General features: G+C 45.1%; 5 protein-coding genes across 10 annotated transcripts; 3 read left to right on the top strand and 2 right to left on the bottom strand.

Moving 5' to 3' along the window:
- The first annotated feature begins 26,750 nt into the window (after positions 1-26,750).
- Positions 26,751-49,461, top strand: TSPAN2 (tetraspanin 2). The gene is made up of 8 exons (XM_033080112.1): positions 26,751-26,880; positions 29,450-29,552; positions 42,602-42,699; positions 43,105-43,179; positions 43,676-43,777; positions 44,938-45,012; positions 45,750-45,833; positions 47,356-49,461. The coding sequence occupies exons 1-8, from the start codon at positions 26,812-26,814 to the stop codon at positions 47,419-47,421; spliced, it is 672 nt and encodes a 223-aa protein (XP_032936003.1). The 5' UTR covers positions 26,751-26,811; the 3' UTR covers positions 47,422-49,461.
- Positions 49,462-54,905: 5,444 nt separating this feature from the next.
- Positions 54,906-65,039, bottom strand: TSHB (thyroid stimulating hormone subunit beta). Of its 6 annotated transcripts, none has more exons than XM_033080450.2 (5): positions 63,123-64,433; positions 60,147-60,330; positions 58,777-58,848; positions 55,889-56,051; positions 54,906-55,210 (listed from the first exon to the last, which is right to left on the bottom strand). In XM_033080450.2, exons 1-5 carry the CDS (start codon positions 63,193-63,195, stop codon positions 54,968-54,970), a joined length of 735 nt encoding a protein of 244 aa, XP_032936341.1. In that variant the 5' UTR covers positions 63,196-64,433; the 3' UTR covers positions 54,906-54,967. The 6 variants fall into 6 exon arrangements, with proteins under 6 accessions (XP_032936341.1, XP_032936342.1, XP_032936347.1 ...); XM_033080451.2 differs by having other exon boundaries at positions 60,147-60,321; XM_033080456.2 differs by lacking the exons at positions 58,777-58,848; positions 60,147-60,330 and adding an exon at positions 64,455-65,039 and having other exon boundaries at positions 63,123-63,175.
- Positions 65,040-68,026: 2,987 nt separating this feature from the next.
- On the bottom strand, positions 68,027-75,817 carry LOC117007363 (bile acid receptor-like). The gene is made up of 10 exons (XM_033080449.1): positions 75,727-75,817; positions 74,205-74,579; positions 73,294-73,434; positions 71,607-71,746; positions 71,413-71,520; positions 71,223-71,322; positions 70,004-70,132; positions 69,625-69,744; positions 68,408-68,521; positions 68,027-68,256 (listed from the first exon to the last, which is right to left on the bottom strand). The coding sequence occupies exons 1-10, from the start codon at positions 75,815-75,817 to the stop codon at positions 68,027-68,029; spliced, it is 1,548 nt and encodes a 515-aa protein (XP_032936340.1).
- A 13,262-nt stretch (positions 75,818-89,079) lies between these two features.
- Positions 89,080-93,647, top strand: SIKE1 (suppressor of IKBKE 1). The gene is made up of 5 exons (XM_033080392.2): positions 89,080-89,386; positions 89,505-89,610; positions 89,865-90,007; positions 91,844-91,957; positions 92,344-93,647. The coding sequence occupies exons 1-5, from the start codon at positions 89,228-89,230 to the stop codon at positions 92,431-92,433; spliced, it is 612 nt and encodes a 203-aa protein (XP_032936283.1). The 5' UTR covers positions 89,080-89,227; the 3' UTR covers positions 92,434-93,647.
- A 1,220-nt stretch (positions 93,648-94,867) lies between these two features.
- CSDE1 (cold shock domain containing E1) lies at positions 94,868-116,003 on the top strand. The gene is made up of 20 exons (XM_033080008.1): positions 94,868-94,975; positions 98,344-98,779; positions 101,985-102,183; positions 102,729-102,838; positions 103,172-103,264; positions 103,764-103,861; positions 104,010-104,091; positions 104,423-104,551; positions 104,721-104,846; positions 105,550-105,762; positions 107,406-107,546; positions 107,634-107,792; positions 108,355-108,459; positions 109,218-109,393; positions 109,792-109,904; positions 111,220-111,339; positions 111,528-111,706; positions 112,641-112,804; positions 113,861-113,993; positions 114,584-116,003. The coding sequence occupies exons 3-20, from the start codon at positions 101,985-101,987 to the stop codon at positions 114,629-114,631; spliced, it is 2,388 nt and encodes a 795-aa protein (XP_032935899.1). The 5' UTR covers positions 94,868-94,975; positions 98,344-98,779; the 3' UTR covers positions 114,632-116,003.
- The last annotated feature ends 663 nt before the right edge of the window (positions 116,004-116,666 follow it).

Genomic DNA, 116,666 nt, shown 5'->3' with positions numbered 1-116,666 from the left:
CCCTGTCACCATCACAGGAGGGGCGGAGGGACAGCAGTGACACACGGTCTCTGAGGCAGAGGAAGGCATGGAACTGGAGCAGGCTTCCACCTGTGCTCCTCAGTGGCCTTAAAGCCATGGCAGCAAATTGCTGTAAAACCTCTTTTCCAGACCTGACACAATGGGACTGAGAGGAATGGAGCTGCTGCTCATTCAGGACTCCTAGGTTTATGGAGACTGAGATTATTTTATCACTCATATAAGAGAATTGCAATTGCAAGTGTCTTCTGAATGCCTTTGGTAATTCCAAACATGTGTAAGAACTGGCATTTCTTCAAAAGCCCTGAAAGTGATGCTTTTCTTCCTCAGGAAAGCTGGAGAGGGACTTTTCACAAGGACACTTGGTGATAGTGGGGGAATGGCTTTAATCTGCAGGAGGATAGATTTAGATGGGATATTGGGAAGAAATCCCTTCCTGTGAGGATGGGGAGGCCCTGGCACACAGTGCCCAGAGCAGCTGTGGCTGCCCCTGGATCCTTGGAAGTGCCCAAGGCCAGGCTGGATGGGGCTTGGAGGAGCCTGGAATAGTGGAAGTCTCCCTGCCCATGGCAGGGGTTGGAAGAAAATGATCCTACACATTAAGAAGGCTACCAGTTTTAATTATATATATAAGCATGATAACCAGCTGCTTCCCTAAAGATGGAGTGTCTTCATTTCTTCTTAAAGACCCACTTGTAAATGCAGGGATTGAAAATATTTATGGCTAAGAAAAAAATAAAGCTACTTCATCTAAAATAAGTTCAACTAGAGGGACTGCTATGAGGCAGTTTTATTGGAAGAATTGCATAGTTGCTAATTCAAGAATCTGACATTTTCTTCAGAATCTGAGGACAGAAAAGCAAGATCTTTGTATTTAAAAAGCAAATCAGATCAGTTTGGTTTCACCTTTAGCCAAATGCCTGACACTCACAATTTCACTCCTGCTCAGCGGGTCTGACTAAGGAGTGAAGGTTAAATTTTGCCTGGAGGAAAACAGATCAATCTTTAGAGAGATGGATCATAATCAGTTTCCATCACCCAGCATGAGACTCATCCTCTCATCACTGCTGTTATTAGTTTGGTGGGGCTTTTTGGAGGGGGGTGTGGGAGGAGGTAACAACACATCTGAAAGCCCACAGGTTACTCAGTCATTCTGCTGCTGGGGGGATGCCAAGAGCCTGGAATGCCAGAAAGCTGGAATGCCTTCAGAAAGCCCATTCCAACAGCTACACCTGCAACCAGGCTGCACTTCATCGGGCATGGGTGATTATTTTCACTTCAGCTGCAATAGAGACAGGAAATGTTGACACTGACAGAGAAGGGATGGTTTACATAACAGCCGTGCTTTCTCCCGGTTTCCTTTCACCCCTTACATGACACTGCTGCTCTGCTCTCTAATCCCTTGTTCAAACATGCGATTAAGAGCAGCCACACCCTTGCCTGCTCTTCCTTAGCAAGCAACACCTCAGGAGAGCAATTACAACCACTCAGGGAATTTATTTGCAGGGTTTGGAATCACTGTGTGTGTGTTTTCACTTTTCTCAGCGTGGTTTCCTGAGGAATTCTCTGCTCTGCAGAAGTTGGTGTCCCTGTGCCTACAATGTTCTGATGTGGCATCACCAGCCTGATATGAATCGTATCAATCCTGAATCCCTGGTCAATAAAACCATCAAGGATTGTGCATTGACACCTCAGTATCACCCTTCAGCTAAGCTGCTTTGGGAAGTGAAAAGGAATCACCAAAATCTAAGGAACGCTGCATGTGGCCCAAAGCAGAACAAAATATGGAATTACCACTGAACAGCAGTTTAATACATAGAGAAAAACTCCAGCAGAGCACCTGGCACAGGGCTGAAACTAAGAAAATGCCAGACAGAATGAACCAGGTTCTAATCTGGCCAGGAGAGAGCATCCATTGGGTTTAGACAGCAGAGGGGAATCCTGACAGGACCAATGTCTTGGATGTTCTTCAAAATGGATGTTCTTTGGTTTGGTTGGTGTTAAAGAGGACCAGATGATCAACTCTTTCCTGTATGCACAATTTTACAGCAGAACCCAGGCATTGGCCTCAAATTACCAGATAAAACATGTAGTCCTTATCCTCACAGTGATATCTGTCCTGCAATAATTGTCTTTATTTCAACAATCTAGTCAACACTTCTTCAGCTCTTTAAGTTTTCCTTCTTGTCCTTCCAGGTTTCAAACACCAAGTACTTCCTGAGGGAATCAGAAATTCATGGCTTGTGGAGGGTTTCCCTAAACTCTCTGAGACATGAAGAGGAACAAAGGAGCTGCCAAGTTTTGCTGTGCACCTTTGCTGTCTGAATGAGGGGGACACCACAAACTGACAATTAAAGTGGCTGGGATGGAGTAGGAGGTTGTTCTGTTCTGTTTCTGACAAACTGTTCTGGAGGAAATTTTTTTCTTGCTTTACACCAAAAGAAAAATAAAAACAATCTGAAACTGCTCGTGTCTAAGGCAGTGAAATGTCTAAGTCAGTGAAATGTAATTCTGCTTTAAATGCAAATGGCTTTTTCTTTTGAAGCATGGCTTAGGCACACATGGCTTTGAAATAGAACGTTGCCAGCAGTTCCTGCACAAACCCCAGCCCCACTCTGCAGAGGGGTGCTCAGCTCCAGTGCCTGTGTGCAGCTCCTTCTGCCTGGAAAAGGCAAGCCTGTACTGAGCACACTGACTCACGGATTGCCTCTTTTTTTATCGCCTCTATTTCCATAATCCAGCACACACTGTGGGCCCTGTCAGGCATTTAGCAAGATCTTGCCCTCGGGGTTGTGATCCAGGGGTGATGGGTGCAGGGTGATTCACGGGGCTGGAGCTCTGCAGTAACCCCAGCCCAGGTGATGCCCCCAGCCTGGATGAGCACAGATGCTCGTGGCACCTCTGTGCAAAACACATCTGCTGTTGTGACTGATCAGATGTGTCCTCTGGGGATTTTGTTCCGTTTCCCTTTTTCCTCTTGAATCATTGGATTTGGTTACATTCCAGTTCTACTGCACGGAGTCCAAGTCTGAGAACAAGTTAAGCTGTGGCAGGAAGGAAGGAGTGTGCACAATCCAATTCCCTGGTGACAGGTCTATTAAGCAATAAATAATGAGCCTTTTATTACAGGTTTTAATTAGAACAGGACTTGTCTGATTGAGGAGATAAACTGAGCACTCATTCCAAAATTCAGTTTGATCTCTTGCAGTGACATTCAAGCTCTCTTTGTTTTTTTTTTTGGATTGATGATGCACAGGAAGAAAAGGGAAAGTATTCACCAGCTGCAAAGGATTGCTTTGGTTCTAGGCTCTTTACAGAGACTGGAACCCAAATTTCTAAAAACATGTGCATTCCAAGCCTTTAGACACCGTGACTGACATTTTAAGTGGGGTGGAACATGCTGGACATCGAAGGAGCTGCTCAACAATAACAAGAAATAACAGGAGAGTGTGCTCAATTTGCTGGACAATGTCCACTATATCAAACCTATAAATGTAAAACCCAAGTTTTAATTTTGTTTCCTCACACAAGGTCCAGAATACTTTTCAGAAAGACATGGAAAACATTTTCCTATTAAGATAATAAAAAACCCAGCAGACAGATTTTGCACAAATTTTTTAAAGTTTTTACGTCGCTGACAACAATTATAAGAAATTTTTAGCCACAAATATTGTTTAGCAAACAGTAAAACTGGAGGCTTTGTTAAAAATATTTTGAATCAGAACAGCTGTAATGAACTAAACTGAAGAAGTGAAGGTAGCCAGAATGCAAAATTGTGTGAAAAGTCCCTTGTCTTCCATTAACTCCTCGAGACTATAAATCAGAATAGACAAGGAGAGCAAAAAAGAGGTTTTGGAATCACATCCATAAATTTAGATGATTAGTAGCACAGGAAAAGCAGTATCTAATGGGAAAGGGCTGTTCTAAACTGGGACTGTTTACTGGGGAATGATGGAAGCCCAGTCCTCTTGTTCTAGGAAGTCAAGAGTTCTTGAAGTTCCCTTTCAAAGTGCGCTCCCAAAGCAGATCCCTGAAGCCAAAGACAACAAACTTGGCCAGGGTTATTGTCAGGCTGGAGCAAACAACTCCTCAGCTGTGTGACTGCAGCGAGTTGTGAGCCCAGAGAGATCAGGCAGCACCAGCAGCATCCCCAAAGCATCCCCAGCAGGCAGCTCCTGCTTTTTGCCAGCTGCAGGCTCAGAACTGCCACACACAGCTCTGCCACTGAACTGCAGAGCCCCTTTTTGCCACAAGGCCGGGAGCTGATGCAGAAAAGCCAGGTCTAACTCACAGCATCTTCTTGCTCCACCCTGGCCATGTCAGCACAGTGACCTACACAGAATGCACTGAAGGGACTGATACAATTAGTGACTAATTGCTGACGTGGGAAAGAGAAAAAAAACCTAAAAATCTGGGTGACTTGCTCTTGACAACCTTCTGTTGGAGTTTTCATGCTTCCTCTCTGCTGCTGCAGTAAAAGAGCTCAGAGCCAGGAGAACAGTGGCAATAAAATTTCTGGGGGGAGTTAAAGGCTTTCTGCTGTGCCCTGAGTGGAATCAGTTACTCTGATTGCAGTTTCTACAGCCAGCACAGGGAGGAGAGTGGAACTGTGCAAATTAAGGCCACACATTCCAGGAGTGGCAGATCTGTATAAGCTCAGCACTGTTGACAAAGCCCCATTTTCATACAATCATGGAATCCTGGAATGGTTTGGGTTGGAAGGGACCTTAAGGGCCATCCCATCCCATCCCATCCCATCCCATCCCATCCCATCCCATCCCATCCCATCCCATCCCATCCCATCCCATCCCATCCCATCCCATCCCATCCCACGCCTTCCACTATCCCAGGTTGTTCCAAGCTCCATCCAGCCTGGCCTTGGACACTCCCAGGGATCCAGGGGCAGCCACAGCTGCTCTGGGAAATCCATTCCAGCCCCTCACCACCCTCACAGGGAAGAACAGCATCCTGACCTCTGATCTAAGCCTACTCTCTTTAGAGAGCCACTTTAGGACCATCCAATTAAGTTACATCAAGAGATTTTTCTTTCTAAAATTGCAAAATGGAGTCCCTAGCACCTCAAGTATAACCAACTCAAAAACTTTCTTGAAATTTGCACTTGAAATACTGAATTGCTTCTATTTCACCAATGTATTAAACACATTACGGGTCCTAATTTTGTGATTTGCTTAAAAATAGTCAGACATTTATTTGGAGAATTTAAGATACAGATTATCTTCTCTACAATGGATTTGGGACAAATTGAAAAAAATATTATTTATCTCATCTTTCTTAAACTCAGATCACCTTTAGCTTTATCAAACTGCTTAGACATTGTCTAAGGTGAGTGAAGAGATGATTCATTTGGTGATTAATAACTCCCAATACAGCTGTCATCAGCAGCAAGGCTTAAACACCAACCTCGGAACATCAAAGCCATGCAAGGGTAAACAGGGAGAATTAAATTAATAAATGAGATTTTTTGCAAACTGGATCCGTTCTGGCTCCTTCAGCACTGGGCTGAATAATGATGTTGATTGAAATAGTTTATTCTGAATGTTCATAACAACCCATCATTCTTCAGACAGGGTATACAGCACTTATCTTCCCATCCATCAACCAGCCCTGGGTTTGTGTCAACCAGTTGTAACAGGAGCTTGTGTTTGAGTATCAAAGGTGATTCAACAAACATTTCACACTGTCACTTTCTCAGCATCGCCCAGTTTCTGTTTTGGTTTAGCCAATTTTCTCCATCCCATTCTTATCATTCTTATTTCTTTTATTTTAATAGGGTTTTTTTATTGGGTTTTTTTTTGTTTGGTTGGTGTTTTTTGGGGGTTTTTTTGTGCTCAGGATCTTGCTTATTAATATTATTTTTAAATGCTCGTCAACAGCAGCAGCTTTCATTCTATTTTTTGCAACATATTTCACTTACCTCCTTTGCACCTCATGTCATAAAACCTCAAATTGTCACCCAGGAGATGCTGTGACTGTCCCCAAGCAGGTGACCACGCACAGGTGGGTGCTCATCAATCTGAGCCTTCAAACCTGGTTTTATTCCTTCCCAAAGGATCTTTTCTGTCAAAACCCCAAAGTGAAATGGCAGCTGGAGGCAGGAGCACCCCAGCCAGTTTTAGTGCTTCTGATGAAGTGGTGGCTGGGGGAGCAAAGACATTTTACCCTGCAGAGCTCCTGCAGAACAGGCTGCAACAGCACCAGCTGCTCCTGACACAGCCTCTGTCACTCAGCTGCCTCAGATCTTCCCTTCTCTGCTCTGGTTTTCAGCTCAAGCATCAGTTAGAGCTGGAGGTAAACCCACCCCTCCAGAGGATTCAGAGCAGCCCATGGAAATAATCCATTTCTTGGCTATTTGCCCTGGATGTGTGAGAGCTCTGCAGTCCCCTCCACTGGAAAACTGCTAAACAGAGCTCCCTGCAAAGCTGTGCCTTTGCAGACACCTGGGAAATGTGAAGAAGTTCCTGTGGAGGAACTGAACAATGTTTTATTTATTCAATTATTTATTTGAGGCTGGACTGAAAATGAGCAAAACCACATGCACTTATGGCATTTATTTTATGTCTCACATTTCCCTGGCAGGCTCTGTGTAGGCACCACATCTCAAGCATCATTGTAAAGCCCTAAAACTGTTTCAAAGAAAAAGCACATTTTTGAAAAGGCTTTTTTTTGTTGGTTTATTGAGGGCTTCTGTTTGTTTGTTTGTTTATTGATTAAATAAAGCAGCCACAGGGATAAAAAATGTTTCTGGGCTGACTCCAGTTGCTTTCCTGGCTTTTCTCCAGTGATGTTCAAATCAGGGGTTGTTCAAACTAGGAAACAGTAGTTTTGCCATTTACTCATACAAAAACTCGGGAGCTCTGGTATTTTTTTAGTACACATTGCTAACAGGGTTCAAGAGTACCCTCTCCTCTGTCATGGGGCTCTGGCTGTGCATAAACATTGCTTTGACCAATAGGGGCAAAATTAGATACTTCCCAGAATGATTTGTTGCATTCTCACGACAGTTGCGATCCCAGACTGGATTAGATCCAGTGGGAAAATGTTTAGACAAAGTCCTGCAGCAAAGAACACTCCTGAGAGTGCCTGTGGTCTGCCTAGGACAGAAGGCCTGGAGAAATGTGCTCCAGGGAGGTGTCTTGGAGTGCTCTGCCTGTTCAGAGGGAGCAAAAAAATTGGGAGCATCCAGCAGATGTGGAGCCACGTTGATGTTCTTCCCTGGGAGGATGGGCAGGTCCTGGCACAGCTGCCCAGAGCAGCTGGGGCTGCTCCATCCCTGGAAGTGTCCAGGGCCAGGTTGGAGCAATCTGGTCTAGTGGAAGAAGTTGAGGTTGGAACTGGTTGAGCTTCCCCAAACCACTTGGGAATTCTAAGATCTCCAATACCAACCATTCAGTTCAGCTTGTATCATTCAAACATCATGAAATGGAAATCAGAAAGAAGAAGGAACATGGGGAGATCAGAAAAGGAAGGTGCCACTCAACCCTCTCTTCAGACACTCTCTCCTGACCCACTGGAGTTTAAGTTTCAAGAGCTTTAGGAAATATTTAGCTGAAGATTACTCCTAATTCAGTGATCCAGCAGAGATAAGCACGTCAGGACTGAGAGCTGGAAAGTGCAAATGCAGCATGAAACAGGGAACAGGAACAAGGTCTTAGCACCTCCACTGTGCTGCACCAGCCAAGCTTAACCAGCCTCTGAGGCCTTAAAATGTAAGCCCCTGCTCACTTCTCCTCATTAACTACTTTGGAGCCACATTTCCTCACAGCTGCTTGGGTTTTCTTTTCCTCCTTCCTACTGGTTTCCCCTTTCTTCTTCTGTGGGAGTTGTTTGGACTCATTCAGTGTGCAGATTCCACTCAAGGCTGTGCTTCTCATTCAAAACATTTCTACTCTCAAAGGCATTTTTGCTTTTGCCTTCACTTTCAATGAATTGTGCAACCTGCACAGCCTTGCCTTTTAGCCCCTTCAAATGAGTTTTATTAATTTTTATTCCTCACTGCTCCGGCAGATTACTCTGAGTAGTTTCTGCACAACACCAAAAATAATGAATTATGCTTGGAAATCTGACACACATTTTGTTAGAAGTTCATTAAACCTGCATTCCTGCAGTCATATTGTGACAGCATGCTTAGGAATACATTTCCTGACTCAGGTGACACCGTTACTCAGCTTTTCCTACCCTCTTTGATTGCTGGAATATTACCTAAAGCTGTTTAGAAGATGGAAGATGTGAGAAATTGAAATCATCTGGAGACAGCTTCTTGTCTGCCACTGCTGACAGGTAACATTACATGAACTAATTCATTGTTGTTGTTAAATTCCTGTTACTTTCATTCACATCTTTGCTGTGAAGGCACAGAAGATCCTTTGTCAAGCAGAGTTTAATCAACAGCAAAAGGTAAACAGAATACAAGGAATGGCTTGGTAGTGCTTCAACAGTACAGCCTCCATTTTATGTTTACTCTTAGTGTTTAAATTGCCTTCCTCTCTAAGCCAGAGGTCAAAGTGAAATTACTTTTATTTATTTTCCCAGTGTGATGCCAGCAGCAGAACGTGGTGGTGCTCCTCTGTGACAACTCTGACACTGCAGACAGAGGCTCAGGCTCCAGCTGAGAGGAGTTTTGGAGCAGTAACAGAGGAAAGCTGAGCCCACTGCTCTCAACCTGGGAATTGTGGTGCCTTTGGGACACTCTGGTCCCTGAAAGAGGGGGAAAACTTCAAGGGTGTTGGTTCATTTTATCAGGGTAGGAAAAGGAAATAGGAAAAAAAACAGAGATAAGAAATACAGGACCCCTGAACCAACAGCAGCAAACCCAAAAACCTTCTTAACCTTGTCAAAACCAGCTGCTTTTACACCTAAACAGGATTTTGGCATTACTGTAAAAGTATCTGTGCCTCTGTTTAGCCTCTTCCATTATAAATGTAAGACCCTGAGGGATCTGGGAATGAGCAAGGAGTCAAATAAACATTTCAGCCTCCTGTGTTGGAGCTCACCACCCAAATGTCAGCCCTGCAAGGAGCTTGAGGACACACCAGTGTTACCAGGCACAGACAAATGCACTTCAGTGGTGGAAGGTTCAGCAGTTCACTCCCATCCTAATTTTGCAGAAGGACACAGCAATGCACATTCAAAGAAAGCTGCTGTAGCAGGAGGCAAAGGAAATCAGAAAGGAATCAACTCAGAGCCATGGACAGAGCTCCCCTCTCCATCCTCCCTGCCATGGCTGGAATAAATAGAATTTACTGTTGGAATAAACAGAATTTACTGTTGTAATCATCCCTCATCATGGGCTGCACATATGCTGTACCATTACCAGCATATTCCATAGGCCTTGCATCCCTCTTTCCCTTCCCTAAATTTTAACCGTCTTTGAATTTATAAATAACATATAAGTTCATATTTTAAGTATGCAGGCTTTTGGCCTCTATAAAATCTCCAAGAAATCACCTTTACTTCTCACAATGTAGATCCAGAGCATCCAAAGTCTGTTTGCTTGTTATATTAATAGAATTCAGAAAATTGCTCTACAACATTCCTAAAAAAGAGAATCAGCCAAAGTTAGACTTGGCATCTGCACAAGTCTCAGTTATTTTTTGGAATACTTTGACAACACTCTTATGTTATTGTCTCCGGGTTCATTTTTTCTGTTCATGTATTCCCCAAAGAAGGAAAGAATGGTATTCCTGTTCTCTGAATAAGGACACATCTTGTTGTCAGAGAGATTTAATTATTTAATTTCCCTTCTCCTTCTTGAATTGTTGGATCTTCAGATCAGGAGGTTTCAGGTCCTTCTAAATCTCGCTGTTCAGAGAAAGTCATCCTAACTACTCAAATAAACAAGAACAGTGTTTTACCTGCAGAGCAGACACGTTCAATTCTTGTCCTTTCAGCTGGTTACTGCAGGGAGAGCCTTTGGAGAGCACAGAAAACCCTTTAGGTTACTAAATTTGATTTAGTAACACAGAGAACTCGAGCTGCTCAGTGCTGGCACGAGCACTGTGGCAAAGTCTCAGCTCTGCAGGCTCCACTTGGCTTCACCTGGGTGCACCTAGGGACAAAAGAAAGGTGTAGGATGAGCAGGGTGACTCCTCCAAAGCTGCTTCTGAAGGAACCCTGCAGTCAATTGAGAACATTTTCATTTTCTTTCTTCCATTTGATCTCCTCAGCAACATATTTTTCATATTATTCCTCACATTTTACTTCCATCTGGTTTCAGCTTTTGATTAGAAACTTGGAAGCTCAGCCTTAACAGCTCAGTGCAGAGACCTGAGCTGCTTCCAGCCATATTCCTCCTTGGAGGATCTGAACTCAGCCTTATGGTTCTTTTTACTGAGGCTGTATCCTCAGTAAATAGTTTGCAACTCTAGGAAAGAGAAAAACTCTTGCAAACAGAGGAGGGGTTTGTTATCCTGGGAGAAACCAAACCTGCAAGACAGATGATGCTGATTGAAAAATATTTGCTATGCAAAGTGGCATTTATAGGCAAGCTGCAAATTGCCAGGTTTATTGTACAGGACTCAATGCACATTTAAATGTTGGTTGAGATTTCATCAGGAATACAGGACCAAGGGAACCCTGATATCTGAGCTCAGCCCAGAATCACTGCAGCCACAAAAAACTGACAGGGAAGGTCCTGCTCAGGAAAAAAATTAAAAAAAAAAAAAAAAAAAATCAATAATGAGTATTGTTTTGATGGGGTCATAAAATTGTAGAACTACAATGGTTTAGGTTGGAAGAGAACTTAAATCCCGTCCAGTGCCACCCCTGCCATGGACAGGGTTATCTTCCACCATCCCAGGCTGCTCCCACCCCTGTCCAGCCTGGCCTTGGACACTTCCAGGGATCCAGGGGCAGCCACAGCTGCTCTGGGCACCCTCCCAGGGCAGAAATTCTTCCTAATATCTGATCTAAACCCACCCTATCCTCCCCTGTGCAGGATCAGGAGAAGCTGGCATTCATCAGGGCAGGAAAGGTTTGTGGATGCTCAAATTTTTACACTAAAAATAATTTTTACCTGAAAAGCTTTAAAACATCCTGAACCAGAGCAAATCTGTATCTCCCCAAGTATTTGCAACAGGGCATGACTGGCACACAACCAGCAGGGACAGAAACCCCAAGAGATGTGGGTGGAAAGAAAAAAGATTTGGGAATGGTGACCCTCCCACACCACCTCAATTCCAGCAGAAATGCTTAATTCTCAAGGACCTGTGAAAGTCACAGAAGAAAGACAGATACAGGCCAACATCAGAGGCACCAGTGATTTCAGCAGCTTTTGAACAGCACCAGGAATTTTCCAAGGCATCCTGAGTCACCTCAAGCATCCATGAGAAGTCACCTACCTGCCTGCAGTGCAGGGGAGAGCTGGAGAAAAGACATTCAGCTGACTGTAAGAATCAAGGAAATGTGTTTGGATTTCCCCCATTTCTCAGCAATCAAACAGGACAGCCAAAGAAAGCCAGAAAGCAGGATTCTAATCACAAAGCTATGAAGGAACAAGTTTCCAGATTCATCCAGCTTTTGTCACTTGGATTTTTTTCCCCTACATTCGAAGCTTTTTCCTACATTCTGATACCAGCTCATCTGGGCTGTGCTTTTATATTGTTCTTTGCAGTATTTGCAGAGTTCACAGCAAAGACTTGAGACATATGTAGGACATATGCAGGAGATATCCTGGAATGATCTCATGTTTACAGCTCCAAGAGGGATCAGAGAGCTGAAACTTGGTCTGGGTTGTCCCCTAGTGGTCCCCACCTTTCCTGGGGAGCAGAGCCCCACAGGGGCTGTGAGTGCTGATTGTCATGGTCACCCCCAAACTGGGACCTGTCCACATCAACCAGGGGCTGCCTCCTTCCCTGCAGCATCTCCCAAATTCCTCACTGCAGACCTTACCTGGCCGTTTGCCCCTGTGATGATGATTATTCCTATGCAAATCCATGATCTTCTATGCTAAGTCATATTTAATCATAATGATTATGTCTAGTTTTTTAGAGGTTTTCCCCAATCTGTCATTTGTAATTCAAGTTCTGTCCTCCCCTATCCTGGCAGCATTTCACAGCTTTATTGTCATTCATAAATTCCTGACAGAGCTCCCATTACATTCTCCAGATTATGTAAAAGACAATATTGGCCAACACAACATCATCCAACTCCACTTGATAGGCACAGGGAACTGGTGCAGGTTATATTACCAAAAACATCCAAAGAGAAGGATTGACTTCCAGAAAATTCTCACAGATCTTGACTCATTTATCTTGTTTTCTTCAGCCACACAGCTCGGAGAAACAACTCCATGTATAAAATCTGAAATTTTTCAGCAACATGTCAAAATTCTGAGTCCAGATGTGTTGCCAGCTCTGCCCATGCACCATTTTTAAAATTTACGTCTTGTCCAAATCAAGTCATATGGGATCACACAGGTTTTCTTCCTGCATTTTCTCCATGTTCAGAGCAACTATTTTGTAATTTAATTGGAAAATTGACAGTTCCAAACATCCTAAATCTCTACACAATCATCTCTTCCATGTTTGACCTCAGCAACTGGAGGGGCTGCTGTGCTTTTACCAAGAGCTTTGAACCCAGGGGAGAAGTTTTTGCTCTTGTTCCTTCCTCCAGCTCCCTGTGCATCCCAGCAGTTTGGGTCAGGCTCACACTCACTGTCCATTGTTCTGTTCTTCTTCCTCACTTCTCTTTTCCTTTCCATATTTTGAGTCCTATTTGATGAAATTTCAGCTGTTTTGCTAAGACAGCTCCTGTCAGGTCACACATGCAGCAGCACAGGAAGCCCAGAAGAAAATGTGGCATTAAGTGGCTAAAGTCCAATTAACTGAAGGACTGTCATGGAAACAATCTAATTTAAGCTAAAGAACAAAGTCATTAGCCTCAGAATTTCTCTAAACTTTCATTTCTGTTCTCTATTCCACCCAAAAACACTCAGGAAGGAGGGATTTCACAAAAATCTTCAAGTCATGGTATTTACCTTGGAAAAAAAATCAACATGAAATTAATTTAAAAACCCAACAACAACAAAATAGATTTGCCAAACCTCCACTCAGCAGAAGGAAGGTCATTTCTTCTTATTCCAGGCATAGAAAGCTCCTCCTAGGAGCCTCCTAGGGAGGCAAAATTTATTCAATTTTAAAGGATATGCTCCTTTTAGACTGACAAGTTCCCCTCTACACAGCACTGTTACCATTCAGGAAGTTACTACAGAATAATTCATTTTATTACCCATGTGCTCTAAATTCTGATTATAACTAAACTGCAAAAAAATCCCCTTCAGATACTTCAAAGAGGAGCTTTACAAAAGTGATAAAAATTGGAGGATTTGGGTGCTCAGTGTTTCTAGTGGCGTGTTCTTATGCCATAAATATCCAGGATATACATGGAAAGATTAGATCAATATGTCAGTAGTAAAAACCAGATCTGTGTCTCCATGCACTCCATCCCACTCAGCTTTTGCATTTCTCTCATTAACAGGTCCCAAGCCAATAATGCTCCAAAAAAGCAAAGCCAGCATCTGCTGCAAGCCATCCTCTCTGGAGGTGCTCCTGCCTCTCTCCGTGCCTCCTTGCTCCTGGAGCCAGATCAGAAGAGCATACCTGGCATTTGAATGGAATGCAGAGAGGTCTGAGGTGGCTCCTGGATCCTGTGAGGGCTTGTCCAGCTCTCCCAAGGTTTTTTCCTCTGCACACAGCTTGTCCTCGCTGCAAGGACGTGCTGCACGTGTCAGCCTGTCAACAAACGTGTCCTACCTCACTGCTGGAGCAGGAAAACTCCCACTGTGCCTGGATATTCATGGGGAAACTCGTACTGAAAGGCAGAAGTGGCAGGACAAGAATTTAACTGCAGTTTTTTAAAGAGTTGCTGTAGGTGGGATCTCACAAGGGAAAATACGAGAGGCTGAGGAACAGCAAACACAGACAGAAAGGTCACAAAACTGACCAGCAGTTCCCTGTGACTGGGGGAGGGTGATCCACAAAAAATGGGTGTTCCACAGTACTCACAGAGTCCATGTCCTTCACAAGAAACCTGACTTACCAGAAAGTCTGCAAACCTCCCAGGAATTTAATTGCAGCTTGTAGCTTTGTTTCAGTGTTGATGGAGTGAAGCTGCCCTGAGCTGGAGTTTGGTTGTGCCTGTCAGGGCACAAAGAATTGTTGAAACTCAGCCACTCCAGTGCCTCCTGCTTCACAGGCAGCCAGATCTCGAGCAGAGTTTGCTTTACAAACACATCATGGTCATCTGCAGGAAATGCATTGGCAGTGGGGCTGTGCAGCAGCACCTGAGCAGAGAAGGTGCCCAGGAGCTGCACTGGGCTGGGCTCCAGGACCTTGAAACGTGGGGCTCAGCACCAAAGGTAGGGAGGCCTTGGTCCCTGAGAGATCAGAGGATCCTGGAATCATTCAGCTGGAAAAGCCTTTCAGGATTATCAGTTCCAGCCATTCCCCCAGCACTGATGTGTTCACCATTAACCCCTGTCCCAATCCACATGACTGGAACACTTCCAGGGATGGTGATTCCACCACTGCCCTGGGTAGCTGTGCCAGTGTCTGAACACTCTTTCAGTGAAAAACTGATCCCCAATATCCAATCTAAACCTCCCCTGGCACAGTTTGAGGTGATTTCCTCTGTCCTGTCCCTGTTCCCTGGGAGCAGAGCCTGATCCCCCCAGCTGCCCCCTCCTGTCAGGGAGCTGTGCAGAGCCAGGAGGTTCCCCCTGAGCCTCCTTTGCTCCAACTATAACCACACTCAGACTTCTGTGGGTGTTTTCCACTTTGGGAACCAGATCAACATATTAATTTTTGTAACCAAACCTCTGAAAGTGGGTTATAAGCAGTGGGGTCTTAAGTGCCTTCCTAGCCCTCAGTATTTATTATGGATACTTTACAGAAAGGCTGTCAAGTGCTGTTGGTTCCATTCCCACAAAATCAATCATTTTAGGGCATCACACTCCAAATGGAGACAGGACAGGAGCAAGACCATGGAGCAAAGAGCAGCTCAGCTCTCCAGACATTTGCTCTGAGACTAGATTTTCTTTGAAACTCCCAAATTATCCCACATTTCTGTGGTTGATCCGTGTACAATCAACCAGCAATTTTTACATTATTTCCTCCTAATTGCTCAGAGTAGCCAGAAGCAAAATTTAGACCTGGAAATTCACACCTATTCCCCTCCCATTAGGCTGTTGGGGGAAATCACTGATTGTTCTACCAACCTAACACTGATAAATCCTGATAATTCTCATGTTCAATCCAGTCCACTGCTGCTCCTGCATAAGCATCCTCCTGCTCTGATCTGCATCCACTCGAGATGAAGCAGCTCAAGTGCCCTCTAGTGTGGTTTCAGAACATCCAGTCCATGCTTTTCCCAAGTTTTAGGTAAAAAATGAGAGGGGTTTGTCTTTGGTTTGAAGCATTTCTGTAGATCCATAGAATTTCATTACTTAAGCCACTGTGAAAAACAGGTTGACCGCAAAATTGGTGATGATTGTGATTTTTTTTTATAAAATTACTGAATGATAGTTATGGCTACTTTCACTTGATCCCCCAAATTGCAAATTTATTCAACATGTCTGATATTTTCATGACCATTATATCTGCCTGTGGAGTGTTGCTGTTATTGGATTGTTTTTCTTGATATAAAAGGGTTTAGAACATCACCATTCTACAAAAAAAAATATGGTACTTCTACTTTTCCAGTTTCTTATACGCCCAAACTTTGACTACATATTTATCAAAGTCGAATTTATTTTTCTACCTCCTGCATTTTTAGTGGCTCCAACAAACATTTCCTGAACAACTCCAGTGATTCTTACTGCTCCATTTGAATTACTTTCCTAGCTGATTCAACCCAAAGAAATTTGGCCCTTTTAAAGCTATTCACAGTCTGAATAATGAACGTGCTGAGATCATCTCAGAGCACATGTTTCTGGAAGCTTTCCTGGCTGGGCTGCACAGGCTTTGAAATAAGCTTCCTGTTTTAGCTAATTCTGATTTAGCTCCAGTCGTGTGCGCACCATGTGAGCGAACAGACTCAGGCACCAAATGGGTTTGTTTTTTCCAGACTGAAGGTGGAAATGGGAAGAGCACAGGCTGATATTGTTTCAGATATAGTAGTGAAATTCTCAGAGCTGGCTTGAAAGAAATGCCAGAGAAATGTTCTGGTGGCACCAATGGCCTGTCCACTTTATGGGCAGCTGCCAATAAACACCAAAGGAAACAGCTTGGGAATGTAGGGTAGGAATAGGAGGAGCACATTCCCAGTTTGGCCTGCTGGAATTCAGTGATGTTTGTTTTAAGAAGATCAGAAGAAGAAAATTTAGAGTGAGAATAATGGAAATAAGGGCAGGCTGAGCTGTGGGATGATTTCAAAGGAAGAATCCTGTCCCTTGGCTCGAGGTTACCCAGACTGGAGCACTGAAAATGGGTTTCTCCAATTCTCCTCTGCACTTCACAGTCAGGCATGAAAACTCCAATACCTTTCCCCTAATTTTTCCTAAACACTTAATCCTACTCCACTCTTAACAGCCTTTTCTATTACTTCTTAGACCTGGGAAAATGTAGAAGTCTATTTAAAACACTGGCGAGTTCCCAAGCAGCAGCAGCAGCAACAGCTGTGCTCAGATCGGCTCTCCCTGATGGAAATTTTCTCTTCTTGTACCCAAACATCATCACACCACAATCACATCAATATATGTCCTTCAAGTGTTCCAGCCAGAAGCAGAAAGGCAGCACTCATGTGAATGGGACAGAAAATGAGATTTTATCATTATTGAAATAGGGATCCCTATGAAATAGGTACTGCCATGATTTTTCTTTTCACGCTTGCAAATATTTTAACAGTCCTGAAGAGGGTTTCTTACAGGGGTTAATAGGAACTGAGGAAGGGGAGGAGGTTTATAAAACTCAGTGAAGTTTTCTCTAGTTAACATGCAATAAATAGTGATTTTAGACATGGGTTGATTTGACTTGCCATGAAAATAGACATTTTGGTCTTAGTGGCAGGTTCTTGAGACAAACATCAGTCACTACTAGCATCTGATTTCAATCTTAAAGTAAAAAGTGCTTGACTTTTCTACCCAGATCCACGAACAGTTAAACACCTTTATGAGTTGCCAAATATGTCTGAATTAGTCTGAGTACATTTGCTCTGGAAGGACATTTTGTACCTCTCTAACATGCAGTTACTGATGCAAAGGCTTTGTATAAATAGCACAAGAATAGCTTTGGATACATCATTTTTAAAAGTTCCTCCTTTCCTCAGCTCCTCTGCTTTCTAGCAAATTTCCATGGAAGATGGAAAACTCAGCAGCATTTCTGTTTATTTGAGAAGAAACCATTCACACAACAAAGCTCATTTTGGACCTTTCCTTTCTGTTTTGTCCTTACAAAGGAGTAACTTGGGGTAGAATTCAGAAAAGCTCTTTGGACTCCTCAGCCATTGACTGATTCTGTCCCAGCTGATCCTGCAGGGATAATTTTACATTCAATCAGTGATGGTGCATGTGAAAGAGCTGAGTTAAAACCATTGAACTCAAGGTGCAGCCCAGCAAAGAAATTTACTCCTGGAGTGAGGAGGAGGAGCAGGAGAAAGGCACTGAAGGCACTCTGCAGCCAGTTTAACTCGAGTGGAGCCTTTCTCATCCTGTAGCAGGACAGATTAAATAGCAGAGAAATCTTCCCAGAAAATTAACAAAATCATTTGTTGTAAACATCTTGGACTGATGATTTCTTTGAACAGAAACCAAAACTTCCCTCAGATAACTGAATGCTGTGTCCAAATATTCTTCTGATACAACCCAGGCGGAGTTTTTCTGTGCCAAGAAAAAATCACATTTCATAGTAAGGGTAGAGCAGGCAGCATGGTGGTGCCCCTGATATAACAATAACCAAATGTTAATAATTATGAAGCTTTTAAACTCCATGGTGTTATTTGTCTTGTTTGTTTGTTTGTTTGTTTTAAAAGCTGTCTTTCCTGATGGAAAGCCATCAATATTCAGAGGAATAGGACAATAAATGGGCTTTCTAGGCTTCTTCAGGTCCCTTGTTTTCTTCTGTTTAACCAACAAACAAATTTACATCCTTAAAGGCCATAAATGTGTTCAGATTTCCCTTTGCCTTGGGTTTCAGGGAATATTTCCCTGTGATACTGAGCACCTGCTGCAGTTCATACATCACCTGCTGCTGCTGTCCTTACACTGAAACTTGAAAAAATGCCTAAACCTCCATCAATTCCCAGCTTAAAGCGGTTTTGTGGAAGCAGACACTTCTCTTCAAGGATTTCTGCTCTCTGCTGGATACCCTCTCCACCACCCCAGCGAGATGCAAACCCTGCAAGTGCCACTCAGCCCCTGCTGTCAGTGAAATCCTGCTCTGCTGCCAGCTGGAGGCAGCTCTGAACTGCAGCCAGGCTCTGCTGGAGGGAGCACACCCAGCAAAGCATCCCTGCCTCCCCGGGAGCTGACCCGGCTCCCAGACCTCACTGGTGGAACTGGTATTTCTCGTGGTGTTGCAAACCAGCCCAGTCCCCGGTGGCAGTCAAGTGAAAGCGGAGAGGACGTGGCACGTTTCACCACTCACTTCTCTGATTTCACATTCCAGCCGTGATGCATTTTTGAAGGACCACAGAAATGTGCAGTTTAAAACCTGTCTAGTAAACTTCCTTGATCCTGAGGCATAAGCTTTGAATTTAAGTAACTTTCTTTTTTTCCATTGCCCTTTGGAGCAGTTTCCTTTTCCTACTTGGCTCAAACAATTTTCAAGTCAAGACAGCAGCGAGAGCAGCAACAGCTTGTTCCCTCCTGTGATGCAGATTGTGAGTCAGGGCCTTTGGGACCTCTGTGCTGACTGCATGAAATTCCACGTGCCCCCAGGGGATTGCCCCAGGGGTATTCCTGGAATGGCAATGTTTGGAGCTCTGTGCAGCACCCTGGCTTTCTGCTGTTGTGACTTTGCAGGCTAAGGGCAGAGCTGCATACCCTCCTCTGGCTCCCAGAATCATTAAGGTTGGAAAAGATGATGGAATACAGCTCAGAGATTAGCAGAGCTTTTTAATAGGCTTTCTGTAATAAACAGTCCCAGAGCACTATGAAATAAGTCACTCTTAGAACCTTTTATATGCATTAGGTTTTAATTCCCTAAAGAGAACAACAGATTATATGGGAGTAAACCACAGGGCTGAGCTAGGACAAGATTCAAGAACTTACAGTTCTGGGGTGACTCCAGTGGCCCAATCTGTAGAAAATCTCCACTCCACACTGGTTGTGTTACACGTCCCCTCACCTGTGGAAGCCTCCTGAGCCCAGAGGCAATGAACACAAAGTTCTGGAAAAGCAGCCTTTTCCTCTGTCCCTGGGCATTGAGAGCAGGCAGTGGCTCCAGGTGTTCAGCCTGTAAGAATGAGGATTAGAAGGTCAATCCTTCTCACTGGGAAGCCTGTAAATACAGGAGAAATGTCCACATGCAAGCAGGGACCCCCTTCTCCTGGGAACTGCTCCCACTGTAATCCACAGCAGAGACTCTTTGGCCTGAGCAAAATGAATTAATCCCTGTCCAGCTGTCCCAGACCCCCTGTGACTCATCATGGAATTGGTTCCATTCCTCATTTTCCATGCTGACCCAAACAGCCAGATTAGCTCAAAAAGACCTCAGCCATCACAATAACAGAAGAATTCCTTCTAATTAAACTTGAGCAACAGTTCTGATAACCTGTTTTTCCTTAGTGTTTTTCACAGTTTGACAGATCATGTTATTATCTTCTAGGCCAGGTTTCCTGGGAAACAAAGCATCTTCTTATTTTTCTAATCCTTCCAGGGAAATGATGCCAAATTAAAACATTTTATGAGCATTCATTACATTTTGTCAGAGATGGTTCATGGATAAATCAACGTCAACTGCCCAGAATGTGCTACTGATTAATGGGGAGCAGAAACAGCTAAACTTGCTTTTTCAAAGTCTACTCCCTGTCCGGAGGCAACATTAACCAGGGATAAAAGTTCCTCTCTGGCAGTTCTGTATTTTGGTTAAGGAAACTCCACTGCTGAGAATGGGATGTTGCTACAGCAAAAATGTGGGTTCTTCCCATGGACACCAACTCCAGCTCTTACCACATCACAGTGATGCCTTGGGTTTTAGCTCTCATGTTTTTTAGAATCTCTGCTGCTTAGTGTTTAACTCTGAAACTTCATATTAGGTGTTAGTAAATTCTCTTCACAGTGGAGTTAGACAAAACAATCCCTTTCTAGTTAGAGAATCAAGGACAGCTGGTACCCAGAAAGCAAAAACAACAGTGAAAGAAAGGTGGGAAGCCAGGGGTCTGAGACTTCATAGCCTGGGGTTGTGGTTTGATAATTGACCCCAATATATAGATAAACCTAAACTTTTAAAAGTAAAGACTCATGAACAGGATCCATCTTAGATTTGGTTTGGGTGCAGCCCTGGCCAGGCTCTTGTCCTGCCCAAAGTATGTCCTTTCAATTAATTCCTGTTTTATTCCTTCTCTATTCCAGGTCAGCCTCTCCAAGCAATAACAGAATCCCAGAATGGTTTGGGACCTTAATGCCCCTCTTGTTCAACCCCCTGGCATTGGCAGGGACACCTCCCACTATCCCAAATTGCTCCCAGCCTGGCCTTGGACACTTCCAGGGGTGAAACACTCACAGTTTTTCTGGGCACCCTGTGCCAGGGCCTCCCCACCCTCGCAGGGAACAATTCCTTCCCCATATCCCATCTATCCCTGCCCTCAGGCAGTGGGAAGCCATTCCCCCTTGGGAATGTCCCTCCAGGACCTTGTCTCTCCCCATCCTCCTTGTCCAGCCCTTCAACACCTGGAAGGCCACAATATGGTCACCCCAAAGCTTCTCCTCTCCAATCTGGACAATCCAAATTTCCCAGCCTTTCCTCCCAGCAGTGCTGCTCCATCCCTCTGATCATCCTGGTGCATTCTCTGGACTGGATCCAGCAGCTCCAGGTCCTTCCTGTGCTGATCCCAGGGCTGGAGGCAGCTCTGCAGGTGGGGTCTCACCTGAGCAGGGCAGAGGTGTTGAACTGTGATATGGAAGCTTCTTTCCCTTGGCAAGGGAAGATTTAGTGGGATTGTTCCTTTGGAACACCTACATCTTAGGGGCTGTGCAGGCTGTGCCTGTTACAAGAGCCTGCAAACCAGGTCATGCTCTGCTCCTGCCCACCCAGATCACACACATGATCATCATTTGGGTGTCAGGCACCAATCACATGCACCTTGCAGAGGGACTCAGCAGGAAGAGTTGCTGAATCCAAGTGGGATTGTGCAGCTCACATCTACCTGAGTAGAGAAACTAGGCCCAAGAGCAGAAGGAATCTGCAGAGAGAGAATACAACTGTAACTGGATGAACCTGTCTCATTTGTTTAATGGAGAGCTGGGAGGGGACTCAAAATGCCACATTAGGACTGGGCAAAGCTTGTTGGAACACAACAGTAAAGAAAACTTGGTGCTCTTCTATCTCCTTCCCACGTAGGCCTTTAAGGGGTGATTCTAGAAATAATATCCAGACCATGCTTGTTGTAGAAATGACAGGATTCTGGGATTTTACACCCTTGCAATGCATTTTCTGAGAAGCAGCTTTCAGGCCGGAATTTGAAGCACAGCATATTCTGAATGCTCCTGAAAAAAAAGAAAACAGGGCCAGTGCATTTGCCAGGGCATCCAAGCAGTTTTCAACAGCCCTGTATGAGCTTTGCAGACTGACCCAGCATGCAAGTGCCTGATGGAAAGCAAATAAATATACCTCAAAAAAATTTAAAAGCGTGGAAGGAAACAAAGGAGCAGACAATTTGCCCAGACACTTGGAGAAGCACAGTCCCTTCTGATCTCCTTTGTATTCCAGGCAGCAATTCCTGAGCTGCATTCAGAGACAGAGACAGAGTTGCCAGGCCCAGAATTCCGGCAATTACTCAGTGGAAATGGAAACAGCAACACAGATGCCAAAGGTATGATGCAAGTTTCATTGTCCCTGGAAGAATGGGAGTCCAGTATGGGTTTGGGGCTGTTTGCTTGGAATTTAAAATCAGTTGTAGTTCCACGTAAATGAAATATTTAAGTCAGGGAATAGGATTATTTTTATTAAGGAAGCTCCTCCTCACTCCCTGGCTGATGTTTCTCTGAAGGGCTATTTTGGACTCTGAACAGGGAATTTGAGCTTATCTTGCTTAGAAGCAGCTGAGAAACAGAAAGCAGATAGGACTTGGGGGAATGGGTTTAAACTGCCAGAGGGCAGGGTTAGATGGGATACTGGGGAGAAATTCTTCCCTGTGAGGGTGGGCAGGCCCTGGCACAGGGTGCTCAGAGCAGCTGTGGCTGCCCCTGGATCACTGGAAGTGTTCCAAGGCCAGGCTGGATGGGGCTTGGAGCAGCCTGGGACAGTGGAAGGTGTCCCTGCCCATGGCAGGGGTGGCACTGAATGAGCTTTAAGGTCTCTTCCAACCCAAACCATTCTACAATTTTTTTTCTTTATTTCTATGAAATCTGAACAATCCTCTGCAGAGATAAGGAACTCTCATAGGAGTTTTGTTGTTCATAAAGCATAAAACTGGAATTGTAAGCCACTTAGGAAACAGTCAAACACCGGAAAGAAAAAAATAATATTGTGTTCTCCTGATATATGAAAGGTTAATGGGTTACCAGAGAACCAGAAAAACAGAGGAAGGGTAGGTCAGATCTGGAAGGAAAATGGTAAAATTCAACCCCTCCCTCACCCAAACACATTTTAAAATATTTTATACTCAAGTCAGTATTATATTTATGGGAATAATAACTCAGGCTTTCTTCTAGTAATAGAAATTAAACAGCACTTGCTGTAGCAAGGACAGTTTCTTATCCACCTGTCACTACAAGTCCGAGTAATTCCATGTGTTTAGCAGTATCTGAGCACCTAGTGCTAGAGCTGGATAACACTTCACTGAAAAGATTCCTAGTGGTCTGCAACCAGAAAATAACCAAAACCAAATAGTCTTTGCCTCAGGATAATAATTCAAATCATTTAAATCTAACTGCAAAGAAATTGCTGGACTTGAAGCCTGTTACAAATATCCACATGCTTGCTTCACCTACGAACTTCATGGGGAAAGCAGACTTTGATAACAGAAGGGTTTTAATATAAAAAGCAATCAATTCCATGGATTTTGAAGCTGTACATGTCCAAGATGGAAATGTCACTCTTCCCAGCAAACAGGACTAACTACAGCAGCTCACGAAATAATTCTGTGAATTGTCTACCGAGCAAATGCCTCCTTACAATCTGATAATCCTACTGAGAAAAATTTATCACCTCTCTTCTTATCGACACTGATCTGTTCCAAATAGGCTACGAAATGGAAACACTGAACACCTTTGTGCATCTCCCCAAAATTCCCTCAGTCAGTCAGAAGCCTTGCAACCAGAACTGTTGCTCTAATGAGTTGTTCTAAAGTTCTAACGACTTTTTGTAATATTCCGATGTCCTAATTAATTGTTCTAGTGTTCTAATGAGTTGTAATGTTCTAATGTTCCAGTGAGTTGTTCTAATGTTCTGATGAGTTGTTCTGATGTTCTAATGAGTTTCTAATGTTCTAATAAGAGAGTTGTTCTGATGTTCTGATGTTCTAATGAGTTGTTCTGATGTTCTAATGAGTTTCTAATGTTCTAATGAGTGAGTTGTTCTGATGTTCTAATGAGTTGTAATGTTCTGATGTTCTAATGAGTTGTTCTGATGTTCTGATGAGTTGTAATGCTGTGATGTTCTGGTGAGTTGTTCTGATGTTCTCACGGGTTGTTCTGATGTTCTGATGAGCTGTTCTGATGTTTTAATGGGTTGTTCTGATGTTCCAATGTTCTGATGGGTTGTTCCGATATTCTGATGAGCTGTTCCGATGTTCTCATGGGTTGTTCTGTAGTTCCGATGTTCCGAGGAGCTATTCCGATGTTCTGATGGGTTGTTCTGTAGTTCTGATGAGCTGTTCCGATGTTCTGATGGGTTGTTCTGTAGTTCTGATGTTCTGATGGGCTGTTCCGATGTTCTGATGGTTGTTCTGTAGTTCCGATGTTCTGATGAGCTGTTCCGATGTTCTGATGGGTTGTTCCGATATTCTGATGAGCTGTTCCGATGTCCGATGCTCCGGCAGCCGCTGGTTGCGGCAATGAGCCGGAGCTGTGCGCACAGCCGCCCGGCAGGGGGCGCTGCCGCCCGCGGGACCGCCGGCCGTGAGGGCCCGAGCGGGAGCGGCGGAGCCTTCATGGAGCCGGGGATATCCCGGGACACGGAGATATCCCGGACACGGGGAATATCCCGGGACACGGGGAATAGCCCGGGACACGGGGATATCCCGGGACACGGCAGGAGCACCGACCCCTGCCCTGCACAGACACCCCAAATCCCACCCTGTGCACCCCTGAGCAGTGTCCAAACTCTCCTGGAGCTCTGGCAGCCTCGGGGCCGTGCCCATTCCCTGCGGAGTCTGGGAGAACAAACTTCCCCGATATCCAACCTGAACTGCCCTGGCCCAGCTCCAGCCCTCCCCTGGGTGCTGTCGCTGTCACAGAGGTCGGCTCTGTCCCTCCGCCGCCCCTCGGAGGAGCTGCAGCCCCCGCTGAGCTCTGCCCTCAGGCTCGCTCATGTCGAACAAACCGAGCGCCCTCAGCCGCCCCTCGTGCGGCCTCTCGAGACCCTTCACCATCCTCGTGTCCCTCCTTTGGACACTCCCCAACAACTTTATATCCTTCCCATTTGGTGACACCCAAACTGCCCGCAGCAGTGGCAGCGAGGCAGAGCGGGGCAATCCCTCCCTCACTCGGCCTGAGGTGGCTCCGGGGCAGGGATGTCCCTCCAGGGCAGGGATGTCCCTCCTGGCTCCGGGGCAGGGATGTCCCTCCTGGCTCCAGGGCAGGGATGTCCCTCCTGGCCCCGGGGCAGGGATGTCCCTCCAGGGCAGGGATGTCCCTCCTGGCCCCGGGGCAGGGATGTCCCTCCTGGCCCCAGGGCACACTGGCTCAGATCCCGCTTGCCCTGGCCAGGAGCCCCAGGTGCCTGTCACGGCACTGCTTTTCTCATTCTCCAGTCTGTCCCTACATCCAGCTCCTGCCACGCTTCAAGCGCAGAATTTGCACTTGTCCTTGTTAAACTCCACACGGTTGGTGATTGCCCAGCCCTCACATTTATCAAGATCTCTCTGCCTCGGAGGGAGTCGACAGCTCTTTCTAGTTCCATGTTGTCAGCAGAATTTCTCAGTATCTCTTCCTGATCCGAGTCATTTATGAAGGCACTGCAGTGCACCGGCCCTAAAACCGAGCCCAGCAAAGCCCTACCAGTGGCTTTTTGCCAAGCCTGTGCCCCCGGGTACCCTAACCTGTGTGAGCCCTGGGCAGTGCCAGGGGAATCTGAGGTGCCTCCCAGAGATGCCAAGAACCACGCGCTGAAAAGCAGCACCTTGGGGTTAATTCATTGCAAGAATTATGTGGCAAGGAGACCCACTACTTGTGAAGGCCGAATGCTCCACTCGTACACTTGTAGAGAAAATCAGCATGAAAATTGCTAGAGAAATAGAGAAGCCTAATAAAAGACTTTTAAAAAAACTATTTATGTTGCCATCACAATCCAAGGCAAATGTATCAGAGGATAAAGAAGACTTTCGCTACTGCTTGATGCATCACATTGTCACGGAGTTATTTTTATTATTCAAATGCATTCATGCTTTTGTTATTTTAGAAGGAATACATTGGACCTGGGAGGTCAACACCATCTAGCAGAGCATCACAGAAGCAAAAAAAAAAAAAAGGAAATTGTGTGGTTTTGTTTTGAGTTATAAGGTAGAGTCAATGTTTCTTAAAAAAAAAAATAAACCAAGCAACTAAACCAATAAAGTGTATTTGACTGCAAGTGGAGTAAGATATTCTTAATTGAACTTTGTTATTGCAATTCAAATAAGCTGTTTGGGATTGTTTTTCAAAAATGTGGCCAGGCTTTAACACAACTGAAAATGAAGAGCAAAGCAAGTGAAAAAGGAAACCACCTCCAACATCCTTTGGTATTACTGCGTCATTAGATGAAACAACACCAACATCTTTTCCCACACGTTTTTGCATGGTTTCCATACACCCACCCCTCAGGGAAAATTTGTTCAAAACCTGAAAATAATCTGAATAGGTAGAACTCTACAGTTATGACTACAGCACAAACTAAAATAAATAGGAAACAAGTGCTTTATTCGTTCAATAAGGAGAGGAAATGTTTAATGTAGAAACCCTGCTTTTCCAGAGACACAACCTTACCTCGTGCTCCCCTGTCAAAGCCCCGCAGGCAACTTTGGACTCATCCTGGAGACCTCGAAGAAGCAGCTGAAAAAAAATCCTAAGATGAGAAAGCTGTAAGATTTTGACAGCGGAGTCAGCATTTTGGGTCAAATTAGAGAACAAATTAATGATTGGAAAATTAACTTGATGGGGCTCTTAGCTACGGCTATAAACCGGGAGAAGTTTAACGACATCACATTCTTGATCCTGCCTGTAATTTTGTGGGCAGCATCTGCAAGATCTGAGCGTCTTTTCGAGACACACGGGACGCCGAGAGGGATTTCTCCGAGGTGCCCGTGCGGCCGCAGGAACCCCCGAGCACGGCGCCGGGCACAAAGTCCGCCCCGGGGCGGGCCCAGGTCGGCGGATCCGCCCGGGCAGCGCCGGCCCCGCCCGGCCCCGCACCTGCCCCGGGGCCGCCCCGCCGGAGTCGGGCCCAGCCGCCTCGGGAGCTGCTGCCGGAGCCGGCGCCCGCCATGGGCGTGGGCTATGGGGGGATGCGCTGCATCAAGATCCTGCTCTTCATCTTCAACCTGACCTTCTGGGTGAGCGCCGCGCCGGGCGGAGCGGGGCCGGGCGGGGCAGGGGCACCTGCTGCGGGAGCGGGCTGCGGGGGTACCGGGGGTTCCGGGGGTTCCAGGGGTTCCAGGGGTTCCGGGTATACTGGGGTGCTGTGGAGTGCCGGGGGTACCGAGGATTCCCGGGGTAGTGGGGCTGCTGTGGAGTGCTGGGGGTTCCGGGGATACCGGGGCTGTCGTGGAGTGCCGGGGATGCAGGGGATACCGGGGGTACTGGCGGTGCCGGCGGTTCTGGGGGTACTGGGGTTGCTGTGGAGTGCTGGGGGTTCCGGGGATACCGGGGCTGCCGTGGAGTGCCGGGGGTTCCGGGGATTCCCGAGGTACTGGGGCTGCTGTGGAGTGCCGGTGGTGCCGGGGGTACCGGGGGTTCCGGGGTTCGGGCGGGTGGCACAGGCACGGCTCCCTCCGGGCAGCGCTCCCGGTTCTGCTCGCTCTTAAGGAGTTACAGCTCTGCCTGGGAAAGCACCGCTCGGTGTAAGATGACATTGCTGAGCAGAGACAGCATCTGTCTAAACTGATCATTTAAAGTAGCGATCATTTCCCCGGCAACCAGGCGGCTGCAGGAGGAGGCTGGGAGAAGTTCCCCCAGTGCAGAGCAGCGAGCAGAACATTTCACAGCATCACGGTGCTTTTTGCTAATGTCATTTCAAATAGGGAGCTAACAGCTGCTCCAAGTTCATCCTAAGAGAAAGTCCTCGCCTCACTCCCAAGAGATTTAGGGAATGCTGTGTCCATTCTCCCCTCATTGCACCTTTTCAATAGTCTCACAGTTCCAGGCAGCTGAATTCAAGCTTTCTCTTCTCTCACTTTCCCTCATGCTCTGTTCTCCCTTCAGCTTTCCAGAAAACAATCAGCAATGTTATCTTCTTAAATGTCTTTTTCTTTCCTTCTGATTCACTGGGGTCTTTTTAGAAGAAGTCACAAAGTCATCTTATTCTGCCTCTCTGGACTAAGCAGTTTTGGGCTTTTGTCTCCTTTATGCTCGAAGCACAGTTAAACCAAAGGCTGTTCCCTCGTGGTGACAGCGCTGCGTGCTCCGGGGACACAGTGCTGCTGTGCTCGAGCTGGAGGGGCCGAGTGATGCTGCCCAGCTGCAGCTGCAAGGCAGCAGAAGGACAAAGCTTTGTGTTATTTGTTTCTCAAAAGTGACAAGTACTGTGTTTTGTTATCTGCCTTTTTGAGATGGAAGGAATCAGCTCAGCTGGCTGGAACGTTCATCCCGAACTGCCAGGGGCACTCCACAGCCTGGAGAGGCCCTGGCAGCCCAAAGCTGCCAGCGGGGAGGTCCCCATGCTGTGACAGGGTGGCAGGGGACCCTCACCCTCTGCTAGGACACATCTGTGAGGAAAGCCGTGACCCGAGCTCTCCAGCTGAACAATTGCCTGCTCTCTTGGCTTGTTGAGCTGTGCCAATGGATCAAATGCCAGGGAATGCAGGACAGGTTAGGGGAGCACTGTGCCAGGCTGGCACCCACATGGGAAGTAGCCGGTGTTTGTGAGCCTTGTCCACATTGTGCAGGTACCACAGACTGAGGCTCTGGGCCTGGACAGCAGCAGGACACTGTGCCTGCTCCTGAGGGATGCTCCTGAGGATGCCAGGGCACACAGCTCTGGTCCTGAGGGATGCTGGAGCTCTCTGCCAGGACACACAGCTCTGGTCCTGCAGGATGTTGGAGTTCTCTGGCAGGACACACAGCTCTGGTCCTGCGGGATGCTGGAGCTCTCTGCCAGGACACACAGCACTGATCCTGCAGGATGCTGGAGCTCCCTGACAGGGCACACAGCACTGATCCTGCAGGATGCTGGAGCTCTCTGACAGGGCACACAGCACTGATCCTGCAGGATGCTGGAGCTCTCTGACAGGGCACACAGCACTGATCCTGCAGGATGCTGGAGCTCTCTGACAGGGCACACAGCACTGATCCTGCAGGATGCTGGAGCACTCTGGCAGGGCACACAGCACTGATCCTGCAGGATGCTGGAGCTCTCTGCCAGGTCACACAGCACTGCCTGGCAGGCTGATGATCTGTCTGGCATGTGGTAAGGCTGAGACCTTTGACTGTAAATCTTTCCCCTCAAACAACATGCTGTGACACTTCTTTGTGACCTAGTCTTGTTCACATTAAAGGGAATTTTTCCTTCCACTTGACAGCATCAATCACTGGTTTGTAATTTCTGTGATCCAAGATATCTATCCAGTAACAACCCTTGTCCCTCCTACTTTTGGTGGGGGTCTCCTGCCCCACTCCATTTCTCCTGACAATTCAGGCCCAGTTTTGATGATTAAATTACTGACAAGGTTTGAGAGTCACTATTAAGTTCAGAAGCACCATTACACTGAAGAGCTGAAGGAGAGAAGTACAATTGCACTGTAATAGGAATTTGTTGTTATCAGACCCTGGCAAGTGCTGCATGAATTTCCTGACAGTGCAATTCTGAGCTGTGGGATTTCAAGGGAGCACAAGGTGCCAGGACACCCCTGTGATGCTCTCCAGCTGTTTGTCACTGCAGCCCTGACTGCTCTGTTTGTGTTGCAGCTGGCAGGACTGGCTGTCATTGCCTTTGGGCTGTGGCTGCGGTTCGGTGGGCCCATGGCAGAGTTTGCTACAGACAAAAAGTCCCCGGAACTTTTCTTCATGGGTAAGTTACGGTGCTGGGAGGGCAGCAGCTCCAGCCTTGCTTGCATCCTGGGGCAGGTGACACACCTTATGCATTATAGGAAGGTCAACAATTCCTGGCCCCCACAAAACTGGATATTCTGGTGCTGTGTGCCATGTGTGTGATGGCTTTTGACCTTTCTGTGCTTCCTTATACCTAACTAATCTCTTCTTCTGGATTTGATCCAGTCCCCACATATCCTAAGTGAATTGTGCTAATACTCTCAGAATAGAAGGTGAGACAGGTCAGGGACTTGTGGGGCTCACCAATATATCCCTGCAGAGTTTTCTGTGCAGCTGTCAGCCAACCAAACATGTGTCCTTTCAGAATGTTCCCAGAACCAGGACAGCAGCAAAACTTCACTTAGCAGTTCTCCCTGTGGAGGCCTCAGAGGGACCAAAGTGTCAGAGCAAATCCTTTCACAACTGAAAAGTGGAACTACCTGGTGTTCAGCCATCTCAGGGGCTGTTTGTCCAGCCTGGGCAGGAATCAGCTAATTCCCATGCCATGGAACTGGGATTAGTCACATCTAATTTTAGCATTTAAGATAACTTTTTTCTCCCTGCGATTTCCAAGTTGGGTTTTTGGGAAATGCCACCTGTGTTTTGTATCTATAGATACCCTTAAATAGCAGCTGTCTGGGACTGCCAGCAACTGCAGCTCTCTTTCACTGGCAGTTGTAATACACCTTTACACCAGAAAAGCTGGATTTTCTCCTGTTTAGTACTTCAGTCCTGGAGATGGACCCAATAAAATCCCATTGGTGCAAACATTTTTGCCATATACAAATGCCAAGTGGGAGTGAATACCTAGTCCTGCCCTGGCCATCAAGCCACTCTGACAGGGTGGAAGGACTGGAAGTTTGATAAATGACCAGAGGTGTCCTGCAGCAGTTACCCAGCACTGCAAGATTGTGCAGTTACCTTAAATATCCCAATTCTCTCGTGGAGGCTGGTTCAGATCCACCACAGCCCCAGGCCCAGGTTTCTTTAACATCTGCAGCCAGGCTGGAGGCACAGACCTGGCTGTGCAGCCATGGGAATAGATGGGGACAATGTTATGTCCAGAAATGTTTCTGTGGGATTTTGTGAGGCTGAATAAAACCATTCAGATGAAAACATTGTTTGGGACCTGAGGGTTATTGTAAAATACCCTGCAGGACCTCCACTGACACAGAGAGCCAGGAAGTATGATTTATTTTTCTCTTACATCTGAGCTGCTATGACAGCAGCATATTAGATCACCAACTTCATTTCCAGATCCAGTTTATACCTGCTGAATTCCCCATGCTGTAGATTGGAATGCTTCCCTGCCTGATGCATTGATATTTGTCCCAGGAGAGCAAAGAAGACAGAAGGATGTTCTGGCCTTCAAAATCAAGTGCTGGTAGTTTGTTGGAAGGCAGAAAGTGCTACATCCTGTGCTGTGAATAAGCACCACAGCTCCAGGACAGCCTGGAACACAGGGTGTAAATAAGATACTCCTTGGTGCATATGTATTTAAATCTCCAAGAGATGTAGTCTACTTTTGCCCTGAATAGAAATTACAAAATTTTTCAAAGTTGTGAATTTTGGGAAGTCCTGGGGAACGTTCTTGTAAAAGTTTCATCAGACACCATGAAATTCAGCTCTGGGGCTGCCACATTCATATTTATAGAGCTGCCTGTTGAAATATGTAACTGTGAGAGGAAGTGCTGAGGAACAGGGCACAGAGATGTTCAGAATTCTTCTAAACTTGCACTTTGGACTGAACTCTAAAGCAAAGGTTTTGCCTTTTTTTTGTGATAGGCACTGAGCAGAGCATTCCTGTGAAAGAAAACCAAAGAGTTTTCTGCTGTGTCCCTCCCTCATTACAAACCCTGCTAAATGCTCTTGTGGCTCCTGAGCATCTGATGGCACAGCCGTGCTGAGGCTGGCAGCAGGCTGGGACCAATGCTGTGGTAAAAGGACACTGAGAAGTTCAGTTACAGTGGGGTTTGCAGCAGACAAAGCTGTGTTTGAAGGTCATGCTGAAGAGCTCGCCCTCTCTGGGAGATTTCAGCTCGGAGTCCCCCTTGGCAGTTGTGTATTGGGCCTTTCTCAGTCTCTGAGGCTGTTGTTTATTTGGCTCTGTGTGTTTGCTCTCTAACATGCTTTCTGGGTGGCAGCCAGGCTTTTGCATAGGAATTCTTAATATGGAACACTGTGCAGCATACCAGGAGCAGCTGCCCTGAGGGCTGAAAGAGAAAGCAGATCAGCATTATGACTTGAAATATCGACATATAGCTATACATCCAAAAATAATTTCTTTATCTCTGTTCCACTGATGGCTTTTGTGGCTCCTTGTGATAACCCAAGGCCCTGTGATCGCATCAACTTTGTGTCAGTGCTTGGAACAGCAGTGCAGGTGCATCTGGAGTTTGCTTTGTAGGCTGAAACACTCCAGAATTACCATCTTCTGAAAAACAGTTAATTTTCTTTCTTCTAAAGGGCAGCACATTCTGCTCTTTCTGTACCTGGACTGAGCTGCCAGCTGAATCTAACCAGCTTCTCTCTTCTGCTTCCTTGTGATTGTTTTTTTCCTGGATCTGAAATGTTGGGTTAGTGTAAAATAATTGATAATTCTATCCTTGCATTTTCCATTAGGCCAGAGTGAGTCTCCTTAAATAGCCCTGTTCTTTACCAGCAGTCCAGCTGTCTTTTCTGCCCCTGGAATAGTTCAGGCCATGACTTGGCAACCAGGCCTGTTCATCTTTTCCAGCCACTGAGATGTTTTTGTTGGTTGGAGAACAGCTTACAGGCAGCAGTGCTGTGGGCAAGCACATATGTGTTCCTAGCTTTCTGTCACTTGTGGTTTTGTGTTTGGTGATCCATATTCCCCACTGCAGTTTGCAGTGAAAACCTACAACAGAAAAGTTTGGAATTGGAACTCTCTGACCCACGCAGTCTCCTCCAACTCTTTTACCAGACATATCTTACACTGGAGCAGGCTCCTAAAATTGGACATCCTCTCCCTGCAGCTCCCCAGCTTTTGGAGTTCCCTCTGCAGTGGGATATATTTTTATGTTACTCCATCTCACAGTACAGTTTTTGTGCCTGTGCTTCAAGTGGTGAAGCAAAACTGTGGCTTCCCTGTTCAGCTGCAGTTCAGCTCTGGTATAGTTCATATAGTTCTCTTAGCTACACTTGAGAGAGAAAAAATGAAAGAAAAAAGGATAATTTCAGCAAAGGTCCATAACTGGTCTGAGTTGTCTGTGACACTGCACTGATAAATTGGAGAAAAGATCTGTAGAATTAAGGGAATTCCCTCATATTGCTCATCCTTACAGAGACTCCTATACCAAGACTGGGAAATTTTCTACTGAGCAGGAAAGTCTGCAACAGTCAGAAGGAAAGAAGATGATTGTGGGAACACACAGTGTCAGCATTGTCAGCTGTCTCACAATTAATTGGTGCTGAATTAATTCCTTGTAGTAGTGCTGCTCTTAATTGTAAGAATAACTAGAGCACAGTACAGACCAAGAGCTGCTGAGTGCAAGCAGAGCACCTGTGGAGCAAAAACTGGCATGGGGACATTTTAAGGATCAGTTCCAGACCCCCATTCTTCCATCTCTGCTTTTGGTGGACAAAGGGCAACAAGCAGGACAAACTGTGTATTCCTCAGAAATGAAGTGCAGAGGGTCCCATCCCTGCCAGCACCAATAAAAGTGAAGTGTATGTACTCAGCAAAGCCCCTCAGGAATGGTAACAAAACATGATGAATGCAAACAAATCAGCCTGGGTGGCTTTTTCTCAGCCCTGAAATGTTGCTTCTCCTGTGCAGCCAGAGCTCACAACCCTGCTGCTCTGTTCTGTTCTCTTTGTTTCAGTCCCATGATCCAATCTGTGGTCCAGGCATCCATCAGGGCCAAAACAGCTGGGGACAAAAGTTTTAGGGTGCTTGTGGCTTTTTCATGGGGTCAGTGAGAGCAGGAGTGATGCTGCTGGCTTTGAAAGGTACACTTAGATGGAACGTGCCTTAGGATATGAAGTCATGTCTGGAGCTGAAGGATATTAGTAGTTTTTCTCCATAGCACTGGATGCCCATACAAACAGGAGTTGGCTGGAGTTCCATCCATGTGAACTGCAGTTCTCTGCTCCTGTGCCTCACTTTGTTCAAGTTCTACTCATGTATTTTGGAGTCAAGCACTATACCCTTAGTCAACAGGATTTTCTCTTCTAAATCCACCACCTCTCAAACTGTACCAGCCTTTAAAATGAGAGCTGTTGGCAAAGCAACCCCTGTGTAGAGATGTAATAACACAAGAAGAGCATTAAATGATCCTGCCATCATGTATTGAAGAGGCTTTTAGTCTGTACTTAAGACTTAAGCAATGAAATTGTCTTTTTTCCTATCATCTTGGGTGCAGCTGTCTTTTTCTGCCACTCAGGAAGAGTGGTTTAGAAAAGGCTGATAGTGGCCCTGAGTGGAAAACGGAAGCTGATGCACTGGAAATTGGCTTTAAAAATATGACACCACCACTACCACCCCCTGAGAAAACCTTACTCAAAATGGAAGTTGTTCTAAAGTCCTGTCTCAGTTCTGGATCACAAACCTTGCATCAGTTCCTAAGAGTCAGTGTTGCCCCTGACAGGATAAATGCAAGAACAAAGGTGATTCAGACCAAAGGAGCTAATTTAGCCTAATGGAACAATCTGTCCATCTGCCTCAGGGTGATTGCTGTATATTTGCAAGATGCTGAGGTTCAGGAGGTGTTTTTTTTTCTTTAATCCCTTAAGCATGATGATGCACTTCATGCTTTTTTCGTGCATTAAATTGTCCTCCTGGCTGACTCCTCCCACCCTTCTCTCCCTGCTGTAGCTGTAAAAGCCAGCCAGTCCCACCCCACAGCAGCAGCCAAACTCAGAGTCACCCCGTGTCCTTTGGAAGCCACCCTGGTGGCACTGCTGTGCCTGCTGAGCCCTGGCAGCCCTGAGCCCCTCGGGGAGCACCCAGGCTCCAGCAGTCCCTGTTCTGCTCAGGCTGCCAGGGCCAGCCCAGAGCTCTCAGTGGCCACAGCCACACTTGGAGCTCTCTGGAAAGAGCCACCTGCAGAGGTGACTGGGGATAAACCTGCCACGGGTCCAAAGGGCATCAAGGTGCTTCCCATCCCTGGATGCCCCCAGGCCATGGCTGGGGACATTAATGTATTAACCTTAGAGAGTGGGCAGGGCCTGGCACAGGGTGCCCAGAGCAGCTGTGGCTGTTCCTGGATCCCTGAAGTGTCCCAGGCCAGGTTGGACAGAGCTTGGAGCAGCCTGGGACAGTGGAAGGTGTCCCTGCCCATGGCAGGGGCTGGAACTACATCATCTTTAACCCAAAGCATTCCATGATTCCTCTTGTTGGAGCAGCACCCTGCACTCCAGGGATGCTCAGGCTCCTTTTTCATACAGAGTCTCTTTAGAAGATTTCTACATGCTCTGAAGCAGTTTCTATATAACAAGCAAACCAGTGTAACCCATTATAACTCCCATAAGGGAAATGTCCTGTGCTGTGTTTCAGTCTGACAGAGCTGTAAATACATTTGGACTGTTCACTTTGAAGCCATTAAGAGGAAGGTGTTTTGTCTGCCAGGGGAAAAAAGCCAAACAAACCACCAACCAAAAAGCTCTCAGGCTCCTTTTTGGGCCGTGCCAGTTCAAAAACATCTTCAGGAGGGTTTGGATTGAGCCGGCTCATACACACAGAGGATTATCCAGAGTGTCCTAATCTAGAGAGGATTGCAGAGAATCGTGAGAGGATTTCAGAATACCAAATGCCTGAGTATTACAAAGGCAAAAGAAATACAGTATCAACAAAGTGATGCAAGTGGAAACAGATACTGTAAGCACTGACAGAGTTTAAATTAGCCACAACCACATGAACGTGATCTTAGACTCACTATCAGTTGCTCTTGACAACAAACTGCTTTGCTTAGTGCAGTCAAGCAGGCATGTAAATGCCAGGAGCTATGAAAAAAGGAAATGGGAATCCAATTGAAAAGTCTTGATGTCATTGTGTACATTTCCAGTGCACTCAGTGTCCTGAACGCTCTGTGGATGCAGCAAAACTAGAAAAAGCACCAAGACATTTGACCATATGGTTTTTCTGACCACAGTGTGCACTCTGAGCAGCTCCCACGTGAGGAAGTTTCCCCACACTATTCACATAAATAAACTGTAGAATCCATTGCCACAGGGGTCTGTGAGGCTCAGCCAGGGTAGGGCAGCTGCAGCTGGCACAGGTGTGTCAGTGACCCCTGAGCTCAGAGCAGTCTGTGGGGTGACAGACACTGGCAGAGCCTTTGGGAACAGCTTTGGGAACACACTGAGTGAGTCTGGGTCATTATTTAGGGCTCTGGGATGCTCCTGAGCAAGATGTGTAACATGGGCTGGTGTTCTGTGGGAAAGGGAGCAACTTGACTGGGATGTTACATTGCAGTGAGGCTGCTTCTAAATTGAAATTCAGAATTTGTGCAGCAGCAGAAGCCTCCAAACTGGCTGCTGCCTGTAATGCTTTTGTGGTTCCAGGAAGATTAACCACGAAATCTCTGCTGAATTCACACAAGACACTCGATCAGATAGATCCATTATGCTCAAATTAAGGGTATGTTCCGCTCTCCAGAAATTCATTCACTTTAGAGGTTTCTGCAGCTTTTCTCCAGTTCCGTAAATGCATTTTATAAATAAATGTACAATGGAAATTTCTAGTAACAAGCCTGTTTCAGGAGCTGAGTTTGGTGCCACACACACAACTGTCCCTGTCTGGATGTTTTTTTCCAACTCCTACGTGTGTTTCTCATATTTTCCAGGAGTGTGTCTGTGCTAGAGGTTCCTTGGTGCTCTCCTAAGGGCAGGAGAGCCTCAGTCCTTCTGTGGAGGAGGAGATTTCCCTCCCAGGCTGCAAGGAGCACAGAACCCCAGGAAAATCCCTTCAAGGCCCTGGCTGGGTCCTGGGCTCTGCCTCGCTGCCCTGGGTCCCTCACCCCCAGAACAGAGCTGCTTGTTCTCTCCGTGGAGTAGGAACAGTTGGGGGTTTGTTCAGTGTTATTTACTCAGCCCAAAAGAGAGGGAAAAAAAAAGAAAAAGGAGAATTATTTCAAATGGAAAGTGCCCATAGCAGCCAGGTAAACAAGAAACCCATGTGAAATAAAGCCAGCCAGAGACAGAGTGTGTTTGTCTGCTCCTGCTCTTTGCTGTAGGCTCCAGGCAGGGATTTGTGCCTCAAACGTTCAGTAAGACTTGGGGGAAAACAAACAAACAAACAAACAAAAGTAGCTCTGGGAATGGGTTCTCTTCCAGAGTCTGAAATTAGACCTCTTCCAGCCCAGGCTGATCCTTCCCTCCCTGTTGATATACAATATATATAAATAATATATAAAAATATATTGCAGCCAGTAGCTATCAAATTCCATCCTTCTCTTCTATCTGGTCTAAAGAGATGGAATTCTGTATCATTGCTGGTCACAGAGGTTTTGTTCACTCAGAAATAACACACAGAATCCCTTGATCCTTTTTAAGGTGCTTTTCCAGACTTGCAGATCTCCAAGCACAGCCCAGTGAGGGATGTGTCCTTTTATCCAGAGATCTTAGGGAAGAGCTGTGCCACGAGCACTGAGATCTGCTGAGTTGTGGATTTGCCATTCTTCACTACTGGGAGCCACAGGATGCTCTGAGACTGCCAGATAACATTTTAATTCCACTTGTAACTGCAAAGCAGAGTCTGCTAGAAAATGGGAATCCCTCCTGTTGGAATTTTCACAGGGAATACCCCCATCTGACAATTTCCTTTCAGGAAAGAATGATTTTCCCCATGGGATGAATCAAAAAATCAAATATACAGAAAAGCTGCTGCTTTATGGCTTCCCAAAATTGTCTTTGTAGAATAAAACAATGGCAGAAGAAGGAGTTCCCCTCTTACACTCACTACGTTACAGCCAGAAGGGAAATCAATTTATTATCAGGTGTTCTGTCACTTGACTCACTGCTAAAAGGAGAAGCCTTCATCTCTCTTCACATCTATAAAAACCTCTCTGTGGGGGTGTGTCAGCACAGCAAAACAAACCACACCCCAAAACCTCTATCTTTTCTCAAAAAAAAAGAAAAAAAAAAAAAAAAAAGAGAGAGAGAGAGAGAGAGAAAAGGCTCTGTCCAAAAATCCCCAGTCCTGTGACACGTTGTTTTTATTCTTTTGTGGTTATAAAGAAGCCCCAGTTTCCTCCAGAACCCCCTCAGTAATCAGAGCACTGGCTGTGTCTGCCTAAATCAACCAATTCTGTCAGATTTGCACATGGATTTTAATCTTTGGAATGTGCTTCTCCATCCCTTTGCATTCAGGGGCTGAGAGTGACCTGTTTGTGGGTCCTAAATGCAGGTGGAATAAATACTCCAAGTGTGAGCAATCACAGATGGCAGAGCTCTGTCACTGGGGCCAGTGTGGTCCTCCTTGATGGCACAGCAGCATTGCTGCTCTCTGCATCCCCTGCTCTCCACTTTCCCTGCTCTCTATTTTTCCTTCTCTCTGCATTCCCTGCTCTCCATTTTTCCTGCTCTCTGCATTCCCTGCTCTCCATTTTTCCTTCTCTCTATTTTTCCTTCTCTCCATTTTTCCTGCTCTCTGCATTCCCTGCTCTCCCTTTAGGTGCCAAACCTCTCCTCTTCATGAGCACACACAGACCAAAGAGCAGACCTGCAGGAAATGAACAGAGGCAACAAGAGGTGAGAGGAAAATTTTCACAAAGGTCACAAACCTTTGCTTCCTTTCCACCTTGTACTTTTTTTCCTTTTGCTGCACAAAAAGCAGCAGCTGGAGTCTTCTCATCATTTTCCACTCACCAAAACAAGCTCTCTACCTGACCTGACCTCACTCACACACTTCTTTTTGCCATGTTGAGTTTTGTGGTGAACTTTATGTGTCAGTTTGTAGCTCTCAAACCTGTTCCATTTTGTGGCTATAAACTGACTTTTTTTTTGTTTCCCTGCTGTGCTGTAGATGCCAAGTTGGAGGCCATGCCAAGGCTTTGTATTTTACAATGGAAGTGCTGATGAATAGAAGCTGATTAAAGCTTTCCATCCTGCTTTTGGGAAGGGATGGGTTTTAGTGAAGCTGAGGTACCTCTGACACTGGATTATTGCAAGGAAAGGTGTAATATTAACCACCAAATGTCTGGGTTTGCACTGCTGACCCTGACAGCTCTCAGTGCCTCATGGCTTTAGGTAAGGCTGGCATTCCAAGAGCTGTGTGCCAGACATTTCCACCCTTTGGTTTTTTTCTCTCTAGAGAGTTCCACTTTAAATTCAGGCCTATTCTTATCAAGAATTTGAGGTGATCCTGCCTACATTGCTGTGTACAGCCCTCTAGGAAAAGAAATACCAGATCCTTTTCTTACATACTTACACCATCCAGGATATTTCTGCATCTCCAGCTTTGATATTGTTACAAACAAGTTTAAACACAGAAGAGCAAAGCAAACTAAGTTTGTGAATAAATTAGATCAAACCCAGAAAGGTTCAGAAGACATTATTAGACCCAAACAAGATTAGATGTTGGTGCCAAAAAATGGATATATTTTATGTAATAATAAAAGAGGCAAAGAGAAGGAAAGAGAAAAGAAAGAAATAGAAAAGGAAAGGCAGGGTGGCAGACAGGGAGAGAGTGACAGGGGTTAGGTGGAAACATCACCCATCCAAGGGTCCCAACCATGTCTTGATGCTCTTCTGGGTGGTGAGGGTCCTCTGCCACAAAGTACAGAATGCAGTGGATTAATAAATGTTTGGGCAGGTGGGAACACCCCTGTGCCTCCTGAGAGGGCCAGGTTTGCTACTGTCCCTTTTGTCAGGAAAATTAATCCACAAACACCAGAGGTTAATATCCAAAAAAGAGACAGAGGAGTCCTTTTTGCTTTATTCAAATAAAGGGAGAGGCCATGGGGCATCCCCTGGGGTCTCTCCAGTTTCTGGGGGATGCAGCCTCCTTTTGCCCTAATTCTCCTCTCTCTTTCCCCATGGGCTGAGGTACTTGAGAGGTGCAGACTTGCCAGTTTGTCTGATACCCGAGATTCCCCTCTAATGTATAACCCTCCCTTTTAATTTTTAATTCTTATGGAATTCATGGTTTTTCCTCATTACTTCTCTCATCTTTCAATCAGCAAACCTACAGTTTGTTTGTAAAGGCAAGTATCTTTTTTCCATTCCTCAATCAGTGGAATCCTTCCCATTGTTTTATCTCTCAGTGCTGGTTTTATCTACCAGATCTTTGTAAACACAAATCCCTCATTCCTCTCACTTGCTGTTGCATGGTGTGCAGTGCTCCAGTGCAGGGTCTGGGGATCCCTTGGGGGCTTTGATGGGCCATGACTCTGCTTTTCCAGGGCACAGGATGGGCATTCACTGCCTCTGAGGTTTTCACCACACACCCCAAACCTCTTCCTCCTGCCCTTTGGTGAGTCCCTCCCCCTGTGATGTCCCCAGAGCTGAGCTGAGCCCCTCTGTCTTATCTCCAGCAGTGAGCAGGGCCTTAGTCAGGGTGTGGTGATCTCCTCTGCAGCTTTTGTAATACAGTTTTGCTACAAGAGGCAAAAGTCTTTCATGAAGATGTTTAGAACATTTCCCAACTGACATCCTTCCTGCAAGTCATCTTTCAGTGAGCATCCCTGGGTGTGGGTGCTGGGAAACCTCTCAGTGCAAGCTGAGAAGTAACTTTGCCCCTTTGAATTTTTTTTCAAGCTACTCTTCATGTGTCTCATGGAATATTCAGAATTGGAAAGGATCCACAAAGATCATCAAGGCCAAGTCCTGGCCTCAAGACAGCCCCAAAATCACAACTTTCATTCCTGTGTGAAAGATTACATGTGTGTATATATAGAAGAAAAGTAAAAATATCTTTATTTTTGTGGAAATTTTAAGTGGCAACATTATTTTCCATCTAGAAATAGCTGTGTATCAGCAAGTGGTAGTTCCAGGCTGAGAAAGGACGAAGTGGGATGAGCTCTCCTGAGCAGAAGATGGAAGAAGGTGGATTTTAACTCCTGGCTGGCTGAGCTGTGGGGCTCAGCTTTGTTTAGTGAGTGCTGTGAGTTCTTCCTGTAACACGCCTTAAAAGGGAAGTTCTGATTGAGGTAGTGGTTTAGCTCTGAGTCATGCCAGTGAAATGCTCAGGCTGCTTCTCTGACAAATGCAAATCCGAATTCCTGAAAGTGGTCTCACCCTGAGACTCACCGAGCTTTTATTTCCTAGCTGCAAATAACAAAAAGAAATGGGAAGACTCCTTTCCTGTCTCTTTACTCAAATTTATCTTTGTTAAGTGCCTGATAAGTACAGGGAAGAGAGCAGGGAGTGACAACGTCCAGGAAACATCTTTGTAATTACGCTGTATTTGTTACCATGGAGATCCCAGTGTTGGTGTTTGCCTGTTGAGCACCAGGTTTGCACCTGAGCGAGCTTTGTTTTTTTTCCCAATTCATCTTCCACCAGGGCTGGCTGACCCTTCTCCCCTGAGCCACAAACATCTTTGTGCATCAGTAAAAACCAGTGCTGTGAACATGTGTACAAGTATCAGCCTGAAGAATGCTAAATCACAGGTGGCTGAGTATTAAAAATCCAGACAACACACAATAAGGACTACCAACACAGAGAGCAAACAGCACTGAGTGTATTACAATTAGTAGGGCAAAGGCATCTTGTAATTGTTTTATTGCTATTTAGCAGAATGTGTCTCCCAGCAGGAGCTGGGGCAGAAGGAGGGAGGGAGGGGAGGAGAAGGATCCCAGTAACTGGGATAGACACAGACTGGAGGTGATGTGGCAGTGAATGGGCAGCAGGCAGGAGTTTCCCTTCCCCAGCAGCCTGCACCAGTGACCAGAGCAGCTGTGCACTCAAACATTGACTGCTTTTACATTTTTCTAGCAATTGCAAACTGACATCTGTAAGATTTTCTAGTTCAGGTTACACAAGGCCTGCTAACAGCAAATTCCAGCAGCTCTGCTCACCCTGGGCCGGATTTTATAATAATGTTTACAGTGGTAACCGAGCACTAAAGGCTCTCAGTGGAGCTTGGGCAGTCCCAAGGCTCACTGTGCCCTCTAGTGCACTCTGCCTGCAGCTCCACTGGCCTCACCAGAAGGACACGAGGAGAAGGAGATGGAGCTCTGTTCCCCAGCAGTGGCTTGGCACAGCAGATTTCTGAATGTCCTGCACAGAATTCCACCAGCACGGTGCCAGAGCCAAGGCACAGCCCTGTGGTTGTGGTCTGGTGGGAGCTGACCCCACAGGAACCCAAGTGTTGCCTAAGCACAGATCAAAACATGTGCATTCACAAGTGAGGAAATAAAAACTCTGTGCTCTCATTTCCTTTTGTCCTAGATAAAGCCCATACAGAAAAAATAAAAACAAAACCACAACACCTATTGAACAAGATTATTTCTAGGTGTCAGGTTATAGCTGGGGTCCCAGATCTGTATGGGGCTGTGCTGCCATCTCCCATGTTCCTTTCCTGTCCCCTCTGCAGAGCAGTACAGCACATTTCCAGCCCCAGGTTCCCAGAAATAAGCCCTCTAGCAAGGGTTTTTTTTTTTGCCTTACATTGCTTATTGCAGAGGTGTAAGGGGGTTCTGGATGGTATGGGGCTTGTTCTTCCTGCACTGAGCTGTCTCTGGGACAGCAAATTTGGAAGGTGGAAGTCACAGATTCTTACCACAAAATATTCTCAGCTGGAAGGGACAGACCAACAAGGATCATCAGGTCCAGCTCTTAAGTGAATGGCCCACCCAGGAATCAAACCTGCAAAGTTGGTGTTTTTAGCACCATGCTCTAATCAACTGAGCTAATCTCAAATTGTCTTGTTTAATTCCCCAAGAATCCTGAAGAAAGCAAGAAAGCATTGCTCTCCTGCTGTGGTCAGAGAACCTTTTCTGTGTAGCCAGTTCTGTGAGAGCCAGAGAGCTTGTTCTACTGTAAATGGGTGAGGCTGATGAAATAGGTAGCAGGCTTTGGGGAGAGAAACCTTCTGAAATTGTTGCCTGGCTCTGATTTCCACAGGGCTCTATGTGCTGGTGGGAGCAGGGGCCATCATGGCAGCAGTTGGATTTTTCGGGTGCTGTGGAGCAGCACGGGAGTCCCAGTGCTTAATTGGAACAGTGAGTAAAAGGTTTCCAGGGCCTGGGCTGTGCAGGGAAGCCATCCAAAGCATTCATTGCTTGGTGTCAGTAATGGAAGGATCATTACAGTCCAACACTGAAAGGTCTCATGGCCTTTTATTGGCTAATCCAGTTTCTCTGGACTCAGCACCATAATGTAGAGGTGCCCTTGCTTGTCCCTTGTGATGTATTCCCTGGAATTACCCTCTGATTTTCCTGAAGCTCCCTCTGAGCCACATCTTTGCCATTTCCCCTTTGTCTGAATGTGACAGGAACTCTGCCTTGGCAGCTGCTGTCCTCAGGAGCTCTGGTTTGGGGTGGGCTGTTGAGGCCTGGGGAGGACCAGGGGCTGGCAGCTCCCATGAACAAGCTGCACTCATGTGGGATTCTCTCCTTCCTCTGCAGTTCTTTGCTTGCCTGTTGGTGATATTTGCAGGTGAGGTCACTGCTGGAGTCTTTGCCTTCATAGGCAAGAAAGTGGTAAGTAGCAAACAGCCTCTGATGTAATAATGGGGGAGTTATGGATTCCAGTGCCCACTAACCTGGCTCTTCCATAGGAAAACTTTCCAGGAAACTTTTTCTTGGAAGACTCTGACAATCTTATCTGGAGCCAATGACAGCTTGTGTTATTATTGGAATAGAATGAAGTTTTTGCCTCCTCTGTTCGAGAAAAAGTGGAGGTGTGGTTCAGCCTTGAAGGAACAAGGGGAACTGTATGAGAAGAGGGAATTGCCTGGGATAAGGGCAAACAAATTTAAGCATTTGTCCAACTCAGAGTGTTCAACCAAAGCACAGAACAGAGCCTGTGAACATTCTGACCCTCTGAATGCCAGCAGGCCACAAACCCTCCTGGCTTTTGAGTCACCACACCTGTTTACCAGGCCCAGCTTTTTGCCCTGGAGGTTGAGGACACAAGGTGAAAGTCTTGGATCAGGGGTAGGACTGATTTGCAACTCAGAAGGTCTGATTTCTGCAGGCAATACAGGAAGCCCAGAAAATCTATGAAGATGCTTATGAGGACTACATGAAAAACCCAGTGGGGAAGATGAACAGTACCATCTATCGCTACCACGTGGCTGTGAGTACTCCACCTCAACCTCCCTGCAGTGTCACTGCCCCTTAGAATCCAGAATTCCTCCCTCTGAGGGATGGCAAAATAGAACTGAATGTGCTTAAAATCCAGTCAGAAGCTCACAACCCTGAGAGTTTCCTGAGGGCTCTGTCAGAATTCTGGTTTTTGGATCTCTACATTTGAAAGTGCAATTAGCCAGGCTTTGAAATTTCTGATGCTTCTGGTCTTTGTGTGCAGAAGAAATTACTGTTATGGCCCTTCTGGATACTGAAATCCACAGATAAATACTCACAAATGCAGAGAGAGGGAGAAATGTCTGCATCCCTCTGCATCTGTCAGAGAAAATGTGTCCCAGGACCCAGAGCATGGCTGAACAAGTCAGTGAAAGACCAAAAGTACGTGTGACATAGTTCAGGCCACCCAAAAAGTGAATGTCTGAGTCAGAGTTACAACCTGTGACTTCTTTAATCCTGTTTGTGTCCATCCTGGATTTCCACTGCCTCCCATGGAGAGCAAGCCCAAGCTTTGTTGCTCCTTACAGCAATTCCCACGTTCTTTAGAACAAACATTTCACAACCTCAGACCCTTTTGTCCTTCTCCCATAGCTCTTATTTCTGACCCAAAGAGGAATTCCAAACATTTTGTGGGAGATAGGCAAACAGGAAAAACAAACCCTCTGAAACTGTGATTTATTACTGTCTCCAAACCCAGCACGATGTTGTGTCAGAAATAAAATTCCAGCATTCTCTGCTGTAGCTTTGCCCATAATTCTGGATGTGATATTTGAACTTTCTGCATTCTCCCTTTAACAACTCCTGTTTTCTTGTAAGCCAAGGATCTGCTTTTCCCAAATCCACTTGTTTGCTTTGTTATGAAATACTGTAATAAAAATCCCTTTTGGACATTGTTGTTAATACAAATTCATCTGTTTGCTGTGGCCTCAGACAATTGAAACTAATTTTTGAGAATTTTGTCCCACGCAGTTGGAACTCTACCAGAAGCAGCAGTTTAAATATAGAGATTAAGGTTATTACTTGATTTGTACAGATTTTTTTTTTTTAAAGTTATTTATTGTCTCATTTTCAGTATGAAAGTGAGAACTGATCTTCAGTAAGAAGCAGCCTGTGGTTTCCCCCTCTTTGATCCTTCTTCTCTCTCTCATTCAGCTGCAGTGCTGTGGTAAAGGCAATGTGGAACAACAACCGGGATTACCCTGCCCAGAGAACATCCAGCTGCCAAAGGCAAGTGTCCTCATCCTGCTTCTCTTAATCACTTTGTCATGTCAGTTCTTTAGTAAAATTGGAGACATTCTGGTAGTAAAAGAAAGGAAGAAGTTCCTCTTTACCTTGCAAATTCCATTATGAAATTCCTTATGGAGTGGAGCAGAGTGGAGGCAGAATTAACTGGAGGTCACATTACCCTCAGTTGTGACACCTGTTTGTGGCACCCCATGGTAGCTGAGACAATACTGCATCACCTGAGAGGAAAAGGGAGAAGGAGGGAACACAACAGGAGCCACATTTCCCATGGAGGATGAATTTTGACAAGTGCTTGCTTTAGTCGTGCATGGAGCCTCCTGACTAGAAACTTCACTGGTGTTAAGAAAAATATTTCTGTAATTTCTGTCTTTTGTGGAATCTGCTTGTGAGTTCATTGTCAAAATACAGCACCAAACCTCCTGATTTAGCATGGCCTGTTACATAAAGGAGTTTAAATTTAGGGAAAAAACTGAGTGTAAGAAAATTACTTGCATGTGTCAGCCTCTCCAGGCAAGAGGTACAGATGCCTCACCAGAAAAGGGAAGATGCTGGGAAAATTATCCAGCAAAACCTGAGGTTTAGATGCAGGCATTAGGACAGTGACTGCATTAATATTTTTATTTTTGTGTTTATCTTTTGTTCAGCGAGAACAGCTGATAGAATTGATTGAAATAGAGATGTCTAGGCATAAAACAATATTTTCATTTTGTTTTTAACAGAACTGCCTGGTTGAAATTCAGAATGTAATTGATACTCATCTGCGCTTAGTTGGAATTGTTGGAATTGCAATTGCTAGCATCACAGTGAGTAAATCCATGTTCTCCAGTCTCTCCTTGAGCCCAGTATCCTGTCCCTTACTCAAAGCTTTGTGGAAGGTATTTTGCAGTGAGTCTGGTGACATTCCTCAATTCCCATTGCTTTCAGTGTGTCTTGTTGCTGGGAATTGCCCCCATCAGTGCAGGCAGAGCTGTGTGACTGCGCTTTTCAAATTCATTTTGTGTCCTTAGACAGGATCCAAAGTAATGGTAATCTTCTTTTGTTATAAGAGTAGGGGAGCAGAGTGCAATGAACCAAACTGAAAAGCAAAAGGCTGTAGCAGCATTTAATGTACTCCAAAAAAACTGCAGTCTGATGCTTTCAATCCTTTAGGATACATTTGTTAGTTTTCATGAGGAATAGAGAGTACTTCCTAGAGCTGTGACCAATAGATGTCACCCTGTCCCAAGGACACAGCAGGGCCAGCGGGCTGGGGCTCACCAGGCTTTAGCACAAAGCTTTTTCCAGCACGTCTGTGCCATGATTTCTTTCAGACTCAGACACCAGCAGCATGAGGAGCCACAATATTAGTAAAGAAACACTCCTTTAGCTGCTGGGAAGAGCAGGATGTTCACAGATTTATGTGGACTCTGAGAAGCAGCTGAAGGGTTTCTGCAGGTAATAGAAACCCTTGGTGTGCATATTAAACAATCCTGAGGTTTGTATGAAACATGAAGGGACTCGAGAATACAGCCAGGGAGCAGGGCTGGGATCAGTAACATCAAGGACACACCACAGGGGATCATCTCCCCTTGGATCCCCTCCCCAGACACAGCCAAGGTGCTGAAGTGACCACAAGCTCTTCAGCAGCAGAAATGCACCTGCACCTTTTTCTGGGCTTCTTTCTGCCACTTGCTGGGCTGTGAGAGCTCGGCTGTGCCTGTGCTTGGGGGGATCTGTGGGGAGGGGGTATGAACCCTGTGCTTTCCCTGCTCATCTCCCACCCTCAGCAGTGCAGCCTCCTGCTTTGCAGAATTGACCTGGGACAGGAAAGCAGAGCCTCTGGCAGCACCACTGTGCTCTGCTTTTATCATTCCCTGCAGGGAACAAGTTCCCTGACACGAGTGGGGGTTTAGATTTGATGCACAGTCTTGCTGTGGAGCACAGGAACTATTGAGAGCTCAGCACCAGCTCCAGGGGCTCTGCAATCAGCCTCTGCTCAAATCTGTGTTATATTCCATCTAGAACCATTCTGAAACTCAGAATGCTCCACTGCAATACCAGGATACCAACAGTCACAGTTATTATGGGACTTAAATTTTAAATTGGTGTTAATAACATTAATATTTGGGGCAGTTGTGCTTGCCTGGACATTCAGTACAAAGAACAGAAATCAGAGTGAGCCGATAAAATCAGTGAAACCTCTTCCATGTTTATTGTCTGATGTTGGGGGTTTGTAGATAGAAGCAGTCACTGCTCTGCCACAGGGACCTTCAGATTGTCTGATGTGCAAATTGTGTTACAATTGTTTTGTAAGTGGATCCCTAAATCACATCCCTTCTCTTCTAGATCTTTGGCATGATATTCAGCATGGTTCTGTGCTGTACGATCCGTAACATGAGAGAAATGATCTAAAACTGTCACTGTACAACTGTGCCAGGAGTTCCAGACTAAGCTTACAAGAAGTGCTCTTCTACCCAATTTAATAATTGTAATGCATTTTAATCAGTGTTTTAACATACTGAGAGGAAAATATCCCATTAGGTGATCAGGTGAATTGTATTAGTTACAGTAAAACTGAAGTGAACAAAAAGGGGTTAAAATGTCCTTTTTAATGAAAAAAGCAAAGGTGCATCTAAAACTAATTTGATTTTTAATGTTTGTAGATGTGCAATTAAGAGTTTACACATGCATAGACTTTGTGTAAGCACATGCATCTCTGTCCTTACAAACACCTCTGGATGTGAGCAGGTCCCTGGATGTGCAGTACCTGTCTGGGTGAATATCTGCAGGTGGAACACGCTGTGTGTGCACCCAGAGTGTCCCCTGCAGGATTGCACATCCCACAGGGACACAGAGCCCTCTCACAGCCAGGCCCTGTTTGCCAAGAATCAGCAGAGGGACAAATGCCATTGTAACAACACCTATGATCCATTTTGTGACTTTATTTTCCAAAGCCCAAACAGAGTAGAACTAATAAAATTGGACTTTAAAAAAATAATTAATGCCTAAGGGCCTGCTCCAGCAAACTTGAATATATGTGAGTAGACCCACTGGCTTCACTGTCATGCAGAGACTGGGTATTTATTTTTTTTAGGACTGGACCCTTCATACAAATGCAGAAAGTTCTGGGGGAGAAAACACATCCAAAGAGATCCAGGCTAAAGGAAGAGGGGGAAAGAGGTGGGAAGCTGGCAAGACCAGGCAGTCATTTGGGACCAGCTGCAGTGCAAAGTGTGCTTAAGCTTCCCAAGCTAGGCTGAGATACACCAAAAAAACTCAGCTGTAGGTTCAAGGGGCCACTAAAATCCACATTCAGCAGCCCCTTTGTCCCAAAAGCCTCGCTGTGGCTACAGAGTGGTGCAGGAGTGGAGCCTAGGTCCAGAAAAGCAGCCCCTTTGTCAGATCTCTGGAGAATCTAACTGGCCTGTGGAAGCCAAACAAAGAGTGAAAGTGGTCAGAAAAAGACACACAGCACTTTAATATCCTCACTTTCTGCTTCTGTGACTATCACAGCTTCCACAGGGCTCTTACCTCAACCTCTCGCCCTTTCCTGGGGCAGAAGGCAGGAAAGAAAGATGGGACATTTTTACAGAAATGAAGTAAGTTTCTTACTGGCACCTTTAGATTGCATGTCAGGTATAAAAATTACACTGTGTGCTTGAAATACCTCAGGGCTTGCGTTTACGTAGTTTGTTTCTGTGTTTTAATTTTTCTACTTGTCATATTTATTCATAAGAGAATGCTCCTTTTGAACCAGCCTAGAAGGGAGAAAGGTTGTCCCCAGAAAAATAAATTACATCAAAGGCTCAGAATCTCTTAATTTTTGGCTTGCTCAAGATAATTCACAGTTGCAGAGAACAGCTTTTTGTTAACTATACCCCCATAGCTGCAGATCTGGTGATCAGCAGTTCAGATTCCTGCTGCAGTTGTTCCATACATGATGGGGAGAAGTTCACTTAAACTACACATTCCAACATTGTCTGAGTGGCCTTGGGGTTTACAAGTCATGGGGTCCTTGTTCCACTGAAACACAGTGGAACAAAATGGGATTTCAGGAAATATGTGTATTCTAGTGCACATGTCTGTGTGGGATATACCACCCTTTATCCATTATTTGCTTTTTATCTCTTATTCCCCAAGGAAACTCAAACTCCCATCAGTTTTCTGTCACTTCAGGACTTGGGGTAGTGCTGCTGCTCCAAGTCTCTGCTTTAGTTGACACATCTTGCTGTCTTTTACATGGATTTCTCTTTTCCAGTCGTCCAACCGTGAGCTGTGGCACTGCAGTAAGAGCTGGGCACAGCAGGCACTGCTGACTGAGCCATGTCCAGGCTGAGCTTGAGGCTGGCAGGGACACATGAGCTCACACACCAGAGAAGAGCCAGGCTGTGTCACTGTCACAGCTGATTAGCAATGGATGTTAATTAAAAACAGGGCCTGAGACTTCATTCTGCAAGAAGCAGAACAGGAAACAGGGCCCTGATCTGCTGCTTGCTCCTAAGACAGGCTCAGCTGGGGAATGGCAGTGGCAGCAAATCCATGAGAGTCTCAGGCTGAGCCTTAGAAACCAGTTTAACCCAGCAGCCAGCAAAGCAATTTCTTGGCTCCCAGGTGTACCTGAGACCTACAATGGTTGTGTTCTGAAGAGATGATGGGGTAGTGTTGTCCCAAATTAGCACTGGCAGAAAGAAGAAACTCATTTTTGCCACTCAGAACAAGCCAGTTTTCCAGGAAAATCAGTAAAAATAGCACCACAGCCAGTGGTTCAGGTTCCAAGGTTGTTGCCCTACAAGGATAGAAACTGATTGCAAATAAAGCAATTTCCTTGTGCTACTCTCCCTCATAATGACAGTATTCTATTAAACACATCTACACGTAATTGGGTTTCATTCCTCAAATTCATAGCACCAGAATGTAATGACAGGAGCAGAATTTATCTCTTTATTATTTCTTGTGTAAGTTGGAAGATGCCCACTCCTGCTTTGAGATGCACTGAATGCCAAGGCAGCTTGCAGAACCTGCTCTTGCTTCCCCAGCCCTCCACTCCCCCAGAAGTACAAAACCACCCCAGTGCCTTAGAAAAAACAGGAGAAAGTGGTAGAAAAAAAAACTTCTATAAATTCAGACTCAAGCCACCAAACTTTCTGCTGAAGTGTTTTGGGTTTGTGAATTTTTTTTTTTTTTTCCTCTAAAGAGGGCATTAATTTCTGAGCATTCCTCCATAAGCTCTAGGGTAACTGTTATTTAGGTTTAGGGGATACTTGCACTGCATACCAGGAACAGGACAATACCTGTTACTGGTTTAGTTCTCTAAGTTATTGGTATAAATTAAGCTGGAAATCAACATGTTATTCATATACTAGTGCCTTTAACAGAATCCAGGGATAAAGGTCTTTTGTAGTTTCCTGCTGTTCTGAGGTGCATAATTGCAGTTTTCTCTGCATCTTAGTAACTGAAGGTAGTTTTTGAGTTACTGCCACATAAGGCAGCAAAAAATCTCCTTTATCCTGTCGCTTGCACCTGTGTCAGAGGAAAGCAGCAAAAGATCAGATCCCTCCAGGTGATGTAATTCTGAAAGCACATCACTCATTTTCTTGTTCTCCTGTCAAAGTTTGCTGTAAAGCACAAAGATCTAAGTTGTTGATGCCCTTATTGTGTCTCTAAACATCTTTATTTACATTTCCCTTGTCTAATTTTTCTAAGTAACTGATTTGAGTGGGAGCTTCCTTTGTCACAGGGAAACCTCAGCCAGAGGTTTTTTTTGGTACCTCTGAGATCACACAGCAGCTGATGGAGCTCAGCCCTGTGACATCCCTGCAATGAAGAGTCGTATTTCACTTGTCTTGTACTGATAGTTTTATAACAAAATATGTTTCATGTGTCTTGAAAAAAGAAATGGAGTTGTCTTAAGCCCTCAAATGCTGTATTGTACAGCCTTTGCAGGCTACGGATTAACAGCATCAGATGCTGTTCACAGAAAATGTACATAAATAAAGCTTTTCAATCTTTTTCCTCTCTATTGGTGCTCCAGCCACGAGGTTCTCCAAAACACAAACCACTTACAGGATAATGTGGATGGTACAGCACAAACTTTGATTTTGGACAGAACTGGTGTTTCGGTTCATGCTGCCAAGTCTGTGGCAGAATTACCTCTTGCTTTGAAAGAAAACAAACTTAACTCTGTGGCTGAAATTAGCTTTCACTTCCCTATGTGTGCTCTGAAGTGGCGTTTTATCGGCTTTGTGTCTTGAATTTGAAACAACTTCCTAATAAAAATAACCTGGAATAAACGACTCCCGGAGAGAACTCGATCCGCGCGTCCAGAGCCCCCCAGGCCCTGAGGGCACCGGGGCTGCACCGGGACACCGCGCGGGCTCCAGGGCAACGGAGCAGCCAGAGAGGCAGGCCGGGGCCAGGGCTGGGGACCGGGATCGCGATAGAGACAGGACCAGGATCGCGACAGAGACAGAGACAGGGCCGGGATCGCGATAGAGTCAGGGACAGGAGCGGGACCCGCCGGGATCCGAACCCGCGGCCCCCGAAGCTCCCCTGAGGGACCCGCGTGCTGTGAGGCCCCGCCCACTGTGGGCGGTGCTCGCTCCCCATTGGCCGCTCGCGCTGTGGGCGGGGCGGTGCCGCACTCCCAGAGCGGTTTGGGCGGGAAGGGAGCTCAGAGGAGCTCAAAGCTCGTCCCATGGAGCCAGGGAGCTCCCAGCCCCAATGTCCAACCCGGCCTCGGGCACTGCAGAGATCCAGAGGCAGCCACAGCCAGGGCCTCCTCACCCTCACAGGGAAGAATTTCTGCCTAATATCCAATCTAAACTAACTGTCTGTGTGAAGCCATTCCCCCTTGTCCTGTCTTCCTTGTAGTTTCCCTTCTGGTGATGCCGATATTTCTCTTCAAACAATCCCAATTTCCCAGCAGCGCTGTTCCCTCTGATCATCCCGGTACTCCAGGACTCTCTCCAGCAGCTCCAGCTCCCTCCTGTGTTGTTCCCCAGGGCTGAGGCAGCCCTGCAGGGGGGTCTCACCGAGCGGGACAGAGGGGCAGAGCCCCCCTCACGAACTGCCCAGGCCGCTTCACCCGCGGGGCCCCTCAGCGCCCTCGCCACAGCGCCCCCTGTGGGCCGGGGGTGTCGCTGCAGCCCCGGGGGAGCGGAGCGCGGGCTGCTCCTTCCCTCAGGGAACCGGGGATAGCGCGGGCTCCTTCCGTTTTTCCTTGTCCTTCTTTTCCTTGTCCTTCTTTTCCTTGTCCTTCTCCTCCTTCTCCTCCTTCTCCTCCTTCTTTTCCTCCATTCTCCCCAAGTGAATTTGTTGGGGTTTGTGCTCCTCTGAGCACCGGGATCAGACGCGGCTGCGGCCCCGGCCCCGCTCTGCTCTCCCCAGCGCTGAGACACGGGCTGGGCTGAAGGAGAAGATGTTTGGATTACCTGCAAATCCATCGCTGGTTATGTGGTAATGGTCTTAGGCTGAATGAAAGGTAACAAATTCGGGGGTATAAGGAGTCATCACCCGAGCAGGGATTTATCACTGGGGTCTTAAAGCTGAACATGAAAACTGCTTAAAGGTCAGAGGGACTCAGTCCGGAGGGTGTGGAGACATGTGGTTAAATAGATGTGTTAGCACAACACAAACGTCTCCATTTGGCTTTTTCTGAAGTGTAAAAGAAGGCACATTGTTTATTTTTCTCTCAATGGTTTTGCACAGGCATTAACCATAAAAGCAGGCTTGGTTTTTGTTTGTACTGAAGATGAATCTATCAGGCCATAAAGGACATTGCAGTAACTTTGCAGTGCTGCTGATACTGTAAATAGGCCAAGTACCCTTTTTTTGTTTTGCTAAGTACAAGTGGTGCTTATTAGTAAACAGAATTTTATTTTCCTGTGCTAAATAACATTTTTAACAGTCCAGACACCTTGAGAAAGCTCTGACTGACCTTAAAGGTGACCACTTTGTTTGTTTAGCATTTACCAGATACCATAAGGGCTGCTTTGTTTAATAAATCCCTATTTCCCAAGCTTTTTCTACCATTTCTGTGCTCTTCACCAACTAGAGATCAGCAATTCCTGTTGGAGAGCTTGGGAAACCACAGCTCTACTGTGTGATACACAGAAGGGGCTGGGAATACCAGATTCTCACCACCAGGAAGATTTTTTTTTTTATGTTTGATTTCATATTTGTATTCTGTGAATTCTGGTTCCTTTATTTACTATTTCAAGCAATGTGTGAACGGATTATCTGTAATTTCTTGGGAGCTACAATCTCAGTGGAAAGAAAGCAGTTGTTAGTTTACATTAATTACATGCATTATTTTTCTTTATTCCTGGCTCTGCACCTCTCACCTGTGGCTGTTCAGCACACAGGGTGGGCTCAGCTCTCCTTCTGCTCCCAGGGGGATTGTTGACCTGTGGGGAAAAACGGAATTTTTAAAATTTTGCTTTCTGTTTGATGGCACCACGCTCCCCCTGTGGAGAACAGAGCAGTCAGGTTTGAAGCTGCAGTGATTCCTCAGTGCTCACAGAAACGGGTGTGCTTCAAACTGCATTTCTGCAGGGAAGGGGTGTTTATGCCATTCATGTAGAGACATTAATGTAGAGAAGCATTCCTAATAAACACAGCTCTGGACAACAGCAGGGAGGTCACTGATCTGCAGTGTCTGAACTAATAATACATAGATGGAAAAATACTGCTGCTACTTTGAAGCCTGTAAGTATGTGTCAAAATCTATTTTTAAAGTTCAATACCAAGGGTATGCCTCTTTTTAAACTCTCAGATATATCAAGTGAAATATATCAAGTGAACTCTAAAATAAATCAATTCAAATTCTGAAATATGTCAATATAATGAATCTCTGAGCATCTCTTCACAAAATATCTGGGATTTGTGAGCAAAGGCTGATGCATCCACACAGTCACATCTCCTTCTTCCCCAAAGTAAATTCATGTGGGTTCTCAATACAAACATGCAGCCTTTATGATTCCTTTCTGCCTGTCTTAGAACACCCAGTTACAGTAATTTCACGATTATAAGCCACACATTACAATACAGGGTGTGATAAAAGGTATCTGTTCTGTCACCATCTGTTGAGGGTGGAGCAGTGATCCTGATCTCTGTGGGAGATATTCTGCTAATGGGCCATCCATTGAAACCAGGCAGGGCAGTGTTCTTTATCTTTTCACAACCCATCCTTCCTCCAGCCAGTCATTTTCTGCTCATGGCCACTGAGTCCCACTGTGGCACTGATAAAATTACTGCATCCCATTGGGAGTTGCTCCAGCCAGGGGGAAGAGCCCAACATTTCTTACCAAGATAAAAACAGAGGTTTTGGGACACTAAGGGAGCCCCTTTCTCCACTGGACTCCAGAGGGAAACCGGATTTCTCCACATCACCACTGGAGCTCCGGAGGGAAACTGCACCTTGTACAGGAGCACTGCTCCAACTGAGCCACATCTGTCACTGCAGGAGGATGCAGCCACCATGGAATGGGACTGCTGCCAACACCCTGCCTGACGGGTGTCAGGCTGTACTCTGACTGTGTCAGGGTTTGGGGTTTGTTCTTTGTAGTACTGTATTTCTATTTTAATTTCCCTAGTAAAGAACTGTTATTCCTAATTCCCACATCTTTGCCTGAAAGCCCCTTGATTTGAAAATTATAATAATTAGGAGGGAGGGGGTTTACATTCTCCATTTCAAAGAGAAGCTCCTGCCTTTCTCAGCAGACACCTGTCCTCCAAAACAAAAAAGCAACTTTTCATTCTTTGTCCATATACAAACTGCACTTCGGGTTCGGACCAAATTTTTCGTCAAAATGGTGCAGCTTATAATTGTGAAATTACTGTAACCAAAGCAGCTCTTGATACACCTTCAAAATAAATCTTTGTGCACAGCAGTTTGCAAACCGAATACGAAACACAGTTTTATTTCAGTTCAGGTGTGAGCAGATCACTGCTGAAAGCTTTACAGGTTACAGAGCTTCTGTGGCTTAGTGCAGTAGTTTGTCCTGAGCCTGTCACGGACACAGTCACTGTAGTCAGTGTTGCACTTGCCACACTTGCAGCTCACAGCCACGGGGTAGGAGTAGTAGGGGAGGGTGTGGTGAGGGCAGCCCGGGATCACCGCTGTCCGGTACAGCATCTCCTTGTACGTGCACACGTTCTGGGACAGAGCACTCTTGAGGAGCAGCTTCTTGCCATTGCTGTCCTACAAAGAGAAGAGAAATGTGTTGTTTCACTGAAGCACACGTGTGTCAGAAACACAGAAACACTCTGTGAGGTGCAGAGACCAAAACTCATACCTGAGCCCAGCTCTGGTACTGCTGAGTTCAGAGCTCTAATTGTGACTGGGCTCCCTCCCCACACAGACACGTTCCCCTTGTTTTTGTTGTTTAATTAACCCACATGGCTCAGAGTGTTCCCTGTGCTTTGTGATCTCTCCTGGCTCCTTGCTGCCCATGCTGCAACTCAAAATGCTGTGTTGAACACTGAAGTTTTTGCAGTGGTGTGGCTGCTGCAGAGCTGTCCCACAGCCAGCTGAGATAGCAGCAGTGGGAGCAGAAATTACCTAAATTATTTACATTTATGAAGAATGACCCAGTATAATCTGCCCCTCAGCTGTTCCCTCCTGCCCACAGAGGCTCTGCAGTGGCAGAGGCAGTCAGGTCTCTGGTGTGCCACTGGTATTATCAACTCCATAGTTCCAAGAGTTCTTGGCATTTTTCATCCACACCTTTGCAAAAACTAACTTGAAAATGTGGTGACGATGCAGTTTTTCTGCCTGTGATAAACTCTATTACATTTACATCATTTGCACATTATTTTCTGGGAGAACAGAGCCTTGCTTTGCAGTGGAAGCTGTTACAGAAACATTTGTAACTCGTACCCGAGTCATGCAGAATCCAGCGCAGATGGTGGTGTTGATGGCCAGGCAATAGGCACATTCCCTTTTCTCCACGTGGATTGTGTACTCAGAAGGAGCACAGAGCGATGCTGTTTGTCCAAAAATCAGGCCAAGGAGGAGAGACATCACAAAGAAGGGACTCATGCTGGATGGGGAAGAGCAAACAAACAGAGCAAACCACAGGTAAAATGCGATGTGCCTTCCAGCCCTGTCCTCAGCATTCGACAGGAACAGCCAGGACAGTCACAGACCTGGAGTAATCTGAACGTTTCTAGCTACAGCCTGACAATTTCTTTCCAATCTCAGTCCTTATTGAAATAATACTGACCATTAAACAGCGAACAAGGGCAAAGAGGCCATTAACAACACAGAACAAATTACTTTCCCCCCACTTAAGCATAGTGCATGGAACTTCTCACTAACAAGTGATAAAATCCAGACACAGAACAAGTTAGAGGAGCTGAAAGATTTGTAAGTGTGACACATAAGAGAACATGAGCTCTAGAATTAAGCAGAGATATTAAAATAATCTCACTGCTTTAAAACAATTTTCTAAAGAAAGCATCTTATAAAATGTTAAAGAGACAAAAAGACAAGGCTGAGCATATCAGGCGTAAAACGGGATTTTTCAATTTCAAGTGGCTTAGAGGCATAATGAGATGGGAACACAGCCAGGAATTAAATAATAGATTCAAGCAAATTACAATAAAGAACATCAGCAAAGAGTTCAACCCAATGAATCCTGCTTTATCTGTCTGTTGTGCTCACCTCATTTCTCAGACTTGCAGGGGAATCCTGAGAACAAAGCCTTGATTAGCTCCAACACAATTTCAGGAACTACTCTAGAGCCTCTAAATGATAAACTTTAAATGATGGTGTCTACCAACATCTGGACATCACCCTCTAGTCTCTCCCAGCTGCCAGTTTCCCACAGCAAAGCCATCCATTACAGAGGCTGCTTTACCCTGTAGCTGCAACAACACCAGTCTGGAAAGACCAACCTGTTGTCAGCAGAATTCTTCTCCATTACAGGAACCTGATTCTGCCTTGAGCTGGGAAAGGCAGTGACCCAGCACAAGATCTGTGTGTGCTTTATACTCTCCAAGCTAATTCCAGGCTGATCTTACTGTTTATATAATTGTATCTCAAATGCTGCTTTCTTATCACAAAGTTCATCTATTGAAAATTCATACTGAACCACAAAGCAAATGTGACAGGAACAAACGTGTCCATAATATCCTAACCTGGAAACTGGAGCTGGAAATCTAATTATATTAACAGTCATTCTCTCCTCAGTCTTTTAAACTAACCAGTGCTTTAAAAAAGTTGTTATTATTAATTCAATTGCTCCATAGGACAGCAGGACCATGGCAGGAAGGCTGCCATGGCTATGAAGCCCTCCAGAATCACAGATGATGAGTTTGACACCTCTGTTTTGCTAAGGTTTAACAAGGTCTGGTTCATTCTGTTTGCTCCTTACCAGGCACAGCTGGGACATGCTGGCACAGGGTGCCCAGGGGAGCTGTGGCTGCCCCAGCCCTGGAAGTGTTCCAGGGATAGCGAAGGTGTCCAGCCCATGGTAGGGGGTGGGATGAGCTTTTAGGCTCCTTCCAACCCAAACCATTCTGGGCTTCTCTTAAGTCAGTGCAGTGCCCATGAAGCAACAAATCTGAAATGAAACCACTGCTGTGCTGCTCAGGCTCAGCCTGGCTTATCTGTTCAAGCAAAACACGCTCAGAAATTGGCTGGCCTGGAACCTACTCAGCCAATATTGAAGCAACAAGCAATTCACTCAATACTGATAGGGAAAAGACTTTCAAAACCACTCCTTGCAGCACAGTAAGAAACAAAATATTGCATCAATACCAATGAAACAGTATTCCCAGATGGGAGAAAACACTCACATTTGGGGGAGAGGGAGAAGAGGTTGATAAAGCCATTACTCTGTCAGCCCCTCCCTGAGCTCCCTGCCTGCAGCTCTGGGAACACGTGCCCTTCCAGGCAATCACCTAACTCCCACTTGGAATCTGATCTGATGGATGTCTTATGCAGGTCAACCATATTCCTGATTTACACAGCCATGAGAAACATGGAAAACATGAGTTTGAGGTGGTAAATGTGGTCACTGAGCTGCTGGAGGAGTGATCCAGTTGATCCCAATTGGTGTTCAGCTAATTCCTGAACAACAGTGTCTCCTTTTCCTGTTGTTCCACACTGCTGCACACAGGTCTGTGTCCTGGGCTAAGTTTTCAAGCAATTTTTGGATAACATTATAAAGGTTTTGTTCTATTAAGACTAGCCAAATGCTTTCATGGTGTCTTTAATTCTGAGTTAATTTCTACCATATAATTTCTCAGGAATTAAATATAGTTTAATTATATTTAAACCTCTTTCTGGCTTAGGGACGTGAGCAGAGTATTAATTGTACCCTTTGTAACATCTGTCCTTCTCACTTAGCAACAGGAGTGTAACACTCACTTTGCTACTACTCCAATATGTTCTTTAGCTCTGTATTTTTCTGATATATTTGGAATACAAACACTCAGGGTGTCTCAGTGTACATTACACAACCCACACATAGATAATGTAAATGTGTCTATAACACTGTACCTACACACAATCTACATAAATGTGTATGGGCTTGGTTGTTTGAAGCTTCAACCACAGAAAAGAATGTTTGTTCTTGGGAAATAGAGAGAGTATTTCAAAGGACACAAAGAACCTGAAAGGAAAAGAACACAATTCCTAAAACTAAAATCTGGAGAGGACAAAAGACACTCAAAGTAAGAATTAAAAAACAGCATTCTTAAAGCAAAAATATCACATGTGGCTCTTGCATGCACAGCTGATTATTTCCTCTAAAGACTCACAGCTTTGGGCAGTTGGAGCTGGATTTGTGCACCCTGGAGACCACCACAGGCAGGTTCAGTGTCTGAGCACCCCTGTAAGAACACAGGCAGAGAACAGGTCAGAGTGTGAGGACATGTACTCTTTGCTGCCTCAAAGTGCTAATTTCTCTGAGGAAGTTGGGTATAAAGTGAGGGGTGGGGAGGGAGGGGAGATTAGGGTAAAAAAAAAGGTTTAAGAATTTGCTTTTACAAGATGTAGGAAAATGTCTGCAAACATCAGGAGCAAATTGTAACAAGGCTTGACAGTCATATGAAGATGAAAAAGAAAGTGCAACAGTAAAAACTATAGCAACAAAAAATAGAGGAAAACCAGCAACAATAACTGTTAGAGGTGACAAAATGCAGAAAACTTGTACAGGAAGCTGAAGAGTAGGAAATAAACTTTTGCCAGGCCAGAGGCCAATAATAAAGTCAGGGAACATTACAAGATGAAGACAAGCTGTTGATGCAGAGTCAGTGCAAAGGCTTCAGCAAGTACTTGTGCTTTTGAAAACATAGTGACTGAACAACCACACACAGATTTGCAACAAAAATGATTAAATAAATCATATAAGGAATAAAGATTTAAACTCAACATGATTAAGTAGCTAATGCTAATTTCAACAAGTCTGGAATACTGAGAAAATTTCAAAACATTAAAAGTCAGTGCTAATACTGTGTCAATATTTAAGGAGAGAGTGTTGACCCAGGTAACTCTCCACCAGTCAGGTAAAATAACAGAAAATTGATACAGGATTTGAGCAATAGAAAACTAATGGATGAAAACGGAATTACTGATGTTACATAAAACAGGTCATGCCACACAAACCCAGTTTCATTGCAGTGATTACACATTTGGTAGTTAAGGCAATTGCACAGATGTAATGTGTTTGGTTCCATCTGGGCAGAGCCCCCCTGTCAGGAAGGTTTAGAGCTGTCAGGAAGAGCTCAGTGTGGGGTTACTGAACACTGGAAATTATCCACCACTGCAGCAGTTCAATCTCAGTGTGCCTTTATTCACTGCAATGTTTGCACCCAGCCTCTGAACACACTGCAGTGCACTGGAGAAATATCTGACCAGGTATTAAGGATGAAAATTCATTTATCTGGTAAGGCAATAAATTACTCTAAGTGGGCTTAGGACCAATGGGACTGCTGCTTATCAGCTCAGCCCCATGCTGATATGGTCACAGAACCTCTTGGCTGCTGCCTTTCCCTTGCTGGCACGTTATCCTGCCCACCAAAAGGGTGATAGTCACACATCTTCAGTAATTTACAGAAACTATCAAGCTGGTAAAAAACCTCCTGGATTGTCTTTATGGCTGTGACCATGGAGCTCATTCATTACTGACCTCTCTGATGGGAGTGAGATCCCAAGGAGCAGCAAGACAAAACACTGTGGCAGGACAATGGAGTCCAGTGTCACAATTTGTAAGTGCCTGAGGCTTCTTCCATACAGTTTCCTAAAATCCATCATCCACAGTCTGATGCTTATGGATCTGTTTCTTTGGTTGCCCTCCTGCTGACCTGCAGAGACTCAGTGATAAAAATTTTCAATGTGCTTTCATAGCCCAGCTTTGCAGCCCTGTTCTGGAACAGCCAGTTACACTGTTAATTATTTATCTTTAACCTTTCTGTTAACCAAACCAATCCATTCCCTGATATCAGTAATTTTACTCTTTCATTAAGTGAATGATGGTGTGCTGATGTTCTACAGGAAGTGCTCCAAGTGATATCTGTAAATAGAATTTAGGAATTATAAAAACCTTGGGTTCATTCCCCAGGAGTCTCTGTAATGGGCTACAGAAACTCAGTGCATGTCAGAAGCTCCTATGTAACAGTAATTGAATAGGATTCTCTGCCACTGACCAATGCCTAAAATAAAAGGAGAAACAATGAGAAGTTATCAGACATTATTCCTCCTCACTCTGCCACAGGCAGTGGTACAACACAAAGAAAACTTTGTGATCTCATGAGCAGGTTGCTTACAGAGCAGGGCCACTCTTATTTCCACTAAATATGCAGCTGTAGATAGTAAAGTAAAAAGATGTCCACACTTGCAAACAACCAATAATTGGAAGCTCTGCTGATGAAAAACAGACAAAACCAATCAGATTCTGAAAGATGAGTATTCTGGTAGAGGAATTATTTCCAACTCCATCCAGTTGCAGCCCTCCACTGATAAAAGGAAATCAGATCCTGATATGCTGCCATAGAAACAAGTGTTTTTGCCAGGTTTTGCATTTAAACAGCCTGTGGCTGCTGAATTTTCAAAGCTAATCTGCCTATTGCAGTGTCTGTAACAGCCCAAAACACAGCTCTCATCTCTGAAATTTATAGATACAGTCTGCTCTTCTCTTTCTTTCCTAGGATTAGCTTCAGCATTTCTTATCAACTGCAGATTAAAACAGCAAATCTCTTTGTTGCATATCATATGCCAGCAATCTCCATTTATGGTCTGAAAATACTCCATAATCCTATGTGCTGTTTGGCTCATAGAGCCCTTTGGATTTGGTTTCATTTCTTTAGAAAGTGCTAGATATTTCTCTTAGTCTGAGATACACAATCACAGTGCTGATGGCAAAGCTAAACAAAAAACAAACAACAAACCAAACACAGCCCAGAGCCTCCTGCAGTACTGTCAAGGATGAACAGCACCAAGGCAGCATGATAATAATGCTAAAGGTAAAACTCTGCCCAGGTGTGGCAGCCTAGCTGCCAGGTGAATGCCTCCCAGAAGGGAAGCTGCTCTCAGATTCCAACTAGAAGTTAAAATGGCTGTGAGGAAGGAAAAGGGAAGGCTGGTTTTCCTCAGGAACTCTTCCTCTCCAAGATTCTCCTGGTAGAAGCAAGGCACATTGCATTCACTCCTGGGTGAGTCCTAGCAGTGAGATTACTGCAGATTTGTTCTTATTTTCCACATTCTGTTTTGCACACAGCTTTATACAACAGAAAATTGTAAACACTGCTGGGAAATTATTTTGGTGGTGTGGGGTGGCAATTACATGTCCCTGGGACTGCCTGTACTAGAGTTGTAAATTCTTCTCCTTCAGCTAAGATACAACATGTGAGTTTTCTCAAGTTGTTAAAATCAGCTTGAGGGTGGAAATACCTGTAATACTGCATAAATTTTGTCACCATTCTAGAATTGCATTCATGACAGAGCAGGTCCCAGCCCACACTGTCTCTGTGCTGTGCATTTAACACCAAGGAGAACAGACCCAAGACAGGAGCTCCCTTTGGGCTCCCTTGCTGGGGAAAGGCCTCACTTCACACAGGGCTGCCACAAAGGCTGAGACTCCAGCTCAATCTCTCACTATTATCCAGTACAGAATTTAATTCTAAGTACTGAGTGATAACAGGGATTGGAATATTCATTTTAAAAGTTCAGCTTTTTAAAAAAGTTCAGTAAACCCCCCAAAACTGTGTACTAATAAAGTAAAAAGCTGAAAAATTTGAAATTTCCTGTGCTCAATAAAACCACGATGGACAAATGATACCAACCTGTCATTTAAATATTTTATGAGAGCACCAAGGGAAGCATTAGAATAGAAGAGGTAAATGCTCTGTATTTGTCATTTCAGAACAGAATTTTCAATTCATCATTATATTCATATTTAAGAAAAATAGGATATTTACTAAAAAATGCTACTAAGACATAATATTACATATATTTATAGATTTTAACAAAGATCAAATGTACTTGCACTATATTCTATAAATATCTTTAGTATAAATTGCTTTAAATATTGAAAATCAGGTTCTGAAAAGTAATTTTTTTCAGTGGAACCTGTCTGTAAGTGTGCAAAACTCAAGTAATGTCTTTTCCTCTTGTAATCTTCAAAAGTTCTCACTGGTTGACTTGTCCTAAAAACTACCCTGCCTGTCCTGCTCTCACATCATTTGTCTGTTCCAGGCAAAAATAGGGCCTGCAATGCCCCAAATTTCTGCTGCTGATTAGTAACAGAGTAAAATTATCATGATCCTGTTTTCTACACCCCTACAAACAATTCCATTTTACTTTTTCATTCTATTACATCAGCAAACTGATTTTGTGAGTCCTGCAACTGAGCCTTGATGTCTCCTATAAAATCATCTTTTTCATCACTCTTTATGGTCAGAGCTAAAATCTAACAGAATGAGAATAATATGATAACGAAGGAAAAAGGACAGAATCTACTTTCATCTGCCCCTGTGTCTGATAAACTGACATTCAAGTTAAATAAGGTGGTTGGTCCTTGCCAAATAATGATCAAGTCCTGGGAAAGTTCTCCAGAACCAAAACACAAATTCCAACAGAATTAAAAGCAGAATAAAAGAGCATTTACATTTGCTGGACTTCTCTGTGAAGTGACTACAGGTTTCCTTGAAGTCTTGAAGTCTAAAAGAGAGAAAAAACATAATATGTGTCACAGGAATGCACAAACTTTGTGGGCCTGAGGATTAACAATGCAATGACCTTTACAATTTAACAGTTAAACATATCTGTTCACACCAACCCAGTTCTCAGAACAGAAAATGCTCCACAAAAAAATATTTGTTTGTATTACTTACTCTTCCAAGAGATCTCTCTTTTCACACATGTCATCTTCCAGTTTTAAACTGAGGTTTTCATTTTCAAACGAATTCCAAAGGTAACAAACAGGAAACCACGTCATTATTGAAAAATATATCAGAAATACACTTTTGTTTTTTAAATCTCACATGGAAAAGTAATTTTGTTTATCAGAAGGCAGAAGTGTGTTTTATCTAGAATTCCAGGCTGAGTCATCTTTTGCAGGGAAGGCAGAACAATAAACAACAATTTCCCAGTGACTGGACACTTGCAGGTTCTTCATCCACACATTCACACAGGACAGGTGCACCCCCCTGCTCAGAATAATCATTTTCTCAATGCAAAAATCAACATGCAACATTCTTTAATATTTAATTGTATTAGTGATATTGTCATGCTAAATCAAGAAGCATTTTCCCTTCACCTATTCAATGCATTTTGTACAATATTGTAGATTGTATCTTGAATGGTTTTATGCTGTGCTTCAATAACCTTTCTATTTTCTTGCACTTTCTGGTTTAGTTCTGATTCCACAGTTTCCACTGCTTGATCTTTTCAGTCTTTTTGTCCAGTTTTGAGTACAATTCATTCATTGTTTCTATACTCTGTTAAAATGAGTTCCACAATTTAATCCCAAATGCTATTTAATTATGTTATAAATACCTATTTATCTCTTAGAAACACCACAGGAGTGATTTTTTTTTTTTCCCCACAGAGAGTGATACAAGCTTATGTACATGATTAGGAACCAGAGTTTAAATCTTTGTGCACCCACTGTGTCTTCATTCCCAGAGATTGCAGGACAAGGAGGAGACAAAAAAGAATGAAAAATCCCCCAGCCATCAGCAGAGAGATGGATTCAAAGACAGGGATAAGTGGTTTAAAGACAGGGATAAGTGGTTCAGAATTTAAGAGGGAAGTCTCACAGATATGGATGTATAACAGAAAGATTTTTGAATGTAGAATTTGAAGAAGGAATAGAAGTGATAGTAAGTTTTGATATAAAAGAAAAGAATTGCTGAGCTAGTTTTACTAGGTAATTAGAAGGCAAAGAACAAGTGAGTTGAAAAGGGTTTTTATGACTTTGAACAAAAAATAAACCTACCTCAAACAAAAGCTATTTTTACCTTGCAAAAGGATTTTCACAAAAAAACAAAAATGCCATGTTGCAAGTAGAGAAAAGATCTCAAAATTTTCCACTGCAAGAAAACTGAAAAACAACTTCTAGCTTAAAATGTAACACATTAACTTTTTGTGATTGGAAAATAGTAACATAAATATGGTAATGTAACAGTAAAGGTATTGATTGGTTGTCATGTTTAAAATGCTCTGTAATAAACAGTATATAATACATTGAAACTAAAACTCAAAAGGCTTCAGATGAAACCACAACTGTGGCTAAAAAGGCTGTGAGCTAAACTCCTGTAAGCTCTCACAACCCATGAATTATTGTATCATTTAAACACAATAAACAACATTTTAAAAGCCACCCAAAACCCCCATCCCTCATTTCAGCTCTTACAGTCTCCCAACACTCCCCTTGCCCTGGCTGCACCCCAGCACTGCTGCAGTCCGCACTGCACTTCAGGAGCTGCCAGGGCTAAAAGAAGTTTAGTCCTCAGGGATTTGAAAATCAGCAGGAGATTGGCAAGAAATAAGTTCCATTTTGTGGCAGCAAACAGCAGTTTGTATCTGGGAAACACAGAAGCTACTGAAAAAAATGAGCTTTGCTGGGTTGTACTGAAGCAGAAAAATGTTGGTGAAGACAATGTGAGAAGAATTAAATTCTTGAAGAAACCACTCCACTAAATTCATTTATAGATAACACAAAGCCAGACATTGCAATTGAGACAATCTATTTAGTCTTTCCAAGGAATATTTTTGCTTCATTCCTTCTACCTTTCAACAGACTGTTCAGAACCAGTTTCCCAAAGATATTTAAGTGCCTAAATCTTATTCTGATTAAAACTTACAGACTTCCCAGGCACTTTAAAAGAAAAACAAACAAACCTCCCACCCCCAAACAAAACAAAAATGAAAAACAAAACCCTCCTCACTCTCCCAAAAAAAACCCCAAAAACCCCCAACTAACAAACTTGGAATCAACTTAATTTTTAAAGATTTGCCTGTAAGCAAAGAGTTCCCTGAATCACAAATATCTCCTCTAAGTGATTCAGCTGTAAACAGGAAACAGAGAATTATTATTCCCCTTTGCCTTCTTATTTAGCCTTGAAATATCCACTGAATAATGCTTCAGGATCTGTTTGTGAACAACTTAAGAGGCCCTAAGAATTTAGATAAGCAGAGTTGATGCATAGCTGACTTCTTCATCTGCTTCAGAGCAAAGATCTACTTGCTGTGAAATCATACCTGAACTATGAAGTGATTCTGATCAACATCTTTTTAAAAAACAGGGAAACTGTATTCAACATTTACATTAGACTACTCATGAATTGTAAAACTCGACAATATTAAAAAATATTAGAGAATATGCAAGGCAAAATTTATTTTAGTTTTATGTGAATCAGTGATTTTGCCACAGTACAGGGACTGAATGGCAAATTAAAATCAATACCTGTGCATTTGTTAAACCCCTGCACAAACTTAACAGTTAGTGTCCTATGGGTAGATTTTTAAAGAAGGATAAAATTATAAAATCCAGAAGGAAAAAAAAAGTTACAGCTAATGTGAAAATATGATTTTTAATTAACAAATCAACGGCCTGCAATTTTCAAAATTAACAAAATTGGTAATGGCTTTGGAACTCACTTGCTTTGTACTTCACAGTGGCTTTTCAAACCCCTGGTGTTTTGTAGTTTGCTGTACAGGCTGTGGCAGTGGAAGGTTTTGATGAGAACTCATCAGCTGCTGCCTGTCTGTGCACAGGTTCATGATAAAAGATTCAGGAAGCAAAATTATTTCTTTAAAGTCCAGTAGTTGATATTTATTTTTTTCTTTACTCCCACATCTGATCATGTTTTAGTATGAAAATGCCATTTTAAAGGGTTTTCAAGTCACAAAAAGTAGGATAAATAGTGTAATTGATCTCCTGACAGAATATCACATTTTACTCTAAACATATTCTGTAAGGAACCTCAACATGAAACAATAATTTGTTTAATTTGCACAACTCAGTGTGGTGACAGAAGGTTTTCACTGCAGATTTGGTCTGGTGTAAGCATCCAAGTGGAGCACTGCTCACTGCTCACTGCTGGATCACCCACATCAAACATGGATTTATCATTGGTGACGTGCAGTTACAACACGGAGCAGATGATTGAGAAAATAATTTCTGTCAGTCTTCATAGAGAATAACAGCAGAAGCCTTTGAAATTAAAATCAAAGATGTTCCTCCAGCACCGATCCTGGCAGTCTGCAGAGAAATGAGTTCAGCAAATTTCACACAGGCACAAAACCATGGAATGGGCTTGGTTGGGAGGGATCTTGATTCTCATCTAGAGCCACCCCCTGCCATGGGCAGGGACACGTTCCACTATCCCAGCTTGCTCCAAGTCTGCTCCAGCCTGGCCTTGGACACTTCCTGGGCCCGGGCGGGATGTGTGTGCTCGGGTCAGGACTCTGCCCGGGGGCTCCTGGCAGTGTCCCAGTGTCCGTGCCGGTGTTCCCCTGCCCGTTCCAGCGCAGCCCGGGGTGGTTGGTAGCACCATGGACCTGGTACAGTCTGGGGCAGCCGGTGGCACAATGGACCTGGCACAGCCCGGGGCAGCCAGTGGCACCATGGACGGTGGCACCATGGACCTGGTATAGCTCGGGGGCGGCTGGTGGCACCACTGACCCGGCACAGCCTGAGCACCACTGACCTGGTACAGCCCGGGGCAGCCGGTGGCACCATGGACAGTGGCACCATGGACCTGGTATAGCTCAGGGGCGGCTGGTGGCACCATTGACCATGCACAGCCTGAGCACCACTGACCTGGTACAGCCCGGGGTGGCCGGTGGCACCATGGCACCATGGACGGTATCACCATGGATGGTGGCACCATGGACGGAGGCACCACTGACCCGACACAGCCTGGGGGTGGCCGGTGGCACCATGGCACCATGGACGGTATCACCATGGATGGTGGCACCATGGACGGAGGCACCATTGACCCGGCACAGCCCAAGCGCTCACCGGCTGTGGCCTCAGGCCCTGCTCAAGGCACGGTCACACAAGCAGCCTGAACGCTTAATCTCGGTGGGCCTGGAGAAAAGCGGTGATACCGATACTGATCCCGGCACCGACATCGACACCGACACCAACACCGACACCGACACTGACACCAGCATCGCCGTCGGTGCTGATACCGGCACTGAAACCGACACCAGCACCAACACTGCTGGGAACACCAACACTGGTGGCAACACCAACATTGGTGCCCACACCGACACTGACACCAGCAGCCACAACCAGCATCGGCACTGGCATCCACAGCAGCACTGACACCGGCACTGAGCGTGGCACCCACACCGATAACGGCACCAGCACCGTCGTGGGTTGCGACGCCAACACTTGTACCCACAGCGACATCGCCGCCAGCACCTACACCGGCAGCGCACCGACAGCGACAGCACCGGCGCCTCACGACGGCCGCTGAGGGAGGGCGAAAAGGGCGGGAAACGAGGGCGCGCGCCCGAGGCGGGAAGGGGCGCGCGGGCCGGCGGCGTTGGCGCCGCCTAGTGGAGGTCCCAGAGGTCGCGCAGCGGCGCTGCCAGGCGCGGGTCCCGCGCGCGCAGCGCCCCCGCGTGGGCGTGGCGGAGCGAGCGCAGCTCCGTGAGGCGGCCCAGCAGCCGCGCGAAGCGCTGCGGGTCCCGCGGGTGCTGCAGCTTCGAGTGCTTGTACAGGATCCCCAGCAGCGGCTCCTGCAGCTCCTCCACATGGCGCTTGTCCCTCAGCAGCGGGCGGTCTGCGGGAGAGCGGCGGCACGGAGAGCGCGGTGAGCGGGATGCTCCGGCCACCGTCGCCCCTCAGGCTCCGGTCGGCGCCGCCGCCCCTGAGGGGACAAATGGGAGCTGCCCCGGGGCAAGTGACAGCTCGTTGTCACCTTCCCCATTTACCTGAAAAGAACACTGTTGTTGCTACGAGCAGAGCGTATTCGGTCTCGGTGACTTTGAGTTCCCCCATGGTTCTGTAGAAGTAGAACAGGGCGGTGATGAACTCCTCAGTTATGCCTTGAAAATGGAAAAAAACAACATTTAAAAAAAAAGTGCAGAATAATGAGGATGTTATTACAGTCGCAAAATATGTTTGCCTGCAGGGTGTGAGGTGGCCCTGCCTGACCTCGGTGTCGGGCTCGGGGCTGCTGGAGCCGGCCCAGCCGGGCTGTGGGGCCGTGAGGGCACTGGGGCTTCTCTCTTAGGAGGAAACGGTGAATGGCTGATCTTAGGGGTCTTTTCCAAGCTAAGTGATTCCATGATTCTGGGCAAGGCTGAGGGAGCTGGGGCTGTTCAGCCTGGAGAGGAGCCCTCAGTCCCTCCTGCAGGGAGGGCTCCGAGCAGGACCCAGCGATGGCTCCAGAGGAACAGGCAGGAACTGATGCTCAGGAAGTTCCACCTGAACGTGAGGAAGAACTTTCCTGGGATGGAACAGATTGCCCAGAAAGGGGTGCAGAGTCTCCTTCATTAGAGATGTTCTAGAACCATCTGGAACCATGAGATGGTGCCATGTGCTCTGGGATGGCCTTGCTGGAGCAGAGAGGTGGCACTAAGTGACCCAATGTGGTCCCTTCCAACCTCACCCATCCTGTGATCCTGTGATTTTGTTATCTTGTGATTCTGTGATTCTATGATCCTGTGATCCTGTGGTTCTGTGATTCTGATTCTATGATCCTGTGATTCTGTCATTCTGTGATCCTGTGATTCTGTGATTTTGTGATCCTGTGATTCTATGATCCTGTGATTCTGTGATTCAGTGAATCTTTTAAGGCTCAGGGCTGTTCCATTGCACAAAATAGTTAACTAACTTAATGAAGACAATGTTAATTTCTAAAATAATGGCAGAAGTTGTATGGCAGTTGAGCTGTGGAGCTTTCAATGGATATATAACTCAAGGGATATCAGCAAGCATGAACACACCCCTTCCTGCCATGAGGATGTAATGCCAGTGTGTAACACCTGAGGAGGTAATGCCAGAGCAGCTCGAGGGAGAGGGAGGGGAGAGGAGAGGAAGAGAGGAAAGGAGCTGGAGCAGTGGCCATAGTGACTATAGAAATGTAATAAAAATAGGGCCAGTCAAGCAAAAGATTCACAGTATTTGATTCTGAGACCTCCATTACCTGTGGTAGTAGTAGAAGATGGCCTCTCTTTATTATGACACATTTCCATGGAATAAATACTGTTTTTATCAAGGCTTTGAACATGACAACATGTCCCGTGATCAGGAAGTCTTACATGACCTGGAACAAGGCAGATGACAGTTCCCAGTCAAGCTTAAAGTGATCTTAAATATTTGTCTGTATCATTGCTGAAAATGTATGAATTTTTCCCAGACCCATGAAGGTATAAAATCCTTTTTGGCATCTGGCTCCAAGTTCTTTGGTTGCTTTTCTTATTGGTCAAGGCTTCTTGTGTTAAATTTAGCACAATATGTAATTAATATAACTGATATTATTCACCCACCCCACAATGATGCAAATCAAGTTATTTCAGACATACTTTCACTGGTTGAAGGCTGGCACTCGCTCATTTTTTGGTTGTAAATTTGGGCTGATCTCAAGAACATCGCCTCCACTGTGGACCCTTTCAGCAGAGCAATCTGGTCCTCACTGGCTAAGCTCTCAAACCCTGCAGAGAAAGGTGCACGTTCACAATCAGGGAAGGCTGGGGCTGCTTTTAAGCCCCCAACACAAAAAAAATGTGGAAAAAACAATTTTTAAAAAAATAAATGTCTTTACTAGAAAAGAGGAGCCATAGTTAAATGATTCATGTGCCAAAGACTTGGGATCTTTCTTGGTAGTTTGCAGGTTAGACAATTAAAAAGAAGAAGGAAAAAAAAAGGAGGGGCAGTTTTCAGTGTTAAAAGATCCACAGAAAGATACAAGTAAAAATTTTGGACTAAGCAAGATGTTATCAAAACATTCTTCCTAATATCTGATAAATATCACATGGCCTAACACCTGATAAATCTTCACTGTTTAGTGACTGTTCATTGTTCATTCCATTCATTGTTATATTGTTTTCTTTTTAGAAATCGTGTTCATCTTTTGACAAGCTCGTTGTCTGCACTTGTAATTCAGGAGCAAAGGAACTTGAGTGATGTTTTTTCTCAAACCTGATCAAAGCAGGGTATGTAACACAAGAAAACAGACAGCTCACCCCTTCCTTCAGCTCTGCCCCACAGATGCTAAAATTGCATCAAATACCTGCTTAGATAAGGTGATTGACCCTTGTCAGTGAGTTTTACAAAGAAAAGTTATCACCCTCCCTGGCAAATGTTACTTTGTCAACTTTACACTGAAATGCAGTGAATTTAATTGTTCTTTATGAAAGAAAAATATGAATAAGAACACCTGGATAGCCCCTCTGTGCTGCCTTTTCCTTTGAAGGAACATCTGTTTTTTCCTTTGGTGATAATGATAAATTGCATACTCAACTGGATTTCAGAGAATGTGGAGAGATAGTAATTCCCTCAAGGTGGTATTTTGAGGTCCATGTGCTTCCAGAAAATGTCTCTACTCATTGTCAGAAATGGAGAAGAAATGCAATAATAGGAAAGTTTTGAACTGAAAGCTTCTAGGTTGTCCTCATGACACGTAAGAAGCACAAATAATCCCTTCAAAGCCTTTTCTTTTCTGTTTAAAGCCTGTATTTTTCTCTGGTTCATGCCATCAGTTTGATTTGGTTCCTCTAATGTTCCCCAAAGGAAGAAACTCACCTGGGAGCCTTTTTGTGAAGTCCACCAACACCTGCACATGAACAACAGCGGTCTCAGACAGGCGGAGAAAACTTTCCTCAGGACTTGCAGTTTCCTGCAGCTGCACAAAAGAGTGTTTGGACACTGGATATGGCCCATAAACATGACAACAGAGACTTAGCAATGCAGGCTGGCTGTGCTGGATACCTACAAACTTCTTGGCTTCCTCAAGGGGAATTGTGTATTTTTGGTGTGCTGCTACAATGTGGTCCAGAAGCTGATGTTCTCCTGGAGTGAGTTCCATCTTCTCTGGGATCTGCTGAAAAAATAAACCAGTCAAGTCACAAGGACTTGGACTAGCAATAAGTGATAAAAAGAGGTATTTTAAATAGAAAAATATCCCACTTTTCCAGATCTTGTTGTAGATGATACTTGCTTACTATTCAATCCCTCATCTTCCAGCTTTATGCTGCAAAGGAAACTGCTCTTCTGCTTGAAATTCTTCCTGAGTCGCTTTGACTTGCACTGGACTTCAGTCAGCAAACCTGTGAGGTGTGAAGTTGCCATCAGTGCTGGTATGTTCAATTAATTACAGTCTGAAGTCGTCATTTATTAGAGATAACTCCAGTCCTGCATCACAGAATCTGTCACCTATAATGAGCTGTGTTTCCTGGAGAATGAGGCTATGTGTTACTTATCAGGTGAGCTGGAGTTCAGTAGCTACCAAAGGCCTGAGAGTCCTCAGTCATCTTTGTTCTTGTGCCTCTGTGACACACAGGCATCAGAATTTTTCATCAAAGACCATCATGCCCTTTTTATTTAATTTTTCCCCTCAAACCCTAAAGCTCATCTGATCTGCTCACTGCTGTCCTGATAAGGCTTGGGATATTTAGCTTCTCTTGTCAGTACTTTTATTTTTCCTTGTACTGTCTTAGAATAACAGTTCTCTTAAGGTGAGGGGATACTTCCCAAGCATTACTGACTTCTGCACACCAAGATGCTACAGGTGCCACCATCCCCAAAATCAATTTTCCTACAGCCAAATGAAGTTTAGACCAGTATCATCTGGAGGGGATTTCTGGAGGCCAGTGGGCCTGGGCCTGGCATGGCTCTGCCTGCAGCCCTGCCCTGGAGGAACATCCCTTGAATGGGATGCCCTTGGAATGGGCTGTGATTAGTTTATCTCAGCTGTCCTGGAGAGATGCCCCTTGGGTTGGCACATCTTCCCTTATCATGGTGAGCTATCCCCAAAGGCATCAGTGATCCCACCACACCTTAGTACCCGTGGTCATCCTTTGTAACCCACTGGGCTTTCCCCCTTGGCACCACCCTTGTTTTCCCCCATAAAAACCCCAGTTTTCACTCCCTTCACTCCCTGCTGCACAATAATGGAATCTCTGGAATTGCTGTAAATGCTTCTGTCTGTCTGTCCCTGAGTCAGCCTGGGATAACCTCGCAAGCAGAGCTGAAATCACTGAGCTGATCTCACTGAGAGCTGATCACTTGTGGCTACAGGCCACAGTTTGCTGAGTTTATCCAGCTGCCAGAGACCCCTCAGAAGGCAGAACCCCCTCCCACAGACCCCTCAGAAGGCAGAACCCCCTCCCAGAGACCCCTTAGAAGGCAGTCCCCCCTGCCAGAGACTCCTCAGAGGGCTGTCTCCCCCTACCAGACACCTCTCAGAAGGCAGTCCCCCCTCCCAGAGACTCCTCAGAAGGCAATCCCCTCTCCCACAGACCCCTCAGAAGGCAGTCCCCGTCTCAGAGACCCCTCAGAAGACAGTCCCCTCCTGCCACAGACCCCTCAGAAGACAGTCCCCTCCTGCCACAGACCCCTCAGAAGGCAGAACCCCCTGCCACAGACCCCTCAGAAGGCAGAACCCCCTCCCACAGACCCCTCAGAAGGCAGTCCCTCCTCCCACAGACCCCTCAGAAGGCAGTCCCTTGCAGGACCCTCTCTCTGGGAAGGTTGGTGCCTTCCCAGGTCAGAGCATGGGACCTCCATGAGCCCCCCGCCCACCTCCAGGGATTGACTTTGGAGAAAGTTTTGTCTGTGGTGATTAGGAAAGAGCCCAGCATGAAGGAGCACTTACATTCTGCCAGCATTCCCACAGCTCTGCACTTCTTGAGGCGGCACTCCTGGCACTTCCTCCTCATGTACATGTCCATCTCGCAGTGCCCCCCGCTCTTGCAGCGGTACACAGCGTTCTTGGTGATGCTGCGCCGGAAGAAGCCTGGCAACGGGAGCAGCTGATGGCTGGAGCAATCTACAGCTGCAGCTTTATCTCACAAGGATTTTAAAGTGTCCTCCAGGTTTGAATGGTTGGGGTTTTAAATGGAAATATTAGCTTGATTTTAAATCTGTTTTTTAGAAGCGTAGTTATCCCTGGTTCTTTCTGATTGGTATTAATTGACATTTTCCATACACAGAATCATAGAATGTGCTGATTTGGAAGGGACCTACAAAGATCACCAAGTCAGACACCCCAAATCCCACCCTGGGCACCCCTGAGCAGGGTCCAAAACTCTCCTGGAGCTCTGGCAGCCTCAGGGCTGTGCCCATTCCCTGGAGAGCCTGGGCAGTGCCCAACACCCTGTGGGGGAAGAACCTTTCCCAAAATCCAACCTAAACTCCCCTGGCCCAGCTCCAGCTGCTCCCTTGTGTCCCATGCCTGGTCACAGAGATCAGAGCTGCCCTTCATGACACAGCTCCCATACCAACAAGTTAAAATGTGATTAGCAAGTAATTACTACTTGCTTGTATTCAATTTTAATAGTAAGTGAAATTAATAACACTGAAGTAAACCTCTAAGAAATGTTCATGAGAAAAGTGCTTAAAGTGCTCACAATAAATACAGACTGTGATAATATTTCTTCAAAGAATGTGATAAAAGTGTGAGTTTGGAGTAAGCACGTTAGACAGGGGGTTCATCAGATAAATTCAAAGCCGCTGTAGCAGGAGCAGCCTGTGGAAGGCAGCACCGAGGCCCCGTGCCCCGCTCACCTTTGCAGCCCTCGCAGGTCAGTGCGTTGTAGTGGTACCCGGAGGCCTTGTCCCCACACACCACACACAGCTCCTCCTGCCCCTTCAGCCTCACCGAGTGGCTCAGCCTGGGCCTCCTGAGCCCCTGGAACCCGCCATCCTCGCCGTGGGGAGCCAGGAAGGGGCCCTTGCTGAGCTCGCAGCTGCTGCCCACGCAGGGCCCGTCGCCGTACGGGGGGTCCAGGCTGTAGGAGCCGTATGGGGACGGGGATGGGGCAGCCTGGGGCTGCAGGGCTGGCACTGGCACTGGCACTGGCACTGCTGAGTACTGGCAGTACGGGGCAGCCTGGAAATCCGGGTCCTGCAGCTGGTAGTTGATGTGCTCCGGTAAAACATCTGTGCCGGGGAAATTGAAAGCGCAGTAAGAGCCTGGAGAATATCTCAACATCAGCTGCTCCATGATTTAAATATGCTTTATGGATTTAGTGGCATAAATATTAGGGGAACACATTTTCAGATGGGCAGTTTGACACATTCTATTTAAATTTAAACCTGTAATGTTCTTCAGTGAAATCTTAATGTAGCGAAATTTAAGGTTTGCACAATATCACGTGGATTAGTGTCAGTAGATAATTGATTATCACTTGCCAACTGATGGCACAGCTACCTTCAGATCTTACACTTAAAGGTTGTTTTTATTAGTTACCCACACTACAGTCAAGTATCTTCCATAAGTGAATTTTTTAATTATTGCAGTGTTTGTTACTGGTACATGGGTCAGGCATCATTTTGAAAATTTTGCACAGGGGTCTGAGAAAAATTGTGTAGAAATCAGAGAGTACTAAAAATTACAGTGACAGGAGCCTTAAACTTGAACTTCAGAGGAGTAAAAAGCAGTGACTTGTTTTATTTAGTATTTTCCCACACATGTGTCTTTACAGTTATGAGATTTTAATTTAGTAAAATGTAGGTACAGAATTGCCAAGAGTTTCTTCCTGCTTTTCTGTCTGCTGAGTTTTAATTTTATCCAGCCTCCCTTAAATACACACAGCTATACCAAAGAAAGCCTGTGCAACATGCATCATGTTTCATTCTTCCTTTGGGACTATTAAAATCTCTATAAAAACAAATTGGAAATTTTTTTTAAAAACAGTTTGGAGGGTTTTTCCCTTTTAGTGAGCTTTGGGTCCTGCCTTTAGTCTTCCAGAATCAAATTAGTTATTGCAATTATAGCTACATAAAATATAGAACAGGCATTATCTATTTATAATGTATCTGGAATACTGTAATAAAACCTGTGTCTTCTCCATGGAGGCCAAAGGGAGACAGCACTGGGGATGTTTACATGGAATAAAAGTCAGAATAATCACATTGTGCTCCAAAGTCTGTATGAGCACACAGGCATAGATTTCAATGCTCTTCCAGTACAAGCTTGGTAAGAGCTTTGAAGTGCTTTAAAGATAAATCAAAATGAGGGGAAAAATAAATTCCCAGAGGAGTTCATTTTGCCATATTTCCAGAGTCCCAAACTTGCTTTACTCACCGTAGTACTGGATGGGCTCGGGAAGGCCGTACCCGTCAGGGACGGTGACAAACGTGTTGGCCATGCTCTGCTCCCAGCTGCACTGCTTCATCCACTCTGTGGGAGATCAGCCTTGAAACACCAACCTGGGGAAAGGAAGAGAACATCCCATGGGGAACAATTGCTGGGTAGGGTTAGACATGGAGCCAGAAAACTCCAGAATTTTCAGATCATAAAAAATCAGATGTCTGTGTGAAGTCACATAACACCCTCAACGAGGCTACAAAATGTTTGAGCGTCCTGATGTTACAGATTCAGGGTAAAACTCTTTCCTAAATTTCCAAGTGGTAGTTAGAAATGTTTTGCTCTCAGTTTTACACAAAACCATGTGGGGGAATTGTTCTAATCACTGATAAATTCTCTAGTTGAGAAGGTTAGAAGGAGCTTCACTGGATTGAATAAATTTGCTTTGGCCATGAATTGGAGCATTTGCTATAGTGTAGATATGAGACTGTCCTGTTTGTGCACAAAGATGGGCTTTTAATGAGTTTATTTTGTTCATTTTTTATGCAGAGTTGAAGCGAGGAAAATAGCATAGAAAGGCCAGCATGGGATATCTGTTCCTTGTCATGTAAGTACTCATTTATGCAGTAAAACTCAACTTTGCCTTGCTTAAGCACTGCCTGAATTGCACTTCCTGTGCTCCTTTAACAGTGTAAAGTTTTCAGTGAAGACCAAAATATTGATTTCCTATAGGATGTGCTGCCTCTAAAGAGCTTTCCACTGCCCCTTGGTTGTTGAAGGAGCCTGGGCTCCTGGCTGGATTCACTGACATTCCCAAAAACAAAGTGCACTGAGAGCTCCCAGTGACATGGTGAGAAGAGCAGCTGTGCTTGGAGCTCAAAACTTAACTAATTTTTTCAGTAATTTGATTTAAAAATTCAAATTTAGAGAGAGAGTCTAAAAAAAGTGTGCTCTAAAAACAAAGAGTTTTAGGGAAAAAAAATGTCTGTAGACAGTGGCAGAAGCTGGGTTGGAGTTTACATCCCCACAGCAAACCTCTGGTATTGCTTAGAATGGAGAGCTAACAGAGTAGTCATTAGGGGATTAAGCAGGAATATTTTCCTTGTCCCTCTGCCTGAGTGGGATGTGGCCACAGGTTGAGTTTTGCTAATCTTGATGCCCACTGAGCAAGAACTGTAAGAGACAAATACCCTGTGAGCCACTCACAGATTTTCCTGAGCTGGCAGGAAGGATAGAAAATATAAAAAAGGCACGGAAGGATTTGGAAAATACAGCTAATCCAACTCCTGCAACAGGATTCTCCACAGAATTTACAGCAAGTTGGGTTAAAAACCTTCCCTCAAGGAGGGGGTTTGTGCTATACCTGCAGCTGAAACAATGAATGGATCCCCCCAGGGAATCTGGAGTCCTGACTGGAAAAAACACACATCCCTTCCTTTGGGGCTGGCCACTTTCTCTTCATGCTGTCAGCAGAAGGTGAAAGGATGCAGTGAGGCTGGAATGCTGGGGGTTTGTTATCTCTGCTAGTAAATATTTGTTTGAGAGCAAAATAAGTCACTGAATCATGAGGTCTTATCAGTTAGATCAATTTGGTCTGGGCAAAGTCTACATTTTTTCCCAAAAATGTGTGTTTGCAGAAGAAATGTGTTTCTGAATTCCAGTGGCTCCTATAAATAAAAGTCTTAATTGAATAGCAGATTTTAAAAAATTACACTGATCCAGTCTAATAAAAACAGTATATTGGGGGTATGAAGTACCAAATGTAAGGTGCTGGATTGCTTAAACATTCTAAATCTTGGAAGCAGTTTTTCCTCAGGCAAACTTTCCTCAGCTTAGGTATTGTATGAGAAAGGTTTCAGCCCTTCTTGCTGATTTTTATGGCTATAGCAGTAACCAGTTGCACCTACAAAATTTCCAGCTTAGACTGAGGCTTTGTAAACTGAAATCATAAATTAAGAGGATGTTAGCACAGCAGGGATAGTAAATCCAATGGTTATCTGAGGAATGCTCTACTGTCTTAGAATGAGATGTATGTGTAAACATTAAGAGTTTCATTTTCTGACATTTGAGAATTTGGTGTTGACAAGCTTGTTCTTCTGATCAAACAAAGCATTGGGCTTTTTAAAGCAAAAAAAAAAAAAGAAAAAAGAAAGAAAGAAATAAGAGAATAAGATATGTAGGGAAGGAACTTCATTACCTAGGCCAGGCAAGTTCTGAATTTTTTATGAGTTGACTGCAAGAGTGGTGTTTCCAACCTTTGCCTCCCCTCTGGTGAGTGAGGCAGCAGCAGGGAGGCCTCTGCAGCAGTCCCTGGGATTCTGTGATCCCTGTGCTGCTCTCCCCAAGGCTCTGAGGCCATCCCAAACCCCTCACACCTCATGGGACTGAGCCTGACCTGCAGGACACTTCCCCAACCCACACAGGCTCTCAGCAGCCCTTTGCCAGGCAGGGGAATTCTGCACGTGCCCAGCATGGTGACACTCCTGACAGAAGATACCAAACATGCCCAGGTGTGATGTCCCAAACAGTAACTGGGACAAAGTTGAAATAAGGATGGAGCAATGGGTTTGGATGTTTGGGGCAGTTGCAGCCGTGCCATTCTCAAAACAAAATGTTTTGTGACCCTTTTTCTTTTTTTTTTTTTTTGTGTATTCCCAGTGTAACCACATGTTTGTGCATTAATGATTTAAAAGGAAGCAAAAATCTAAATACATTCCCAGAGAGGATGCATAAAGGTCTTTAGCCTAAAAGGTGGAAATAACTGGGAACAAAAAATGAATTTTTTAATGACTTTTTTTTGTAGCATCCCAAGCAGTAACACACATAGGGTGGGAGCATTCAGCCACACAGACTGAGCTGACAGAAAATGTCATCTCATAAAGCACAGGCTGTTCTTGCTTTTCCTCCTTCTACTGAACATTTTCACATGTGAAGACCTGAGCAGGTGAGGGGAATGGTGTTTTTTGGAAGAGGTGACCAACACTCAAGGTGGCTCAGCACATTTGAAAATTTTGTGCTTTTACAGGCTTAGTTTTGCCAGGGCTCATCTTCTGAACTGCAAACACTCAGTATAAACCAGAATGTGTTGATTCAAGGCTTGGTCATCCATCTCATGAAGAAATTTACTTCTTAGACCCAACTGAAAGACTTGACAATTTATCAAAAATGGAATCCACTAAAGAAAAAATAAAAGCCATTGATTGATAAAAGCAAAGTACAACCATAAATAGAATGTACACGTTCAGACTGGAATCTGAATTGTACATCTATTTATTTCTATTTATGGTGAAAGATGTGGGGTTTATCATTTTTATTGCTATAAAACCCCATATCATAAAGCAACATATCATCAACTTATCAAATTTATTGGGATACAAAACATCCTTCATGGAGCAGGGGAGCCCTGAGGTCGGTACTGACAGTGCTTTAGCTGCTACCATAAATATTTTGACAGTTGAGTCATGGGGAAATTTCTTGTTTACAGGGAATTTTAGGAACTTGAGCTGAAGGTCTTCACCATCTATTTAGCACACCTTGGGGCACACTGGTGGTCACGTAGTGGAACTCAGAGCAGGTTTCAGCCCTGGGTTTAAGCACTGTACTTTGCTTGTAGCTGGAAGGCAAAGCTGGTTTTTTTTTTTAATTTGTGAAAATTAAAAACTGAAAAAAAAAAGTAACTGAGCAATCAGTGCCAAGTAGGTGTGATGCTGATCTATCCAATTTCACTCAAGCAATTCAGTAATCACTGCTCACTTAATTAAAGGATGATTTTGCAGGGGAAATTGTAGGATCATTTGATTGATCCTGTGTGAAGCTTCCATGCACTACAAAAGGTTTTCTGTTCCTCCTGGTCTTAATGTGCCAAGAAGCTCCTCAAAGCTGCTCTTTGAAGAAATTCCACTTTTCTTCTTATTAAATGTGTTCCTTCCTGGTCATATAATAACCATAATACAAACTGGCTTATTTCACCAATAGACTGCATTGCAATTATCTTGAAATTTTCCTTTGGAATTGTTATTCCATGAATAATTATTTCAAAGGCATAATTTTTATACATTGCCAAAGAAGAGGTTAGAGGTTGTTTGAAACTCACAATTTTCCAGCTACTTTTGGGCAGAGAAACAAATAATTGAATTTAAAAGCTGTTTTTCTTCACTCTGTGTGTCAAATGAAGAATTGCTGGAACAAACCCTTGGCAGCAGAGCACCAGATTTAAAAGTGCATATTCGCTGTTTTCATTTAGGCAGATGTTTAAAAAGAAAGAAAAAAGGAGGTAAAGAAGAAGAAAAGAGGTAAAGAAGAGAAGAGGAGGTAAAGAAGAGAAAGGGAGGTAAAGAAGAAAAAGGGGGGTAAAGAAAAGGGGGTAAAGAAAAGAAAAGGAGGTAAAGAAGAGAAAAGGAGGTAAAGAACAGAAAAGGAGGTAAAGAAGAGAAAAAGGAGGTAAAGAAGAGAAAAAGGAGGTAAAGAACAGAAAGAGAGGTAAAGAAGAAAATAGGAAGAAGAAAAAAAGGAGGTAAAGAAGAGAAAAGAGAAGAAAAAATGAGGTGAAGAAGAGTAAAGGAGGTAAAGAAGAAAAAAGGAGGTAAAGAAGAAAAAAGGAGGTGAAGAACAGAAAAAGAGATAAAGAAGAGAAAAGGAGGTAAAGAGAAAAGGAGGTAAAGAGAAAAGGAGGTAAAGAAAATGGGATAAAGAAGAGAAAAGGGGATAAAGAAGAGAAAAAAGGAGGTAAAGAAGAAAAAAGAGAAGAAAAAAGGAGGTAAAGAACAGAACAGAAAAGGAGGTAAAGAAGAGGAAAGGAGGTAAAGAAGAAGAAAGGAGGTAAAGAAGAAAAAAAGGAGGTAAAGAACAGAAAAAGGAGGTAAAGAAGAGGAAAGCCAGCACCTGGGATATTTTCACACGGTAAATTGATGTGGCTGGAGCAGTTTATCCCCCCGAGCATGCAGAGAAGGGAATGAAACACTCACGGTGCTCGCAGGGAGCTCCTCTCCCAGGTCCGTGGGGCTGCAGCGCCGGTCCCAGCTCTGCTCCAGCTGCAGCCCAGCAGGCCTTTCCCTATTTATCAGTTTGTGTGCACAGCCCGGGCTCCAGACACTCGGCAGAGCCACGCTGCGGCTCCGAGACACCAACTTCCCACACAGCTCCTCTGGGGTCGGAGCAAGGGCAGCTCTGAGCCCACATAAATCACAGCAGAACTGGGTCATCAGGGACAGAGGCCATGGGGACCCTCACGTCACTGCTTCCCAGAGTCCTCCCTGCCCAGCACAAACATTTGGCTTTCTTGCTAGAATTCCATATTCTCCCATTTTGATCGCTTCACGTTGACATGTCAGGGTGGTGATGGAAAATGTTCCATTCCCAAGAGGGGAAGATATTGCAGTAGTATTATCTGGAGGTTTTGCATGACATAATAATTTAATTTGGAAAGGCTGGATCAGGCCAGGACCTCCAAACACCAAACACTCACCTTGTCCTCTGTGTTCTGATGCAGACACCCCTGAGGTGATGCAGGCTCACACTGAATTCATTGGCAACCTCAGTGAACTTGATTGAGTTCATGCTGCCATTAACTCAGCAAAATTTCATTCTTAAAACCCCTGAGTATTTCCATTATTAGTAACTTCTAATAAATTACATTGCAATTTGATGTTTTCATTGTTTCCTAGGTAGATGTGACCCTTTGGATAGGGAATTGTCTTGTTAGGTATCATGATGTTCCAGTGCTCTCAGCAGGCTGCAAATCTCCTCACTGCAGGAGGAGCTCACCTTCTGTGTAAGATCAGGTCTCCATTCACCTCAGGAAAAACTGCTTCTGTTGGATACTGCATGGAATTAGATGGGAAAAGGAAAAGTAATTTCCTGTTGGGTAACTTACAGCAAAGTCACTTAAAACACTCCTTTGGGACAGGAGGTTTTCATGGATAAACTGCCATCACCCTTCAAAGGTGATTCATGGAACATTTCTGTTCCATGGGCTCCAGAGAAGAGCAGCCCTAAGGCTGCTCATTTCCATGTGCCATTTAGAAATCTGTGTGTGGAGTGGAATGGTTGAGTCTTTCAAGAACAAGCAGCACCGACTGATAAATGTTATTTGAGCATATTATGGGGTTTTCTAAGTTTTCAGATGTCCTGTGGTGGTAGGGGGCTGGAATGCAGTGATTATGCAGCAGAGATGAAGATAATGATGTTCTAAGCTTAATTATGATCAGCACTTGTCTTTCTGGTAAAAGAAGCCTCATACAGAAACTTTCCAAATTGTCAAAAAACTTCAATAGTAAAACTGAAAGCTTTACAATGGATAAAACAAATATTTTTTTCACAGAAGTGTCTCTTTCACAATATCCCATTGACTTTTGCATCCAGCTTTTCTCATGAAAGTTGGAAAAACAAGCAGAGGTTTGTGAAATATTATGGTTAGATTTTAAATGCTACTGACTTTTATTTTTAGCATTTTTTTCTAATAGAAGGCACCTTATGGATAAGCTGTTCAAATTAGCTGCAGGATGTGGGTATCTAGAGCCTGTTTACTCCAGGGGGCTTAAGCCTGAAGCCCAGGTTTTTAAAAGGCATCAAATCCCCATTCTACTCAGTTTATAAAGCCTGCTGGATTCAGGGTAAATTCAGTTTCTAAAATCAGTGTATAAACAAGTATATAAAACTTAGTTGTAATAGAAATGAATTGCAGTAATTATTCACCCAAGGTTAATTAACTCCCACACTGTAGTAATTAAACTATTTTGCATAATCATGAAGTGATTCAGACCAGGTGACTGGCTAAATACATATATTTATGTAAATACAGATGTTTACATTATTTTAACAAATCACTGTTCCTGTTCAGAGCTTAGCATGACAAAAATGGGAGACTTGAGGGCACACTTGAGTCACCTAAAATACTGCTGCAAAGAACAGGAAAATAAACTCTTTTCCATGCTTGTAAATAATCAAAAACCAGCAAGGTTATTTAGGAGTACGGGAGATTTAAATTACAAACTAGGGAAAGCAATCACTGTGGTAAAAATAGCACTGGAGTGAGTTCCTTGTACAAGCTTCTCCACTGGCTGTTTTGGGCAACCAGATTGAACTCAAGAATTGTTTTCTCTGAGTTGCTTTGGTTTGTAAAGAGGACTTTTTATAAAGAGAGCTTAAAAGTTCTGTTCCAGCTCTGTTTTATGTTATTTTTCTATACATACATCAATTCTGTAAAACACTGCTGAAGTCTCTGGTCAGCACACATGTCCAGAGCCACTTCAGTGGCAAAGGAAATAGTACCAGACTCCAAGCTGGCTTTACTAGCAGTGAGTAAACAAAGTGTCACTCATGGATACGGCCTGGAACCGGGAGCTGGACGAGCTCGTGCCATGAGCCAACATCCAGAAGTGGCACTGAAGTGGGGAATAAGGGACACCACGTGTTTTCCATGGAAAACAAGCAGATGTGGTGACAGCAGCCTGACCTGCACGCTGCTGCAGCCACCCCTGCAGCCTGGGAGCTCGGGGCAGGCAAATCCCCGTGGAGTTGGGCAGCTGGCTCCAGGAGATGCAGGAAGAGCTTCCCTGGATCCATACCTGCTGAGAGAATCCGTTTTCAAGGTCAGCACAATTCTTTGTTTATCTGGAGTGGAGATTCCAGATGCCTGTGACTCATCTGGTATCCCAATAGTTAAAGGAAATCGCATCTACTCCAGCTGGATCTTCTCTACATAAATGACCCGTTTGGCTTGATCTGGTATTGGATTGTTTACGTAACTTCAGTAATTAACCACTATCAGCCTCATTAATGAAACATAAACCACCTCTTCTGCTCATTTATAAAGCATTTGTCAAACAAAACTCAAACAAAGGGCAGGATCTCAGCAAAGTAACAGCCCTCCAAGAGCTACTGAGCCTGGCTGCAGGGCACAGCAGTCACTTGGTTGTTGTTTTTCAGTAGAACTGAAGCAGAAGTGATGGCACTGTCTATTGCTCTTGGCTAACTTCTCCCCAAGCCATCTGAGATCTGTCACATGAGGGCAAGGATGCCTGGACAACTATTTTGGCCATTTCAGTACAAAATACTGATGTTCCAGCTCGTTACTGTAAATCATTAAATGATGAAAGCAAGAGTCAAATACTAAATGACTAAAGCCCTCAGAAAGCTAATTGCTAATTACAGTAATTGTTGTTCTATGTGAGTTAAAGGTTATATTAAAATAATGATATTTCATTACAGGGTTAAATCTCTCCTGTTGGTAAACTGTTCTGAGCAATATTAAAGAAAGCTGAGTATTAACAACACAGACTATGTAACAAAATGATCTAACCTGACCTTTACCTATTTTTATGTCAGAGAAATAAAATGGTTCAGAGGCATAAAATACACTGACAGACACATCCATGCTAAAAGTTTTGTTCTCTGAGACCTTGGATTTCCTTTCCAACTTGTTGAGGAACTCATGAAAAAAAACACAAGCTTTCTGTTCCCCCTCTCTTCTATTATTTTAGATCTTCCAAAGGTTCAGGAATGCTGACACTGCTGGGATTGTTCTTCATGGGTGTGGATGAACCTCTCAGCCCTAGGTGAGGAGCAGCACAAAGCCCTGTGAGTACTGATTTTGCCTGTTGGTGTTCACCTTGCACAGTGAACAGCTCCCATTTAGCACTGCAGAGAAGTGTTCATTAGTGGGAGATAACAGAAATAATCTGTGTTTTGCATCAAATGTATCAGGCAAATCCTCATGATAAAATTGGATGAGAAATACTCAGAAGATGGAAGTTCTTGTTAAGTTCTTAAATGTTTTTGTGGGATTAAATGATGAAATATCAGACCAGAGAAGAAGAACAATTTTGGTCTTTTTGAGACTTTTTTTCTTAATCATGAAGTTGTTGGATAATTTCACCTTGCATTTTCTTACAAGGCCAATCTTGAAGAACTAAACATTATGTCAAATTTCAGTCCAAGAGCTAGACTGCCTTAAACTCACATAAAAATCTCAGGATGGCCTACAAAATGTTACCATGTCTCCTATTTATTCTCTTAATCTGCAGTGCCTGAAGGCAGGGTAGGTAAAATAAGCCCATCCATTCCTTCACAAAGTTTCTGGATACCCTGACACCTCCCCTCTGCCAAATCTGTTTCCCCTTGGCTGGAAGACAAAGATTTTTAATTAAAATGCTCCAGCAAGGCACAAGGTGGAAGAAAGCAAAACTATCAATGAAGTTTGATTAGAGTATTTCATAGAGAATACTCATCACTACAGGCACTGCAATGACTGCACTTTGTAGGTACAGCAGAGGGAAGTTATGACCTGATTTCCATAAAGCAGATCTTGACACTCTGTATTAAGCATTACAAAATAATTACAGTGGAATCCCTTGCTCAGCATTTTATCAGCAGTGGTCTTGCTGCTGAGAGGCTGAACTAACTGGATGTATCCATTTATCAATGATAATGTTTTTCCTTTTTTCCAGCCTGGATTCCATCTCAAGGACATTTGTTTTAACAGTAGAAAGAATATTAGACTCATAAATGTGAGTGCTGTGATGCAGTGGGTGACTCCTCAAGATTTATCAAAGCAAGATAATTAGGATGAACAATAAGACTGAGTTTCTTGGTAGTATTTTTTGTCACAGGAAAACTCTGTGTTATGCCACGTTAATCTGCCTTGAAGTATGGGCTGGGAAGTACAAGAGGAGGATTCCTCTGGGCTCCTGGCCTGTGAGTCTCTGTGCTACCCTTTTGTTGAAGGTGTTACCAGGGAAATTGTGACAGTAGCCAAGAGCTCTCTTAACACCACCACCTCATTTTAAAAGCAAGCAGACAGAAAGTGTTGGGGTGTGTGGTGTGAGAGGGGGCTGGTTTGCTTTTTAAACAGCTTTAGCTGCTGAAAAAGTTGGGTTTTGAAGGAAGGACTTGTAATGGAAATGAGAATTGTTGCATTCCATTTTTAAAAAGCTTGTGCCCTGCTGCATCAGCATGGGAGACTTGTGCTTTCCAACACTTAGCCACAATGTTTCTACCTGTGCTCACCACCCCTACAATTAATATAATTTCACTGAAAATCCAAGAAGTACCCTAGAAATTCGCCCTTTACTCTTTTCTCTACTTGCACTATCTAGATGTCACTCCATGTGTCACAGAGGTTGCCATTTGATACTGGTCTGTTCATAGAATCCCGGAATGGTTTGGGTGAGAAGGGACCTTAAATCCCATCTTGGTCCATCCCCTGCCATGGACAGGGACCCTCCACTTGCCCAAGTTGCTCCAAGCCCCATCCAACCTGGTCTTGGACACTTCCAGGGCTGGAGCAGCCACAGCTTCCCTGGGCACCCTGTGCCAGGGCCTGCCCACCCTCACAGGGAAGAATTTCTTCCATACACTAACTTGAATTTCTGCTCTTTCAGCTTGAGCCCATTTCCCCTTGTCCTGTCCCTCCATTTCCAGATGAGGGGTTCCTCTCCAGCTTCCCTGTGGCCCCTTTAGCTCCTTGAAGGGGCTGTGAGGTCTCCACACAACCGTCTCTTCCCCTGGCTGAGCAGCCCCAGCTCTCTCAGCCTGTATCCATAGGGGAGGTGCTCCTGTCCCCTGAGCAATTTTGTTCACTTTTGGTCCATCTAGATTTCTTTTCTTTGTGATTTCCCTACTGTTAGCAAGAGCCTCCTCGGCTGTACTCAGAACTGTTGTGTATTTATCTCACCACAGAAATACTGTTTCTGATTTTCCAAAGATGGCCTGGAAGCAGTTTGGGCAGTTTGGGCAGCAGCTTTGTTGTTCTGAGCGTCCCAGTACTCTGCTATCCAGCCTTCACTTCTACTGCTACAACAACCCCGTGTTCTGTTTGACAAAATACAGCCATGTGGGTAAGAGTTATTAAAAGCATTAAAACATTAACCTCTTGTAACCCCATTTTTCACTTTGTACACACACATAAGTGTTTAGTCAAATCGAAGTTAAACACTAAAAAGTTTGAGAGGCCAAATTTATACATTCTATTTAGTTTACACAGAATTGATGTGATAAGCCAAAGGAATTACAAGGCACCCCTACTCAGAAATGCTCATCTGTTGATTTGTTTAAGCTCTGTTGCTACACACTCGAAGTTTTGGTGACAAGCATTCCCAGCATTTGAAGCAAGGAGCTTTGTCCTGCTGGGATCCTCTCTGTCCTGGCGCCACAGGAACTCACTCTGCTGTCCCTTGGAGCTGGACAAATGATCCCATGTCCAGATCTGCTGGAGAGGGGCTGAGCCCCAGCTCCAAGAGGGAGCAGTGTGGCAGTGGTGTCAGAGACTCTCATCTCCCTCGTCCTGGAATTCTGTTCCTAGAAGCTGGAATGCCACAGAGGAAATAAAGTGATCCTGAAATGACAGTCTGGTACAGCAGTGCTGGCCCTCAGCTGTCCCTGCCTGTCCCTATGGCAGGGAAGGCCAGGATGGCACCTCTGAGTGTTAAATCAGAATTAAAAACACAAGAGCAGAACAGGCCAGCAGTTCAGACACAACCCAGAGGTGAAATAATCCTCCACACTGCCCAGACCATGGGTTCCTTCAGCTGATTTTTACTGATGTGAGCTGGAATTCCCAATGCCACATCTCTAAATGCCTCATTGAGTGCCTGAGTCAACTGGAACCTCAGGGATCACAAGTTTGGTCTCACAGAAATCCCTGTGTTGGATGAAGTGGAAAAGGGAAAGATGGTTCTGGCACACAGAGCTGGTTCCATGGAGCTGTGTCAGAGCTCTGTGAGCCTGTCCCGAGGCTCTGTGGAAATGGGTGCTCTGGGAGAGGCTCTGGGGGCAGGCACGGAGCTGGAACAGGAGCAGAGGGAGGAAGCAACAGGTGCTGAGCTGCACACGAGGGGTCGTGGGAGGATGTGAGAGTGGGACAGGGGAAACCAGCACTGGCTGTGGCTTAGGGGAGATGTGTCCATCCTGGGACAGGGGAAACCAGCACTGGCTGTGGCTCAGGGGAGATGTGTCCATCCTGGGACAGGGGAAACCAGCACTGGCTGGGGCTTAGGGGAGATGTATCCATCCTGGGCCAGGACAATCTTTACATGACTTGCTCCATAACCACGGTCCACACAGCAATTATTTGTCAGTTTTCCAAGTATTCATGACTTGCCTATTAGGAAAAAGAATTCTGATAAACTGTCTTGACTTTCTAGTATTCTCTTTTAAGATGAAAAATAGGGAAGGACCAGAAGGTGAAACATGCTATAACCATGGTCTGGACTTTTATTTCCAAACTAGCAGAAGGATTACATTTCCCAAATTTGCAGAATAGCTCTCATACTTTACTAATTAATCTGATTCTGATGAAATATTCCAACTGCAGCTGCTTACCCTGTTCTCTTTTGCATTGTGTGCATGTTTTGAGATTGTTGCTTTTATAAAATTATCTCATTCAGCACTTCTGCATCAGGCTTGATTATCTCTGGGATCATAAAAAAACCTTCATCTGATAAAGCATCCTACAGTTTTCTCATGTGTCTGTGTGAATAGGAATTTAAACTAGAAAGATTATTCAAATCAAAGTCAAAGCAGTCCTGCTAAAATATTGTTGTTGAAAACATTGTCAATGAAGTCAGTGCTACCGAACAAAAAACTTTGTGCAAAGCCTCAAGGACACCCCGGATCACCAACAGTAGCTTCAGTTAGCAAACAAGAATCAAAGCAGCGAGTCAGCATTGCACGGCTTGTTATTTTGAGTGGCGGATGTTTACTGTTGGAAGGGACAAACAGCGGGATCAGATAAGATGGGAGCCCCGCAGATCCCGGCCGGGATTGATCGCGCTGGGAGGGAGCAGCCGCACAGATAAGCGGGGCCCGGGGTCAGGGCCACCAGCCCTCCGCAAACAGCACGTGCCGTGCCGAGCCGAGCCGAGCCGCTCGGAGCCCCCCCGGGATCCCCCGAGCGCGCCGGGGCCGCTGCGCTGAGCGCGGGGCTCTGGGGACACGGGGGGCTCTGGGGGCTCCAGGGGTACGGGGACTCTGGGGGGCACGGGGGGCTCTGGGGGCTCCAGGGAAACGAGGGGCTCGGGTCGCGGCACCGCAGTGTGGGGGCTCCTGGGCGGGGGTAGCACGTCTGCCTGGGGCAGGAGGCTTTGTGCCGCCGTGTGCCGGGGCAGTGCGGGCCCTTCTCACCCCAAAACGCCCCCAGAAAAGCCCCAAAAGCAGCGAAAGCTTCGAGCTGCACCGGGAACAGCGGGAGCAGCCCCAGGCCCCGCCCCCGGCGGTTGGCCCCGCCCCCAGCCCGGCCCGTTGGCTCCGCCCCGGCCCCGCCCCCTGCCCCGGCCGTGGCGCTCTGGCGCCCCCAGGCGGGCCCTTGGCGGATCGGCGGCCTCGCGCCGTCCCGCGCCTGCGCACTGAGCGCCGTGGCCGCGGGCGGAAGCGGCGTCCCGGCCCCGCGGGTTCGCGTCCGCCCGCGCCCGGCGGCGGGGCCGGAGCGGGGCCGAGAGCGGGGAGCGGCGGCGGGGCCGCGAGGGACATGGGCCGGCCGCGGGGCTGAGCAGCGCCGCCCGCCATGAGCTGCACCATCGATAAGATCCTGACGGACGCGCGGACGCTGCTGGAGCGGCTGAAGGAGCACGACACGGCGGCCGAGTCGCTCATCGACCAGTCGGCCGTGCTGCACCGGCGCGTGGCCGCCATGCGGGAGGCGGGCGCGGGCTGCGCCGACCAGGTGAGAGCGGCCGGGCCGAGCCCCGCGTCTCGGCAGGGCCCGGGCGGGGCGGCCGGACCGACCCCCGCCTCTCGGCAGGCCCGAGGCGGCCGGACCGACCCCCGCGTCTCCTCGGCAGGGCCCGGGCCCCGCGGCGGAGCGACCCGACCCGTCCCGGCTGCGGCCGCACGTGGTGCTGGCGCAGGAGAACACGCAGATCCGCGACCTGCAGCAGGAGAACAGGGGTGAGCGGGGCCGGGGGGATCCTGGCGGTGATGTTGGGCGGTGTGCGGGGCTGTCCCGGCGGGGGGTTTGCCGAGGAGAGCAGAGGCGTGTCTGTGTCGCCTGTGGCAGTGTCGCTGCATGCCCCGGGTCGCGGCTCTGGAGTCTCCTCCGGCAGCGATGGGACAGCCAGTCCCGCCCGCAGCCCGAGCCCAGCGAGCCCCTGGGGCTCCTGCTGCCGCTGCCGGCCCTGGCCGTGACCTGCTGTGTTCTGCAGAGCTGTGGGTCTCGCTGGAGGAGCACCAGGACGCGCTGGAACTCATCATGAGCAAGTACAGGAAGCAGATGTTACAGCTGCTGGAAGGGAGAAAACGTGAAGAGGCTGAGCCAGTCTTGAAAGTCCATCAGGCTAATTCTGGGGTAAGGTGGGATGAGGACAGGAGGATACTCAAGACCCTTGTCCTCTGCTCGCTGTCATGCAGTCTTTCTCTCCATTCCTGCAATGTCTGTGCTCCGAAGTAGATTTTCTCCAAATCTTGACTCTGTTTGCTGGTATTTTCCCCCGTTCCTTTCAGAGCTGTCCCAGAGGACGCTGAGGCACAGCCCCTTCACAGCCTTGGTGGAGACTTCTTCTTTCAGCCAGGTGGTGACTTCCCTGGTTAAGCTTAATGTACCTGATGCTCTATAGTAAAATCAAAGATGTCCAAGTTGTTACCATTCCTGTTCAGTAGTTGTAACAAAGGAGAAAAAAAACCTTCCTAAATCTCTGTGAGCTGCATATGCTTAGTTCTTAAGAGATTTCACTCCCCAGTGTTTTTAAATCTAGATACTCTGTGCAGTGACCCAAAGTGTCCCTTTGTGCACATTTGGCTCAGTGACTTCAGAGCTCTGAGATGTGGCTGCTGATAACTGCTGCCTGTTTCATGTTTAGGTATCTAGTAATAATAGAATAACATTAAATTTCCATTTAAAACTTAGGAATTGTGTTAGAGACCAGTAGGTTGGTTCAACCCGGTGACATCTCATATCTTGTAGTTTTTTCATTGGAACTGGAGCCAGCCTAACTCTTCTCATGTGTTCCTTTGTACTGCTATGTGTCAACTCACTGGTTCTCTTTTCTGAGTTGCTTAACTCCTCAGCAGGTAAATGGTGTAGCTGTGTTTGGTTTCCAGTGCCTCCCTGAGTGCATGAATTGCTGTTTGTCAAGGTTTTACATTTGAGCAACATTGGACAATGCAAAGCTGAGAAGGCTCTGAAGGACCCCTTTGAGGAATATCCCTTGATTGCCTCAATGTCTAGGCAAAGTCTTCTGTACTTCAGATTAAGTCCTTGAGTTTTTTCCTCCCCACCATTTGAAAAACATTGACAAACTTTTAATGTCTTTAAAAGAATTATATTCTTAGTGGAACCATCTTCCTGTTTAGAAAGATAATTGTTTAGAAAAATAATAATCGTTCTTCCCAGAAGTCTTTGTGTTCTCCAGCTCTCTTCTGGATGCTCTTATTTGTTTACATACTTTCTGAATAATGGAGTTCCAAACTGAATTCTCTGCTCTATGGTAAATTTATCTTACAGGGGCAGTAGAAAAACTGTGGGCACTTACAGAAACTCCATCCTGTCACATTAGTGCTGTATTCCTTTTAAGCAAGAGCTGTTGCTTCATATTGGAATTTGTCAGTGTTTGTTCCACGTGCATTTCTGAGCTTCAGCAAAATGCATTTTCCAGAGGATTACTGCTGTATCTGTATTTTAGAGATTCTGTAAAATCTGCCTCAGGAGGCTGTGCTCTTACTTGCTTTAGTTTAATTGCTCGATGTCCTTCTGAGATAAGGCTGTTTACACTTGAAATCTTTGCTTTTATTTGTGTTGTCTTTATAAACTCAGCCAGGCTTTTCTAATAAAGCAATATAAAATTTGCTGCCTACTAATCATGTTCACATGAACCTGAATCTGCTGTCTCAGACCTTGGCACACTTGAAATTATTTCCCTTTGAGTCAGGGTGCCTTATCTTGCTGGCTGCTGTGTCTCTAGTCACTGTTTTCACTGATAAAGGACTGCTGATAAAGGACAATAAGGTACAAGTTCTTATCCTTAAGCATACAGGGTAGAAAGGCTTGCAAGTGCTTGGGAGGAAAGGATTAAAATTCAAAAGAGAATCCAAAATCAGGAAAATGGAAATGGTGATTTAGAAGGGATAAATCATGACTGTTGCTTCTACCTGGACTTATTGAATGTATTGATTTTATATCTTTCAGGAAATTGAAAGTCAAATAGACAGAATATGTGAGATGGGAGAGGTGATGAGAAAAGCTGTTCAAGTGGATGATGAGCAGTTCTTTAAAGTTCAGGAGAAACTGGCTCAGTTGGAGGTAAGAACAGAGCCAGCTTGCTGAAGATGAATTGAGCTTTGGGGGTCTCTATGTATTTTCTATGTTTGTATCAAGAGCTTACAACACTAAGAATTTGAGGATGGGGTCAGGAAATGCAGAACATGATTATTTATTTTCAAGTTCTTAATGTTCATATTATTTATATATATATAAAAATAAATAAAGCCAGAAGATAAACTTTAAATTATGTGGTTCCAGTGTGCCAGCACTGTATTAATGCTTGCATTACAAACTTTATGTATCTGTGAAGGAGTGGGACTGTGTAAAGATAAGCATCTTTTAACTATGAATTAGCACCTTTCTGTGATAGCCCTTTAGTTGTGAATTAGCTCATTTCTAGTTCAGCAAAAATGTTGATTTTGCAGCTTGAAAACAAAGAGCTGCGTGAGCTGCTGTCGATCAGCAAAGAATCCTTCGAGGTGGGGAGAGAAGATCTGCCAGACTGTGAAGCTTAGGCCAAAAAACCTCATCTGCCAGCCTTCAGAGACTGTTACGAAACTACCTGACAAGGATTTGTTGTTTCAGGTGTTTCCTTGTATATTTGTTTTATCTTTAAAGTGTGTGGGCTGTTTTCTCTGCGTTTTTCTAAAGTGTTGATGGCAAAAGCTTGCACCCTGCTCTTAGTACCTGCAGCACTCACTTGTTTAACACTGAATATTTGATGTGTCCTCCCTTGTGATGGTTTGTTTCCTCTCCCTTTGTTATTTTTTTATGAGCTGTAGTTAATAATTCCAGTTGTGCAGATGGCTCTTAAATCCACCTTGTCTATAGCTAGAGAACAAAATGCAGGTTGTGATTATTGTGCTTGATAGAAGGAATAGGAGATGATTGAGAAACCATAGTGTGAGAGGCAGGGATGTGCTCTGGCTGCTCAGGGCAGCTGGGCTCTGCAGAGTGAGTGACTTTGTGTCCTGGCCACTGCTGAGAGAGCAGCAGAGCACTTGAAGGAGTCACTCCTATTCAGAGCAAACTTCACCTTGTTTTAGGGGTGAAGATTGGAGTTAACAACCCTCCCTGACACACACATTTTTGAAGGATGAATCTTTTTTGATAGCTGGACCTTCCCAGTGCTCCCAGTTACCAGGCAGCTCTGCTGTGTTGGTGTGCTCAGAGCTTGCCAGAGCACAGCACCTGCACATCAAAGCTCTTCAGCCTCCCACAAATTTGGGTTTGGGCAGAGGGAGTTCAGGTCTGCGTCAAAACAAACCAAACCACCCCCACAGACAGAATTTTAATGTCACACCACGGGTGAGTCTGGTGTTCCACAGTCACTGCAGGTCCTGTGCCGAGTGGAATTAGAGGTGCAGTGTTGTAGGAGTTTCTCAGAGTGGTATTTTTATTTTATCTTTTGTATAAAAGATTTCTGTCCTGCCTGTAATCGAAGAACAATCTTCCAAGAACGGTAAGCATCTCATTTCCACTATTAGCTTAAATTTTTAATGCCACTTTTCCCAAGTGAGACCTTTGATAGATGCAGAAGGTGACTCATTCCTGTGCTTACTGAGAGACAGTGAACACTGGAGGCATTGAGAACATTTGGAATACCCAGCAAGACTGGTAGATACAGGATAGGGAATTTCTGTACAGGAGTGCTCTTGTATACAATCCTTTTCTATTGGAAATTGTTCAGGAGGAAATAATAAAAAAAAGGGAAATACTGTCTCAAGTGTTTTGTTTTGTGAGTCCTGGGGAAATTCCATGTATTCTCTATATTCCCAAGGCTTTTGCACCTGGGTGAAATACTGCAATGAACAAAATGTTGAACTTTTACTTTTTAAAATTAACATCATCCAGAAGGCCTGTGATGCATTTTTCTCTTCATTCTCTGAGTGTAGAGTAACATCCCTCCAATTGGGTCCTTGCTGTGCAGACAGAAAAAAACAGAAACTAAACAGCACTTACTTGGAGTTTATTGTTAATTATTAATAAAAATTGGCAAGGGAAGTTGAAATATGTTCACAGAATATCCAGATTTGGAAGGGACCCACAAGGATCGAGTACAGCCCCTGCCCTGCAGACACCCCAAAATCCCACCCTGTGTATCCCTGGCAGTGTCCAAACTCTCCTGGAGCTCTGATAGCCTCAGGGCTGTGCCCATTCCCTGGGGAGCCTGGGCAGTGCCCAGCACCCTCTGGGGAAAGAACCTTTCCCAAAATCCAACCTAAACTCCCCCACTACAGCTCTGTGTTCCATTGCTCCTCTCCCATTCTGATCTGTAACTGCAATCTTGTGACTGTAAATGGCCACTTGTACACGGTTCCCGAGGGCTGCTGAGCATTTTCAGAACTTGCTCCACTTGTGCTGGAAACCACACTGGAGCTTCAGGGCTGGAAATGCTCCGCCTTGTCCGCAAAACGTCTGCCCCGATCCTTCCCCCCTCAGCTCTGGGGCCTTCAGCGGGCGCAGCCTCGTGTCGGTCCCTCGAGCTCTGCCTGCCCAGCCCCGAGGCGGCCGCACAGGCCGCGGCTTCCTGAGGGCCTGGAGCTGCCCTGGGCCGGGCCGAGCTCTCCCTCCCTCAGCCGGGGTTTGCTCTCTCCCCTCAGCCGGGTCGATCTGTCCGCTCAGCCGAGGCTCTCCCACTCTCCCCTCAGCCGGGGTTTCCTCTCTCTCTCTCTCTTCCCCCTCAGCCGTTTCTCCTCTCAGCCGGGGCTCTGTGCCCTCACTCGGGGCTCTGCTCCCTCAGCCGGATTCTCTCCCCTCACTGATTTCTCTCCCTCCACGGGTTTCTCTCCCCTCACTCGTTTCCCCCTCCCTAGGCCGCAAGGGGGCGCTGTCCCCCAGGCGCGCGCCCGCTGCCCCCCCTCCCTTGTCCCCCCCCCAATCCCCTCTGGCGCGTGCCCGCGAGCGCCACCCGCCGGGCTCCGGGCGCGCACGCGCGGCCCCGCCCCTTCCCCCCCCGTCCGCGGGCGGCTCTCGCGAGAGCGCCGTGATTTCTCTCCTACGTGCCGTGCCGTGCTGCTCATGGCGGCGCTGGAGCGGGGGCGCTGAGCTGTTGGGGTGAGTGCGGGCCGGACGCCGCCGCCACCCTCGCCCGCCCCGGCGGGCTCCGGGCGCCGCGGGACCCGCGCCCGCGCATCTCCACCCTCACCGGGGCCGGCGCCGGGAGCCTCGCCGGGGTTGCGCGCGGGGTGGGGGGGGTGGTTGGGGGGTGCGGCCTACTAGGCCGGCGGTGCGGGGATGGAGCGGCGGCCGCGGGGCGCGGGGTGCGCGCTGCGCTCCGCGGGGCTCCGGGGGCGGCGGCGCCGAGGCCGCGCTGAGACCGGCCGAACCGGGAGCCGCCGGGGCTCGCGGGCCGCGCCGGGAGGGGGCGGCGCCGCGGGGGCTCCGGGCCCCGGCGGGCGGTGGGGCCGTGCGGGCGGAGGGGCGGCGGCGGCTCCCGGCGTGCCGCGCGCGGCCCCGCCCGGCGCAGCGCGGCCGCGGCCCTTTGTGTGCGGGGAGCGGCCGCCATCGCCCCCCTTTGTGTGCGGGGCGGGCGCTCCCCCCGGCCCGTCCTGCCCGCACGGCCCTGGCGCTGTCACCGGCCGGAGCCGCCCGCCCCCGCGCACGGCGGCCCCGCTGGCGGCGGCCCCGGCGCCGCCCCTCGGCGCGGCCGCCCCTCGCTCCGCCGCCTCCATCTTGGTGCAGCGCAGCGAGCGGGGCCGCGGGAGGGACCGGGCCTGGGCAGCTCCGGCGCTCCGGGGCCGCTTTTCTGCTGTCCGCACCCCTACCCAGCGCAGGGTTCGTCTCCGCACCGCACAACCCTTAAAAAAATCCGGATATTTCTTTTAGCGATTTATTTGGTTTTTTTCTCCATACATTCTTTACAGATGTCCTTGGCAGTTCTTTAGTTCTTTTTCCCCCCATATATGTGTTTTTTCCTGACACGGAAAGGACTTCATTGCTCTGCTGGTGGCTCGTCTCAGAGCTGCCTCGTCCTGGCTGGGGTGCCCAGGAGCCAGTGCTTAGTGCTGCTGTCCAATATCCATCTGAAAAGAGATGGAGGAGCCTGATCTCCACGGATCTGTGTTGTGTGTGGACACTGAAAAGACGAAGTTTTATCTTTATTAAATTGTACCTTGGTCACATCATGGAGGGCTGTTTCTGGAAGCACATGCTCTGATCCACAGAATGCATGTCCTTGCAGTTGCCTGTTTTTGTGAAGAAAATGGGAAGCAGAACAATGCTGTCATCGGGCAGCTTCCATGTGGGGCTCTGGGTCCTTTCTGGCTGTGAACAGCTTCATGTGACCTGCTGTCATTTAGCAGGACCTGCACAGGAAAGACTTTAAGAGCAGGGCCCAGCTCTCCCCTGTCTTTGCATTAAACCTTTCAGCTGTAAATACACAAATGCAGAAGCAGTGAGACTTGGGGGCTGGGCAGCTGCTCAGGGTGTTTACCATTTGGAGGAGTATTTATAGTAGCTGAATTAAAAAGTAAAGAATTTGAGGCAGATGAGCATAGTGAGATTTCTTTTTGCCTGAGTTATGCTTGCCTGATGACTTTTTTTTTTTTAACAATTAAAGTGTAGTAAATCCATCTTGTTATCAAATCATACTGCTGGGTTTTAATGGGAAGGTTTATGCCTTTACTCCATGACTGATAAAATTAGCTTTAGTCTTATTTGATCAGATGAGGCGTTTTGATTATTAAATTAAAAAGTGATATATTTTACAGCCAGAAAAATGATAAATGTAATATGATATGAGTTACATTTCTAGGAGAGCTCTAATAATATCGGTCTAATTAAATGTGAGAGAAGTACGTGAGAAGATTCCAAGTGTGTCTGTGCAGTTCCTGGGATGCAATGTGCTCATTTGAGAGCTGAAATGCTGCCCCAAAATAACATTGTCCTGAAAGAGTTTGTGGTAACAGTTGCCCCAGTGTAATGCTGAGGTGAGGGAAAAGCAGTGATACTGTTATCTTTACAACAGCTTTGTGCTTTCTGATTTATTGTATTTTATAATGAATCTTTCAGTGCAAACCTTTCACACCAGATTTGAAGAGCCCTCACCCAGTTTATTTAATGTATTTCACGTGTGTTTAATGGTGTGAGAGGAAGGCTCATTTCAGCTGAAAATTCTCAGTGGTGGTTGAAGGAGATGTTTCTGCTGAGGGAAATCACTGAAATACAAACTTCTGTAAAACTGGAGATGAGTTTGCACATTTGGGGTTCTTGCAATAGCTGCCTTCGCTCAGCATTTTCACTGGGGTGAGGGTGAGAGTTTGAAGTGTCTCTGCATGCAAGTTTCAGTCACTTAAACTGACTCAAATCACCAGAGGGAATTCAAAGATCATACAAGTTGGGAAATTCACTTTCCTGCTACCCTGGAGAAATAGGCTTTGTCCATATGTTTTCTCTTGGTGTGGGATTTGTGGAATGATTTGGGGAAGAGTTGTGCTCTGATGCTTCATACCTTTAGATTACTGCAGAGCTGCAGTGTATCTGGGAGCTCAGAGCTCTGCTGCTTCTCACTCCCTTTTGTCCATAAAAATATCCTCCCTCTTCTTTCCTATCTACTAAGTAAGCAGCAAACTCAAAACTTGATTTCTTCTCAAGGAAGGCTTCTATTTCTGTAAGGTTTTGTTTTGTGTGGTAGATGGCAGTTTGGCTGAAACTGCTTTTCTCATGAAAAACAAAGTGGCACTGGAAAACTTTAGGAGGGAATTAATTGCTAATTAGTTATTGGTGCAGAAAGGCTTCTCTCACATGTAATCAACATTTTACAAAAACTGTTCCAGAAGTCCAGAGAATGGCTCTGTGTTATTTTACATGATGTGTCTGTACACATAATTGAGAAGTTTAATTTTTATACAATTCTAAATGTGCTTCAGGTATCACTAATTATTAATTTAACCTTTGAAACAGAAGTAATCAGGAAATTTTAATTCCCAATTCCAATACATCCCATTGCTCCTCTGAGGATCTGTGTGAGCACTTAGATAAATTATGGCATAATTTATTAAGCATCCATATAAAGTTATTGATAGGAGGACTAAGGCTTGCTGATGGGTCAAATATTAATGATGAAAATGAAGTTGCCATTTTATTTTAATGGTACACCCTGGGACCTTCCCTGAGATGCCTAAGTATGTCTGAAGAGTTCAAAATTGAAATTACCATCTGAAATTACTGGCTTGCAGTCTGCCAGTCTTTTGGAAAACAAAACTGGGGGTGGGAATGCCAAATACATCTGTAAAACAGCTTTTCCTAACGTGGATTAAACCTTCTGTATTAAGGCAGAGGAAATGCACTTGTTATTAGTAAGACCTAGGGGGGTTTGGAAGTAGATGATCTTTAAGGTCTCTTGCAGACCAATCCATTCTGTGATTTGATGAGAATTTCCTTCAAAGTGATACTCACTGTGTGTGTTTCTCTCCTTTCTCCAGTATGAAGTGGAACAGAACAGAATTTACCACCTGAAACTGCTGCTTCAAGTTCAGATCAGGAAAAGAATATAAGTATACCACATTGTAACAACACAAGACCAAAGAAGAGGCAACTTACACTGAAGAAGATACAAGGCTTGATCTGAAACAAGAAGTTTGTGCCTACTCAACAGCTTCAAAAGAGCACGTCCCGACGCTGCTATAGTAGTCTTTGTTTTCTCCAGTGCTGTAGTGAAACTGCCCAGGGCAGCAGCACTTGTATTCTCTAGAGCTTGATAGATCACCTTCTTTTGCTATCTTTTTCTTTCTCTTTTTGTCTCTCTTCCTTTTGTTCCCTTTTTTAAAAAAATAGCAGTCTTCATCCTTAGAAACTTGTGCTGAAACAGAAGAATCGGCAAATACTACTGAAAGTGCAATATTTGAATATCACTGCGAGGTTGGTGCTCATGGTGGACAAAGAGTTACATGTGTATTATGAACTTGCTTCTTACTAACTTTTTAAGAGAAAGGAGTGGGGCTGGTTAGTTTTTTCTAATAGTTCTTGATAATAGAGTCAATGAATAGTGAGGCCCTGGCACAGGGTACCCAGAGCAGCTGTGACTGCCCCTGGATCCCTGGAAGTGTCCAGGGCCAGGTTGGACAGGGCTTGGAGCCACCTGGGATAGTGGAATGTGTCCCTGCCCATGGCTGGGGGTGGAACTGGATGATCTTAAAAGGCCCCTTCCCACCCAAACCATTCAGTGGTTCCATGACTTTGCTGTTATGTTAATTTAGTATGGTGAATTCACAGTGTGGTTCTGTTTAACAATACTTAAAACCCTTGAGAGCTGATTATTGGTGCTTCACTCTTCTAGTAACAGTAGGTTTGTGGTTCCAGTCCCTTTTTTCAAATTTTCTTTAGTCTTTTAATCTTACAACATAGGTATTTTTTTTCTTCCTCTGAATACTTCTTTTGGTGGGGTTAATAGTTCAGATTCCTGTTATAACTTGTAGGAATTTGACAATTATCTGGACAAGATGCTGATACAGTATAGTATCTTTGTACAGCAAATTTTAGTGCCACCTGAGGAATCTTTTGTTTGAAGTGAAGGTATCAGGCTTTAGAGGACTGATGAGGAGTTCTTAGTGCTGTGCTGCTAATGCTCTTATAAACACAAACACTTCAAATGATGTCATACAGTGGTAGCCTGAGCAGGAGGTGAAGCACTGTGGCTTTCTAACCCTAAGAGGGGCTATTCTGAGCTAAATGTTAAGCTAGATTTTTGTCATTTTCTCTCTCTGATTACCTTTAGTTCATGTTTGAGGCAGTGTGTCTGTTTGTTGCTTCCCTTGTATCAGAAGTGAGGTGGCCATTTGGTGACTCACAGAAGCCTTAGGCAGGCTCATTCCAGCTTCCAGAATGGGTTAATGCTCTGGCCTGTAATTCTCTAGGGAGAAGGTATAATAACATATCATTTTCCCTTCCCCCAGCCACCCTACTTGCAGGACCAGTTTATTTTTGAAAAGTATTTTAAACTCTAAGATAGCTTAAAACACTCCAACTGTTGTGTTCCCACAAGGAGATTTTCTTGTGTGGAGTGTCCTGGCGTTGCCTTCCTCAAAAGATGAGCATTGTTATCTTGGGATGATGCTGACAGGAACTAGTCAGTAAGTCTTAGCAGCTTTATCAAGTGCTTTTTGTAAAATACTCAGAGAAAATGTGTCCTTTAAACATAATCCAGTGCATTTAAAAAATGTGACTGCTGTGACTTTTGTCTTTTGAGCAGCTTAGGCTGGACAGGAGGGGAAAAAGATCTTTGAGGCAACAGTTACCACAGGAAGGTGATGGAACTGCTGTCCTGGGAGTCTCCAGGACTCAGCTGGACAAAGCCATGGCTGCTTTTGTTGGCAAGAGGCCTTTGAGGAGGGATGGGCTGGAGCTCTCTGTTTGTCTCTAAGGGGTTCATGTTCCTGATCCTTTATTTTCTGGCATGGCAGTATTTCATGGCTTGAACATGTTAAGGATATTGATTTATGCCACTTACTGCAGGTTGGTTGGGAAAGGATAAGAGGGCAGCATTGATTAAAACTAAGAGATTGTTACCAATTTGTAGTAGAGAGAAAAGAGCTGTAGAGCAAGGAAATAAGCAGTGCATGTTACAGAACTGATATCACAGATTTAGCAGCTCAGTGAATTCTTAAAGAGCCTGTACTGTGCAAGTGCTGACCAGTGCTGTGGGGTGGAGACCATTACACAGTGTCCTGGGATTCCTGGGATCCTTTTGCCCCTGCAAATCACTCCCCCATCTTCTGTTATTTGTGTTTTCTTCATCTGCATGTATCCCATGTGGGTCTCAACCAGAAGGTGGTGGTCAGAATACTATCAATCTTTATTTAGTGTTCTTGTTTCCAATTTCTTTTTTTAAGGTCTCCAAGACCAAAGATTTCTGCCCAAGAACTCCACAGCAGATGTTTCTTGGTGCTCCTTGATCACTTTTAAACTGATTTCCAAACAGCACAGTAAGAATACTGTGCCTTCTAATACACTGAGTAACTCCCTGGCTGTGTTAGAGTGAGAAACATGACCCTTTTACGAGTTGCTCAGGTGTCTTTTATCTCCACTAAACACATTGCTGAGTAATTTTTAATCTCTCTGCTTGTTGCAGCAAGAAAGCAGAGAACTGATACAATCTCACTCTGTTTCCAAATTAAAACCTCTGAAAAGTAACAGTTCTGTGTATTTGAAGATGCATATTGACTGTGTGGAGGGAAGAGGATTGCTTCAGTTGTCTCTCTTGAATTGCAGTGTTTAGTGAGGGGGAATAGATCTCAACTGATTTAATTGCTAACCAGTAAGTCAAAGTGCCCTGCTTTAAAAAGGAGACATGTACATCAGAAGAGCCAATGAGTTGGTAAAGGGAGTGGGAATGTTTCAAGGGTGAATCTGACTTGAAAAGAAAAAACAACCCCTAAAATGTTTTAATAGATGTAATTTAATTTAGCGGTTCATTACACCTTTAGTGCTGTTTTCAAATTTTCCATGTCTTTCTAGCACTTGAGCTTCTATGCCACAGGAATGTTAAATTCTGATTATTAATTCCATAACTGTGCAAAACCTTTTAATTACTTAATACCATTTTTTAGTGTGAAGGACTGAACACATGAACTAGTGAGAAACTATGCAGGGATTTGAACCTAATGGTGTTGATTCAGAACTGTTGCATTTTCCTAATCACCTGTTTAATTTGCAAGAACAGATATTTCAGATGTTTTCAGGCTTTGGTGTGAAACAGTGAATGTGGGAGTACTTTGAGGTGTAATACTTGAAGAATGCCAGAAGTCTGTTTTGTTCTAAGCAAGCTTAGTTTTGGTGTTACAGTTCTGGCTTGTTTTATAAATATATTGCCTGTATAAATTTTAAGGATTACTGTGTTAAAAAAGCTCAACTCTTTTGGTGGTTTTACTCTGAGTAAAACTTAAAACACATTTTAGGAACGTGTCAGTAGCTTAGAGGAGTTACTGTGTTGTGGGATGTGAAGGAAGGAAGCTGTTCATTCCTTTTACAGTGAACAATTGTGAACATTTCTGTAAAAACGTTGCTTTTACAATTTCACACGTGTGATATTCAGCACTGTTCACTGCCTGTGCTTTGTGTGGCCCAGATGAGCTTTGATCCAAACCTGCTCCACAACAATGGACACAACGGGTACCCCAATGGTACTTCGGCAGCGCTGCGCGAGACCGGCGTCATCGAGAAGCTGCTGACCTCGTACGGCTTCATCCAGTGCTCGGAGCGGCAGGCCCGGCTCTTCTTCCACTGCTCCCAGTACAACGGCAACCTGCAGGAGCTCAAAGTAGGAGGTACCTGAGCTTAGGGACCTGCAGCACTGTCACTTGGCTGGAAGCACCCTCTGCTGCTTCTGGGGCTGAAGCAGTGAATGGCGCTTTGTGCAGCTTTGTGGTACAGCGAAAGGAAAGGTGTAGTGTGAGGTCAGACTTGTCTGAGGCAGGTGCTCACACTGTGAAATTCCCCCAGTTTCTTTGTTTAGAATTAGTTTGAGGATGGCCAAGTGTTTTTTAGCATGAGGTGGCTGCAACTTCATACTGGTGATTACAGTGAGAGTGAAGTTTCTGAACTGTCTCATGGCCTTTGTGTTGTCTGAACTTCAGTGTGGGAGGGAATTACTGTGGAATTGCACCAGAATAGTTCATTGCCAACAGTAGACAAGCAGAACAACCAGAAAAAATTTGCAAATTATATGTCCTTGGTAACAAAAGGACCTGGGTTCTACTTGGTTGTGTTTGGCTACAAGCAGTGAATTAAACTCAGCCATTTAGTGATTTTTGTAAAAACCCCCATCCCAGACAGAAGTGTGACAGCATTGCAATGTTTGATTGCCTTGCAGATGATGTTGAGTTTGAAGTGTCCTCTGATCGCCGAACTGGAAAACCCATTGCTATTAAATTGGTGAAGATAAAGCCAGAAATATTACCTGAAGAACGAATAAATGGACAAGTTAGTGCCTGTTTTCTATACCTGCATCATTTCCATCCTTTACTCCAGTACAGAAAACTGGGTTAATTTAGCATGGATATTAACTACCTTCAGTATAGTTACACTGAAATACATTTCAGTGTTCTCTGGTGAAAATTCAGAGGTTCAGTTTGAGCTCTTACTTGGCTCCAAACACTTCTTAGAACCAAGAGGGGTTCTGTGAGATTGAGAAGTTGCAGTGTGGCATTCCCTGCTGAGTGTGTAGTAGAGGATACTGAGATTCATTTTGTGTACAACAATGCCACTCCTGAAATGACTAGCAATGGATTTTTTTTTTTTTTTTTTGACTGGTAGGTTGTGTGTGCTGTTCCTCACAATTTAGAGAGTAAATCTCCAGCTGCCCCGGGTCAAAGTCCAACAGGGAGTGTTTGCTACGAACGTAATGGGGTAAAGCTTGCGTATTTTACTTGAACTCTTCACTGATCCATCTCTGTGGTCTATGAGAAAAAAAAAAAACAACAACAAAAAAGCAGTTTAATGTAGACAATTGACACTGCACTGAACTGTGCAGGTTTTGGCAAAAAAAAAAAAAAAAGCATGCTTTGGTAATTACTACAAAAATAATGTTATTTAGACAGTTTGCTTGCTTACATCTGTGGAGAACTTCCTAGAGCCAAACAGTTCTCTTGTAAACTTGATGGAGTTCATGTATCCTTGTCTTGAACTTTTAATGTTTAGAAATTGGCCTTTAAAGATGGTCATGTACAAAACCTTTCAACTTAAGCTGCTTGTTACATACTCACCAAAACAGCACGATGGAAAAAGAATGTTCTGCATGCCATGTTTATTATTGTTGATTTTCTCACTAAATTAAAGCAGATGTTGTGTTAATCTTTGAAACAACTGTTCTGCAAATAAAGTAACTGTAATTAATGTTAATTTACAGGAAGTATTTTACCTGACTTACACCCCAGAGGATGTTGAAGGAAATGTACAGCTGGAAACAGGAGATAAAATAAACTTTATAATTGATACAAATAAACAGTAAGTTGGTATTGCTTTTCTGGCTTCATATTTTGTTTTAGTAGTCAGGCAGAATTTACACCTATTCCAAGAACTATTATGTGAAATACAGTCTTAATTTTTGTTTCAGTTTTGAGTTTACATTTGTGTTTTTTTTAATTTTCTCTAGTACTGGTGCTGTAAGTGCTCGTAACATTATGCTATTAAAAAAGAAACAAGCCCGCTGTCAAGGAGTAGTCTGTGCCATGAAAGTAAGTGATTTGAAGTTTCATTTGAAAATGAAATGCTATTCTGAAGAGTGCTGTTCAAAATTGAAGTTGTTAAGAGCTGTTAACAGCTTGGGCTGTGGGTGTAAATTGTCTAAAATGGTTTCAGCAGCTCATCTTTGATACTAATGCTCTTTTTAACAAGGAAAGTTCCATTTATTTCTGTTTATATATTTCTTGTGGCAGTCAGCTGTGTACACCTGGAAGTGCTGTGCTGGCATTCCGAGTCTGTTTTGTGTTTAACAGAATCTGTTAAATGATTTCTTGGATGTTCTGATCATAGACAATTAAACACTTCTTTTTTTTCTGTTCACAGGAAGCCTTTGGATTTATTGAGAGAGGTGATGTCGTGAAGGAGATATTCTTTCATTATAGTGAATTTAAAGGTGACCTAGAAACCTTACAGCCTGGTGATGATGTGGAGTTTACAATCAAAGACAGAAATGTAAGACGAAATCCAGTAAAACGGAAGCCAAGGTCCTGGGGAATAACTGCACAGCTCTCTGCTTTCCCCAACTTTAAAAAAGGGGGGAGGAGGTTCATTAAGGTTCATTGGGAAATGGCTGTTGTGTTCTCTCTTCTCTTTGGGTGTTTGACTGATTTTGTGCTCTTAGGGTAAAGAAGTTGCAACAGATGTTAGACTGCTGCCTCAAGGAACTGTCATTTTTGAAGATATCAGCATTGAACATTTTGAAGGAACTGTAACCAAAGTAATTCCAAAAGTACCCAGCAAAAACCAGGTAAATTTCAGTAGTTAAATAAATTTCTGTAATGCTGGTTTGATTGTATTAATTCCAGTCAGTTGTTCCCATTTCCCAGTACCTGCTTGCTGCATAAGCATCATGTCAGAGTAAAGATTTACTCTTTTCTTAATTTCAAATCCAAGGAGGAAGAGTTAGGATAGGTGTCAGGATGGAGTGTGTTTTCTCTAATGTTTCAGATTCTTGCTCTAAATCTTTCTGGAGTTAGAAAGCAAAAGACCAGGAAAAATGGAAAAATATTTGCTGGGATAAGCCTGATCTGTGGATTCTTGTGAGCATTAACAGTTCATGAGGCTTTTGGGCTTTTTGTTTGACTTGGAGGAGTGTTCAGAGCACTTCCAACAAGGTTTTAGATGAGTCTGTTACTGTGGGAGTGTTTGGTGTGTTTTGAAGATTTAGTAGGAGCGAGCTTGCCTTTTAGAAGTGTTGTGAATATGGTTATAAACTTCATTCTTGAAATAGAGAGAATTCTTTTGGCCAGGACATGGCTGGGGCTTAAAAAAAACCTTCAAACCAACCAAGAGCTCCAAAAGCCACCTTGCATTGGGCAAGTTCCAGGTGAGGAGTGGTGGAAATGGAGCAGAGCCTGAGCCCAGCAGGATTTGGCAGGAAGCCTTGAGCCTTGGCAGCTGTGCTGAGCCTTGCAGGTGAACTCAGCTTTCCTTGGCTTTTGTGTCCCCAGAGCGATCCGTTACCTGGCCGCATCAAAGTGGACTTTGTGATTCCTAAAGAGCTTCCCTTTGGAGACAAGGACACCAAATCCAAGGTGACCTTGCTGGAGAGTGACCACGTTCGGTTCAACATTTCCACGGACAGGCGCGACAAACTGGAACGCGCCACCAACATCGAGGTTCTCCCCAACACCTTCCAGTTTACCAATGAAACCAGAGAAATGGCAAGTATCCATCTCTGAACATTTCTAATTCTTGAGAAGTGAAAGTAAAACATGAGTTGGGGGCTCTCTCCTACAATAGATACAAAAATCACTCATGTCTTGCGTTGTTTGCTCTGAAATCCAGCTTGGATCTGCAGTGCAAGCAAAGGAGAAAATTCAGAATTAATGCTCTGCATCTTTGCCTTAAAAGGATAAAATCTGAACTATTTTTAAACATCTAAATGAAATTATATTAAGAAATTGGACCTTAACTGCCCCTCTTGAATAGGATTGCTGGCTGGTTGTAGCAGACAGAAGTAATGTAGTCTTGAACTGACAGTTTTAAATTCATATACTTGAGTCTAGAGAGTTAACTACTCACCTTCCTTAGGAAAACTGGAAGACCCTGGGACTGCCCTGGTTCAGGTAGTGAAAAGTGTAAATTGGAGGAGGGACTGTGAGCAGCTTTTGTATTTCAAGTTTTTTGGCCAATGTCTATTTGAGGGTCAAGCAGAAGGATGGTAAAGAGCAAAGTTCTCAGTACAAGAAACTCTTTGTGGATTACAGGGACTAAGATGGATGTGCTAATGAGTATTACAGAATATCTTTCATTCCTGTAACTTGGAATGTTGGTTCTGTTCCAGCTAGACTGCAACTTTGCTTTCCTTTGCAGTTCGGAACTCAGTTACAGTGTTGTCACATCAGTGTGCTGTGAATTATTGTTGCTTGGCTTTAAAAACACCCTGAGTTTTGACTTCAGCCTTTGAGATTTTGTGTTTCTACCTTACACACTTCCTGTATTTCTGCTCCTGCCTGAGTTGAGCTGTCATGGGGGTGATAAGTGCTGGCACCTTCTAGGAAGGTTGCCTGGTTTGCTGGAGTTTGTGAAAGCTGTTTGAGAGAAGAATGTTCCTAAAGGTGGAAGGTACCTTTGCACTGTCATTCAGATCCTCTGAGCTTGTCCAAAATTTGCTAAACTCTGTATTAACTGGGTTGAAGACAATATGTTAATGAATTCTACCTTAATTCTGGCAGGATCTGGTACTAGGATTTGGGTTTTTGTCAGTATGTTCTGTTTATCACTCAGCATTCCACTTCTAGTGGTTATCAGGAAGGCTGCTGAACTCCTGTGTCACGTGGGAGTGTGTTCCCAAAACACAACCCCGGGGGTTTGGGAGTCCTGTTTAACAGCTTCTTTATCATCCCTTCATGTGTGACTGGAAATCTGATGGTTTTTCTCTTAAATGTCCTTCTGAACACTGATTCTATTTCCTGTTTTTATAAATGGTTGCACATTGAGTGTGTATTTGTGTGTTTTATGTGCTCCTGTAGATGATCCAGTGTTTGTAGGGCTGCCCCATTGTGTTCCCTGTGTGGTGGTACTGGCAAGTTCTTTAACTTCAGTCCTTGGTAGTGGCTTAAATTCATATTTTCCATTTCACTCTTCATCATGAGTGCAACTTCTGCAATGACGTGGGAAGAACTTGTGTGCATTTCAGGCTGACCAGAGCTGTGAGCACCAGGGTTTGCAGGGAAGGACAGTGCTTAAACCAAGTGTTGTCCCAGGATTCAGCCCTTCCTGCCAACTCCTGACACATGGAGCAGCTGCAACCAGATGTCACACACCAGGGATTAAACTGTAATTGTTGGTTTGGCTGTTCCAGGGTGTGATTGCAGCAATGAGGGATGGCTTTGGCTTCATTAAGTGTGTGGACAGGGATGCTCGGATGTTCTTCCACTTCAGTGAGATCATGGATGGAAATCAGCTCCATATTTCTGATGAAGTAGAGTTCACCGTCGTTCCTGTAAGTGGGATTAAAATTCCAATAAAATCTCAGCATTTAAAGAAGCGATGCACAGTCTGTCTATAACCTGCTGGATTTCTTTTCCAGGATATGCTGTCTGCCCAAAGGAACCATGCCATAAGGATTAAAAAGCTTCCCAAGGGCACAGTTTCCTTCCACACCCAGTCAGAACATCGCTTTGTGGGCACTATAGACAAAGAAGCCACTCCAGCCAAAGCCACTAGCCCAAATAAAGGCAAAGAGAAGGTAATGCTGCTCTTCTGCTTGTGAATATCTGTTCTGCATTCCTGCCATTGCAGGCTGAGGCTGCTTCCTTAAATCTCTAACTCAGCTGGGTTTGAGGCACTGTTCATTCTGTATAAATGTGAACTACAGCTGATGAGAGCAGTCAGTGAGAACTAACTGCTCTGAACAAGATAATAAAAGTGTTGTTAATAATCATTAATGGTCATATTGAGGATAATTTGCAGGAAATTGATGGGGAGTTTCTTTCCACCTCTCAGAACACAAGATTCTAGATGGAGTTATTTAGGTTTCATGGGAAGAACCTCTTACTGTTTTGTTACAGTTTTAAATAATGCCAAAATACTTAAGTTCCAAGAAATACTTCCTGGAACTGATGGCAATTCTTTCATTGCCTTTTAAAATATTGTCTGGCATCATTTAAAGCTCCTTACCCAGTGTGTGATGGTGTTTTTGAGCAGTTCTTGTAAAGCCACTGAGACTCCAATGAGCAGTGCTTGAACTGTGTGTAGGAAACTGTTCCTAAAGAGACACTGATTGCTGAATTCTGATCTCTTGTTTGCAGGAAGCTGAGGATGGAATAATTGTGTATGATGACTGTGGAGTAAAACTGACCATTCCTTACCAGGCCAAGGATGTGGAAGGATCTAATCCCCAGATAGGAGATAAGGCAAGAGAATTAAGTGTAATATTGGGAGATGCTGTTCTGGGCATGGTGGGGTGTGAGTTTCTCTTTGTCTTTACTTGGAACAAATGGAGACAAGGCATCTGTGTAATATCATCTGGAATGTTGTGTTTAAATGAGTCAGTCTTCTGAAGTAAGAAATACTCTACAACCTGGTGATACATAGATGGAAATAGTGTCTTACTGTGTAAATGATGCTTTTTAAACAAAGAATTTTTGTCATTAAGAGGACACTGCTTGTCAAGAGGAAATTAATTAACATAGAGACTAAGATGGATGTTGAAGAGGGAGAATATTCCCTCATGAGTATATTAGCCTGAGAGACAATGGAAAGGGAAAAAACATGGAGATCAGGAAGAGCAACAAAACCCTCAGGGGCCCTTAGTTACTGGTTATCATCTCTGAAAACTGAAACAAGGAGAGAAGTGAGGCACATCCCACTGTGAGCAGTGTAGGGAAAGAGTGATCCCCATGGACAGAAAGGTTCTCATGTTAAAGGGGTGAAAAGCTGAGTGCTGGAGGCTGCCTTGCCTTGCAGGTATCCCAGGTGTGGTGCTGCCCCCTGGAATGTAGGAAATGTCAGTGACTGATGTGACTGTGGGAAAGTAGTGACTAGGAAATTACCTTCCTGGAGAGCCCAGGTGCTGCTGCAGAGCTACACAGCTTCAAAATCAGTTTTCTGTAGGTGGTTGTGATTTTCTTTGTGTTTTTCTGTGTGGTATTGATTGCCATGTCTCTGCCAGGTTGAGTTCTGTGTGTGTGAAGTGAAGAGGACCGGACTGCAGACGGCTGTTTCTGTCAGGATGCTGGGACGCAACTACAGCTCCAAGAGACTCTTGGGTTATGTGGCAGCCCTGAAAGATAACTTTGGGTTTATTGAAACAGCCAATCATGATAAGGAGATCTTCTTCCACTACAGGTGAGTGACAGTTTTATTATTTGTGTGTCTGTTTGAGGGGAGTGGGAGGGCATGGAGTTTTGTTGGATTGAATGTTAAAGCCATTTGCACTTTACACACACACAGAATATATCTATTTATCTATCTGTCTATATATATATGCTTAGATAGCTACAGTTTTATTTATCATCTTTACCTGACTGGTTCAGGCTCTTCTGTTAGTCAGCAGTCCTGGTGTTCTGTTCAGGCCAAAAAATCCAGTTGTGTTGTGTATTTGAAATGCTTCACTTTCCTGAATGGAGATTCCTTGGGAAGTGATGAGGATTTTAAATAATTTCTGATAACTTATGTGGATGTTGGGTGAGCATCACTATTGTCATGTAAATAAAGGAAAACTGTTTATCATTCTGTTCCTATAGTGAATATTGTGGTGATATTGATAGCCTGGAACTTGGAGACACTGTGGAATACAGCTTGTCAAAAGGCAAAGGAAACAAAGTTAGTGCAGAGAAAGTAAACAAAACACATGCAGGTAAGGCTGTGCCTGGTGTTTTCTGCCTGCAGGGCTCTCAGTGTGTACTGAGGGGTAAAGTTTGTTAATGATTGTCCTGGTTTGGAGGACAGGTGCTTGCTAAGAAAGGCAGGAACCTCTCTTTGAAATGGAGAATGTAAACCCCCTCCCTCCAAATTATTATAATTTTGAAATCAAGGGGCTCTCAGGAAAAGGTATGGGAATTAGGAATAACAGTTCTTTACTAGGGAAATTAAAAATAGAAATACACTACAAAGAAACAAACTGCAAACCCTGACACAGTCAGAGTACAACCTGACACCCGTCAGGCAGGGTGTTGGCAGCAGTCCCATTCCATGGTGGCTGCATCCTCCTGCAGTGACAGATGTGGCTCAGTTGGAGCAGTGCTCCTGTACAAGGTGCAGTTTTCTTCTGAAGTTCCAGTGATGATGTGGAAAGGTCCGGTTTTCCTCTGGAATCCAGTGGAAAAAGAGCTACCTTGGTGTCCCATATCTCACTTTTTATCTAAGTAGGAAAGGCTTGGCTCTTCCCTCTGGCTGGAGCAACTCCCAATGGGATGCAGTAATTTTATCAGTCCCACGGTGGGACTCAATGGCCATGAGCAGAAAATTACTCCCTTGAGGAAGGATGGATTGTGAGAAGATAAAGAACAATGCCCCACCTGGTTTCAATGGATGGCCCATTAGCAGAATATCTCCCACGGAGATAAGGATCACTGCTCCACCTGGTCTCAACAGATGGTGATAGAACAGATACTTTTGGTCACATCTTGTTCTGCAACCCAGGACAATGATCCATTTTCATTTGGAGCTGAGAGCAAGAAGCTGCCCAGTGTGGGTGGTCATTGGTTCCCTGAAAGCTGCTGCCTGTGTTTGCAGAAAACAGACAAGCACAGGCCAAGAGTTCTGTGCACAGCAGCAATTCTGGGGAGCTTTAGTGTCCTCAGCCCTCCTCACTCAGGCAGAACTGCAGATCAGTACCTGCACTAATTGTGCTGTACCTCACAGGGGAAGGATTGCAGGAGCAGATGGGGGAGGGTATTTAAGGACCTGGGGCTGGGGGGAATGCATATTTCAAGATTATTGTATGATTAACATGAGAAGAGAATGCAGTGGAAGAGAAAGGAAGGAAACACTGATTTGCTTTTCAAACTTCCTGACCTTAAGTTTCTTGAGAAAAGATTTTCTACTTCCATGTATGATATGTCAGTGTGATTTTGATTCAGTGCAAAATGTTGACTCCTGGTCAGTCTGACTCGCTTATTTAAGTTTTAAAATAAACTATTAAAACATCCTGTTCTATTGTCTCTTTACAGTGAATGGTATCACTGAAGAAGCTGATCCAACTGTTTACTCTGGTAAAGTAATTCGTCCCTTGAGGAGTGTAGATCCCACACAGACAGAGTACCAGGGCATGATTGAAGTCATGGAGGATGGTAAGATTGGCTCCTTTTAATTGAGTGTAATTTCACAACTGCACAAGTTAAATGCTGTATAAATAGAGCTGTTGAAGATTTTATTCACACTACAAACTGTATCCACACTGCTAAGCTGGCTGTAATATTGGAAACCTGAAATCAGGTGGAAAAGGCTTCCCAGTTCTGTCTCATACTTTCCCCTCTAGGTGAGATGAAAGGAGAGGTCTATCCCTTTGGAATTGTTGGCATGGCAAACAAAGGTGACTGTCTGCAGAAAGGGGAGACAGTGAAGTTCCAGCTGTGTGTGCTGGGCCAGAACGGGCAGACGATGGCTGTGAACATCACCCCGTTCCGCAGGGCCACCGTGGAGTGTGTCAAGGACCAGGTGAGTGCCTGAGCACCATGGGCATGGCAGATAACTGCTCCAGCTGGCACAGAGCAGCTGAGAACCACTGCAGCACTGGAATTCAGAGAGCTGTGCCCAAACAGATGGCTCTGGACTCCAGCCCTGGGGAGCAGGCGTGGTAACCCAGGTTATGCCAGGCTCTGGTGTGACTGGAGTGAAGGGGAGTGAAACATCAGAACTGCTGGGCAGCAGATAATTCTGAAGATTTGGATTTGAGATGTCCTAGAAATTGTTCTAGCTGGTTTCTGCTGTACAGAGTGTTTAAAAAGTATTCAGAAAAACAAACAAAACATGCATGTACTTTGCTTCTGGAAGAAGCTTCTTCACAGCATTAAGCAGTCAGTGATTGCAGCTCACCTGAAATGCAAAGGCTGATCTTTGCCCTCGTTGCATCTTGGAATGATTAAAAAATTAAATGCTGCAAATGCTTTCTGTTTTCATAGATACCATGCAGCACTAATCACCAGTCATTTTTGGAGAGGCTGGATGAGTATGCCTGGCTTATACATGAGTAGAATGGAAAATAGAAGTAAATGGTTTTTTATCCCAGTGACAGGTCAAAACATGGAGTGGTTGCTGCTGTGTAACTTCAGGGTGGAGTCTCAGAGCTTGGGGCACTGCTCTTCTCTGTTTAATACAGGTTCCAGGCCTTGGGGGCAGTTTTCAGAACTTGTTGTTACAGAATTCAGGATTTAAATGTGACTTTACAATGCCAGGAAGAGTGCCTGGATTTCCAGAAGTGTTGTTTCCACACAGAATGTTTGGATCACAGCAGAAATTCCATTTCCACTTCTATAAGGCACCGTGGTTTTGAAGTTTTATTTAAAAGCAATTAAACTACAGTGATCAGTAAGTTACTGCATCTGTCTGGATGCAGAGCAAATCAGTAACCTTGTGGTGTGTTGCTTTTCAGTTTGGTTTCATTAACTATGAAGTTGGTGACAGCAAAAAGCTCTTCTTCCATGTCAAAGAAGTCCAGGATGGTGTGGAGCTCCAGGCTGGGGATGAAGTGGAGTTCTCTGTAATCCTGAACCAGCGCACAGGAAAATGCAGTGCCTGTAACGTGTGGCGTGTCTGGTGAGCTTTGGGATTGGAGGGATTGGCCCTGGCACGGTGTCTGCATCCCAGCACAGCCCTGCAGCCTGGCTCTGCCTGAGCTGGTGTTCCTGGAACAGGAGCTCTGGGTTCCAGCTGGCTCCAGGGAGAGCCACACCTGAGAGCTTCCACCTCTTTGAGGGGATGCAGTGCAGGCAGCAGCACTCTCAGCTCTTCCTAATTACAGATGGCTTGTTCTCTTCCTAGCCTATTCTTAAACTCCCCCTGTAGCAGGAATTTGGATACAACCTTGCAAGTGGAGGTTAATGATAAGGAAACTGATGGCTTTCCTGTGTGGGTGCTGGCCTCTGGCCAGCACACTCCACAGTGCTGCCACCTCTTTCTTGAGGAGCAGCTTCAATTTTTAAATAGAAAACTCATGTTTTAGAGACTCTTCTTTCTGGCATGGCATTTCTTACAAGTGATGGGTTTGGGGTTTTTTAACTTGAAGAAAATTGCAGAATTTGTATTTTGTTGTAGTTTGATATAGCACATCAGCAGTAACAGAAAGCTAATGTTCTCTGTTCCCATCATCTTCAGAGATGTTAATGCTCTGCCATGACATACTGGCAACTTGCAAGGCTTTATAATTGCAGTTAAATCACAGGATGGGTTGGGTTGGAAGGGAGCTTGAAAAACCATCTCATTCCAGCCCTGCCATGGGCAGGAGCACCTGCCACTATCCCAGCTTGCTCCAAGCCCCATCTAGCCTGGCCTTGGACACTTCCAAGGATGGGGCACCCACAGCTTCTCTGGGCAACAGAAATGTAGGAAACACTGGTTAGGTGTGCATGAGAGTAAATACAAGAGCTCTGCTCCCTAAAGGAAACCCCCTGGAGAGCACTGAGCTCCTGCTAGTGCAGAGTGCAGTGGGGACAGCGAGGTTTGGGCAGGGCCGGGCTGTCAGCCGGCTCTGCTGTCACACAGCATCGACTCTGCAGCTTTAACTGCAACAAATGGCTGTGCTCAAGGCCTGTGGAAGCCTGGGGTGCCCTGCCCAGCTGGGGCTCACCCTGCCCTGTGTGTGCTCTGTTGCAGCGAAGGCGCCAAGGCCGTGGCTGCCCCGCGCCCCGACAGACTCGTGAACCGTTTAAAGAGCATCAACCTGGACGATGCCAACGCCCCGCGGCTCACGGTGCTCCGCCAGCCCCGGGGCCCCGACAACTCAAAGGTACAGCACCAAAGCACAGGGCAGCACCTCTGCAGGGGCTGCTGGGCCAGGGAGCAGCACTGCTGGGGCCTGCTGGGCCAGGGAGCAGCACTGCTGGGGGCTGCTGGGTGAGGGTGTTTGTGCACAGTGCCCCATGTCAGGGCTGTGTGCTGTGCTTTCAGAGCAGCACACAGCAGAGGAGCAGCCCACTGCTGCCTGTGTTGGAGCCTTTCTGTCATTGTTTGTCTTGGCTGTCTTAGTTTGCTCTTCATTTGTAAACCTCAGAGGTAGCAAGTGAAGTCCATTTACCTAGACGTGGCTTTTGCACAGCGTTCTGCTACTTCCTGATAAGCAGGGGGAAAGTGTCTGGAATGTCTGGACTACAAAGAACACCCCACAGAACCTGTTTTGTTGCTGTCTCTGTTTCTGAAGACAAACATGACTAATTATAAAGGCACTGCTTGGGTGGGACACACCAGTCTCTGCCTCAAAGCCCAGTGGCAGTGCCAGGTTCACAGCTGGACTTGATGATTTGAAAACCCTTTTCCAATCTAAATAATTTCATGACTGTGTAACATTGGTGCTAAAAGTCTGTTGTGTTTTCCTTGCAGGGATTTGGTGCAGAGAGAAAGATCCGCCAGGCTGGTGTTATAGACTGATCCCAACCCCACGGCGGCGCGGGGCCGCGCGGTGGGGCTGCCGAAGGGTACTGAATATCTCCCTGTTCACCCCTTCCTCCAAATTCTCAGAAGCTATTCCACCAGTTTTAACACCTTCTCATGTTATGTTTAAAATTAAATTTACGAAACCATTTTAAATTTCTGCACAGTTGCATTCTGGAGAACTTTAAGGTGGCGCCTTATAGTATCACATTTTAGAAGCTTGTTTTGAATGGTGCATTTAACGCAACTGGTAACTGCAATCTCCATTGCCTCTGTGAGTAAACATAGACAGCTCTGCTCGGGCAGACCTTGTGGAATTCTGCACTACAGTTATTATGCTTTATCCTTGTTTTTTGGCCAAGGTTTATTATGCCTTAGTGCTCAGTTGCATTATCTTCCCAAGTGGAAGGGAAGACTCACTTCAGCTCACTCTGCTCAAATTCTGAGGAACATGTGAGGGTGGAATAAGTTCAGTTTCTATCAGATCTCCACAAACATTCAGATACCTTGAGTTGATGGCCAAATGTTACAGTGTTTTCCTAGTTCATTTAACTTGACTCCTTTAGCCAGTCCTTAGAGATCAGAAGTCTCTCCCAGGGTCGGTGGATTTTGTAGTGTTCTGGAACAGACAGTGCAGAATTTCATAAGGCTGAGGTGTGCCATCAGTGTGGTAATTTAAATATATTTAAAACAATGCACAAATCTGCTGCTGCTTAGAACACTGCAGCTTCTAAACCCAGTTTCTTTTACTGATTTAAATTTAAAAAGAAAGAAGTTGTGCCTGAAGTGGATACATTTTTTTTGTTCTTTTTGCAGCCGGCACCCAGTGTACTGTAAGAGAATAAATACTTAGGCTTTCCATAGCTGTATTGAGACTTTCATCAAGGTGAATAGTTGATGTCTGTGTGCTTTTTTTTTTTTGGTTTTTTTTTTTTGGTTTTTTTTGTTTTGTTTTGTTTTGGTTTTGTTTATTTCTTTTCTCCTCCCCTGCCCCCTCCCTCCATTTCCCCAGTCACACTTTATCAAGCAAGAAAACTGAATGATTGGTCTAAGTATTACTTTAACCAAAAAGATCAGGAGTTACTTTTTGGAATAGAGGGCAGTACTGTGGTTAGGGTTTTGTTTTGGTTTTTTTGTTTTGGTTTTCTTTTTCTTTTTTTTTTTTTTGGTTTTGTTTTGTTTTATTTTTTTTTCCAGTTTTTTTCCCCCCTCCTTTTTTTTTTGTTTTTCATGTTACCTCTATTCTCAATTTAGGGTTTTCTTCTCTGGGAGATGCATTATCTTTGTAAAACAAAACATTGCTTTCTCCAATTTTTTTTTCTGTTAATGGCAAAGAATGGAAATAGAATAAAGTTTTACTGATTTTGAAAAAAAGCCTTGCTCTGTGCTCAGCCTCTTCTTTCCTCAGTGGGGGCTGTGTTAGCTCTGTGCTGTCCCCATCGTGTGCCTCCAATTCTCACAGCACCCTGAGGGATTTCTGTGCTTTATTCCAGTTTGCACAAAGCAGGAGCTTCCCCCAAAGCCCCCATCCATCATTGACCCTTCACTATTTATACATTTAACAAACAGCACCGTTCAGTGGTTACAAGTTCCATCACTTCTAATTAGTATCCATTAGTATCTCTCCCTCCCCGTGCTGCTCAGTCCCAGGTGCAGTTCTGCTCCTTTGGGGCACTCTGATCCCCTCACTCCAATTCCCTTTCCCCAGTTCAGCCGCTCCCTTCCCCTTGGCCCTGTCTCATCCTTAGAGCAGCAGCTGAGCCCAGTGCGCGCTGCTCCCCCTGCGGTCACTCACCCGGAGCTGCCCCGCTCCAGCTGCCCCTGAACAGCTTCTAAAAAAGCACAAAGCGTGATTCAAACCCCTTCTCCAATCCCGAGCGGCTCGGGGGCATTCCTCATTAGAAACCGCAGCCTGTGGGTTCGGTGCCGTTCCCCTTGAAAGCCCCGTGGTTCGGGGTTCGGCCTCGAGGCCGGTTCGGAGCCGCGGTGCCGCTGTGTCTGTCCCGTGTCCCTCTCCTGTCCCTCCCATGTC

This window comes from Catharus ustulatus, chromosome 25 (genome assembly GCF_009819885.2).
Source record: "Catharus ustulatus isolate bCatUst1 chromosome 25, bCatUst1.pri.v2, whole genome shotgun sequence".
Classification (NCBI taxonomy): Eukaryota; Metazoa; Chordata; class Aves; order Passeriformes; family Turdidae; genus Catharus; species Catharus ustulatus.
Note: the sequence above shows the minus strand (reverse complement) of the source record. Positions and strands in the feature narration are given on the sequence as shown.

Excerpts from the sequence above, each read along its gene's own strand:
- TSPAN2 (XM_033080112.1), top strand. The coding sequence starts at position 26,812 with ATGGGCGTGGGCTATGGGGGGATGCGCTGCATCAAGATCCTGCTCTTC. Across the intron at positions 26,881-29,449 it reads TCTTCAACCTGACCTTCTGG|CTGGCAGGACTGGCTGTCAT; the intron begins GTGAGCGCCGCG and ends TTTGTGTTGCAG. Across the intron at positions 42,700-43,104 it reads CCCAGTGCTTAATTGGAACA|TTCTTTGCTTGCCTGTTGGT; the intron begins GTGAGTAAAAGG and ends CTTCCTCTGCAG.
- TSHB (XM_033080450.2), bottom strand. The coding sequence starts at position 63,195 with ATGTTTTTTCTCTCTTTTAGACTTCAAGACTTCAAGGAAACCTGTAGT. Across the intron at positions 60,331-63,122 it reads CACAGAGAAGTCCAGCAAAT|TCTCTGCAGGTCAGCAGGAG; the intron begins GTAAATGCTCTT and ends TTTATCACTGAG. Across the intron at positions 56,052-58,776 it reads AGCTCCAACTGCCCAAAGCT|CATGAGTCCCTTCTTTGTGA; the intron begins GTGAGTCTTTAG and ends TTCCCCATCCAG.
- LOC117007363 (XM_033080449.1), bottom strand. The coding sequence starts at position 75,817 with ATGAAGCAGTGCAGCTGGGAGCAGAGCATGGCCAACACGTTTGTCACC. Across the intron at positions 71,747-73,293 it reads TGTGGGAATGCTGGCAGAAT|GTTTGCTGACTGAAGTCCAG; the intron begins GTAAGTGCTCCT and ends CACACCTCACAG. Across the intron at positions 70,133-71,222 it reads CTTCACAAAAAGGCTCCCAG|GGTTTGAGAGCTTAGCCAGT; the intron begins GTGAGTTTCTTC and ends CTTTCTCTGCAG.
- SIKE1 (XM_033080392.2), top strand. The coding sequence starts at position 89,228 with ATGAGCTGCACCATCGATAAGATCCTGACGGACGCGCGGACGCTGCTG. Across the intron at positions 89,611-89,864 it reads CCTGCAGCAGGAGAACAGGG|AGCTGTGGGTCTCGCTGGAG; the intron begins GTGAGCGGGGCC and ends TGTGTTCTGCAG. Across the intron at positions 91,958-92,343 it reads AGAAACTGGCTCAGTTGGAG|CTTGAAAACAAAGAGCTGCG; the intron begins GTAAGAACAGAG and ends TTGATTTTGCAG.
- CSDE1 (XM_033080008.1), top strand. The coding sequence starts at position 101,985 with ATGAGCTTTGATCCAAACCTGCTCCACAACAATGGACACAACGGGTAC. Across the intron at positions 107,793-108,354 it reads CAAATAAAGGCAAAGAGAAG|GAAGCTGAGGATGGAATAAT; the intron begins GTAATGCTGCTC and ends TCTTGTTTGCAG. Across the intron at positions 111,707-112,640 it reads TGGAGTGTGTCAAGGACCAG|TTTGGTTTCATTAACTATGA; the intron begins GTGAGTGCCTGA and ends GTTGCTTTTCAG.